Here is a 144,179-nt window from a genome sequence, read left to right as displayed (position 1 = left end):
CTAGCTGGTATCTAAGTTTGATCCATTTCTATCCCACAATGCACCTCATTCAGCAGTCTGCGCTTGCACAATTGTATTTGCGAAAAGGTCTATTATTCACTGACATCATACTGCCACCAGGGGTGTATTTTCGCGCTAGTAACCAATAACCGTTTTGGTCATTGATTAATGAATAGCCAGTTCAACTGTTATTGGTTCAACCGTGAAAACGCACCTTTTCTTAAGGTATGATGAACCAATGGGAACATACAACCATGTCAGCAATGCGCACTGGATCGACCAATAAGCAACCTCTAATGACTGACTGCAGTGACGTTTGTGCAAGTCTACCCAATATAAAATAGCAAATGGCTTATTTTAAAAAGTTGCTGAGCAGAAAATGTATCTGCTATTAAAGTAAAAACCATGGTGGCACCAGTCTAAAACAATATACAAAAGACAACCAGTGTCTGCTGGCAAGACAGTCTCTCACACAGCACAAAGGTCTCACAAACTAGGTCTTGCTTGTGGCCGACTTGATTTCAGAAATGATTGGCAGAGGGGGCCGCAGAACACCCTTTCTGGTGAACATTGGTAGGCTTCATTGTTTACACTGCTAATTAAGAGAGGTAGACAGTGAGTAAAAGCTGTAAATACTTCAATGCACTGTTTAGTAGCTATATGCCATGTCAGAATACATTGATTCAGCAACGGCTATGGCTAGATCATAATTCCTAATTCTTCAATGTTGTAGCTGCAGCCAAAGCCATTCTTGATTTCGCTTGACTAAGCCCCCTTACTTTGAAAAAAAAAAAAAAAAAAAAACCAGGACATTCCAATGTTTTTTTTTAATTTTTAATTGGCCTTAATAATATACATGGGTTGCCTATCAGTTTCATGGCTTTTTTATTTTAATTTAGTTACAAGACCTAAATTTTAGGCAAATTTTTCAATTTTGTGTTTTGTTTTAGGAGATTGTTGTAAAGAAAGTTTCACGTTTCTTTCAACACGACACAAACATTAAAATTGACTTGAAAAGAATTTACCACCAACTTGAAATGCCACATGACAGCACCAGACCATTTTGCGCATACGCCTCAAGCCATGTCCGATTTGGCGGCTACAGCTCGGCAAAGGCTGGATTGCCGAGTCATCATGCATTGAAGTATAGGATGTCCTTAGCAACAACCATAGCCGTAAGTGTAGTCGCCATTTTGGATGCGGCCTCACTTTGATTTTCCCAGAATTTTTTTTTTACATGGGGGGCGGGGGGATAAATAAATTTTAGAGACAATTCATTATAAGGTTTTGAAAAGCAAAAGAGACTTCTATTGGAAATGCTAGTTGATGATTTGTTCCTACCACAAATGAAAGTATATGAGACATTCAGCAGACAAAGATTAAAAGAATCTTCCAAAAATAATGACAGCCATGTTAAAAACAGAACAAATTCAGTCTTGACCAAAACAAAAGCAGCAGTTTGTCAAAACATGATTTGGTTTTGACTGACTTTTTAAACAATCAGTGTTATCCCTTAGAAATGGTCTACTGGCCAGAGGTACCTGTTACAACACCCGGGGAGGACCAGTGAGAATTCTCTCCAGTTGGTCTGGCTGACTAGTTCAGTGTTGAAACAATCATCTTTCTAAAACATGATTTGGTTTTGACTGACTTTGTTAAAACAATCAGTGTTATCCCTTCAGAAATGGTCTACTGGCCAGGTACCAGTTAAAACACCAGAGGACCAGTGAGAATTGTCTCCAATTGGTCTGGCTGACTAGTTCAGAGTTTAAACACACCCCTTATTAACATAAAATATGATGAACTAGTGACAAACCTTACAAACCAATAAAAGGACAAGCTAACTGGTCCTGCTGGCTAGAGTCACTGAAAAAGTTAAGGGCAAACCATAACATTACATTAGGGCTTCAAAAAGTAAACATTATCTCAGTTGATGAAATTCACAAAATAAAAAATTAAACAAGTTTTACAAACATATACAAAGTGGGATTCAACTTTTAGTGTCTTTACAAACAGTACATAGGTGCAGGCCGACATGTGTGGACAATCACGTTTAACGCTACAGCTTTTCTTTTATCTTTTCTCTAAAGAAAATACCTTTCAAAGAATATAACTTCCCGCTAGTGTGTATTACAGGAAAAAAAATCTGCACCATGAAGAAATCATCGTTTCTTCTTTTGTATACCACACACACACAGATCTTGTTATTTGATTGGTGGAACACGTGTCCTTTATGTGTCATCCATTATTTTGTCATGCCTTCAATGCTAAGACGCTCCAAACTTTAATATTGGACAGATACCCATTCAATATGGAAAATTATAGGACACTGTTGATTTTGGGAACAACATTCCCTGCCAGTTTGTCTTAATGAGGCAAGGTAAAGTTACAAAGGAAAAGGTTGGAGTCTTCATGGTGTCTTCAACATTGTTTGGAAGTTTTTAAAAGGAATTTTCAGAATGTGGGGTGGACAAGTTTTCATGTCCATATTTGTTTATCATGACCAAAATACAAATTACAAGGAACTATGTGTGAGATATTAATCAAATATTGAATGCATTTCTTCTTTGCATTGTCACTGGATGTCTGGGTTTCCCATTATATTCGGCTTTGCTTTGTTAACATAAAATAACCCAGAAAATTTCACCGCATGATTAAATTCTGCACGAATGCACTCATGGTTATCCAATATTTGTTTATTACAGGCTTGGAATTACATGCATACAATGGAGGCCATGGTCTCTGTTGCCCCAGGTGTTGGCCTTGGTGCCACTTCAAAAGTTTCCCAGGGTGGCTGCAGTGATTTTTTTTAAATGGCCTTGCCCTTTTTAAGATGAAATTCCAGGCCTGTATTAATACCACAAACAGAATGAACATTAGACCAGCAGCAGACATATTTGTTTAAATTGAAGAGGCTATGTTATTTCAACTTTCCATGAGTTTTTTTTTCGGTCATGCGATTTTCATTTTGGTTGTCTTCAACCAGAGCCCATTTTCATAGAGTTGCATCACTTTTGATTACCAGAATAAGACTACCAGCCAAAACACAATGTCATTATGTGCCATTTGCAACTGGTTTCCTGCGTCTTGTTGCTTAGTTGAAATTTTGTAAGCTTAATGAAATGGGGACCAAGATTTCACCGGTTCAAGAAAACAATCTTTTCAGTTCTCTAAAAAGTTAAACATGTGAAGGTGTTTTGTGAACGAAAATGTACAACAAAAATACACACTGTACAAATACACAGAAATATTAAGGCAACATATGGTAGGTAATAAAGATCAAGGTTGGGCCAGCCTGACAAAGAGTGACCAACAGAGGGCGCTTTATACCTAATGTAGAGAAGCTACCTTTTTGTGGGATTGTGAGGCCGTGTCCAAATGGTGGCTGCGGCAACCTCGTCCCCATGGTTTACTTTATTTTCAACCATGTTTACAATAGTAAACCCATGGGATGGAAACTCCTTACTTGGACCCTGATTGGACAAGGACTTTACAATATTAGAATATGTTCCATATTCATAGGTACAGCCAGCCGCCGGCAACCAACAATGTACAAACAAGCTATTAAATCTGGTACCGTACTACGAGATTATGACGAAGCTGTGAATTTCGAACAGTAGCCAGACTATTTTAATTTGCATACGTATCCAAAAATGTTGGATATGCAAATGATCCAATACCAGGGTGAGAGAGCCGTCAACCCTGTAACCACTCGACACACCCTGGGGACGAGGTTGTGGCTGCGGCTGTTGTTACAGGTATTCCTTAATATTGGTGGCAATATGAAAAAAGGTCTACTACTGCCACAGCCATCGCAGAAGCGTCTTTCTTCGAATATGGCTTTGGAAAAGTGTACAGACTGGGGGGCCATCTTTACATGCAAAAGTGTACAGACTCCGAAAATGAGACTCGTACTCATTTGCCTTGACATTTTATTCTCACAGACGAAAAAAACAACTACGTTTTTGCAATCAACGAAAATTAAAAGAACTCAAAACGAGCCTTGTTTATGATCCTGATTGTTTAAAGCTATCATTACAGCCAACCAAATTGTCTGTTGTCGGTTAGCGGTGACACTATGGAAGCCAATTACAAATTTTTTAATCAAAGCTCGATGCGATTGGTCCATTATATGCCTTGCAACCTGTTGAATATTCAGAAGTGCTTCTTCTTTCAGGGGGGGGGTCCATAGCAGCAGGATTGGGGACATTGGCACAACTCCCGATAATAAAAAAAAAAGAAAAAAAAAGAAGAGATTTTTAACAACCTAGTTATAAAATTTGTCCTCATGCCCAAACTGATTGTCCATCAACAGACTTTTTTAGCAAAGGAAAAAGGTATTTTTGGGGAGAGTAACGTCACATTTTGAATTCCATGGAGCAGAAACGAACCAAACAAGGTTTCATTCATGACATTAGTTTTGGGCTAAACAAATTTGACTTGTAATGTACAGCCATTAGGACCTGTTCCATGCTCACTTTCTGCTAAGTAGCTTTGGGTTGTTTTCTTAAAGATAGCACGAACAGGGAAACATCTTGATCCAATTAAATGGCTCTGCTTACAGAAGGTAAAGAACCAGTGCTTATGGACGCAGGGAATTCCATGCTTACGTCAAGCGTAGTTCACGGGTTAGCAGGGAATTTTGGCTTATGCGCATGCATACTCCATACTACTAGAAATTCTTCACTTAAACAGCTATAGCTTTGAACTTTGTCTCCTTGCAAAGTAAGCGAAAATGATAATTGAATTTGGCGGTAAGCAGAGCTAAAAAATTGGCCTCTGCATGGTAATGATGGTCGCGTTAAGGATATCCGTATAAACTTTGAGCTGTCTTGTTCAGCTGACACCTGGCTGTCCTTTTTTCCATCGACCATGAATTTTAATAGTATTGGATTGTCTTTAACTTTGAGGGGAAAAAAACTACAACATCCTAACTTTTTTTTGCTAGGCATCTCCAAGGTTGGTCCCTGATGACCCCTCTCTCACGATAGCCTGAAAAATATACCAGTTTTCTTGACCTTTCCTATGATAGGCTTAAAAAGGGTCATTGACCTTTATCATGACCTTTCTCATGATAGGGTCGATAGACTGACCTACGACCTTTACCGATTATAAAAACAAACCCCCCTTAAATCAATAGCAGATGTCACAACAACAACAAAAAACTACAAAAGCGCACCCGCTCACTTTTTTGTCAAATACTGCCCTCAACGTCGGCCGTTAAAGGCAGCAGAGATCATGTCACAAGTTTGCAGTAATAAAATCCCTGAGTCACCGTAGACAAGTTGACAAATCCTATGACCTTTTGACTCCCTTCATGGTCCCTCCTTGGGTGGTCCACTACTGCCCCCTTGATGGTTGAACTATCGGGTCTGCTTTTTTTCCTCACCGACATCGAGCTTTTGGCGGTTAAGGCGAGGCAATCATTTACACGAGGGCGCACTGTAAACTCAAGCCGAGGTCCCCACTTGCAAACAATGAGTGTGAGGTCACTGCTGTCATGCTCAGAAAACACGGGCTGATCCACTCCTTGCCTGGGGAGGGGGTTGGGATACTGACAATATAAGGAGGCGGTTTTAGCAGCTGCTGCAAGTCCATTATTGGTTGGCGAGTCATCCCCGCCCCCCTGGGAGGAAGAAGGGTCTCCTACCTCCGTGACGTTGTCACCGCTGGAGTGAGGCCGTCTCGCTCCGATTCATCTAGCGAACCATTGGCCTGTGATCCTGTCATCATGCCCCGACCCTTGGATAGAATCAGGGGACGGATTGACATCATACACCTCACCACCATGAGGGGGAAAGCCCCTCAAATCTTTCGGCTCACTATTTTTTACCCCCTTTTTTGGGGTCTGGTCCTTCCCACAGGGTGCTGTCCATCGCGTCCAACCAATTTTTTTGTATCTTTTTATCTTTTTTTTTTTACACAATCCTGGTACAAAAAATTCCTTGTGGGTCTCTGCAATAGTTTGCATCATTTCCGCAGATCCAAAACACACACCTGTGGAAAAACAACAACGAAAATCAGAAAGGAAAAACTAAGTATCACTCAAAGATCTTTATATTTATAAAACCTATTTATTTATTCTGGTTGTCAAGCCAAGGATTCCCAGTAAAGCAAAACTTAATCACTGTACTAGCCAAGAACCCAAATGGAGAGAAGACAAGGAAGGAAGTTTCACTTTTAAATGTTGAAGAGAAACCCCAGAGAATTATTACAGGGAAAACCCAAACAGTCTTATAGGGGTCGATGATTTCACAAAGAGTTAGGACTAGTCCTAACTTAGGACTAATCCTAGGAGATACTAAAAACTAAAGGGTAGTCCTAAGTTAGGACGAGTAACTCGTCCTAACTCGAGATAAGACTAGTCCTAACTCTTTGTGAAATCCAACCCTAGAAACATAATGCCCCCTTGCAGGATACAAACCAGGTCCTTTGTGCACGTTGGGGGTCTCCCTATTTTGTCAACATCTTTATTCGGGCATGATCACACCATGTGGCTGAAGCCGTGTACGCATTGGACTTTTTCAGGGGTATACTAACCAAAAACATGGGTAACTTGTCCAGTGCAAACAGCTAAGGGAAATTTCACCTACAGTAGCTAACTTATCACAGTCTAATGAGCATCGGGGGTAAACTAACAAAACAAACAGGTAACTTGTCCAGTGCAAACAGCTGAGGGAAATTTCACCTACAGTAGCTAACTAATCACAGTCTAATGAGCATCGGGGGTAAACTAACAAAACAAACGGTAACTTGTCCAGTGCAAACAGCTGAGGGAAATTTCACCTACAGTAGCTAACTTATCACAGTCTAATGAGCATCGGGGGTAAACTAACAAAACAAACAGGTAACTTGTCCAGTGCAAACAGCTGAGGGAAATTTCACCTACAGTAGCTAACTTATCAGAGTCTAATGAGCATCTGGGGTAAACTAACAAAACAAACGGGTAACTTGTCCAGTGCAAACAGCTGAGGGAAATTTCACCTACATTACGTAACTTATCTGAGTCTAATGAGCAACGGGGGTAAACTAACCAAAAACATGGGTAACTTGTCCAGTGCAAACAGCTGAGGGAAATTTCACCTACAGTACTGCACAGGTTAACTAACTTGGATCAATAAAACAAGGAGAGTTACTTACTGAACCGTCTGATGCACTCGCTCCAACTTTATCTCCCCTTGAATTCCAACACACTTCAAAGATTCCCCCTGTCCCTCTATAACTATGTACAAGCGTACCCGTCTGTAAAGACAACAAGAAAGAAAAACGATTAAGTCTCAATGAAACGTTGAGACCACTTTAGGAACTGACTCTGCGGTAGTACAGTTAGTTTACAATCATACAGCATATAAGCTAAAGTAGTAGTCCAAGCCTATTTCTATACCAGCCGCCCGGTAATAGTTAATAAGCAGGACAGTTCTTTTCAGAACTGAGAAGTCTTTCGAACCCACAAACAATCTACTCCGCGTTAGTAGAATAAAGAAAGACAGTTTTCTAAGAACAAACTCTACCTGGCAAGTAGATACACACATGGTGTTACCACAAACCAAATAATATATTAATTTTCAATTCTCAGAATGTTTTCTCCTGATAGAACCAAGCCAATAGGAGACTTCTGACACCACTTGTTGGCAACAGCCTAAGCTTGTATCCCACGGCAGAATTATTACATAAAGCCTGTAAGCACAAAAACCTGCTAAGCACAGAAAAGTATTGCTTAACAGAAACAAATTACCAGCCAAAGTTACATTACGTTCACATTGTTGTGGCCTGAGTCACATTCATTTTTTGCTTAGCAAAGAAATTCGTACAAGGCAGTATTTTCTGCTTAACAGCTTTTATGAAATTGGGACCAGGTGTCTTCGGAGGTACCTGGGGCTTCTTTTCTTGACCCTCCCAGCTGTCTCAACCAGCCAGGTGTACACTTTGGGTCTTAGGCTCCGTGGAGTGAAAAATCTTAAGATGTGATGAAGTAAGGACTATGAGTCAATTTCTCCCTGGCTGCAGATCAATCACCAAGTATTAAAAAAAAAGTCTGACTGAGTCACCAAGTTTCTTCAGATATGACAAAAAAAAGATTGGTGTTCGCTTGATTGATGACGACTAGAGAACACTTGCCGAAAAGTTGAGAAAAACCAGGTCTCCACACAGCCAACACCTCGACCCAAAACATTTCTTACATGGTCAGATGGTGTAATAATAGCAACAGTAATAGTGGCTTCTTATAAAGCGCTCATATATCCGTCACTCACTGACGCTTCAACATTCAGTATTTTTCCTGCCAGATATGTGGTAACAGGTTTGAAGTATAAACCGACTCCTTTCACACAGCACCATATAATGGTTTACAAGGTGCCGTGGCGCAATATGCACCCAATTAAGCCAGGAACATCGGCACATTTTTGCTCTATGAAATTCGGCGCCAGCTAGCTAGTCGTTTCACTAGTCAATCAGCTCTTATCGCTTGTCCAAATTTCATACTAAATAGGGACTGTTTCAAACACTGAACTAGCCAACCAGACCTTAAAACTACAGCTTTATAATATAACTTTGTGCTTAGGTTTGAAAACTTGTTTCTGAGTGTGTTACTTTGCAAGGATCAAAATTTGTGTTTTATTTGGGGGCATTTAATTTATGGTCTCTGCATTTGTCACAGTGAGGTCCCAAATTCTTGGCTCTGCTTACAGTAACTAAAATATCGGTTGCAGAAAAATCCAAACCTAACACGTGCATGTTTCACAAGACAACAAGATATATTTTCTTGAGAGAGTTTGTATTTCATGTTACTATATATTTTTTTGCTTACAAATTCAGTGGCAACCCTGTAAGTGGAGATTGGCGAGTTTGTGCTAAACCTGTAAGCAGAAAATGGTGAGCATGCGCTAACCCTGTAAGCAGAGAATGGTATGTGCTAACCCTGTAAGCAGAGAATGGTGGGTGATAACCCTGTAATAATAATAATAATAATAATAATAATAATAATAATAATAATAATAATAATAATAATAATAATAATAATAATAATAATGCATTTATAATGTGCCATCTATCTAGTGTACAAGACCCTATTCCGAGGCGCAGAACAAAAAAACAATACATACAACAAAAAAGAAATGTAGAACATAATACAAAATTATACAATGAATAATCTACTGTAAGCAGAGAATGGTGAGTATGTGCTAACCCTGTAAGCAGAGAATGATGAGTATGCGCTAACCCTGTAAGCAGAGAATGGCGAGTATGCGCTAACCCTGTAAGCAGAGAATGGTGGGTGATAACCCTGTAAGCAGAGAATGATGAGTATGCGCTAACCCTGTAAGCAGAGAATGGCGAGTATGCGCTAACCCTGTAAGCAGAGATTGGCGGGTGATAACCCTGTAAGCAGAGAATGGTGAGCATGCGCTAACCCTGTAAGCAGAGATTGGCGGGTGATAACCCTGTAAGCAGAGAATGGTGAGTATGCGCTAACCCTATAAGCGGAGATTGGCGGGTGTGCTCCAACCATATAAGCTTAGAATGGTGGGTGATAACCCTGTAAGCAGATAAAAAGTCCTGCCATATAACGCCGATTTTAAAAGAATTACACTGGTTACCAGTAAGCAGTAGGATTAAGTATAAACTTTTGCTTTTCGTGTATAAATCGCTCACCAGTAATGCCCCTGCATATATTGATGATCTTCTCAGCTCATACAATCCTCCTCGAAAACTCCGGTCTATTAATTCTAGCCTCCTTATTGAGCCCATTTCCAAACATTCATGGGGAGACTGATCTTTTTCACATGCTGCCCCTCGTCTATGGAACAAACTGCCTGCACTAGTAAAATCATCCGTTTCTTTGTCCCAATTTAAAAAACAACTGAAAACTCATCTCTTTAAACAGGCATTTGATTCAATGGTTTAATTATTGTTATTTTTGTTACCTTTTAGGATGTTTTTTCTTAAATATTGCATTTGTATTATTGTATTCTATACCACATGTTCTAGACTTCTCTCAACTTAGGTTTACATTTTAATTTGTGTTGCTGTTATTGTATATTAATTAATGCTATTGTTTGTATTTTAGCACCATGAGCACTTCTGTGGATTTGTGCGCTTTATAAGTTTTCGTTATTATTATTATTATTATAATGGTGAGCAATACGAACTAGTTATGCAGTAAGCAGAACCATGATATCTGATGCCTGCTACATACACATGATTATTCTAGAGATTTTTACCTGTGTGGACCAGATGTGAACACATTTATCGAATGAGCCGCTGGCGAGGTACTTGCCATCGGGACTGAACGCTACGCTATAAACAGGCTCTTGGTGTTTGGTGAGGGTGTGTATGCAGATACCTCTATCAACGTCCCACAACCTTACTGTTGAGTCAAACGACGCACTGGAAAACAAGACCACAAGAAAAAACGATTTATATATCTTTAAAAGGAAGGTATACCTTGGTAATCAAAATGACAATAAATACTTTTGGTTAGAGGCCTACAGCAGCTTTCAATTTGAATTTCAGAAGCTTTAAAAGACGAGTCACACTGCAGTGATAACGAAAAGGATTACGATCACGACGCAAAGAGAACGCAATCTATTGGTTGAATTGCTCCATGCAGAATACGCACATGCTGATTCAACCAATAGAACGCGTTCTCTTTGCGTCGTTATCGTTATCGCTGCAGTGTGACTCGGCCTTAAGTATCCCTGCTCAAAACATTGTAAAAAAATGGGTGAAAGTAGGTTTCTTCAGTGACACATGGGTGTAAAGCCAGGTTCACACTTCCTGCGAATGCGAAGCAAATGTTGACGTCACAAATTCCCAACGAATAATTTGCAGCAGTTCACCTCTGCTCAACTCACTTGCGAAGATCGCTGCTTAAGGAGGGTTGTGACGTCAAATTTCCATCGCATCCGCATCCGCAGGAAGTATGAACCGGGCTTAACTGAGAAAAATGAGCAAAGACCATGAACAACTCTTTTCCAAACTGACTCTGGTTTCTGAGCAAACTCATGAGAGAATCCTACCTGGCTAGCATGAGTGGTGTATTTGGGTTATTAGGGCTCCATTTAATGGTGTAGATTTCTTTATTATGAGCCTGCAGATCGTGTACACAACAATCTTGCTTCATTGACCAGATCTGCAATAAAGAACAAAAGAAAAAACCCTGACATTAACTACGTGTAATATTTCTCTGTGTCGTGGCCGAGTGGATAAGAGCACCAAACTCAAGATGCTTCTGTTCAGCAGTGTGTGGGTTCGAACAGGCTGTTACCCGAGCATCCAACACAAGCACTCCAGGCACCATTTAAAACAATTCCATCTAAGACTTTGCAATACCGCCACCAAGTGGCAGAAGTCGACCAGGAACTGAGTCATCACCGGGTCGATTTAAAAATAAACCACAGACAAGAGAGCAAACACGCTTACATGTTCTTGGATACAGTATAATTTCACACACTATTTATAGAATGAGTAATGTGAAGGGAAGAAGAAAATTAATTGCCCAGACTCGACTGAAATCTATATTAAAAAAAAGTAAAGGATTTTTTAAAACGAAGAGGATGTTTTTATACTGCACCACACACCACAGACTTGTATTCCTTTACTCGACCAATTCCCACAGTTACTTTTTATTGTCTGAGCTTTCTTCCCAAAATCTGGGCACAGATTTACATAGAGCTACCTCTGCTTGAAAAAGCAGCTAGGCACGCCAAAGTTATGCTCACCAAAATAAGGTTTCCATTCAAATAACCAGTCGCGTACAGTTGTGGTATCCTGGACATGAGGGGCCGATTTCATGAAACTTCTACGCAACTGCGTAAGTCCACTTGCGCAACGTTAATGGCGTAAGTTGCGCCATAAACTTTGCGCAAGTGGACTTAAGCAGTTGCGTAAAGTTTCGTGAAATCGGCTGCAGGTCTGCTTGGCAGAAAGTTATTAAAGCTAATTTTCGGGACGTTAAACTTGCATCGATGATAAAGAATACAACTTTATATTCTGCTTAAAGCCATTGGACACTTTCGGAACAGAATTTTTTTTCAAAAGTTCACAGATTTACAAATAACTTACAGGGTTTACAGAAGATAATGGTTGAAGGCTTCTCTTGAAATATTGTTCCATGAAATGCTTTACTTTTTGAGAAAACATTAAAACAATATCAATTCTCAATATAGAGAATTACGGATTTATTTTAAACACATGTCATGACACGACGAAACGTGCGGAAAAAAGGGTAGGTTTTCCCGTTATTTTCTCCCGACTCCGATGACCAATTGAGCCTAAATTTTCACAGGTTTGTTATTTTATATATAAGTTGTGATACACGAAGTGTGGGCCTTGGACAACACTGTTTACCGAAAGTGTCCAATGGCTTTAAAGGCAAAGTAAATCTTGGCTTTTGGAACCGTTTAGATTTTATAATTTTATATACAGACATGCAACTTTCTAGTTACAAAAAAAAAGAGGAATGGCTGATCACACTTAATTTTTCTACAGTGTTTTCAGTTTTCTATGGCGCTGTTTTGAAAAGAAAAAGAGGCAATCAGCTGATCAGCTTAAAAGTTGCACGCCTGGATATAACTGTAGATATCTACAATAAAACTAACCTAAGAAAATTTAATTTCAAAAGGTGGTCGCATTTTTATCAGTTTTGATTACCATTAATTTTAAGAGTCATTACCAAATGTATACCTTCCGTTTAAAGACAGTGGACACTATTGGTAATTGTCAAAGACCAGCCTTCTCACTTGGTGTATCTTTTCATATACATAAAATAACAAACCTGTGAAAATTTGAGCTCAATCGGTCGTTGGAGTTGCGAGATAATAATGAAAGAAAAAACACCCTTGTCACACAAAGTTGTGTGCTTTCAGATGCTTGATTACGAGACCTCAAATTCTAAACTTGAGGTCCCGAAATCAAATTCGTGGAAAAATTTCTCGAAAACTATGTCACTTCAGAGGGAGCCGTTTCGCACAATGTTTTATACTATCAACCTCTCCCCATTACTCGCTTCCAAGTGAGGTTTTTTGCTGATAATTATTTGGAGTAATTACCGATATTGTCCACTGCCTTAAAGCGCCTCTATGTAAGGGTTTAGTTGTTGCCTTGAAAATGGCCAAATTCATCAAAGTGTGAGAATAGATTTTGTGATATGGACATATTTTGTAATACACTCCACTTGAACAATCGCTTCTACCAATATAGAATCACACTCGAAATAAATGAAACTTTGAACCAGTAGCGGTTTATTTTTAACGCTTAACCTTTCCAAAAAGGAAGATATCCTAATAAGGCCAAGTTGAAGAGAGTTGAACATGGAACCCTAAAACACGATAAGAGAAAAATGCAAACGTCCTGGGAGGATGTTTCACCCTCTCGTCTTAAAGACCATTATGCGTAATCTTTCATGTAGGAAATCAATTCTGACAGAAGAAAAGAAGGGGGGGGGGGTGAAAGTAGAAAGATTTTGAAGGAGGTGGATATGACCGATCTCCCCCCCCCCCCCCCCCGATAGGAAAAATAGAGAGTGCGATAATAGTGTATCATAGGGTTTTGATACCTTTCGTACATCAAGTTTTTGGCCATGACACTAATCCCTTCTCACTGTGACTGATGATGTATGTGTACATGTATGTAATATAATTTACCTGTAGAAGTTTCAACCTCATTAGTTGTCAAGTTTTTGAGGGGAAATTTTTTTTTTCCGGAGAGTCGCATAAAACCTGTTGTACTTGCTAAAACAACTTTGGTCTCACTGCTACAAAATTCATTTTTGTGAAAGTGTTTTACTTATTTTTCAAAACTACAGCACCTTGACGAGTAATATTTTAAGGGAAGCTTTCTACCATCATTATCTGTAAACAGGGTAAGTTTTAAATGTAAATCTGTGGATGTTTGTGTTTTGTGTCGTACAAAAAGTACCCAGACACTTTTTAAGAGAAAACCATCAAATTTTATTTTCAATGCTATAGTATGCCCTCATAAATGAGGGTCTCCCACATCCTGTATTTGTTTGTAAATCTTTTCTGTTTTATCAAATTTGTTTTCCCTTTTTTGCTATCATTGTTTGTGTCATCTGTTCAGTTTTTAACTGCTAGGGTTTCTCTTTTTTAGCTGGTTTATTCCATAGTGGGGTTTCAATGTATAAGAGGGTTCTCCCAACACCCTGTGCATTTTTTAAAGTGTCTTTTAGTGGTTTATCTAATATTTATTTTTTACTTATTGTCGTCTTCTTATATAATGCTCCTTTGTACCCCACGGTGGTGCAATTTTTGTGTGTTTTATCTATGCAATTCTTATCAATATTGTTATCTTGTAATGCCACAGTTGGTTTTTTAATAAAAAAGAATGAATGGATGAATGAACCACAGCTGGTGGGAGTGTTCTAGGTGTCCCTAATCAACAGAGTGCCTACTGTAAATGAACTGGCGGCTAATTTTGTCAGCCTAATGGACTTTTAAGTCTTCTGATTGGGGTGACATGTATTTTAACAACATGACCTTTGGATGCGAGTGAGTTTCAGGAAGATGTGATTTCGATGGGTTTGACTGTTGGGGGAGGGGGGGGGGGTTTGTCTTCTAGAGTCAGGAATCATTATCTAGTCCATGCGTCCCTGCCTGGTTCCCAGCATGCTTAATGATGGCAGTAGTTCTAAATCCCATTTAAAGAGAAGGTACCAGGTTGTTGTCTCTTTTAACCATAGCATATACCTTGCTTGATACGGGGGAGAGGGTGCCCCCCCCCCCCAATACACAATTAATGTTCCCATACTTTTTAACACACTATTTTCCTCTCGTACAAAAGCATGATTATAATAATAGCAGGGCTGATACTTCACAAAGTCCAAACCATTACAGATAAAAAAAAAAATTAAAAAAAACCCCACTATACTCGATATTAACTTATGATTCACTGATAACTTAAATAATTTGAGATCACCAAATCTTAATCTTCAGTATTTAAATTTTTCACTATGATCTACAGCAAAACAAATTTCAAGAAATGGGAAGGTTCTGAAAGAGTGTTTTTTTCAAGTACAGCCACACCTCCAAACATAGTGCAGAGTACTTCTTGATAATGTTCCAAGATTTGTCAATTCAATCTAAATTCTGCAAATTTCACTCCTAATTAACACACTAGTTCCTCGAAATTGTCATCAACAGGTTGCTGACTGATGTCGATGGATTCTGGTCACGACAATTTGCTTCAGGTGCAATGACATCATGCCAAGTTAGCTCGACAAATCTGTACCAGTCTGCCGGCAAATTATTACGAGCTCATGGGGCGTGTCGACTGATGATATAATCCAGAATATCCGGTCACTTCTTGGCAAATCTTTCCCACAATCTGAAAATCATTTGATGCTCTCAGTCTTAAAGGATTCAGATACATTTTGTTTGACACATTTACAGAAACGTCCACGAATTTACATTAAACTTTAACGGTTTAAAAATACTGATGGTAGAAAGCTTTCTTTAAAACATTATATGCCGAGGTGCCGTAAGTAGGATTTGAAACTTTACATGGTGGAAATACAATATGGAAAGGTTTGCGGTAACACCATGTAATGACTATCTCTAAATGAGTTGGGGTGGTTCTAATAGAACCGTTGGTTTCAACTCCTGAGGTGCTGTAGTTTTTGAGAAATTAGTTAAACGATTTCACAAAACTAATTGTGTCTCAGTGAGAAGAAAACTATTGTAGCAAGTACACTGGATTTACGCGACTCCTGAAAACATTGCTCTGTGATTTTAAAAAATTTTCTCTCAAAAACTTGACGACGAATGAAGCTGAAATCTCTACAGGTAAATTATATTACCTACATCTTTATTCATGGTGAGTAGAAGGGATGCATGTCATGGCCAAAAACCAGATCTATAAAAGGTATCAAAACACCTGTAAGGTACAGCTTCACACCTTTCTGATTAAATCGCAGACAGAGTTGCCATGCATGTGTTTAACTCTCAGATAACGCAATCAACACCTTGGATGTGACAGCAACATGTGTCAAGTGAAGATCCTGTATATATCTTTACTTCTGACCAAACATTATGGTTCTGTGTATTTGACTCAGTCCACATGGATTACTTTTACAGGGTGAGTGTACGACTGCGTGGCGACTGGACATAATCACACAGGGTTCACACCTCCAACGAATCACTTGGGTCAGGGGGGTTTTACAGTTCAACGGCACACATTTCTTTTACAACACTCACTGTAAGAATATGTCTGTTTCGAAAGCATACACTCTACAATCCCAGCCATATCTCGTTAAGCCCTCGCACCATGGCCCCCGTGCCCCCTTTCAGTGTTGACTCTCATTGCTCGGTCTGCGCTGCCATCAACATTGAGGGGGGGGGGGGGGGGAGAGAATGTTTATAGTCATGTTGCGAATGGGTGGCCCAAGCATTTTGGCCGGGATTGTAACTATGACCTCCATTTAATAGGCTCCATTAACCAATTTGAAGCTCCATTTGAGTTAATACTATTTCTGTTTTTACCCTACACCTATGTCATGGTACTTCTTAATTTGTCTCAAATCTGCGGTCAGGTCAAAATATACAGAGAGATCGTAAAACGGATCGGTTTTCGTAGAAGTGTACAGAACAACTGTCAAATTGACGCCATACTCATGGGGAAATAATCCAAAAAAGCCAAGGGTCGCACAGAAACAAAGGCCTTAGGCCACTACGAGGTGTCATCACCTACATGTACAATGGCGTCACAGGTACTCTAGGTGGTCTTAATGCACCAGTCAAAAGGGAATACTGATGCACACCTGCTGGTCAGAACAATCACAGGTTTTATTATTATTATATTTTTTAAAGGGTTTTCATACCTTTTGTTAATCAAATTTTTGACCATGTATCCCTCCCCACTGTGAATGAAGTCAATGTAATTTAATTTACCTGTAGATGTTTCAGCTTTATAAGACATCAAGTTTTTTAGAGAAAAAAAAGGTGAAAATCCCGGAGCAATGTTTTCAGGAAAGTCACACAAATCCGTTATACATGTAATGCTAAAACAATGTTCAACAATTACTTTTTTCAAATTGTTTACTCATTTCTCAAAAACTACAGCATCTCAGCAAGTAATATGTTTTCAGGGAAGCTTTCTACCATCAACATCTTTAAACTGTGAAAGTTTAATCTAAATCTGCGGAAGCTTGTGTTTTGAGTCGTACAAAAACTCTTTAAGATTGTATGCTTTTAGGGTTCTGTGAAAAAAAAAAAAAAATCCCTGAATTACACAAAACCTCGTCCTCTGTTGCCCCTGGTCTTGGCCTCGGTGCACAACTTGTTTCTTCACAAAAAATCCATTTCAAATAAATTTTCACAGCTTTATTTCTATCTTTCACTCTCCACCGATGGTACATTCTCAATAAACACATTGTGCCACTCATCTATAAGAATTGCGTCAGAATTGCAGCTCTACCAACCTGGGTGGAACACTTCCTAGACGAAATTAAACATGTACGTGTAGGCCAAAAAAAAAAGAGCCTAGATCCATTACATACAGCATCCCCTCCACCCACAACAGACGTACACAACAATCAGCCTAACGTCATTACGTATCCTTCCGTACAACATTGTCAAAACTCCCACTACCTGAGTCCACGCCAACTGCAGTGTAAAGATAACGACTATCACCGGCAAAGAGCCAATGTAGGGGCCATCAAGTTATAGCAACAGTAGTTTTTGTGAAAAGGAGGCGGGGGGGGGGTTGTCAGGCGACAGGTGGGAAAGGGGGGCGATAAAATTAAAAAGATATAACCACTTCCTGGCCTTGACCTTAGGGACTCATTTTCAAGGGTTTGCGCACAGTTTGAGTGGACAAGTCTTACCCCCAAGGTGTACTTTAAAGGGAGGTTACACCCAGGCATGGTACTTCACTCTTGAAGGGGCGAAGTAATTTGTCCATACTCAAAGCAACTCTATTGAGGGACATAAGTTTGTCTTGTGGGTTCGAATCCCTGTCATGGCACTTGTATCCTTGAGCAAAACACTTAAGTATAATTGCTTCTCTTTATCCAGGGGTATAAATGGTTACATCTGAGGGTAGAGGTTGATATTGTCTATGAAAAAGCCACTAGCCCCATACAGCAGCTCAGGGCAAGTGGTCTGCCTGGCTATTTCACCTACTACCATGTTAGAAATCCACAGAAAACATAGGATTCAAACTGCCTTTAGCTATCGGGCAATCTCTGTAGTCTAGTTGGTAAGACACTGCTCTAGAATTGCAAAGAGCGTGGGTTCGAATCCCACCCGAGTAATATGCCTGTTATATTTTTTTCACAGGACTCTGAAAAGTACTGAGTATACAGTGCTAATACACATCAGTGTATGGGTAAAAACCAAAATTAATATTCTTTATCCCCGATGCAAATTTAACATCTATTATAAATCCACAGATTGTTTGTACACAGTTTCAGATATAAATATAAGTCTAATAGTCCAAAATAAATGACCAATGTTGAAACTCTGCTGGTGGATGAGTCAATCCAACAAATTAACTGTCCCACAGGAGGGTCACCGAAAAAAAAAGTTATTAAAGGCAAATGCTGTTCGGCTTCTATTTCCATGGGTGTGACCGACCTTGAATGACCAAATGTATGCGTTAATCTGAACCATCAGAATTACAGCCTTAGTATCAAACGCCGTCATCAATCTCTTCCTTACCGGAGGGTTGGGTCAAAATAGCCTCCTCAGCGACATCCCTAGCCTGGTAGTGTTTAGGTAAGGAAGAATCAGCGGAGGTTGGGAGTGGGCGTGAAACTAGGTCACGGTGACGTGACCTACGGGGACTGTAGGATCTCGGACGTTGGCCCCATTGATTGGTAAATATTATCGGGATAAACCAGAGAGGAAATCCATCTGGGGGTTTCCTGTCTATTATTTATGGACCTGAGAGAGAGAGAGAGAGAGAGAGAGAGAGAGAGAGAGAGAGAGAGAGAGAGAGAGAGAGAGAGAGAGAGAGAGAGAGAGAGAGAGAGAGAGAGAGAGACCATCCTCTCTGATGTGATGTGAGAGGGGCAAGATGTCTTGAAGGGGGTAGACATACTAGAGATAGAGGATGTTGTGCTGACGGGGAAGGAGTCAAGACTGTCGGAATCGACTGCTAGACAGCCCCAGGAAAAAGTTTGTTTTTGGGGTATCGATTTCAAATTGGAGCATTCTTTAAAAGTTTTTTGATCTAATCAATTTGGGTTGCTTTCGGTCAAAAGAAAACAAATTGTTTCCAATTATCCAGAGGGGAAGCTTGTTCTATCAAGATTACGTTTTCGTTTGGGGGTAGAGATCTTTAGGCGAGGAACAAGTTTTAATGTCACATCGGTGTTGATTTTACTTGGGGGTAGGGGTAAAAATAATTAATTTTATGCTAAAGGGAAGATTGGGATCCAAGAATAAAGTTTGTTCGAGCATTGGGGTTAAGGGTGCAGTGTGTTATTCTATTTTTCTGGTAATGCACCTACTATAGGGCACCCATAGTGCCTATTAGCGCTATATAAAAAGCCACTAATAGTGGCTTTTTATATAGCGCTAATAGGCACTATGGGTGCCCTATAGTAGGTGCATTACCAAAAAAATAGAATAACAGTACTAATATTAATAGTACTATTAAATGTAGAGGAGCCGAACTACACACAATGTAGGCTTTGATAGGCTTTTTAAAGGTAATTCAATAAAAAAATTACTAAATTTCAGAGGGTGAAAAGAAATACCAGAATACAGGTTAAAGTTTGCAGAATATCACGTCTAAAATACATGTAATGTGGCACCATTACTTTGGTTCCTTGAACACTTGTAACTGCTTGTAACTCAAATCAGATTGATGCTTCTACAGGGATTACTCAAGTGGCTCATCTGGATTTACTTAGCGGATAAGGGTGGTGCTAGACTTTAAACCAGAGAAGAGTTTTCCGATGCTATTAAAGAAAACATGACCGAGCACAAAATGACCGACAAAACAAGCCGGTACTGTATAACGAAGATTAATCAATTAATGGTTGTTTTTTATCGCGGAGCGAAACATTAAAGACACTGGATACTATTGGTAATTGTCAAAGACTTAGTCTTCTCACTTGGTGTATCTCAACATATGCATAAAATAACAAACCTGTGAAAATTTGAGCTCAATTGGTCATCGAAGTTGCAAGATAATAATGAAAGAAAAAACACCCTTGTCACATGAAGTTGTGTGCGTTTAGATGGTTGATTTCGAGACCTCAAGTTCTAAATCTGAGGTCTCAAAATCAAATTCGTGGAAAATTACTTCTTTCTCGAAAAACTATGGCACTTCAGACGGATCCGTTTCTCATAATGTTTTATACCATCAACCTCTCCCCATTACTCGTCACCAAGTAAGGTTTTATGCTTATAATTATTTTGAGTAATTGCCAATAGTGTCCACTGCCTTTAAGGACATCGGCCTGACACAGAGCTTCTAACATTCAATGACTCGCTACGCTGGATAAGGACATGGACCTGGACGTAGGTACAACTACAAAGGAATGCTAAATCATGTTACAGTTATACATAGCATAAAGAGTATTAGTGTTAAGCGTGACTGTATACATTTTGTATACAGGGAGCTTAAGATGGTGGCTGTGGCTGAGAAGCTCTGATAAGGCCCTGGAACGCTTTCTTGGAAAGCGAGCAAGCCTAATAACTTCAATGGAAGTTTTGAAGTATGAGACCTTCTTCCTTTATGTAGCACCGTCTGTAATGGTTTACAAGGTGCTGTGGCGCAATATGCTTCCAATCAAACCACGAACACAGGGGTGAACCCCTTCTCTTTAAGATAAGTGTATTGGGTGTTTTACCTGCGTAATACAACACACAGAACCAAACCTCTCCATTGCTTGCTACCAAGTAAGGTTTTATGCTAATAATTATTTTGAGCAATTACCAATAGTGTCCACTGCCTTTAAGGACACAAGTGTCAAGACTGGGCTGGGACTTGAACCCACACTCCGCTTATAAGAAACACCATAGCTTGAGTACGGTTGGCCACGAAATGCCACATAACAATTATTATGTAAAAGACCAAATTAGATTATCATTCAAATATTCATGTACCAATATAGAAGACTAAGTGTTTGATCCTCCTATAATATGATTATGAATTATGTCGATTCAACACATACAATTAAACCACTAAATCCTGCAGCACTCTTGGAATTAATGTTACTGTATGTTTTCCCGACCAATTTCAACAAAAATTCATCCAATTTGATGTCAGGCTTATTCAATTTTGATCGAAAATGAATGTTGTGTTGGATCAGCATTAGAGAGTCATAATGAGTAATTCAATGTCGGCAGTTTAGCAGTTACTGGTCAAATAAGATCATTACATTCATGAGGTCGAACATCATTTAATTTTGCACGAGCCAACAGCTAGAGGCTGGTCAACCATTCAATCAACCATTCAATCTTGGTGTTGTTAGTAGTTAGTAGAAATTCAACTGAAGAAATGTGAAAATGTACAGTCTTGTGAAGTGAACCTGAATGAAAAGAAAGAAATCATACTTGCCAATGAAAATGGAATTGTATGCAATAGCAGCTAGAAAAGAAAATGAAACTGGCCATGAAAAACCTATCGCTCCTGAGCACAAAAATGTTCATAAAGAGTGGAGCTTCTGGAATTAAATTTCCGTCCCTCAAAAAATCGGCCGGGATTTCCAGCTTGAGCTCTGTCACCAACTTCCTATAATCACGGTGATAACTACCTCTCAATTAGCTCCAAAAAACTACTGCAGCACTGATTGGCTTTAAATGCTTCCTCTATGTAATTACAGGCAGGAAACATCCTCTGGCAACTGGGGGGAGACAGGATGGAGGGCGATGGGGTGGTAGACCCAGGCCTGGGGTCTCCTCTGGCAACTGGGGGGAGACAGGACGGAGGGCGATGGGGGTGGTGGAGCCCAAGTCTAGGGTAAGGCGACTGGGTGGAGGAGGGGGGTGATTCAGTCACTGGGTATGTTCCCAACTCGCTATCACAAATTACTAAAGATTTGTCCAAGACAAAGACGGTTCATCACTCGTCAACCGTAGACAGAAAACTTCTAGATGAATGTACATGTACATATATAATGCATAACTTGGTGGGATTCATTGCTGACAAAAACAAATTTGGAACAAGGATCCAACTTTTTAGAAAGGTACTGTGATCTTCGGCAAATTGGTCGCGACTTATTCATTGATTTTGCCCCTTTGAAGTATAGTGAGATTGAAACAGTAGACTTAACTTTTTGACATGTCTATTCAGCAAATTAAACAAACTTGTTGAAAGTCATGGTGTCTTAACATGGATCAATATTTATAAAGCAAGTTAACCCACGTATTTAATCTAAACTTTCATCTTTAAAGGAAAGGTACACGTTTGGTAATTACTCAAAACAAATCTTAACTTAAAAACTGACTTGGTAACAAGCATTGGAGAGCTGTTGATAGTATAAAACATTATGAGAAACGGCTCCCTCTGAAGTAATATAGATTTTGAAAAAGAGGTAATTTCTCACTAAAATAATAAAAGACTTCTAGCTAGAAGTCTTTTATTCCTATCTGAAAGCACACAAATTCGTCCAACAAGGGTGTTTGTTCTTTCATCATTTTCTCCCAACTCCGATGACCAATTGAGCTCAAATTTTCACAGGTTTGTTATTTTATGCAGATGTTGGGATACACCAAGTGAGAACACTGGGCTTTGACAATTACCACTAGTGTACCTTCCCTTTAAAGGTTAAGTCTGCAAGCTCAAGTTTGTCATCAACGAAATGTTTACATTAGACAGGTGTTCCTTTTAAAGCACAGGGGTGAAGTCCCCAGGAGTTGTCCATAGGTGTCAGGGTGAAAAAAAAACCATGTCAAACACAGGATTAGAAAATTTTAAAATCTGTTTCTTTGTGATTCGTAATAAATACGTGACTTGAAATGCAGGGAGAATAAAAGTAGGACAATGTGCGAAAACCAGATAACCTTATGGGGACTGGAAATAAAACGGTGCAAGATAAACGCCTTGTGGTGGGGAAGTGATTTAAAGTCAAGGATCTCTGGAAACGTCATCGAGGAAAGACAGACTTTGAAAAGGAATGAGGGTAAAAGTTTCACACGCATTCATCCTTGAAGAGGAAAAGGCTGTTTCAATTTTGCGAGGGGCACTTGCTTTAAACAAAATCTTAAAATACAAACAGATAGTTAGTAGAGGGGCATCAATGCCAAGGTTTGGGCAAATGAAGCTGAGAGCAAAAACAGTTACACTGTTGAAGCTTTGACTGCCTAGCAAGACACCAGCAGGGAACCACTTGCCTTGGCGTGAATTACATGTAATAGACCTTTTAGCAAATACCCATTGAATCCAAATTTTCACAGGCTTGTTATTTTATGCATTCTTGGGACACACCAAGAGAGAATACTAGTCTTTGACAATTACCAATATTGTGTTCAGTGTCTTTAATTGAATGTGTTGTGAAATTCAGACTTTATCACCATAAGTTCCAGTTTTTCAGTGGAATTTCATTAAAGTGATGAAAGACACTACACCCAGAGTGTAGCTAACATAAAGACACATTTTCATGTATTCTTTTCTTAGGTAAACCATGGATTACTGCATTGAGTGAGTCACACCGTGTGGGAAGCCATGCTATCCGACTCATATCCTTTTAAGCTATGACTGGAAAACCTTGGTGTGACAGGCATGTAGCATCCACGCAAGGACATTCATGAGCCCCCGGTTGGCGCCCGAGAGGCCAGGGTGGCGTAAGGGTAAGGGGGGCCTAATGAGGCAAGGGTGGGTACCATACCATGGGTACCGTCAGCTTTGAAAAAGGGTATTTCGGGAATGTCAGCATTGAAAAACGGGGGTACTGGGCTAAGGTGCGTACTCATTCCCCCCCTACTCTGGGCACTGACGTCTAGCCATATATAACAAATAGGAGGTACAAGGCTAGGGTGTGTATTAATACTTTTCTGAGCAGTTGCACCTTGGGTAAGGAGTAAGGGGGAATTAAAGAGTCCACGGGTGGGTATTCTTTATGGGCACTTATGTCTCTGCATTGAAAGGGGGTACAAGGCTCGATTGGGTACTCTATAGCCCTTTTCACACTACTCTGTTCCCCGGGGTTTCCCCCAGGGTTGCCCCCAGGGAATACGGCTGACCTGGTGGTCGCATTGTTCATGCTTTTGCAGGGAATAAAATTATGCTTCGACCTTCAAACCACACTATGATAGCTTTAAACCTGGTCTGCCCACGCTGAGGATACCCCAGGGAATAGCCACCCCTGCTCTGGAACAGAGGTAAGCGGTAAAACCCCAGGGTATTCTTGAACTGTGCAACCGGAACTGCGTGGAATAGGGACCTCTGAAAATGCGGAGGGGTAACCACGGGGTAAAAAAAACCCCACTAGGGCCTCCCCAGGGCTGTATTCCAGTGGATAAGAGATACAGTGTGAACAGGGCTTATGCTACTATGGGCACTCACATCTTACATGTCTTACGATAGAATTTATGGAAGTGTCGTGGCCGAACTCTGGTGTTTCTCATCAGCAGAGTGCAGGTTTGAATCCCGAGTCATGACACTTGTGTCCTTAAGCAAGACACTTAACCATTGCTTCGTCCTTCGGATGGGACGTTAAGCCGTTAGTCCCATGTGTTATGTAACGCATGTAAAAGAACCCAGTGCACTTATCGAAAAGAGAAGGGGTTCGCCCTATTGTTCCTGGCCCGATCGGCAGCAAATTGCGCCACAGCACCTTTTAAAACATTACATGGTGCTATCAGAATTAGGTCTCATAATTAAAACGTAGGCCCAAATCTTGCAGGAAATACTGTATGTTACAGCGCCAGGAGCGTCATCGAGTGACGGACATGTGCGCTATTTAAGAAGAAATTAAATAATTTATGTGACTCCCAGAATGACAGACTATGGGCAGCCAATAACCACAAGCCAGATCAGAGGTTGGGTTGGGGGGGGGGGGGGTGTCTACATGTATAGTACAATTAGGTTCATCAAAATGGCTTGGAGTGATGACCTCTTTGGGGTTGGTGTACTTTGGAACGTGCACATGTTAAGGACAAAAAGAAAGTAAAGGGAATTGATGAATGTACATGTAGCCTCCTGAGGATATGGTGCGAGGAAAGAACCAGATCAAGTAACAAGGAAACATCAATCGCTATCTCAACGTGGGAATTAGGCCTTGTTAAATGGCAATCTTGTAAATGCCTCGTACTGCATGTCACCCGATGACAAAGCTGATTAAATGTTAACATACAAGTGTCCGCCAAATTTGGAGGGAAATTACACTTCAGAAATTCCTTAGCGAGTATCAAGCTTGTGGAATTAACTTCCAAGGGATTTTCTAAGCACCACGGGAAACATTCATCCAGACTTGCTTAATGGAGGAAATTTGTAATTGGAAAAAAAACTGGTTTTGTTGATAACCAGTTAATCCGTCATACAAGATGTGGCATTTCAGGGCCGATGAGTTTACATGGTTTAGTGCATCTCATTCAAGTACTGGTGTTACAAGTCACCGGGGGTGGGTTCAAATCCTGGTCATGACACTGCTGTCCACATGGTTCATGAGCAAGACACTTAAAATTCTAATTGCTTCTCTTTACATAGGGGTAACTTGGTACTTGTGAGGACATGGAGAGGGTTCTTGGCAGCCCAGGCTTGTATACTCCCAAAGGGAGCTGAGATGGTTTCAGAAATGAAATAAATAGCCAAGTTATGAGGGGTAATAATGTAAGAGTGCCATGAGCATCACTAAATGCCAATTTTGGGGGTAAAAGAGACGCTACTGTCATCATTATCATTACATTTTGACAGTTCTCTGTCAGCACACTGATAATCAAAATAGGCAAGAAAGCCTCAAAACCTGTAAGCGCACAACCCTGCAAAACTCATTCAATAGCTGCTTCACAGGAACAGGTTACCAGCCAAATGCATACATTGTACCTACTACTGTGACTGGTTCCCAGCTATTTCTAGGTTATGAATTTCTGTCAAAAGCATCTACAATGTATACATGGTATACAGAATTATCAACGTCACCGGTTGACAGCCTTGCTGGGGCAAAGTCCAGACAGAGGAGATCCTGCTGTTCTCAACTGGACCATTCCATTCTACCCCCGGGGACGACTGCGGCTGACGCTAAGTGATCTAATACATGATATCTTCTCATGCTCATGTATACCATATCCTGAGACAGGAAACTATCTTTAAGTTCTGACCGAGTAAAAAAAGCGGGGCTAAGGAAACGACAAATAAATCTTCTCTTATTCCATCCAGGCGTGTCGTGAAGAAGACACAGGAACCGCCCTGGAACAATACACTGAATTGTCTCAAATTCATGGTGTAGGCCCGATACTTCACGGAGGGTAGGCAACTATACGGTGATTGCCTCCATGCCTCCTGCCTTGGTGCCCTTGATATGCTCCAGAAGTAATTTACATTTTCCTCATAGGGTGCCCTTTACAAAGAGAAAATGCATTGGTGCCCTTGCCTTTTCAAAAACAAGCATACAGGCCTGATGGTATGTGACACAAAGGTCTTGCGGGATACCAGTGGAGTCTTATCTCATTGGTAAACATACTTCTGCTTCATTGATTTCTTCGTCATGACAATACATGTATACATTCATAAATACCTAAGACCAGTTTAACCATTCTGATTGGTCGAGAGGGCATCAGTTTCTCTTCATTCCTATTGGTCGAGAGCAACGGCTGGAACACGTCTCGGTAAAATTATCAAGAACCAGGCCTCGGCGGGTTTAAACCACTAGTTGAAAATCTCTTCACCACACATTGATTCCCTTAGTAAAGAAGGGTTACCAGTTTAACTGTCATTGGTTTATATGGAAGATGTCTCCTACAAGGGTACCGTTGAACTGACCAATAAAACCATTTTCAATATTTTAGTATTTGACTAGTTTGCTTCGTTGGATAATGTGATGGACCGTTTAAGTACATGACACATACTGAATGTCCTTCTGTCATCAGGAATATCAGTGAAGTCTGTCAACGGTAACCCATTCATCACACTCTCTGCTTGACTGGTCCCACTTTCGATGAACAATACAATACAAGACATTACAAGCGGCCTTGAGGGGTACCGGGGACTGAAGCTGTCATCGGTAACCATACATCACACCAGTGACATTGATGGGTAACCCCCTATGGAAGTCTCGAACAACCCCAAAAATGGCAAAGTGGGTGAGACTAACTCGAAAGCATGTACAAAGAGGAATCACGGATTGGGGTCGGAAATTGAAGACACAAAACTATGAACTATTCAACCTGATAAGAATCAAGATCTTCATTGAGATGTTACGCAATATGTCAAGAACATTTACTAAGGAGCGTCGCAGAGTTTCCTGCCAGCTGCTCGGCTTATCTACTATCTTAGAAATACGCCCAACGGACAAAAACTACATACAAGAACTGCTTCCCGCCTGCATCGCTAGCTACAGACTGATTGACATAGTTCATAATTTACATGGACCGAGATTGTCTACATGGTAGATTTTTAATTGGAGTTTTCCTCCCTTCCTGAGAAAAAAACCCCACCAAGAATTTCCAGGCATGATGCTTTGTTTTTTGAAAGGGCAAAAGGGTACAAGGTGTATTCTCCTTGGTAAAGGGCTGGATACTTTTAAGATTAAGCTAAAAACCACTTTGTCTAATGTTGCTTATGTGTAATTGGTCTATGTCTTATTTTCCTTGCTGTATGTGGTTCCCCCTCCTGTGCGCCTTGAGCACCTCATTTTGTTGGATTCTGACGCCTTATAAATATTCTTTATTATTTTAATTACTTCTATAAGGGAAAATGTAAATTTCCATTGTACATAAAATTCATCGGAAATCTGTAGAGCTGTCAACATCTTGCCATCAGGGAGATGTTGTCAAACCATCAGGGAGATTTACATTCAACATAATAGGAACAAAGTTTCAATAATCAGGGAGAATTCTAAACTTGTTCGATTGATTATTGAAAGATTGGTTTACTTTCAGGGAACTTTCCGCAGAATCAAGGAAGAGAGTAGTCAGCTCAAACTTTCACTACAGCTCCACAAAAGGATTCACCTGTCATAACATACTTCTTTCTTGTTCATGTTTGCTGAACTCATCTGGGGAGCTTTGGACTACAAAATGTAAAGAATAATGAGTAAATCTCGAGTCGTCTCTCAGGTATTTTAAGTCCCACAATTATCCTTAACTAGACTAAGTTAATAAATTACTTTCCACAAATTCTGATCAGTTGTCAGTAAAAGTCCATTTTGACAGGGGGGTTCTGAGCAGAGCAAAAAAATCACTAAATGAATGCATCCCTTTTCTCCGTAAATCTTTATACAGACAGACGTTTTAATGACCAACAAATTGAATTATGAGAAAGACTTCCTGTTCGTTGACTCGTAGTGATGTTTTAGTCAAAGCCTAGAGCCGATCCCCCATCTCATTCTTTCACAAAGCCGATCCCTGTGTCTGACCCCGCCCCCCCCCACAACTTTCTCTCTCAATCTGACGGGAAATATACCTCTGCTCATTCAAATCTGCCGTATCATGACTGACGTTCGGTAATCTACGCCAAGATCAATCTATAGATCCTGAAGTTTTTATACAAGGGCACCCAGCCTTAATCACGGTAAATCTGAAATTACCGGCAGGGTGGCCTTTCTTTTAAGTGGATTTTTCCACCAGGGTTTTAGCTTGAATCTAGGGCGTCTAAAATTCGCTGTGGTGTAAATTTAGAAATAGGGCCACCCGGTGGCTCACTTGGTTCTTATACAAGCAGCACAACGAGCTTGATCAATAGGGGCTTCACAACATCAGGCCTGATACTTCACAAAGGCAATGATGGCGATTGCCTCCATGCCCCGTGGTCGTTGCCTTGGTGCCCTTGAAATGTTCAAGTTCTAAACTTGAGGTCTCGAAATCAAATTCGTGGAAAATTACTTCTTTCTCCAAAACTATGGCACTTCAGAGGGAGCTGTTTCTCACAATGTTCTATACCACCAACCTCTCCCCATTACTTGTCACCATGTAAGGTTTTATGCTAATAATTATTTTGTCCACTGCCTTTAAAGAGAAGTTACTACGGTTAAGTGCCCTGCTCAAGGACACCAGTGCCGTGACCGGAAATCATCGGATCTTGAGTCCGATGCAGCGGAACCGCTCGGCCACGACACGCCACATGTACATGTTAATGAAAAATAGAGAATGGTATCTGTATTCTAAATTCAAGATAGGATGTCCAAAAGACACTCAGACACACTTCAGCTCTGTCTAACACCATGACACCAGTAAATCATCTTCATTTATTTTATGTTTAAAAAGAGGTTAACATAAGATGCTAAATTTTTCAAATTTGTCTTATCACTGTTTTGGGGTTAAACAGACTATGCGCAAATCCGAAATTTTAGCAGCGGGTACCACATGCCACAACGATTAAATAGCGTTATATTTAGCACTCCTAGGGTTCCCTCCCTTAGGAATTTGACAACCGCGAGACAACTCTTGTCGTCACATCTCACCATGGTTAAGATTTCCTCTCCATGATTCCAGTGACATTTAATCCGGCTTCCACGTTACGCCCTCGTTGTCTTCAGAGAGTCTAAACAAAAACTGACAAGAGCTTCTGGAAACTACAGAAACAGGTGCAGGGGCTTATTCTGAGAGTGCCTTTTTAAGTACTTTTCCTGCTTAGCATGTCTTGTCTTGTCTTGTCTTTACTGCACAAACCAGCGCCACTGGGCTATAGACGTGCAGACCCTCATGCATGCGTCTATAGAGAATCACACTGGGCAGAAACGGGTACTTGCCCAAAGTATTGTCATAACCGCTTCTCTAGATATTTCTGATTAGCAAACATACCTGCTAAGAGCAAATGGCAATAAGCAACAGCCAGTAATAAGCAAACATACTGGCTGTTTTAAAAACCCCAACTTCAGTTTCAGCTATGCCTTTATCTCTGCCGTAGTCTAAACCAGATCCTTACCCAGACCCTAAGCCAGAGCATTAGCCATAGTTTAAGCCAGAGCCTCAGCCCAAGCTGTCGTTCTCAGTACAGTATGTGCCCAGGTTATTTATGTGATGTTGAACAAGTTCACTAAAACCTACCTTTAACGTCATGTCATCTGAACATGATGCTAACATCGTGCCTGTTGGGTCCCATTTGATGGCGTTGACTTCATTCTAAAAACAAAATTAAAGAAAAAAGGGACAGAACACATGAATGAAAAAGTAGTTGATTGCAAACTTTATAATAATAAAATGTAACAAAAACAAGTGTGATCTCTAACAAGTATGACACAATTTAAAGCAAACTATAATTCTAACAGTCTCTAAAACAACTTTTGCAGTTTTCTGGTTTTCTGCTTTCTCATTATTTGAGAAAAAATTTCTTTTGAAGTTCCAGCATTCGCTCATTCACAAAATGATGTTCTAGACGGCAGCCGCCTCTTGAAGCTGTCATAAAATGACACCCATCCGCAAAAGTATGTACTCAATTTGATGGGAATGAGTCACCTTGACCCTCAGAGAATAAGGTCTAGGGGTCAACCCAAGGTCAGAGGTCAATTCAAACAGGTGTTTCTTATCAGCATTGGCCCAGCATGGGTCACGTACCCCAAGTCACTTTCGTTCAAGTCAAAAATGATTTCATAAAGACCAAGTCAAATTTGCGAACCCACATATTACAAGGGATTTAACTCCATTTAAAAGGCTGGTAACATGAAATTTACAAGGTGCTGTGGCGTATTATGCTGCTGATCAAACCAGCAACACCGGGGCAAACCCCCTTCTCTTTTCGATTAAAGCCATTGGACACTTTCGGTACAGAAACAAAAATAAAAGTTCACAGATTTACAAATAACTTACAGGGTTTACAGAAGGAAATGGTGAAAGACTTCTCTTGAAATATTATTCCATGAAATGCTTTACTTTTTGAGAAAACATTAAAACAATAGCAAATTTCGATATCGAGAATTACGGATTTATTTTAAACACATGCCATGACACGGCGAAACGTGCGGAAACAAGGGTGGGTTTTCCCCGTTATTTTCTTCCGACTCCGATGACTGAATTGAGCCTAAATTTTCACAGGTTTGTTATTTTATAAAGAAGTTGTGATACACGAAGTGTGGGCCTTGGACATTACTGTTTACCGAAAGTGTCCAATGGCTTTAAGTGCATTTATCACAACACATCACTGGACCAACGGCGCCCACACCAAAATTGTCACTTTTTAGAAACAGTGATATGGCATTACCCCTCCTACAATCAGTTCATTTCATTCTGAAACCATTTAAGTCCACAAAGTATTGGAATTTTGAAGGCCATGCGTATGGCTGTATTAGTTTAATGCACACTATTGTGGACACTATTGGTAATTACTCAAAATAATTATTAGCATAAAACCTAACTTGGTTATGAGTAATGGGGAGAGGTTGATAGTATAAAACATTGTGAGAAACGGCTCCTTCTGCAGTAAAGTAATTTTCCACGAATTTGGTTTCGAGACCTCAGAATTAGATTTTGAGGTCTCGAAATCAAGCATCTGAAAGCACTTGACTTCGTGTGACAAGGGTGTTTTTTTTTTTATTATTATCTCGCAACTTCAACAACGTTTGAGTTCAAATTTTCACTGGTTTATTATTTTGTGCATATGTTGAGATACACTAAGTGAGAAGACTGGTCTTTGACAACTACCAAATAGTGTCCAGTGTCTTTAACACAACCACAAAGCAGATTGTTGAACTTTATAGAAAATTTGTGCAAGACAAAATAACCCCATCAATTTCAAAAAAAGAGTAAGTTTCATTTGAGGTTTGCATCAATCAAAGCAAAGAAGAGGAAAATTTAAAAATATTATTGATTTATAAACATAACATGTTTGAGTATGTCTAAAAAAACTCCTGCATAATAGGTAGAATTTGGATTTGGATTTTAGACTCTACTAACACTAATCTACAGTAGTGTTCTTTGTTTTACTGTATCTTTCCAATCACATCACAAATGTAACATTGGAATTTACATGGTACTTTGGGAGTTATGACTCAGTTCAGAGTCTAGTCACATACAACTGGGACTTCATTTCACATCAGCCTGTCACCCACTTGAAATCACACAACTATTTTACTAACTAGCGCCCTCTTGTGACCCTTTTTTTTCCACACCATCGGTTGAATTAAAAACTCGGAGGTAATTCATTATAGATGATATTGTTATCAGGAACCACACTACAGGAACCCAAATCTACACCGCCCCCCTTTTTGGCGGGCAATTTGCTATCAGCCCAAAAAATTAACAGGGGCACATGGGTTTGGTTGTTGAAAATTTTAGTCAGCTTTTTTTTTTTGGGGGGGGGGGACATTTGACAGGAAAACTTTGCGGCAGTTGAACGGGCCAACGATTCCGTGTGGAAGTAAAGCTTAATACAAAGTTGTAATTATAGACAAAGCAGCTTTTTTTTAAATGTTGGAACAGAACCAAGAATGATGCCAGCGAAAATCTATCAGTTATTTTAACTTCAATCCATCGTTCCACAGCTGATAGTTATTATTTCCAGATTGAAACTATCAAAGGGTATTTTTTTGAGGCACCTGGGCGGATATCATTAAATTGGGAAGATAATTAAAACATTCAAACAAAAAATTTATCTCAGATGTTTTCTCTTGCGTTTGTGAAAATCCGTGGGTGAGGACAGTTTCCAAAATGTGAGCTTCTAAAAGTTCACCTGTAACAGAAGCCACTGCCTACACCTGACCGTAACAGGCATGTATGCTTTGTTTTAGAAAGGGTCAGGGGCATGGAGGCAATCCCCTTCGTTGCCTTATTGTGAAGAATCAGGCCTGCTTTTAAATGTAACTAATTTTATTATGTAGTTCTGGAATTGAAACCAAGGATGCCTCATAAGCGGCCACTTCGCTCTTGAAGGGGTACAGCAATTTCCCTCTGGTGTGGGCCTGATACTTCAAGGAGGCATCGAAGGCGATTGTCTCCATTCCCCCTGGTCACGACCTTGATGCCCTTGAAATGCTCCAGTAGAAATCTACAACTTCATTAGGTGCCCTTTACCAAGCCAAAAAAAAAATGCCTTGGTGTCCTTGCCCTTTCAAAAACGAAGCATTACAGGCCTGGATTCAGTTGAAAACCTTTTGTTTAAGTGCCAAGAAAAAAAGGCTGGTGGACCAGTGAAACAAGAAGCTGGCTGAAAAAGTTCCAGCCAATCCCTTTGACTGTTGTATCTGTTCAACCAATCAGAGAGTAGTTTACTTACCGTGTGTCCCTGGAATGTTTTGATTGGTTTGTCGTTACCCAGTTTACACACATGGATACACTGGTCTGTTGAACACGAAGCAAAACATACATTAGAACACCAGTCCACGTCCAATGCTGGCGCTATAAAATAAGAACAAAATAATATACACTAATTATTTAAACAGTTTTCTTCCTTTTATGTGTTTTAATTTGACAGAAATTTACTCTAATATTATGACAACTTTTTAAGTTTAAGTAAACCGTTAGCTTCCTGCGTTTCTGACAAGGGCCTTATTTCCGAAAACTGCTTTTAGAACCTCAAAAGTAGCTAAGCATAACAGAATTATGCTACCAGAATAGAGTTACCAGCCAAGACACTGTTTCCATGTGCTACAATGTGACTGGTATCCTGCTCATTTTTGCTGAAAAGAAAATAGTTCAAGACACTGGACACTATTGGTAATTGTCAAAGACTAGCCTTCACAGTTCGTGTATCTCAACATATGCATAAAATAACAAACCTGTGAAAATTTGAGCACAATCGGTCATCGAAGTTGCGAGATAATAATGAAAGGAAAAAACAACCTTATCACACGAAGTTGTGTGCTTTCAGATGCTTGATTTCGAGACCCTCAAATTCTAAATCTGAGGTCTCAAAATCAAATTCGTGGAAAATTACTTCTTTCTCGAAAAATACGCCACTTCAGCGGGGGCCGTTTCTCACAATGTTTTATACTATCAACCTCTCCCCATTACTCGTTACCAAGAAAGGTTTTGTGCTAATAATTATTTTGAGTAATTACCAATAGCGTCCACTGACTTTAAGAAATGACCAGAAGGCATGGAGCAAACGCCTTCTTTGCCTCCGTCAAGTACATATCAGGCCTACAAGGGTTTGCGGTTGAGTGTTATATATTCTGGGCAGTTGGGATTTTAATTGAATGAAAACAAAACTGGATAAGCCGTTGAAGTTCACATCCTAATTGATAGACTTGGATACGAGTCAAAGAAATAACAGACAGAGGGAAAGGGGTTGTATTAACCCAAATATAACATCAATGTCTAGATTCATATCACTTTGGATCTCCAGTATGATTTTGACAGGTGTGGTCAATTATATTACCGGCCAATCACAAACAGGGCCTGTGTTCGGCCTGATAGATTTGGATCTGGGCGATAAGCTCCGGGGGAAGGACGGGGTGGGAAGCGCGTCTGTAACCTTTGCACGCTTCTAGATGTGGAGGTTTAAAGGGGCAGGGTTAGGATTTAAAAAATGCAGCTCTTCAGTCAATCAATCAATCATAAATAATTTATAAAACACCTAAATCAAAGGTTCTCTCAAAGGTGCTGTGGCACAGAAGAAATAAATAAGTCATTGATGGTAGGCCTCCTGAAACAAGTGGGCTTTCAGAAGTGTCTGGAATGTGTTGAAAAAAAAAACTGAATCAAACTGGATTGTTAACCCTACTACTGTCTGATGATTCAAAACCATTCGCTGTGGTTTTGAATCATAAACTATGCCAGTAAGCTATATTGTATCATGTGGTGATTGCATCTGCACAGTGCACAGTATAGTCAAAAACTCCCCTTGCCATGTTCAAAAAAAAACTGTAGTTTAACTGTTTTCTCTTCTACTCAAATAGTTCTATTATCTTAGTGTTTCATTTTCGTGTATAATATATAATAATAATGGCTTCTTATACAGCGCTCAGGTCCGTCATGCAGTGACACTGATGGCGCTCCAACATTATTACCCCTGGTCACTGGGCCTTAAATCATTCCATTAACCATTTCATTTATTGGTACACCGGGTCGGTCCGTGTTCCTTTTCATCAAATTCCTGCAGTGAATGTCATAACCTTGGACTCTTGACTGACATTGATACGCCCAGCTTTGTGAGTTTCCTTTGCAGATTCATCTTCTTCATGCATCATCATCATAGTACGAACCTCACACTTCTGCTTTTAAGGATCTTGATCAAATGTGGCACATTGGGTATTTGTAATCAAAGTCATACCCAATTAAACAGATGTGTTGCTGTCAATGAACTGTACTGTGACAAAGTTTTGTGCATGTCTTTGGGTGAGTGGTCTGGCGCATCAAACTCAATTTCAAGTCCTAATTTTATACGAAGCACAAAAGGTACCTAACACCAGCCAAATTACTGTGTCACTTATACCATCTGTGACTGGTATCCTGCTCATTTGGGCTAAGCAGGAAGTTGTTACGCAGTATTTCCTGCTTAAATGGAATTACGACATTGAACCCTGGTGGCTGGCCAGGTCGTCGGAATGTACATTGTACATTGTAGGTTCAGTGTCCCTGTGGATATTAAACTAAAATTGCTTCCCATCACCCAGGAGTTAATGGCTACCTGTGAGGGTAGAGATTGCCGATGTCAATGGTTTGCACCCATGGTTGTACCCATTTGGCTGGCGATGCTGCATATTCCTAAAGAGTTGAGATGGTTTCTAGAATGCTGAGGGCCCAGTGTAATCAGAGAGTAATAGAGTCCTACTAGGTTACATGAATTCATGGTGAAATTGAGATCTTCGCTTTCTCTCTTCATTTTGAAGGTTTATAAGTAAATGTACTTTGTAATACAATCCTCGTTCAAAGTTCAAAGCCTGATGTTCCAACCTGGATCCCTTCTTTAAAGACCCTGGACACCTTTGGTGATTTGTCAAAGTCTTCTCACTTGGTGTATCTCAACATGCATAAAATACAAACCTGTGAAAACTTGAACTCAACTGGTTATCGAAGTTGCAAGAGTATAATGGAAGAAAAAAACACCCTTGTCGCACAAGTTTTGTGCTTTCAGATGCCTTGAATTCGAGACCTCAGCTGAGGTCTCGTATTCAATTCAAATATTTTAGTGAGAAATTACTTCTTTCTCAAAGGGAGCCGTTTCTCACAATGTGTTATACTATCAACAGCTCTCCATTGCTTGTTACAAAGCAAGTTTTTATGCTAACAATTATTTGGAGTAATTACCAATAGTGTCCAGTGCCTTTAAACTGGGAGGTAAGCCCTCTAGGTTCACATGTCTCCATTACATTGAGCTCACTGTCTGATATTCAGACATCTGTATGATATTCAGACATCTGTATGTCTGGTTGCCACACCCTCATCCACATATTTGCTGAAAGGGGGGGAGGGGCGGTGAATGTCAAAGTCAAAGTCAAAGTCAATGTCTGCACCTGTAAACCACCTGTCTAGAGTCTTGTCTTACAGGCGTGGTACATCTGTATACACCGCACTTGAATGATTAATGTATCCCCCTCTGGTCGTCGTCATCTGATTCCATGTCTACACAGTGAAGTTTATTGTATCAATTCTCCTCTCATAGAGAGGGACCTGACTGTCTTTCCTTCAAGCCTCATTTTGGATGCTATGATCTGATTGGCATCAAAACCAAGGTGTCTGTATTGCGATAGCATTCTTGCACTGACTGCACAGATTGTTCATGCAGGGTTTCAAAATCTAACTCCAATACATTTGACAATGCTAAAAGGAAAACTTAAGATCAAATGACACGTTCAATTGTTAGTCATTAACAAAGTCAAGGGTAAACCCTGTTAGTGTTAAAGGTTGACTATAGAGTTCGTACTTTGAGAAAAATGTGGACCAGTGATAAAGCTGGAGGACCAGTGAAATGAAAAAATCACTGGTTAGTCACTGGACAAAGTCGAGGGCAAACCCTGTGACAAGTTGACTAGTTGGAGAAAGCATGGTATAAGGTCACTTAAATTTAACAATGTAACTTGTTCTCATTGAATTAAAGGCACATTTGGTAATAACTAAAAGTGTGTATTAGCATAAAAACTTACTTGGTAACGAGCCCCTCTGAAGTAACGTAGTTTTTGAGAAAGAGGTAATTTCTCACTAAAATATTTGAATCTGAGAAAGACTTCAGGCCTGAAGCTTTTCTCAGGCATCTGAAAGCACAGAATTTTGTGCAAATAGCATTTTTTTCTTTCATTATCTTCTTGTACTTTTGATTGTGACCAATTGAGCCAAAATGTTAACAGATATGTTATTTTATTTACATGTTGGTATACACCAAGTGAGAATACTGGTCTTTGACAAAGTAAAACAATTAAGCAATTTGACACTGAATGACTCTCACCAGTTCGAATGCACACATCTTGAAGATTGTGAGTACTCATTGTGTTTACAAAACAATTTACAGGTGCCTGTTTACATTGACAAAACTCGACTCCCTTAGCCTGAGGGTAAATGAAGTCAGAGACGTTTGACGTACAATGTAGGATGTATACCTGAACAGCCTCAGCCGGAAGCGTAACAGACCATGATAGACTACGAAAGAACACCCCCGCCCCCCCCCCCCCCAATCAACCCCCTTCAGGCTGAACAGAATCAATCAACGGCGACTCAAGACTTGCCCGGGCACTCTACAAAAGTTCAATCTTAAAATGTCAATGGGCAGACTTGTACACGTAAAGCAGTGTTTATTACTCGCACATTGACGGCTGACATTTAGGAGTTGCCCATGTTTTGTTTTAGCAGAACTATATGAAGACTTAAGGATGATTAAAGGTGACAAAAAGAGGTTTGGTTTGGAGGGAAAGAAAGGGGTTGAGGGGAATGATGCGGCAACTAACTTCTTAACTCCAGACTTCAGAGACATGAGAGCATTACAGGGGTAATCTTTAAGAGATGTCAACATTTGGGTTTGTCCCCATATCACTTGAGAATCACCCCCTTCCCTGTCAAGAAAGTACCGCCAGCTTGACCCCAAAACGGGAATGAGGATTTCTTCTCACTTAATATTAACGAGGGAAGGCACAGGTCATCAACTTCACAGGTTTTGATCAAATACTTTCAGATGTATAGATGTGGATGCAGCCGACCTGTGAGCAATTACAGTTCCCAGACGAGCCAGATCTATCATGTCCGAAACAACATGTTTTGAACAGTTCTGATGGACTGTAGAGCTGAAGCAACCATGCTAGGCAAGAAGCTAGCATACTATGTGTGTCAGAGTAAAACATTTGGGTGTCGGGTTACCAGACTGCTGTCGGATTCTAATGGATTCAGGAAAATTCCACATAGAAATACCTTAAGTTTCTTGATGAACTGCAAATTTGTAACATTATGTGTGAGACACTTATCAAGCTATTTAATCTCATTAACAGGTCGAGTGAGGTTTGGCTACGGCTGTTGCCATTGGCAACAGCACTGAAGAAGTATTTATTTAATTAGAACTGAATTTGGATTCTCAATCATTTCTTTTGACCAACCCACTCCTAAAACATTGACTATTCTGAATAGCCCCTTAATATATTTCAGGCCTGATACTTCAAAAGGCAATGAAAGTGATTGCCTCCATGCCCCCTGGTCATTTGCCTTGGTGCCCTTAAAATACTCCAGTAAAAATTTACAATTTCTTCCTTTACCTAGAAAAAAGGCCTTGGTGCCCTTGCCCTTTCAGAAACGGACCATACAGGCATGATTGTAAACACGTACCTGAATGGAAGGGAAATTGTTGTTTACACTCTCCTGATTGGGCGTCCCAGATGATTGTCGTCTTGTCCACCCCGGCACTGAGTATGTAGTTGCCCTTCTTGTTCCATTTCAGTGCAAAGATGGGGCCTTTGTGTTGGCCTAACGTACTAACTAACCGGCCGTCTGTCGACCATATTCTAGCGTAGCCGTCGTAGGAGCCGGTTGCTAACAGGGTACCGTCACACTGCGGAAACACAACAGAGAATTGATCAATTGAGGGCGCTTTTTGTGACATCAAGGGCAGATTTCGAAAAAAATTGTGGGATTTGGGGTTACTTGACCAACAAGGTACTCAAGACGCTTAGTATACATTTTTATAGCAAGATAGGTTATTAAAGTTATGAATTCTGAGACCAATTATGTAGCACCTTATAAGGGTTTACAAGGTGCTACGGCACTTTCAGCAGCCACAGCCAGGAACTTTACCAAGGCCCCTTCAAGAATGAAGTTCAAGGCCTGTCTTTGCAATACCAGGGATGAGAGCCATTGCTCACAAAAAGGTCTGAAACAACACATGTAGGATACAAATTCTGCTGATGCATGTTGAAACTATGGCTTTTCCACCTGACTGGTAACACCTGGAGTTAAAGATTCCACTGAGCTTCTAGGAAGTGTTCTCAGCACTAGAGAAGTAGATCAAAGAGCAGGGTTTTGTTATATCATGGACAAAGTAACGGCTGATTTTCTTCACCAGGCTGACTTAAAAAGTCTGAATTCAGATAAAAGTCCCGACAAATCTCATCCCTGAATAGCAATAAGACTAAAACACTCACGTTCCAATCTAACGAGGTAACATCTTTGTTGCTAGGAACGTCTTGACCACCTTCTCGAATACAATGTCGTAGTACTAATTGATGAGGGCTACTGTTATTCTCGCTAAGGTTCCATATTCTCGCTGTCGAGTCACCAGAACTGCAAATAACAAATTATAATAAAAATGGCAACTTTAATCATTATCTATAGTCTATATAAGACTTACACATATATCGAATGCGAGAAAACAATTGAAACAAGGTTTTTTTTTCCTATGTAATCAAATGAAAATACCCCAAAATGGCAATTTACATGTACATGTATGATGAATACTATTTTATGTTTTATACAATACAAATAATTTGTTAATATTAAAAAATTTAAACAAAATTAAAACTTAAATGAGATGACTACTTTTTAAAAGCCCATCTGCCAATCACACCTTAATTTAAATTACATTTGATGTAGGTTTAATGATAAAATGAACAGCGGTTGGGTGACATTCTTAATTGGTTACAAGTGACTGGACACAGAGGTCAAGTCTTACTCTCCAAATTTCTTTGTTGATTTATTAAGTTTCATGGTTTAATTTTACTTTCCACACTATATAAACTTTGTGTACAATATCGAGCTCATGTAAAATTTCAAATGGTTGGGACCAGCGTGGTTCTAGAAGAATAAAAAAGCGAGACTTGCAGAGTCCACAGAGATTAAGAAGTTTATCCAAATGTTTCATTTACACACACTTGTAAATGAAATTAAAACGTCTTTCAATTCACGCCAGTTTCAACTTCAAGCAAACAAAGTTCCTTTTTTTCCCCTCAAGAAACAAATTTTCTGGCAGATTGAAAATGCCAGACTTACAGTCTGTAAAGATGTTGTTTAAACCCAAATACTTCCTTCTAACTTGTAACCAAATTAATCTCCGTTTTAACTTTGAGCAGACAAAGTTCCCTTTTTTTCTCAAATTTTCTAAGTTCACAGTGGAGGCTTGTTTCTAAATTCCTATACAAATCGAAAATTAATCCTCCAAATTTGAACTGAAAGTTTCGTTCTTCACGTCTCAACTAAATCTGGAGGATCTTAGGGACACATCCTGTAAAACTATAAAAACATCCGCCCCTGGGGGAGACGGAGGAGGGAAGGGAGGGAATAGGGGGTGCGCCACTCACTCAACTTCGTCAACAAAACACTGTTAAATAATTCTCTATAGATCTTATCAATTTAATTTGACACCCAATGGAGGGTAAGCATGGTAAACTTTGTATGAAGTCTTTGATATCCAAACACGCCAAAATAGCATAATTTTTTTCCATTTGAAGACTTTTGAGGTAGGGTGGTTACAGCCAACAATGAAAGGCATCTGAACTGTGGCCCGCAGTGGGAGACTTTAAAACGCTAGGTGGGAGCAGACTTATGTAGTTTTGACAACGCCCGCATAACCAAAAACAATGGACTATGAGGTAAGTCTGCTGCCACCTGGTGTCCCCAAAAGTCTTTCATTGAAGGGCGAGACGTTACATGGGACACCACTAGGAAGAATTTATTTACATAATCTACGGAGATGAAGTCAATAAGGAATTTACTATCGAGTGTGAAGAGAACTGCCTCCGATGTCTGAAAAATGGCAAGAGGAAACCAGCAAATGTGGGAGTTTGGGCGGCTTTGCACAATGGAGGTTGAACAACAAACAGTAAAATGGATTGGGTTCTGCAGAACGCCATGTGCGGGAGATTGTCTATGAGTGAGATTTATTGGTTTTGGCTCCACTCAACGTTTTTAGAAATGGAGGAAGAGTGCTGGACATATATTGTAGTACAACCCTGTGGCTAATCCAAAAGTCACTGTTAACGTGAGATTTACAAGCCTGGAATTTCATCTTTGAAAGGACAAGGCAATCTTCATTTTGCAAAGGGCACCAAGGTAAAGTCTACAGGACACTTTTGAAGGGGCATGAAAGCAAAGACCAGGGGCACCAGAGGGGTCAGAGGTCATGGCCTCAGTGACCTTCGTGTAATTCCCGGACTTGATTTATTAAACATGGTTTTGTTCATTGTTTCAGAAACATCTAATATGAAGTTGATTCATTAGGGAGGCTTGCTGCACATTTTTGCTTTGTGTGTAATATTGCCCACATTACATCATTAGCGTATAGTATCGTCATGACTGTGTGTTGGCTACAAATTTGTTCATAAGAACATGGAAAACATTGGCACACTTTCAGGGAACTTTCTGCAGAGTCAGGCAGATTTGGCAGCTCACGTGTATGCAATTACGTGTACCTTGTCCTCTCACCAACCTTTTACAGGCATGTGAGTAACTATCCATGAAAAAAGAGGAAAAGAGAAAACTGGACAAGAAAAAAAGAGGAAAAGATACTATTCCGTTACTATTGTACACAGAAAGTGAAGAAAAACGAGGAAAGTCAAAACCAAAAAAAAAGGAAATCAGCTGAAAAGAGGAAGTCTCACATGCCTGCTTTTAATCTGACCAGTAACGTTACTGACCAGAATACCTGCCAGGTTGAATGTTACATAATGGGAGACGTTTGAGATGCTGTCGGTCCTTTTTTGCGGTTCTCAGCGTGCGCACACATGCTCAGTATTGCACGTCAAGAGTCTGAGCAGGCGCACTACTGGCAAGAACTGTGTAAAAGGACCGTCCAAAGATCTCCCATTAATAAAAACTTCTAAAGGTTTTTCAACCCCTTTTCCAGGGATCCCCACATCGATGACAACAATGAAACAACTACCACAGGTGGGTGTTAAACTGAGTTCAAAGAAAAGAAAAGCCATGACACTAATAATAGAAGAACGGCAGGTTTACAAACAATTGAAATAATATAACATACACGTTGTCTGTAAATCTGAGTGACATCAACAGTGTATTGATGACTCAGTGACTCAGTGATTATTTATACCTTTGATGGGTTTTCTTTTTCCCCACAATATGACTGGGGAGGAATGATTCCAAACTTTCAAGGTTGAAATTTCTGTTTGTACTTTTTAAGTACAACTGTTTGAAACCATCTTGCCTAAAGGTACATGTAATTTGATGAGAATCGCTAAAAGGTCGTTGCATGGATTCAATATGCACAGTGAGCACAAGGTTAGTTTTTGATCCAGGGGCATTTGGAGGGGGGCGGGGGGGGGGGGGGGGGTAATTTGACCTCTCACTCACCCTGACGCTAAAAGGTCGTTGCATGGATTCCAGGCACAGATGAAGACTTCTGACTCATGACCCCTGAGAACGGTTGCCTTGGTGGCTGGGATTTCTACACCGCCGTCAATCTCCATCGATTCCATGTGGTTGGCTACAGAAAATATATTAATTCAGGTACATTTTAAAAAGACTGGAATAAACAATGCAGGTCGTTGTGGTTTTAAAACCTAAGTATACCTTTAGTTTTGGAACCATTGGATTGTTTTATTCCTATGTGTACAACAATGTGAAAATTTCATTTCAAAAGGTGATCGCATTTTTGAGATATATAGTCGCAACTCCAGAGCAAATATGTCCCTGCAGGAAGAATAATCACTATAGGAATCCAAATCAGTATTGCCAATTTCGTTCAAGCTGGTCTTTTATACTGAAGTGATTAAGCCTTAAAGGCACTGTACACGTTTGGTAATTGTCAAAGACCAGTGTTCTCACTTGGTGTATCCCATCATAAGCATAAAATAACAAGCCTGTGAAAATTTGGGCTCAATCGGTCATCGAAGTTGCGAGAAAATGACGAAAGAAAAACGCCTTGTTGGACGAATTTGTGTGCTTTCAGATAGGAATAAAAGACTTCTAGCTAGAAGTCTTTTATTATTTTAGTGAGAAATTACCTCTTTCTCAAAAACTACGCTACTTCAGAGGGAGCCGTTTCCCACAATATGTTATACTATCAACAGCTCTCCAAAGTTTTTAAGATCATATTTGTTTTGAGTGATTACCAACAAAGTGTACCTTCCCTTTAAAGGTTTGCACGCTCTAATCACACAGTTTACTTGATAATATGAAAATAAAAGCCACATTCTGCATTTGATTCACCATTAATTTGCTCTAATCAGCAGAATCTTTGCTTCAGGTACAAAGTATGGAAAAGTACATATGTAGCAATACCAGACGATATTTGTGTGACTCAATTCCAGAAGGTTAACTGAAAACACTTGGGGTAAACCACAACTTTTCTTGGTTAAAGGTACATTTTAGTGTTCACAAGACCGAAAGTACTGTGCAAATGCACAGACAAGACACCAAAAAGGTAGAAATTAGCTGATCAGCTGCATGCCTGGATGCAGCGTTCTCCTATAACATTGGTCTGCTGGCCAAATGCTAGCCATAACACCCGAGGACGAGTCAGAATTCTCTTTAAGTGGGGTCCGGCTGGCTCAGAGTCCTAGTCTCAAGCTTGGCCATAATAAGCAGACAATTGTGTTTAGTGTTTAACAATATTATGATGCTAAGCAAATACAAGCAGGAAACCAGTCACAATCAGTGCATGAGACATGGCATTTTGGCCGGTAACCTTTAATTCTGGTAAGCATACTTGTTATGTGCTCAGCTACTATTTGTGCTTTAACACAGCTCCATGAAATTGGGACCTGGATTATTTGCTCCTTAATAAGTTGGGATGGAAACATTTAGACTTCCTGTTTTTTCCAGACATTCGATGCCAAATGCGACATATTATTGCCCAATCATGGCCAATGTTCATTCTACTAATAGCCTGCACACTAATGTGTCACAGGCATATTACGTCCCCCTACATCAATCCCGGTAAATTAACATTCAGGTTGAAAGCAATGATCAAACATGCCTTGAGTAGTTCCCAACAGCCCTCTGACCTTATGATTACCTCAGTGCAAGGACACTTTGATATGTCAAAGAAGATCCGTGTCAATACTTGCTAAAATAGGCTTATAATTTTCTGTTGTCAAACTTCTGTGACTTTCTAGGATGGGAAGGTTACCCTCTATTGTCTAGGCACATATCCACATGTCCAAACGAATCTAACACAATGACAACTACTGTACCATGTCTCCTTTTCGTGTGCGTTAACGAGAACTGTCAGATCTGACATTGACAGAAATTCTGTCGCCTCGCATAAAAAAACCAGACAACCAACGGCTGAATCACTCTACCAGAGAGGAAAGGGGATCCATCCTAATGTCAATAGTTTGACAATCAGGTCAAGGTATGGTACCCTGCATCATCAAAACCCAAGGTACCAAAGACTTTTACATGTCATTACAACATGTGCTGTAATCGGTCTTGTAGGTGGGACAGGGGGGGGGGGGAACCAGTTCTGTTTTGATCTCAATCTTGGTTTAAGATTTAAGTGTCTGTCTTGTTCTTGTGTGGGATATCCAGGTCTTGAAACCAAGGTCTTTAACAAAAAGGAGTCAAGGTGTTTTGGGAGAGCGAAGATGTTTTCACTTTCGAACAAAAACACTGGGGACGTCACAAATAACCCCTACATGTTAGTCCAAACAATGGAACAAACAGAAGACCTTGATTTACCTGGTCAAAAAGAGTGAATGCATACACTGTACATATGTAGAGTACATGTGGGTAGGTATACACATTCAAATCAGGGACCTAAAACAAAAGAAGACAATAGGGTCCACGGTACGGGAAAGGTCCACAGTTGGAAAATGTGTACAAAACCAATGGGAGTTGTGGCAAAAAAGTAGGGTATAAACTAAAGAGGGACAATAGGAGGTCCACGATTGCAGGCGTGTATACACTTGCGTGGGTAGGTGTACACATTTCAAATCATGGACCTACATAATAACAATAGTAGGTCCCTGATTACAGGTGTTTACACACTTATTTGTGTGTAGTTGATGCATTCAACATCATACTGCAGGCTGACCCAGCTACAGATCTATAATGAACCATTCAAAACCACAGTGGATGATACTGAATGGTCAGACAGTACGAGTATTTAACCCTTTAGTCCATGCACCGCCCGAGTTTGCTGAAAACCAATTTCTCAAGATTCTTGCAGTAAATTACTGGAATCGTAGTTCGCATTTTAAAAGATAGCCATGGCTTAATATGTATGTACAATTTTTTTACCCTTTCGGTAATATTTGTATAAAAGTACAAGTTCTCATGGGAACAATAAATGCCTCTCGTTAAACGGCTACGGTAATTTTGATGGCGAATATTTTTGTGCACGGATGAAATGGACACAATAGCTTTTCAAGGTTTTTGTCTGGCTCAATGCTCATACTGATTAAATGCGAAGGCGTCAATTTTCGACAATATCATCATAAATGATGAACAATTTCCTGTTTACTAATGAGCATTTTTTTTCTTTTCGTAAGAGCTAAATTATTTCATCATCATTAGCTTCGACAAGTCAACTGTGAAGGGAGAATTAATAACGATCTATAACAACTAGATATATTAACAAATGCGTAGACCTACTAATGACTATCAAGTTTTCTTTTGATGTTCCTTTTTTTCTACAAACACAAGCTAGCGAGGTTTCCTCGTACCGCATAGAGGCGGCTGGGCGGTACAGTGGCTAAATGGTTAAAAATACAAAGCACAAGCCACAACATCTCTGCACTTGCGACAGTGTTACACATATGTAAGTTGACTCAAAAGTCATTCACTCTGGATCTAGAATTCGCAACAAGACCCACAGGTGTTTGCAGGTACTCGACAGTCGTACTGCGGTGCAAAGACCTCAACCCAGATACCTGAAGCTACGAGTGACAGAGAAACAAGCTAATGAGATAACTTAATTAACAGAGTCACTAGAGGGGAATGTAAGCTGTGTAGAGTGATGTCTACACTTAAGGGGTGTAGGTCTTGAGCTGATGTTATCCAGGGCCACAATTCCAGGGTGGTAGCACCGTTGGCTGCCTACTACCCTCACAAGTAAAGCGTTCTTACAATACAAGGATCTACATGTACAGGCCAAGTGCTCGTCGATCAGGGGAGGGGCGTCAATCAGGGGAGGGACAGGGGGACATTTCCCCCCATCTTGGGGGGGGGGGGGGGTGAGGACACGACACAATGTTCCCCAGTTGTGCATGTACGTGCGTGTCATCTCCATACTTAGTTGTATATACTCTTGTAAATAGGCTACTGTTTAGTTTACTTTACGGTGATGCGCTGTCTCTGTCTGTCATTGCCGTTCTGCGGCCTCTATGGCTAGTTTGAGCGATATTGGTTATGTTTTACCCAGGTAACTCCGCACCCAAGGTCGTTAAGTAACTCTGTTCCATTTGACACCACATTCAACTGAGACGTTTCTGAGATTGTTTTCTTTTTCCACAAACCTTGCATACACACACTGCAAACAATCCACTACACATACCCATCTTTGCATTAATAATGAAAGTCACAGTATTTCCAAAATCAGAAATAGCCCAAGTTCTACTGCTCAAATTTTGAAGGCTTATTGTTCTGTTTCGTTTGCCATTGGGTCTCTAGATGGCCTAAGATTGCACCACAGAGCATCTAGAATGCAAAATTTTCCTGGGCCCTTTGCAGGAACTATGCACTGGGCTTAAGAAGCACCAGACAGATCAAGTTAGTGAACTATTTCCAATGGCATACACATGCACAGAATTTAGTAAACATTGCAACAAATCAAGTCTACACCCAACATTGACACCACCCACATTCATCATATCCTGTCATTTTCTCATAATGGCTGACGGAATACCAGCGTGGGCCGTCTGCGAGGACCTACAAACCAGGCCAGTCAACAAACCAGTCCCAGGGTACTTTTGACCTCTGACCTACAACAGGCCAGATACTTCACGAAGGCAACAAAGGCGATTGTCTCAATGCCCCCTGGTCATTGCCTTGGTGCCCTTGAAGTGCTCCAGTAGAAATTTACAATTAGGAATGTGTCCTTTGACTTACGAGCTGCTGCAGTGAAACCGTCTTCCAAGGAGATTATGCCTTGGTGCCCTTGCCCTATCAAAAGCGAAGCATACACGCCTGCTACGTACCTTGTAATGAGTTGAGAGCTACATCGTCACCATTGGCATTTGCACCGTCCACTTTATTGGTGTTATTTGTGTTGGCGGCCGCCTGCCTCGTCAGTTCACTCTTCCGTGATGAGATGACGTCTGGCATGACAGCGTCTATCAGGGACAGGGAATCGAACCCATTGTCCATCACCGACCCATCCTGAGAAAATTAACACAAGAAAATTATGAAAACTGGTCAAAAGAAGCAGTTTTGTCTCAAGGTACACGGAGTGGCCTTGGTGCAACCTTAAATTCTGAAGTCCTTCGCAATCCTTCTATTGTCTGAATTTAAACTTATATTTTGTTAGCTTATTTATAGTTTAAACTATTGGTATTTACTCAAAACAATTATTAGCATAAAACCTTGCTTGGAAATGAGTAATGGCGAGAGGTTGATAGTATAAAACATTGTGAGAAACGGCTCCCTCTGAAGTAATGTAGTTTTTGAGAAAGAAGAAATTATCCACGAATTTGATTTCGAGACCTCAGATTTAGAATTTAAGGGTCTCGAAATCAAGCATCTGAAAGCACACAACTTCGTGTGACAAGCAATTGGCAATTGCTATCCCAAAACTTTTCTTTTTAATAGACAATGTACGCAGGACCGGGCTAGTGTAATAAAGAGAGAAAAACAAGAATAACCACCTTTAAATGTTTATAGTTGGTAATAATTGCTCCATCCTGCACCGCAAAATATGTGCCCATTGACTACAAACAGTCTGTAGCACACATAGGAGTTAGCAACCCCTACATTGCTGGGCTACACAATGTATACAAGAAGGTAAATCATTCAATGACTCTCTCGTATCCTGCTCATTTTTGCTTAACAGAAAAGCTAATGCTGCTTTAAGCAGCTCTATGTAAGGCCTAATTTCATAGAGATGCTTAAAAGCACTAAAGTTGTAACCACAACAAAAAATTGCTTACCAAAATATGGGTACAAGCCTAACTGCTATGAGACATATAACATTTTTGACTGGTATCCTGCTCATTTTTGCTAAGCAGAAACTTGTTAAGCAATCATTTCTGCTTTTGCAGCTCTATGAAATCAGGCCCAAGTTCTGACAAAAAGTACCCTTAAAAATAACCCACCCTCCAAAAAAAAAAAAAAAAAAAAAAAAAAAGTAGAACGTACTACCGGTATTGCAAACCACAATGTTTTAGCAACATCATTACAAATCGAACTCCAAACTTGTTTCAGACATTTCTTTAAGAAAGTTTCTTGGCAAAGTGCAAGAAGGAGTGACCCCGGAGCTCCGTCCGGATCGCTCCAGATTGGTCCGGTTTACAATGTCCCTGATGCATTGATGAATCATCCCTGGTAATCTGACTCATGGTCACACTGCGGCATGCTACGTATACACTTTGCTTGTACATGCAATAAAGAACATGTTGCGGGTTACCGTGAAGCCACCCCTCCCCCTACCAAATTAAAGTGGTACCTAGCTCAGCTTGAGTCAGTTTCCTCTACCAAATAAAATAGCAAGCCGCTTTCCCTTCTATCCCCACCCCTTAAAGAGGAATATTTTTTAACCCTGAACTAGCCAGCAGGAGTAAGATTTGAAACTTTGCATGGTGGGAAAAACAATCGAGTGAGGTTTGCAAAGACACCATTGAATATAAATCTCTTTTGAGCAGTTGTGGTTCTGAAAAGAACCAGTGTTCCGACAACTCAACCTTATCATCAGTATGCTCTGGGCCCAATTTCATAGAGCTGCTAAGCACAAAAATTTGCTTAGCATGACATTTCTTCCTTGATAAAAATAAGATTACCAACCAAACTTCCACATGATTTCAGGATAAGCAAAAACAACAGCTGAATAAAAACAAGCAATATGCAACAAATGGAAATTTGGTCGGTAATCCTGTTTTTATCAAGGGAGACATTTCATGCTAAGAAAGTTTTTGTGCTTAGCAGCTCTATGAAATTGGGCCCTGATTGTCTTCAGATTGCTAGCCAGACTACTTTGAGAGATTTTTTCATTTTACAAACTGGACAGCAGACCACAATTACGGGAACATCCTGATTGCACAGCTCATAAGTATAATATACACCAATCTGACGAAACAAAATTGGTAGCGCCCTCTATTGAAAATTACCAACTGCGGTGTCTACAGACCTTATTATAGTGCGACCATCTTGATTTTTTCTCATTCAAATCAAAGTAACCAAGCCGAGGCTGGATGGAGAAATAGTCTGGTTCCTTGTTGTACAATGAACACTACCATTCATTACTGCTATTGGATACAGGGAACATGACCAAAATGGTGGAAGCATGACAAAGGTCTAAGGCAAACATAACCAGACAATCAGCCACCTGCATGTATACATGTAGCCTCCCCAGTGTTCTCCCTTAACAGTGGTCCGCTAGCCAAAAACCAGTAAAACCACCCCAGGACCAGTCAGAATTCATTCCGAGTGGTCCGGCTGGCTCGTTCAGTGTTGAAAAGCATCACTATTTCATTTGAAATACTGAAAAAGCTGACAGACAAGCTAAACTGGTCCTGCTGGTTAGTCACTGAAAAGTTCAGGGCAAACCCTGCATCCCGAAGCCCCCTCCCCCCTCATTCTACCTTACCTCATTGATACTGATTTCTGCCTCCACATATTGGAGTCCTTTCTGTATGATTGAGATGAGAGCTGCTGGGGGCACCAACGCCCCGTTGATATTGGACTGACTGATGTGGCTCTCAATGCCAAATGTGAACCCTGAATGTGAAAAACCTGCAGATACAACAAAACAAAAACACACAAAATGTTAATTTTTGTTTTGACCTTACACCGATATGTGTTAGCACCGTCGACTGTAAACTCAGTACTTTCCCCGAGTTCTGTGAAAAAAATCATAGGCATAATTACTCGGGTGGGATTTAAACCCACGACCCTTGCAATTCTAGAGCAGTGTCTTGGCAACTAGACCATCAAGATTGCCCGGTAGCCAGGGGCAGTTCAAAAACTATATTTTAGCAGCGGGTAGGCAACGATTTAACAAAATAATGTCGGCGATGCTGCAATTACTTGATCAATATTGGTTTCACACAAGGCAATTTACAGGCAACCAGCTCCAAATAAACTCAAAATATAAAGAAATCACATTTTATTTCCGTTTAAATTTCTCGGCGATACTCTTTGCATTGACTGCTTTGCAAGATACATCACGATCGTTTGTTCCTTTCCTAAAACATAATTTTAAATCCATTCTATTCATTTTTAAGCATTGTTGTTCGTGAGTTGTTTTGTTCATTTTGTCTAGTCTCCTTTCTCTGGCATGATGTGGCCAAGCAGGTAAGAACACCAAACTCAAGCTCAGGGCCCAATTTCATAGAGCTGCTAAGCACAACAATTTGCTTAGCATGAAACATAGCATAACCAGCCAAATGTCCATGTGATTTACAGGATAAGCAAACAACAGCTGAACACCAGTAATGAGCAATATGCAACAAATGTAAATTTGGTTGGTAAACCTGTTTTTACCAAGGAAGAAATTTCATGCTAAGCAAATTTTTGTTCTTACAATCTTAGCAGCTCTATGAAATTGGGCCCTGGTGTTTGATCATTTAGGTTTGAGTCTCAAGCACAAAGCAATTAGTTTCATCATAAGGTGAGTTGTCAATATTACCGCAGTGATATTTGTATTGTGACGTAACACACTTTGCTCATGGCAATTAAAAGTTAATTCGCAACTAAGATCAATCATGGAGGTAATCTGAGCTCTCTGTTAAATCAACCCTTGGTCTGGGATCTCTCGATGGCCTGGCCCAGGACACTGATTGGCATTAGCTTGGTTGCCCTGGTGATAGCCTCTGTATCCCATTTAGGCAATTTATTAATCAAATAGAAGCACACAAACATTAATCTACATAAACCCCAACAGGAATACATTCTTAGACCAGTATTTTTACACAAAAACAAAACAGAATACAAATTGCCTCAGTACATCCCCAAACATGGTCCTTAAACCTAACTCAACTATCATTTCAAACTCCTGAAAAAGAAAGACGAATGTGGTTTTTAAAACCTTACTCAAAAGTACTTCAAATATTTTAGAATCACTAATTTAAAAAGGTACCTTTCTGGAACATGCATTGATCCAGGGCTACCTGGCTTTTAATTTTCTTTTTACTACTTAATCCATCAGCTTTTGTTGTTCATAATTTATATTTTATGGGATGCTTTTAGTGACTCATTCTTAAACTGCCGTTTAAAACCTTGCACGGTCGTGGCCGTGTGGCCTTTATCGCACGGCCACAACTGCGAAGTGAATGCAAGACCAACAGTCATCCAAACAATCGGAACGTCAGGTTCTTGACAAAGGCTCAATGCCAATCTCTTTGCGTGAGTCAAGAGCCTTGACGTGTGATGTCAGATGTTCAGGCTATGTCTTACGTAGAAAGTAATCTACATAAATGTACAACTGTAAAAAGTGTAGGTGAAGGATTTTTTCCAAGCACAATTCAAGCGCACACTGAATGTGTACATTGTAAGTGCAAGACTGAGGAGTAAATAATGATTTTTGAGTAGCAACTGATATTATTTTGAGCGGCATGTTGCTAAAAAGGAAATCATTCCCTGGATTTGTGTTTTTGCATGGAGATTTCCTAGACCTATGTACAGGTACATAGTGTTGCCTGTTAACTCCTATGGCAGCCTTTACCAGTATATTAGCAACAGTTTTAACGGACATATTACAACAGGCAAGCATCAGTCATGCGTGTTGTGCAATCCATTACCTTAATTGCTAAGTACACACCACGTCTGCACTCTCGCTTGATAATTTTTAATAAAAACTGATGATAAAATAAATAAACTGATAGATGAGAACAGAAACCACGGTTTGTAAATTTCTGGGCACTCCTCAATACCAATCATTGAATGAAGGTTAACTGAAAATTGGAAGAGCACTCCCCATGCCAGCCTACACGTATACAAAGCTACAGTAACATTGTGTTCTTCTGTGTATTTTTGGCCTGTATGAAAGTCCTTCCGTGTTCTTTGTGGGTAGGCCTGGGCGACTATTGAAATTTAAAACTACCCGACTAGTCGCGCTTTGGCAAGCTGACTATTTCAAAACTGCCGCAGGCGCAAGATGGTAAAATTCAAGCTGAATTGTGAAGTGTGCATTGCAATGGAAGATTTTGCAGTACATGTTTAGCAACTCTTTTGATGCAACAACATGTACTGTAACGTAGCAGACAATTACAGTCAGACCTTGACGACTTGCAAAATTCACTAACCGAATAGTCGCGCTTTAATGGGAGACTTTCAGACGGTCCTTTTTCACAGTAGTGCGCTGGCTCAGACCTTCACGCACAGCGCGCATGCTCAGAGCTGCAGCCAGCATCTTAAAAGTCTCCTATTGGTCACAACTTTGCCTCTAGTCGCAACTATTTTTTTCAGTAGTCGTGGCGGCACGGTTATCTAGATACGATAACTCCCCGGTGCCAGCGCTGGTGTAAACTAGTTCACTTCACAATGCAAAAAAAAAAAACTCTGTTGAGTTTGGCTGCGTTTAGCAGAGTTTTTGTTTCACCTGTGCTTCATTTTCAAAAACACACGAAAAAGCAGGGTGCCTGAAATATCCCTGGGTCCAGTTTCATGGCTTTGCTTACCGCAGATTTCTAGGCTTACAGCCCACAGAACTACCCACTAACTAGGGCCTGGTAAGAAGCACAGAACTCTGTGGGAAAAGAACCAACAAACTGGGTTCTGATGGTGGCCGGGTTTTAAGGTAGGGTCATAGATTGGTATTACTTCAAATAATGACCATGAGAAGCAATGCAGCTGTTGATAGTATCAACTATTTTGAGAAAGAATTCCCTTTTGAATTCAAAGTACTATGGTTTAAACAGTTTCTCACCAAAAACATTTGAATCTGAAAAAACAAATTCAGGCATGAATAATTTCTCAGATTTCTGGGGGTTGGTGTCCATTCACGAATGGTAACCCCACTGTTCGCGAATGCTGCAACCAGAGATGTAGATTGGTACCCACGGTTGCCCCGCTAAACATGGATTTTACTTTCTTTTGAAAACAGTTGTCCACTGTTTTGTCAGGAAGTAGACATTGCATTTAGCTGAAACTTTCACCCGTGACTTTTATTGTATCTTTCTTTATAAATTTGTATATATGTAAATCAGGAGTACATTTATGCAAACCAATTGTGGGGGTGTTGTGGCCAAGCGGATAAGAGCACAGAACTCAAGCTCTGGTGTATCTGTTCAGCAGAGAGTGGGATCGAATCCCGGTCGTGACACCTGTGTCCCTGAGCAAGACACTTTACTATCTATAATTGCTTCTCTCCGCCCAGGGGTAAACGGTACTAGTGAGGGAGGGCAGAGATGGTGTGGTCTACATCTTTGGCAGCACAGGCTGTATACTTCAAAGGGAGCTGAGATGGTACGGCCCAGTGATCAGGGTAATAGTGTTGGAAGCGCTTTGAGACATGGTGTATAAAGCGCTATATAAAAACTGAATATTTTATTTTTATTATCTATGACCTAGACCCAGTTAATGACCTGGACCCAGTAACTGGGGCGCTGTACTCCTTTTCTTGAAATTTTGTCATTATTGGTCGTACAACCGTTAATAACAAAATTTCAAGAAAAAAAAAGGGGTACAGCGCCCCAGTTACTGGGTTTATCTATGACCCAATATTTAAGGTAAGGAAAAACTCAGTACCTGACTCCTGTAGATACCTGTACACCAGAAAGTTGACTTCATCACTACTAATGCTCATGGTGGCCAGAGAAACATCAAGCGGTAAAGATCAACTCATCAACATGGGAACCTGTGGAGTGTTAACAAAAGCAAGACAGGTAAGTTAAGGGAAAAAGAACATTACAAATTGACCCCTTGAATGACGCAGATTGCATCTCTCTGCACACCGGCTTCTATCATTTCTGTCATTTTTAGAGTCAATTCTTTTGTGTACATTTTGATTACAAATGGCGGACAGTAACGTTAGCGGACAGGATGGTGTAATTGCACTGCGCTTCGTTAAACAGGACATACATGTATGAGAGAGGTAAACATCGCTAAATAAGCGATCATTCATAAAGTAGGGCCCAATTTCATAGAGCTCAAAAGTAACCAAGCAATTACAGGCCTGTATGCTTCAGTTTTGAAAGGTCAGGGGCACAGAGGCTTTTCCTCCTTGGTAAAGAGCACCCTGTGGGGAAATTGTAAATTTGTACTACAGCATTTCAAGGGCACCAAGACAATGACCAGGGGTTATATGGAGGCAACCGCCTTTGATGCCTCCGTGAAGTACAGGCCTGCAGTTAAAGGATTTGGGTACTTTTTGTAACACAAAACAATATGTCCAAAGATTTGCATCAAACTTACACCGTTTGAAGATAATGATAGTAGAAAGCTTACCGTAAAATATTAGTTGCTGAGGTGCTGTAGTTTTTGAGAAATGAGTAACACAATGTCATGATACGTTTTTAGATCATTTTCGTCTCATGATCACTGAGACGAAAATTATTTTCATGACGTTGTTTTACTCATTTCTCAATAACTACAGTACCTCAGCATATAATGTTTTCAGGGAAGCTTTCTACCATCATTATCTTCATACTGTGTAGGTTTAAGGTAAATCTGTTGACATTGTGTTTCTTGTCCAACAAATAGACCCTTTAAGAACATACAATTATGCGCACCAGAAGGAGGTTCCTATTTATCAGTCAAAATGGTATCCTTCTCGTTTTTCTTATCAGAAAATTGCTAAGCAGTATTTGCTGTTAAAGCAGCTCTTTGAAATTGGGCATTGAGGTTATCTCAGTGTTCTCCTCCCTGCTTTTCATCTCTGTGGACCTGGGTTCAATTCCAAGACTGTAGCCTTGCAATTGGATTGGGTTTTCAGTCCCTACCTGACTGCGTGGGTTTCCCTACTCATGTCTAAAAGATACATTTATCCATTGTTTTTTTTGTTTTTTTTAACAAGTACTTAAGATTATCTTGGTTTTTGTGTTTAACCAAAACAGGTCTATGCCCCTTCCGTATGCATTATGATATACCATACAGTTGAATATCTTGACCACCAAAGTGCCACACCATCGTCAGCTACACCCGTCAGAGATGCTTCTAAAGGCTAAATAGTGTTCTATTACATTCTTTTTCCTAGAGGTCAAAAGCTAAAACATCCCAACTGTTTGTGGCTGTTTGTTTTTATCACAAAGGAAGGTAAGCTGGATAGTGACAGAAAAAGGATGTTTTCAACGCACATAACCACCTTCCATTCTCCAGCAACCAATGATCTGATTCTGATGAATAAAACCGGATGTTAGATCAATTGGGTCGTGTTTGCTTTGACCTCTTAAAACCGAAGATAAACCGGATCGGGTTTAACTCTTTGCTGTCTGAACGCAAGGGGATTTTGTTTTTACGACCACCCCCCGCTGCTCGTAAAAGTTAAACCGTTCGGGTCTAACTTTTGATACTACACTGTCTGAACATACCAAATAACTTGTTGGAGTTATTGAAAATGCAAAAACAAGGTTCTTTCTCAAACCATGGCTTGGGATCAGGCTTAGCTCTGTATAAAAGATGTGTACGGAGTGAAAACACAGCTCGGCCTTTAAACTAACTTGCATTTTTGAAGCAGCGGGTATTACACGTGGACGTGGTGGATCGAACATCAGCAGAGGGAGCCTGGAGCCTTAGTCGGATCATAAGGCAAAGCTGCGGTTTACTCTGAGAAAGGCCCCTGGCCTTGGTTTGCCCAAAATTAACAATGGCAAGTATGCTGGTTTATCATGGACCGCAATTTGAATTATCGTCTTTCTGATTTTGCTGAATTGCCCAAAGGAACTGTGGGATGGAAAAGGAGGCTTACATAGCCCCTTTTTCCATCCCATGATCATGCCATGACCATCCCATCAGCAGGCGTTAATTGCGCGTTAGCCGTTTATAAATCCCGCAAAAAAGACTACTTTACAATTCTTACTAATTTAGTAATATTTAATAATGATATTTCAATAGATCAATATTATCATTCGCAAAAGAACCATTAAATACAGATAGACTTCAACAAACCCGTAATAACGCCAATAACACACATATTATTTGACTTAATCCTTTTCATAAAAGGCCCCCTCTGCATAACCATTGCCTTAAATCGGTCAAAACCATAGAGCAATCAAAAACGGTCGAGTTGACCAAACGTCCCGCCATGAAGGAACAATTTTACAAATTACAGTCAGAAACTAGCTTTTTCAATGAAAATCTTTTGCAAAATTCATGTAAAAACATACCTGCAGGTTTCGTTTAAATAATAACCCAGTGAAACAAGTCGGTGATACACAAGCAAACGTTCTTACCGTGGGTAAATTTGACATTTTCGTCCCAGTTCGGCTGCAATACAATCCACACGGACATGTGAATTCTTACCTTTTTGGGGTTGTACAAAAGCCAGTAATTTGTCTTCTGTCCGAAAGGGTTGAATTATAACTTGGTGAACCGTCCCAGGAAAAACTCAATTCACACAATTTTTATATCAGAAGCATCTTCGAAATACACTCCGTCGATTAACGTGGTATACCGGTGACGCTTTTCCTGTTTTTGAAGAAATTTCAGATGTTTTTTGAGGTGTTCAGACACTAATTTTTCGAAAAGCAGAAACAAGATGGCGCCATGAACAGATCACTACTCATTCTTATGAATCGTCCACGAACTACGTTGTCATTTCAGTTGTTACCCTCTCAGTCATGAAATATCACATGTTTGATGAATATAAAGATATCAGAGATAATAAATGCATAGTTAAATAATCACAAAATTCGTATAAAATATATAAGAATCGTTAAAAAATAGCCGTTCAAATTTACGCGGAGTGATATTCATTGTACATAGCGTATAGGAGATGTCACGTGACACGAAGCTTAACACAATTTGACAAAGAGGGCGCCATGATTGGAATTATTATTTTTAGCTCAAAACTTGCTTGGTTAAAAAAGCCCACAGTTGGAAAAGCCCGCAGCTTTTTCACGCACAGATTGGAAGGGGATTTCTTCAGGTTTCTTGTTTTGACAAGAAAGCGGATTCAAGCAACAACATCCTGAGGAATTTATCACATAGGCATCCCCAGCAAATACGTTTCAAGTCCTGTGTCTTATATACTTTCTTCCCAAGAGGCAAAATGAGAAATTCAGATAAAAATCATATTTTTTTTGCGTATTTCACCTTCTTGAACAAGAGAGTAGGAAAGGAAAGATATCATCAGCTGTTAATTTTGTCCGGGTCCCTGACATCTTCCATTTTAATTATGAGTGGCAGGTTGGACAAATGTTTTAATTAACACTAAAACCGGGTCTCGTGCATAGGCCTACAGTAGCACATTGCCATGGCAGCACGTAATGTAGGTTTAACTTACTAATAGGTAGGCCTACGCTAGACTATAATATGACCATGTAACCCGTGACATCACCATGTTCACCGTCCATCCAAAAGGAACCACAAAGCCTGGTTCTGTAAGCACGATTTGTACTCAGCCCAAAAAGAAAACATCTAATCTGATATTATTTTTTCAATGGAAATTTCACCTCTGATTTTTGTTAATCAACTTTTGATGTAAAAACAGAAAAGAGGCACATTTCAAACTTAGTTCAGCTTTGGTTGTTTTGCTAGAATTTTGAATCTATGGTTCATGTCACTTGGTGCAAACAGGCAACCAGTTCCAAGCAATTTCCAGGAGGAAAATACATTCCACACTGTATATTCATTCACATGAAGGCCTACTTTTGTTGGGATCGTAATAACAATAATTGTTCGAAGAATGACTCCTGTGCTACTAAAGGAGTGTAACATTCACCGCGGTTGGTTGCCTCGAAGTGGCCTGTAAAAGTTGCCTCTTGTGATGTGACAAGTCACTATGATACAAAACTTAGTTTCCTATTGACCAGTGTATCTCACCAGCCAAAAAGATAATTTTGATTTCCGAGGTCACTCTTTCTCTCTCTTTTGGGGGAGCAAAGTTTATGGTCTGTATAGGCTCTCTCTCTTTTTGGGGAGCAAAGTTTATGGTCAGCCTAAACAGACCATAAACCAGGCCTATACAGACCATAAACTTTGCTCCCCCCAAAAGAGAGAGAGTGACCTCGGCATTATAGTACATCTAATCAAGACATCTTCGCAACTTGCAGTGGCCAACAATTGAATCACCCTACATTTGGATTGACGGGGTCATCTTCAAAGGAGTGCATCCAGGTCTGTATGGCTCAAGCCATCCCTCGGGCTTGCCGATTACCCCCACCCTTCCGAGAAAAAAAAATGCCCGTCGAGGGACAGTCAAAAGATGAATTAAAATCCCACAATAAAATTTAGAAGACAAGAAAGGTCAAGCCCAAAGAGGTCGAGGTCTGACCTATAACTATGCGGACATTACGGCCGAAGGAACACTGATTTCGACAGCAGTGAGCATGCATGAAGGACAGGATGATCTCATGGTGATCTATATAGCCTGAAGATCAGATGTCATATTTCGAGGCTCGTGAATTACGCCATTGAGTCCACTTACATAATGACCTTTGATCTTGCATCATTTCACATGGGTTTCATGGTTCTGGAGATTCGCAGTCAAAACTAAACGTTTAAGGCCATGTACATTAGCAGATAAGGACATGGGACCAGTCTAAAAGATTCCCTACTTTTCTCGTAACATTACTGGCCGAGGACACCATGCCACACTATAGACGAAAGTTATTCTCAGTTCAACCATAGAGAAAGGACCACGCCGGTCTTTTCTCTGCTTCAACCAAATCCAATCACCGCGACAGACATTTAACGACTTGTCCACAAGTCTATAGTCTATAATGAGAGCCTGTAATCGCACCCAGAGCAGAGCAGCAGTCTTGCCATTAGATAGTTGCGGGGAGAACCGTTTCGCTATCACCTCAATAGACTGTTTTAACGACTTGTTTACAAGTCTACTACAAGGGACTTCGCGATGGTAAGTGGTGTGCCAGATTGGTTTGAATTAACCAAGTTATAAATTCGTACACAAGGAACGATGAATTGGCCCAACCGAGAATAATGGCTTCGGTGCCTAAAAGTTGGAGCATGAGCCGGAGCCTAATCCATGCCTTGAGAATGGCCAAAGTCTATGCAACATTCTTATCTCTCAGTACACAAACTGGGTGTGACTTGGGTGTGGTCGTGTGGATGACAGTATTCACGGGCGCCTTTGACAAGCTTTCAGCCAAATTTACTGATGCTGTCTCACTTTTTCATCTATCGAGGGGCGACTGTTCATCCACTGGTGTACCAAGGCTTTTCTATTTTGTTCAGTCCCCCCCCCCCCAGTTTTAGGGTGAGGGGGGGGGGGGGGCAAGCTGGCAAAGACATGCCTATTTATTAAGTTCAATTGGTTTGGTTGTTTGTCAATGTTAATAATGTTATTAAAATGTATACACTGGTTTATTGTGCATTGTTTCTCATTGGGGTACGCACCATCTTGGCCCATTTTTATATGAGCTACTTAAAACAAGAATACTGAATTTTACTTACCAGAATAAGGTCACAAACTAAATTCCAAGGTTGCATGTAGAGTTTGCGACTGGTTTCCTGCTAATTTTTGTGGAAACCAGTTTTTTATTATTTAAACTATGGGCTGTAGTTTCGGCATGTTGTTCTTTCGTCCTCTCTCATTTCTTAAATCTTACTATAATAAAATAGAAAATTGGTTGTCCAATAAAACATATTAATTTGTTAAATTGCCTCATCTAGTTTCTCAGAAGAGAAACAGGTTAGCGTCGATTAAGTTTTTGAGTGGGACATGTTTAGCTCACTCTGGTGTATATGACTCATATAGAGCGCCATACAGAATAGCTTATAAAAAAGAAAACAATTGAGATTTAAGCAACGTTTTGAAAATTGGGTAATGAAGTAGATTGCCTGATGTTCTATGAGGAAGATCATTCCACATCCATGATGCTGCGATAGAAAAAGGCACGATCCCCCATAATGTGTTTGGTTCTTTGACTGCAAAAAAAAAAAAAAAAAAAAATGGGAGCAGAAACGCAGATTTCTGACATGTTCTTTGATGGACATAGGTCAGTGAGATATGAAGGGGCTGAGGCAATGATGCAGCGGCACACATTCGTAGGAGGAACTTCCCGTTTCTACGGGCATTTTGGCGGAAGACTACAGCGTCTGCCACATTCCCAGCGTAGGTGTATGCAAAGTCACAGGACATAAGTTCTATTTGTGTGTGCACTCCAAAAGGTTGCTCATAAACCTACCTGGTGGAACCTTGCACTGAAAGACATTTCCACAATCTTTCCTCTTCTTTCAAACTCCTTCCTTGGGTTTTCATAGCTCAAAATAAAGCAATAATTATTCACACGCACTTTCCTAATCAAATAACCCGCCAATTTCCTTACCCTAGCTAGTTACAAACCGTTGCTGGTACACCCCTATGGATGTGTACAATCAAAACACTCAATTACAACATTGCATTACTAGACATAAAATTGTTGTTTGATTCGTGAGTCCCCCATCACGCTTTCGTGTGTGCACATGCCCTTTATGGTAAAATTGTCCCCACGTTTCTGGGCCCAAAGCTGAACGCTTTTAAGCAGAGAATCCTGCTTGACAAATTTATTTGCTTATAAGCAAAATCATTTAGTGGGGCACCAGTCACAACAATGTACAATTAAAGGGATACGTTGCCTTGGATTGGTCGAGAGGGTCCATAAAAAAACTTTTGAAACCGTTTGTTATAGTGCTATTAAAGGCACTGGACACTATTGGTAATTACTCAAAATAATGGTTAGCATAAAAACTTACTTGGTAACGAGTAAAGTTGAGAGCTGTTGATCGTATAAATGAGAAACGGCTGAAGTAATATAATTTTCGAGAAAGATGGAATTTTCCACTAAAATATTTGAATTTGATTTCGAGACCAATACCGTGCTTGCACAACGACTATGAAAAATAGACGAAACTTGTTTTTTGGCAAGAATTGAATAAAGCTCTTCTAAATTTGAGGGCGATTGCCGAATTCTGGGAAACTTAAATTATTATCTATAATATCACCGCCCGTTCCTTGTCATTGTAGGATATCGAGATAATTATGTGACAAGTTCCAGTTCGTGTTCCCCCCCAAAAGGAGTGGAAACTTGATTAATTGAGTCACTTTATACCTTGTGCCCTCCTCTTGTTAATCGTCAGTTATAATAATTATTGTAACAATTATTGCAACCAATTTCTAAAATTCAACAAATCTCTCAAAACTCATTTGTATCAAAATGTATGTTGTAGTAATAGTTCCATTGGTTTTGCTCTTTTCAGCGCTTTGATCTTGATGTAAAGGCGCTTTACAAGTATTTAGTTATAATATTATTTCATAATTATGGTGCATGACTGTTCTATACTCCGACACCCCTAAGTTCCGAAAATGCCTCTTGGTTTACATGCTATGGTATTGGGATTATAGGATTCGGGTTTAATAGGGATAGGTAGGAATTGTTCAACACACATAAAGAATATATGCTGAAACTTAGGTGACGGAACAACCGTTTGATCACATAATATATTAATTTGTTCAACACAATTATTTTACGGAACAAACTTTAGTCATATAAGTCCATGCATAACTGATAGTAGTGATTCCTCGAAAGGTTAACTAAAATGTACAGAATTGGTTTAACTTATAGTCAGAAAGCTCCCCGATTATTCAATTCATACTGGAAAAAATTCTGTGAAAATGTCTCTTATATGAAAGGAAGTCATAATTCGATAACATTGTAATTGGAAACCTTTAAAATATGTACCCAGCGAATTTCGGTTGTACAACAAAAAATCAGTATGTGTTCACATGCTGGAAGTAAGTGCATGGTTTAACGATATTCTCCCGAGCACACAAAACATGAACATTGGATATTATGCAACCATTCTGTCAGAAACCAATCTTGTAAAATTCCTTTAAATAAAAAATAAAAAACAGGTGAGCGTTGACTTCCTCTATTTTTTTTATACACCAGCAAGACTTACCCAAATGGGATTATAAATCAACCTTATATCACGTTGAACCTTGACCCCGTCTATTTTGGGTCCTGGATATTACTCATTGTCCATTTTCCTGAGGTGGGGGTCAAGTCCATCTTTCCCTATTGGTTGTGTGCGATGTTCCTTAAAGCCAGTGGACACTATTGGTAATTACTCAAAATAATTATCAGCAAAAAACTCACTTGGTAATGAGTAATGGGGAGAGGTTGATAGTACAAAACATTGTGAGAAACAGCTCCCTCTGAAGTGACGTGGTTTTCGAGAAAGAAGTAATTTTCCATGATTTTGATTTCGAGACCTCAAGTTTAGAATTTGAGGTCTCGAAATTAAGCATCTGAAAGCACACAACTTGGTGTGACAAGGGTGTTTTTTTTCTTTCATAGTTATCTCGCAACTCCGACGACCAATTGAGCTCAAATTTTCACAGGTTTGTTATTTTATGCGTATGTTGAGATACACTAAGTGAGAAGACTGGTCTTTGACAATTACCAATAATGTCCACTGCCTTTAATGTTACGCGTTGAGACAAGACTATACTCTGAGCAATAAGATGAAGTCAATGATCATTGACGCCAAAATAAAGAAAGGACACATATATAAAATATGTAATGAAGCCACTGGGGGTATCCATTATTTATACTCTCCTAAACCAAACAATACATCGGTGATTGATCTCACTGCCTGAATCACCGAGATTGGTAAACGACCGCCATCTTGCCACTCTGTGAACAGCATACATGAATTAAATCTCTGATTTCTTTTCGTGTCACAAATCCGTATCCACTTTACTGTCACATTACACTCGTCCTCGATTTCTTCGGTCCACATCACTGTTGACTTCACTCACTTGAATATTCTCCAATCAAACAAAATTCTTTGTCAAAAAGCTTTCAAGTGGACCATTGATTTGGTAAGGAATCTATTACTTTATCTACATTTTGTAAAAAGACTCACCCTTGTCCATGTTAATTGCTTTCATGCGCAGTATATAATCTTTATGGAGTACTTCATATTTTGTTTTTCCACGGAGGAAATTAATATTTATTCAAACTTAAAACAACTTCCTCACTTTACAACTTGCTGAAAAGCCATAATAGCAAAACCAAATATAAAGTTGACCGGACACAACACTTCATAAAATACCTTTAAACATTGACCTAATAATTTGATAAGTCCCAATTTTTGTGGAATTTCACAGTAGAACCATTAGCAACAGAGTACCTCGTACAAATGTTATTCTTATGTCATGTTTACTCATGGTGGATAAGTTGGCTAAAGGTTGGAAGGAAGCAACACTGAAATACATACTAAAGCTCCTACGTAACTCCTCCTTGGACGACCTTGTCAAAAGGCTTTTACAATTTCCCAAATTTAGGTTAACCTTAAATGCTTAATCTTCCAAGTTGCGAACCTCCCTTGGTAATTTTAGTTTCTCAGAAGATAATTCCGTCTTCTGAAATGCTCACTTGTTCTTCCCTAAAAGAAGAAGTTTATTTTGTGCAACTTAATTAATTTGTACAATTTCCGGTAGCAGGTTTGCATATTATTTGCATGTATTCGTCATTAGCCCCATCCCTTTGCATATAATTTTGTATACTCACACACGCATACAAAACCAGACAACTTAACTTAACAAATGCATTTATAAAGCGCTTTAACACTGTTTCAAAGCGCTGTACAGTCAAGAGAAACATTAAAATGCAGGATTAAAAAACATGAGCAAAAATAGCAATATTTTTTTTTTTTTTAAATACACAACAATTAAAAAAGTAGCAAAAATTTAGTAAAAACATTGCATTACAAACAAAGCTTTAGCAGTCCTCGTATACCGGGACATAAGACTCAAACCTAAACTCTCAGCAGTGATTTTGCTTAATATCAAAACCATATTTTGCTAAGCATTTTTTTCCCAGGACCAGAACCCAACAATACATTATATATTTAGCTGGTAACCGAAATTCTGCTAAGTCAAACCCGTCTTTGCGTGAGAAACAATAAGTTTAAAAAAACTGATCTTAAAGGCAGTGGACACTATTGGTAATTACTCAAAATAATTATTAGCATAACACCTTTCTTGATTACGAGTAATGGGGAGAGGTTGATAGTATAAAATATTGTGAGAAACAGCTCCCTCTGAAGTGACATAGTTTTCGAGAAAGATTTAAATTTCAACGAATTTGTTTTCGAGCCCTCAAGTTTAGAATTTGAGGTCTCGAAATCAACCATCTAAACGCACACGAACTTCTTGTGACAGGGGTTATTTTTCTTTCATTATTATCTCGCAACTTCGATGACCGATTGAGCTCAAATTTCCACAGGTTTGTTATTTTATGCATATGTTGAGATACACCAACTGTGCAGGCTAGTCTTTGACAATTACCAATAGTGTCCACTGCCTTTAAATGCTAATCAAAGTGTGATGCCACAATACAAATAATTAATACTGACAACCCATTTAAAGATTAATCTTTGATGCTTTGTGGAAATCGAGTCCAGGTTTGAACTGATTTGCTTATTCGTCACTGAAGAGCCACACTGCTGATGTCGATCGTGGATGCATAATCAGATGCCAGAACCCAGACACTACTATTGCACATCCATCCTCCATAGAGGGTGTATAGACACACGTCTTAACTCTAAATCCAACTTTTTTGCCAAGACGAATCTCTCTCCCTCTCTCTCTATCTGTAAGCCAGTGAGGTTTCATAGTTGATGAATCACGATACAAGGAGGCGTGGATATAAATAGATCTGACCTCTCAGCTTGCTGAAGATCCTTCCCGTATACGTGACCTTCATCCTTTTTCCCACTCTCCGAGATACGGTCGAGTTCAGGATAATCTTCTTTGCCCGGCAGTTCCTGGCGGTTCCTGGCGGTTCCAACCGGTTTCAACCGGTTCGTGTGGTGGGCCTGACGGGCAGACGGCCAGCAGGGAGTACTTGATAACGATAAGCTAATTAAGTGTCAAGACAGTGTTGGCGATTTCCTTAATTTCAAAAAGGAGTCAATGATGAAAAAGGATCGAATTGTTCCTGAAGACAATTGATTATTAACGATAGCAACCACCTGCAATGTGTGTCGTTGGTGACTATCTTGAACGCGATATTGCTAAACTTTTGTTTTAAATATTAATTTTTAATTAGGCCTCGGTTTAGCCTGAACATCTAGCGTCATATTACGTCGAGGCCTGTGAAGTACGCCATTGATTTGCGCATTGAGCCAACGTATACATAGACACCTTTGATCTCGCATAATTTCCCCTCCATGGTTCTGATTTCACAAAGAGCTATGGTTAATCATAACTGCAAATAATAATATTAATAATAACTCAGCACTTTTAAAGCGCACTTAATCTGTAAAACATTCAAAGGCGCTGGTCAATCGTAGTTGCTTATAAATGATGTCACCATACAAATCACTATATGGCGATCCTGACAACTCGTCTTATACACCTCTCTTAATGCATGACGTCATAATTCTTACCCAATAAGAGGCTGTGGGCGCACGTTCCCCATCACTTGCAGTGGCTGCGCCCATCGCCTCGTTTTGAGTTAGCTATACGATGAATCTTATTGCTTTGTGAAATCGAGCCATAGGCCCAATTTCATAGAGCTTCAAAGCACACAAAACTGCCTAGCATGACATTTCTTTCTTGACAAAAATAGGAACATCAACCAAATTTCCATTGGTTGCATATTGCTTGTTATTGGTATTCAGTTGTCGTTTGCTTATCCTGAAAAATCATGTGGAAATTTGGTTGGTAATCCTGGTATTTTTTTAGGCAAACATTTCATGCAAGCAAACAGTTGTGCTTTAATATAGCAGCCATGAAATTCAGCCTCATGTGATTCACAGTTAAACCCGACATATACATGATTTGTGTATCATATAAACAAATACCTGTCATAATCCTTGCAGATACGTACAGGGGACCAGGGAACATCTGGCGTCTGTGGCTTGCTGTTCTGGGTTTTAGTTTATAAAGTTAACATATATATAAGAACTGAGAACTTGGCGATGACAGCTTTTCAAAAATTAACCCACAGTTTTTATTTGACTAACTTGGAGTACAGACCAAGATGTATGTTTATACGTCAAGAACCCCCCTCCCAGTACCCACAACCTACTCCCCTGGGTCTTTCCCGGATGTGCCATTTTCCCTCCGACGCTCAGCGATAATTCCTCACTATGTCAACTCTCAAGGGATGCACCGTCCCTCAGTCTCACACGACGGGGATGAAATATTGGACAGCATCCAAAACGTTCTGTACCACTTTCTATTTTTGGAAAGCCTCGAACTCGGCAAAGTTATAACTTCAAAACTAGAATTTTGTTGTCACTAAACAACTCGCACGTTTCGTGTGCCGGTTCTTGACGCTGAGCACCAGTTTGCTCTTAATGAGTAATGCTTACCAAGACAGTGAAGCCACACGTGGCCATTTAACCCCTCTCTTCGTGCACTAAATTGATTCGCTTGATTGATTGATACCTTAAAATAATATTAGGCTCCCCACCAAAGGGCATGATTGTCACAACCAGTGGGCAAGGTTGGTAGCCCCCCCCCCCCCCCCCCCCCCCCTCCGCTCAGAAAATGACCCTTTTGGTAAAAAATGAGATCAAACCAACACAAAAATAAAGGATCCGATTCACAAAAGAGCCCCCTTTCCCAGGCCCCATTTTGAAGGCCCGGTTACCTCACCGAGGCTCGAACCATGCCTTCACGAAGTGTCGTTTGCTATCTGTAATCTGTGGTATCTCGCTCATCTCTGCTAAGCAGGAAATTGTTCAGTTATTTTCTAGCAGCTCTATGAAATTTGGCTATAAAAATTTGGAAATAATATAGCTTTTTGCTGAATGCGTGGTTTCAAGTGCGAGTGGCAACGTGGCTTAGGCTGGGCCCCTGTCTTTATCCGCAAGGATTCACGAGCCTTGAAGAATGACGTCAGACGCTCAGGCTACAACATGGCGCGCCAAGTTGCCTCAGCGGACACAGACCTTCTACCCAAGCACTGCATCTGCTCACGCAACGACTGTTTAGTGCTTTGGGATCGAGGTGATATCGGGCTACTAGGTGCATTTTTAATTCAGGCTTTGACATTCGAGGTCTAAGGGTCAATCGGGGTCACCCACTTCTAACATGACAATAATCACTTCCCCCAAAACTCAAGGATCAACAATAGACAACATAATGTGTTCATATAATGATTTGACGACTTTTGTTTATTTATTTCAGTAGCATACCAGTGGCTAAACATTGTTGACTCAATGTTTTTTTCAAAGATTATTGACGACAAAATGTCTGATTATGAAATACATTTTTTTCTGGAATGCATAAGCTTTTAATATGAAATTTTATACACTGAAATAAAAATTATATAAAATATATCTTTATCAAATGTACAGTTGTATGTTATGTACAAAACAGTAACAGAGCGAATCATGTTCATATAGCACATAATACTGGAAGATAACAGAGAACATGTAACATCCAACGGCACATGTATCACCCATATTATTGCAACAGTAAACTGGAAGATGAAAGTAAAAGAAAACAGGTTTAAGATTTGAGAAAAATACTTCAAACAGATGGCGCCCATCGTAGCAAGAAATCGCTTATTGATTTTCCATTGGTCCGGAAATTTTCGAATTTTGCAAAGAGGCTTTCTTCTAACACTAAATAATTATTGCCACACGGTAAGGTTTTTAGCTCGATTTACTCTAAAAACTAATGGTCTATAAGAACATTTTTTTTTCTTTTATCAAGGGGTCATCAGGACTCTTTGCTAATTTTGGAATAATCCAACACTTTTAGAGTTTTATTTTGCCCCCAACTGATAAATTTATCAGTGAATTGTCACAAAAAGTATATTTAACGTGTTAACGTGGTCTGAGTGGGAAAACATTTAAAAACCAAGATTAAACTTACTATCATTCAACGAAGCCTCAAATATGCAAATTCACCATTGATGGACGCCATTTTGAGAAGAAAAAGAATAAAGAATAGCGGAATATGATGAATAGAAGTAAAGTGAACTGTAAAAAATGGTCCCTTCAGACTAAACTAAAATCTACAAAATACTGTTTATAAAAAGATTTGACACTCAAATAAAAAGAGGATAATTAAATTATTTTGCAGGAGGAATTTTTCATTTTTTCTTGAAAGGACTTCCCTGTTTGTCTGGCGAGTCTACTATAAGAATGTTGGACCCTTTACAACTAACATCCGACCCGGCTTATCGTTTTAGAGCAACCGTCCAACCAGAACATGGGACATCTAAGACAATTCAAGACAACCAACCAATCAGGTATAATACGTATCGTTTGAGTCAGAACTTCAATGACCCTTGACTTCCACCTGATGACGTCACAGACCACGTCATCATCAAAGTGTTGCAAAAGCAGCAATGCCATTTGCTGATACTTGTTTGGAGAAAATGTATACTTATTATAAAACATTATTGACCCTAAAAGTTGCTGCATTTAAATGGTTCAATAAAGTTTTCAAATGGTGTCCGAACACACACACGTCATTACTTCAACCGAATGTATGACGTTCTGTTAAGGCAACCCGGAAGCCATCTTGATTACGACTACAAGAATTTTAAATCTGACCCGGAAAGTTTCTGACAATTTCACAATTAACACAAGTGATTAATATTCTAAACTGGAGATTAATTTTTTGATATGAAATGATTTCACGGCTTGTAATCATGGCGGTGAGTAACTAATTAAAGCACTTAATCACTTGACCGAGCCCGGATAGGGTTAATTGGCTAACACGAGAAGCTCCACACCATTCGGAAAGAATGTAGGATGACTCATGAAGTAGAACTACAACCGAGAACAGGAAAAGGTCGTTAGTATACCCCACAAGGCCGACTTTATAGAGGGCAGGGATTATTTCTAGCCCTCGGTGCGGCCAGGCACAACTTCAAGTGGTATTGAACTCCTTTAAAATAGAAAACCTTAATTTTGTGTAGTAATATAATATACAAATAATCCAGGTCCAAGGATATTAAGTGGAAGTTGTGATCTTGTTTTGTTTATCAGGACGCTGTAAAAAGAGGTTGTTGACTCGCGAGACATGTGGCTTGGACTCGAGTCGTTTTTTTGTTTTACTTGTGACTTGACTTGTAGTTTTCAGCATTGACTTGTGACTTGAGTTTGACTTGTAATTTTTTGTTTGACTTGCAGCCATTTCCTAGCATTACTGAATGGCACACATGATGTGCATTGGTAAACGACTATTACCTATTATATAGCTAGAACTTTGCAACTGTTTACATTTATAATCTGAATCTGCCAACCAATAACCTTCTACCAAACAGCCATATATTTCTACAAGTCAAGACTTAGATTATAGTCTGCACACCCCAACAGAAATGTCACCCGTTTGTGTATGTGCCCCCCATTTTACCAACGCTTTAGACTGGTTCACCACCATGCATTTAAACATATCTTCAAAACCCGAATTTTCTTGAATTTCCTGACAAAAGTCGAAGGAACAACGAACGCTTGACCTTATGTCTTTACCTTTTTAGTGCTGGTGTGTAAGACCCCCCCCCTTTCACTATGTGTCATACAATTGACTTTCTTTACGGGAAATGTCAATTTCTTAAGGGTTTAACCATTTGACTGTTAGAGGAATACCTTGACTTAAAGATAGTATGTATACAGAAGTCATACAAGAACGTTTAACCAGCGATGACATGTCAAGTCTGTTCCGGAAATTGCCACTTAAAACTTTAAACGACAAAATGGGCGACATATCTCAGTACATGTGTCATTGGTAGCTCTTGGGGACAAAAACCATTTTCTGTGGCTTACAGAAGGGAAACAAGTTCACACCATTAGTGGTTATTAAGTGTTAAATTATGTCACTGTACTTTTCTATTTACCAGACTCATGTTGACTGTTAGAAGGCGTCCAAGGCAAAATGATCACTTCACATTTTGCAAATCTCGGCAAATCCTGCCATATTATGATTATTAACAAAGATTTAACTTTTAATTTTCTTAAAAAATGCAAAAATTTGTAAACAGGTTTTACGAGAGCTTGTTTTTGTGACAAACTTGACGTTTCAATCGTTATAATCTGGACGGTCTTCAGGAAGAAGCAGACAGGGTCAGAGTTGTTTGTTGTTAACACAACACGCTATTTCGGAAAAAGGAGCCAACAGAGATGTCTGTAATAGCCAAGCGCATAATTGAATGTGAACATCAATTTGAAATCACACAATCCTCTTAGTCAGATCGTTTCTAGTCTTGAAATGAAACTCTTCGGATAACTGCTAAAGGTATACAGCAACATCTCAGAGACTTAAGAACTGAGAAGTCTCACGGACCCCCGAACATCTGCTCCGCGGTATAGTAGAATAAAGCAAGAAGACAGTTCTCTAAAGAACAACCTCTACCGTACCTGGCAAGTAGATACACACATGGTGTTACCGCAAACCAAATATACATTGATACCTCACCATGCAATGCTTCAAATTCTATGTCAGAGATTGTTTCAGTGAATGCTCAGGGTTCGATTTCACAAAGATAGTCCTAACTTAGGACCCAAAGCGCTAAGATTCATCTCAATAACACCATAGTGATTTGTATTGTGACATCACACTTTGCTAGCATAATAAGATGGATTCCCACACCAATCATAACTCTTTGTGAAATCAGCTAGTCCTAAGTTAGGGCGAGTAGCTCGTCCTAAGTCGAGAATAAGACTCGTCTTAAAAACCCTGGACACTTTTTGCAATTGTCAAAGACCAGTCTTCTTACTTGGAGTATCTCAACATAATGCATAAAATAACAAACCTGTGAAAATTTGAGCTCAATCGGTCGTCGAAGTTGCGAGATAGTAATGAAAGAAAAAAACACCCTTGTCACACGGAGTTGTGTGCTTTCAGATGCTTGATTACGAGACCTCAAATTCTAAATCTGAGGTCTCGAAATCAAATTCGTGGAAAATTACTTCTATCTCGAAAACTACGTCACTTCAGAGGGAGCCGTTTCTCACAATGTTTTATACTATCAACAGCTTCCCATTATACTCGTTACCAAGTAAGGTTTTATGCTAACAATTATTTTGAGTAATTACCGATAGTGTCCACTGCCTTTAACTCTTTGTGAAATCGTCCGCAGGTATAGAGGACATTTTGTAATGTCATCATTTGAAACGATTTTCAAGGGACTAAACATTGTTTAACGATGTGAGTCGACCAGAAACCAATGAGGGAATTAAGTACACTATGATTAATGCGAGGGTCGAGTTAGTCATGTCATCTTAGTTCCTGTGTGACTGTTTGGAATTAAGTGGCCTATGTTCACAGACTCTGATGATGCCGAAAACAGGGATCTTCTCAGCATACTGAAAACTTTGAAGGACTCGATTTCACAGTCTTCTAACTTTTGTTTCGTACATTCACTTATCAAATAATATAAGGACGAATAGTTTCCTGTGATTTCAATTTTGAAATTATTAGAATCATCTTTGTATATTTGGTTCTTTAAAATTATGAGAAGGTGCCTATTTCAAATTGGATCGTTAAAACAAAAATTCACCACAAAAAAGTAGCCCTTTACAATAATGTACACCATTTTATACAGAATACTTAAAAATTTATACAAATAATTGTAGATTTTCCACATAAATCAACTCTCCCCCAAAACCACACACACACAACAACAACAACAATAACAACAACAACAACAAAAACACCAACAACAACAACAAACAAAGCCCACAGCAAACAAACAATGTATAACTGCATACACGATATTCAAAATAAAAGTACACACAAGTTAGAACTGTTGAATATAAAAAGTTTTTTTTTTACCAAATCAATGTGGAAAACAAATTATTGCTTGCAACACATTCTCTTCTCTGTTAGTGTTTGCCTACTTGTCTGGGGTTGGTTTGGGGTGTTTAGTTTGTTCGTTTGCTGTTTCTTCTTGTTTTACGTGGACAAACTACGATATCCCATTATACATTGGTTCATATGTGATTCGCTATACAAACTTAGCACAAGTCCGTAGAGTAGTAAGCAAGTAGCTTAAAGGTTATGTGGTAACATAACTTTAAGCAGGAAACCTGAGTCACAAACTTTATCAAAATATCATGGTATTTTAGCTGGTATCCTGCAAAGCAAAACTGTCGTCGATGCTTAGCAATATTGTGCGTGCTAACCGGCTCTATGGACTTGGCCTCGAGAGAAACCCAATACCTGATTCAACACAATGTATTTAATAGCTATACACTTTTTACAATAGAATCTGCACATCATGAAAGTAAAAAATACCAATTGAAGTGTCGATCATGCCAATGACTCTGTCGAGCAGCACGACGTAGATGATGGGCGAAGGCATCGCAGACTAATGTCGACTTCGGTGGTCGACCCTGAAACATCACAGGGCTGGTTGTACACTCTGTATCCCCATGACGTCGCTGTCTTGTCACGATGTACGAAACTTCGAAATTAATGGTTGGACCGGGCGGGTGGGTGCCGTCAATGGGGCCCGAGGTACGGATGCCATCGTCGGTGAATCACCGGTACGCCCACACGCCGGGAAGGTCTGGGTAGCTGTCAAGTTTATGTTCAGTGTCTCTATATGGTGGATTTCTTCGTCCATGAATGAATAAACAAACACAAAATGTGTGAATAAGGTGTCCATCCACAGTGTCAAAATAACCAGTTTGCTGATTTATATCTCACGTCAAAGGGTTCGTGATGTTTGTTCCATTATGAATCTTCAACACAAGTGTGACATCTTTCTTCCAAGCAAAGCTTCAGAGGCAAGAGAGACCGAATCAAGGCTTGCGTGATGGAGGGTAACTGGTGTGTGGTAACTTTCTTCTGGTCAAAAAAACCAAACAAAAATGTTTTGAAGTCCGGCACTCATCAGCACTCATGCGACAATTGTTCAAAGAAGTTTATTTTTGACTTCGTCTGCGTGTACTGGCAAGATTGTACCGCTCGTCGAGGCTTTGGAAGTGGGGGCTCGATGGGTATACCTTTAGAAATGTCCTCGAAAAGCTTCACTCGGTGCCGAATTTCCGGCGAGCCGGGGCAAGGGCGTGGAGGTTGGTCGTTCACACCATCTAAGGGTTTGTTGATGGGTAGTTTAGTATTATTTTGATCGCTGAACATCACTCCTTCAAAGTACTTGATTTTCGTGGTGAGAGGCATGCTGCTGATATCGGGTTCATCGGTTGTCTTTGCCGGCTTGGCCTCGGCATCAGGGTCTGTTGCGACATGCTCGTCGATGGGCTCGTTTTCAGGTCCACCAAATTGTTGGACTTCGTCTGAGAAACGGACTCGCCGATTGCTGTGCCCGCCTTCTTCGCTGTTGCTTGAGAACCGTCGGCTTGTCCGGCGGTTCCTCTCAAGGAAGGCCGTTGGGTTGAAGGAGTCATCGGTTTCACCTGCTGAAGCGTAACCCTCGGACCCGTCATCCTCCTCGGGAAGTGGGTAGGAGTCTCTGACTGACGCCCGATGCCGCACGCGAACGGGCGAACGCGGATTCTGTACTTCGGCTTTCAGTGCCTCTTCACTGGCGGACTCTTGGTGTTTTTTTTTCGCCGAATTGCCGGCCTGCTTCTTGAGTTTGTCATGCTCGGCGAGCATTTCCGTGAGGGGTTTTAAGATGTTCCCATCTTCATCTATGCATCCACTTCGCCTTGCTTCGATCACCTTATGCACACAGTCCACAAACTTATTTTTCTTCTTGCGTCTAAAGAGAAGATCGAAACGCTTGGCGATAGAGCGCTTAAAAAACGCCATGTTGCTGAAGCGAAATACCCACACACTATGTGGTGATGATGATTTGGCACTAGCTCCCCCTGTCACAGCCCGAGAGTTGACTGAGGTTGGCCAGCCCTGGCTCGGTGGTTTTGATGGGGGATCGAGTAAAGGGGAGCCCGGGTCAGGAGGAAGTTGGCTTCCGCCACCCTGGCTTCAGCTGAGCTGACTGGCGTCTTGACACATTGCCTGGGACGAAGCTTGAGTCATGAAGGCGTATGGTAAAGATTTGTCGACCAATGAATAACTCTTTGTCAGGTCAATACTATGAAGCAGATTAAGCAATAAGTATCTATTTATTCAACTGATTGAATTATTTATATCACTTTAATTCAGAGAGACATAGCTCAGTCTTTTCGGGAAGTTCGAAATAGTGACATAGGCCTACATAAACTTTGGTATAGTACCGCATAATCTTCGCTTTATTAATTAAGTCTGAAAGTTTCATCTGGAGTTTTTGTTAAGTGTAGAGAAGATTTGTTTTTCATTAGTCTCAAATTGAAACGTCCTAAAGACAATTAATGGCCGATGACAGACGATCGTTGACACTCGGGTGAAAACATTCTCAAGAAATCTTTAGCCCTACTTGTAGTTAAAACAAAAGTATGCCATGTTGTTCCCAACGGTGGACTGTAGGCCTATGTTCGTTGTCAAACCATCGAACGTGTTCTATTGGTTTGTTTTGTTTTGGGGCAGGTTTTGTTGTTGTAAGAGAATAACTTATAGTGCAACGTGTGAATGAAATGTAAGGGTATACACACAATTCTACTTTATGCATTTTTGGGTTCTACCTGAAATATTTAACTTTGAGGACATGGAGTTTTCCAACTTCAATGGGTTTTTAGATAAGCCTAGGGCATACACTGTATTATTATTTCTGTATGGCTTTGACTGCTGACATAAGTTGACTCGAGTTCTGCCGAATTAGGGCCCTATCCTTACAGAAAACCGTTGCCAACATAAACATATTGATAGTTTTGTCTATTCACAAGGGTCTTGTTTCGAATGTGCAATTATATTTTCAAAATAGACCAGCTCAATAGCAGTCGTTGGTGCATGCAATGGTTTGTTCCTGGGGCAACCACAATTGCCAAGACATTATTACTGGGCCAAACAATAGTGACGGACGACGCGCGTCCGCTCCAACTCTGCGTGCTACTGTAAAATCTGTATACCGCCCTCTATAGTTCGGTAGTTCACCACGGATTTAGCTGCAAGTAACTTTTACCTCATTTATTTATAATTATAATGAAAATGAATACTTTTGAATTTAATTAAAAATAAAAATATACATTTTTCTCCATTTGAAGTTTTAATAATTATAATAAAATAACAAATTTTTGTCAACAGTATTTTTTATCACATTATTTTAATGTAAATATTTAAATGTTTTACTGTTTAAAATAAACTGCTGATCAAAACCAAGTTGCTTGACAACCAATCCATGAGCTTATTTCTGATCGTGGGGAATTTCGACTGCTAGCACAAAATCACTGATTTGACACCTTTACTCAATTTCGAAGAACTTAACAACTTCTGAGAATGGTAAGTTTGGTTACATGTAGATTTCTGACATTTGTATTACCACGAGCAGTTCGATTATTTAGCAGCAACAAGCAATCCTCGATCGTGACCGTCGTGTCAACTCTCTCAGTTCTCACTCACTGTCACAAGTTATCTGGTTAGGCCTACTATTTAAAAAAAAGTGACAGGTTCTACAATAGAACTTAGAAGCTATATAAATAAGGCTCACGTGGGAGCTTTCTAGAAGTAACAGACAGTGACACTGTCTCTCCTCTTTTTAGGAGACTCAGTCTCATTTAATGCATGTTGGGTTATTGTTTTTTAAGTTGACCACTGTGTGAGTGTGTGACTGACTCCATTTCATTATTTTCAATAAGTTATAACTCTGTCCTTTCTCTATGCTCTGACTGACATGGACAACTTGGTCTTGATGGTGTCTCGAAATTGGTCTGCAAGTGCAACCATATGCAATCGTCGGGAGCATGGAGGGTCACGATTATCGCAACTACATTTATTGGCATTGTCAATGTCATGTTTGCATTGCTCTGCAAAGTGACAGTTGCAAAAATTACTTAAAATAAAATATAAGGTTTTTACTTTTAGGTTTTGTGTTTGTATCATTGAAATTTGTCGCATCATCATGATCATCCATCCATCCCTGACCCCTGTCCATGTCATCTCATGTTTACTGTCTGACCACACAGACTGTCTGCATGACCATTGAATAATTGCTATGTATGTATTCCTTAATTACTAACTAAAGTATTGTGTATATGTTCACAATTTGTGAATTTACAATGTTTGCATCTCAGCTAATTGACTTTCCCCCCCCCCCCTTTTGATATTTTCAGTCGCTGCCAGAGAGGTATGCTTTTATTGCCGAGTGGTACGATCAGAATGCAGCCATTATGCGGTCATACCAACTTCTATATTATGCATCAGATAATACAGTAGAAATGGTAAGACAACGACGTGTTCAAAATCTGTGTCTCCAATCCCAAGGCCTTCGATGCCCTGGTATTGTCCTTACCCTGTCCCTTAGAAATGCCCCACATTGTGGCCTGGTCTCAGATGTAGAAATTCCAACCTTGTTTTACGTACCCTTTGGCAGGTCTTGAAATACCCACTGGACCACTGCCTACCTTATTCCTAGAACTAGAAGGTTCGTTCCGCTATCGTCTCCCTGAACCTCATAGATGATGAATCTCACAACACAATCGTTTCGTTTTCTGATTCCTACCTATCATTTTGACATGATTTTTAAAAATCAAATCTCGCCAAAGTTATAAATTCTTACTGTTGAATTGAGATCCCATCCACACCGTTATACTGTTAGAACAATTATGCACATGCACAGAGCGACGATCCGTTATTTGTGTACGAAACATGCTACGCGTCGGGCAAACTCATAATTCTAGGAGTATGCCTACCTATTGTCCAGCATTTTTAGCTTTGGGCCAGTTGGCCCACAACCAAACAAGTCCTATAGTACAATGTGTCCTATTACAGTTTGATCAGTCCTCATGTAACCCTGTTCCATGGATAGTTTGTCCTTGATAGTTCATAAGGGTTTGAATAGGATTAGACAAAAGCTTAGGCCTCTGTTATCCCTGGTCTAGGCCTTGGTGCCCCATCATAAGTTTCCCATACACGTTTAAGATTGGGAGTGCCCGTTGCAAAATGAAAATAACCTTATCTCAAAGTTGAAATTTTAGTCCCGATTCATATATGTAATTTTTGACTTTCTTTGTGCAGTACGACATCAAAAACAGAAGAATATTCCTGAAGCGTTCCAAAGTTGAGAATCTTCGCTTTGAAGATCTCTTTATTGGAGGAACAATCAACGTTCACTCTAGACAACTGAACCTCGTGGAGTATGCTGATGAGTTTACAAAGAAACAACTCAGCTCAAAGAAGGAAAAGTAAGATATAATTTAGGTTTTAGAGAAGAATATTTGTCCCAATTCTTTCAGTTTTATTAGTTACAAAAATGGGTTGTACTGGACCTCTCCTTAAGATGCCCTGCTGTCAACTCGGGCGTTCAGTCTCACCAAAAAGAAGCTTGAAGATGCTTACAAGCAGGAACCTTTGAACCACTGTGCTGGTTCAATCATCCATTTCTCAAAATTATCCATTTTAACCCTCCTACTGTTTGATCATTTAACATCACCCACTATGGTTCTGAATAATTATTGAGAAATTGCTGTAACGATAATAGGTTGATTGCATTAAACAGGTATCAATATAGATTTGGTTTGTAGTAACACCATGTGTGTATCTACTTGCCAGGTAGAGTTTGTTCATACACACATGGTGTTACCGCAAACCACGTATCATAAACAGTTCACAGATCTGTCCAATGTTATGCCATCATACACAACCTATGCAGTTTCAAATAGTTTCAAATGCTTAGGCAACTCACTGAAAGTTGTTACAAAAAAGTAGGGGGGTCAAAGTGCAACTGTTTCTCTGTGTGATTTGTTGAGATGCACACGTATTTCTTCGGACTATAAACCCTTGCTGTTCACCAATTTCATGTTCTCTTTTGTTTTTCTTAAGGACACTCGCTATGATCAAGCCTGACGCTGTTGCTAAGTTCGGTAAGTATTATTAATAATAATAATAATAATAATAATAATAATAACAAATTCTTATACCTAGCGCACTTCACAATAACCGTCTCAGTAAGTGCCCTGCAGCTGATTTCACGAAAGGCTAGGATTAATCCTAACTCAAGTTAGAACGAGTAACCCGTCCTAACTTACGATTGGTTCAATTCGGCCTATGTATTAGGATCTGCAACTGAACACGTCCCAAGTCCTAAGATTAATCCTAAGTTAGGAAGAGTTTGGTGAAATCGACGGCTGGTCATTGGGCCCATAACAATCCTTTTAATGTTTCTCAGCTCCCTGGGGAGTAAACAACCTATTATTGGGTCCCCGTAGTGCTCCAAAGTATTATTCGGGGTTTCAGCCATCCGCCAAATCAACCTTTGTTTTCGTCCAGTTTTTTAGTTTATTTTTCTTTTCGAACAGTTCTTGTTTTTCTATCCGAACAGTTCATCATTTACACGTGACATTTGTTGTTGATTGATCTCAGGAATTACACTCTTAAAAGACACAAACAATAAACAAATGAAAGTCTGTGCTCTAACTGTGATCCAACAGCAGTTGTTTCAAGTGTTGACGATGTCAACAAATTAAGAACACCCATAAATGTATTGTGAAACGGGCCTCTTTAACCATTGCTGTGTACATTGACCTAAAACAAACCGTACATTCAGTTTCGTAGGGTTTTCAACCAAACTAAGCATTCAATATGAAGTGTTATTTTCTGTATTTGTTCCACCAACCGAAACTCGCATTGTTTGTTACGAAAACAACACCATGTCTAGTCATATTATTGAAATGTGGTAACTGATGTTTTTTACACTGCCGGATGTTATACAAGTTATGTATTGAATTAAATAATTTAAAATGAATTATTGATCAGTTTAATAATGACGATAACATCTTGTCACATTGTAGGTGCCATTATTGACATGATCTACAGAGGTGGGTTTCTCATCGTCAACGCTAAAATGACTAAGTTATCAAGAAAAGACGCTGAGGAATTCTATCAGGAACACGTTCAGAGGCCATTTTTTGAGTGAGTACAAACAGTATGCTTCAAAATTTGCACTAATTATTAATCTGACATTACTTTCATTCTTTTGGTTTACCCTTCATGGACTGGGTGCTTGCCCTGAGTCCTGCAGGAAAATAAATCCACAGGCATAGTACTCGGACGGGATAAGAACCCATGACCCCCCGTGTTGTAACAACTACTAGACTACTGAGCTTGCCTGGTGACCAGAGTTCAGTTTGAATGAATCAGTGCCCAATTTCATGGCTTTGCTTACCAGCGAATTCTGCGCTTAGAGCTAACAAAGTTACCTCCCTCCCCATGCAAACTCATTGCATATATTAGGCCAAGTAAAATAAATAACAGGTTGCCGTCCCCGCTTGCCTCGATTTTTGGCGGCCGCACCAGTTTGTTTTGTTATTTGTTATTAAAAAAAATTATTAAAAAACTGAATTCAATTGACATATTATTGAGAGCTATTTCAAATGTACCCTTCATTTTTATTGAACAACTTCATCATTTAAATGCTATCACAACGCATAATGAGAAACTCATTACTTAGAAACGTTTTGCCCTCCTGTTTGCATGCCACAGTTATTTGCACCAGGACCTGATGCCACACACACATAGAATAACTTTTGAGCAAAAGCAAGAATAACTCTTTGGAAAGAATGTATCAAAATGGACACAGAAACACACACAGAATTTGAGGACATACAGAACATACTCATAAAACCATAAAACCATCTTCAAATACGATATGGCGGCCATTTTAGACATGGTGGCCATCTTGAAAAAAATTACAAAAAATTTGAAAAAAAAGAAGGACCTCCCTCATCAACTTTTTCAAAAGGTCCTGACGAGCAACATGTTATTTATTTCACTTGGCCTTAGTCAAGCCCTGCAGACTTCACTGTCTGGCCCTGACCTGACGGTCACTGGATTGGCTGGAACATCAGCCGTTCCCTGGCCATCATTGGCACATACTCTTTGCCATTTAAACCATGGAGTTTAATAGTAATATGGCTGTTCGGAACAAACTTTGAACTAAAATAACGTTTGGAATACAGCGCTTCTCTGTCACAACTTTCTCGATTGTCTCAAGCGAATAAAATAATATTTCTTGTAACCATAGCAAGATAACTCCATTCAAAGTTAATCTTGATTCATTACAGTTTTGGGGGTGGGAATTCTTCACATGAAATGCACTGAAAACATAGCAGTTATGATCAATAAATAAGTTGTTTAACTTACAGTCAATCCATCGGTGGTTCTTCCCCGCCGAATATCTGGTTCAGATTTCACCCTGCTGTGCTTTGCTTTTGGTTTAATGGCTCATGATTTGAGCTGAACATAGAGTGTCGCCACAATTCTATCTTCGATGTTGCTGGCACATCACAAATGTAAGGTGGAAGAGCAGAGTGGCTGGGCAGTATGACCTTCTTGCTGCTCTTGTTGGATCTATCTGGCCAACACCCCATACGTGGAATGTTATTCTGGCTAACTACTTTGCATAATCACCTTGAATAAATTATATTCTTCACTGAACCAATGTTACATAACCTAAAACATCTATACCCGAAACACATGTTATAAAAGAACAAGGGAATGACTAAACCTCTACACTCCAGTAAGCCCAACCAATGTCAACCTCAAAGGAAGTTTTAAGAATAACCTGAGTGAAACTTAAAAGCACATTACTATACAGAAAAAAATACACAGGAAAATGTCAGCAATTTTGTGGCACTAACAATAACATAGGGCTAGTTAGCTCAGTTGGTAGTCTTGGTTCCAAGACGCTCCAGTTGTGTAGTCATGAAAACCTTAGGGCTATCTAAACCGCTATCACCCCAATAACCACTCACCACTAGAGGGCGCTCTCATTCCCGTAACCGCTATCACACCACCAATCGCTCTCCTGTAAGAGCAGTTCGTGGTGAAAGCGGTTACGGGAATGATAGCGCCCTCTAGTGGCAAGTTGTTCGTGGGGCTGTGAGACAGTTTGGAGAGCGGTGAGGTTTTCGTGACGACCTGGTTTGTGACTACACAACTGGAGCGTCTTGGAACCAAGACTACTCAGTTAGTAGAGCAACTAGTCAGTTTTCTTTTGTTCTACACAAAATTATTTAAAAAAATGTACCCAGTCAGTTCCGTTGTGGTTATAACTTGAGATTTTAACTTTGAACACTTTTGGGACCACACTCGCAGGTGTGATTTTGCGACTATTAAGGGCAGATGTTGGAAGTAGGGCCATAGATTAATTTTTTAGTCAACACAATGAGGATTTACAGGACAAAAGGTCAATAAACATCCAATGAGAGTCACCTGTGAAAGTGTCAGCTGAATCTCATTGTGAAAACATAAAAAAAAACTGGGATTCCATTCGAACCCACTCACTGTTAACGACTCAGCCACCGGAACTTGGGTCTGATGCACCAAACCGCTCGGCCACGACTCACCGCTAATTATTTTCTATTGCAATTTTCTTGCAGTAACCTGGTACGGTTTATGACGAGTGGACCATCTATTGCCATGGAGCTAATGAGTAACAGTGCTGTAACAGAATGGCGTAGACTACTCGGCCCGACCGATAGTAGTATGGCTCGCAGTGAGGCTCCTAATAGTGTCAGGGCAAAGTTTGGCACAGGTCAGTCATGTACCCTGTTTGCAGTACCAATTATTATAACTGATTCACATCGTACCTAAAAGTGGCCAGACTGCTATGTCCCTTTATAACACCCCTTACAAGTATTCTGCCTGTTCATTGGTTTAGAGCGCGTCACATGAAATGTCTTAGTTTTGCTAGACGACGGCCGTGTGATAGTGCGTCGGTTTGCCGTGCGCTAGTCCGAAGACTAGCACACGTCGTGCAGTACCCAGACGTCTGTTGCGTGTACGAGGATAATAAATAAATAGTCTGTAACCGTTTCGGATTGCACGACACTCTACATGCAGCACAGTAAAAGTTTTTGCAATCTGTATTCGCGTCGTCCGTGGATTGTAGCATTCAGGTCTGTAACTTAATAATAATAGTACAGTATTTAGAAATGTTTGGGGTGTTATAAACATATATTGACTGCATTTACTCGTGCCATGGTTAAAACTATGACTCCCGAGGTGATCCCCGGAGCGTTCTATCCCTCGGGAAAATAGAACGCTCCGGGGATCACCTCGGGAGTCATAGTTTTAACCATAGCACTCGAAGCAGTCAATATTTGTATACTAGCCACTGATTGGTTACACAACAGAGGGGACCGAGAAAAACATTTGTCTTCTTTGGCTTTGGATTCGGCTTCAGGCTCTGTTCTCTCGTCTGAAGCCTTGAGCACGTACGCTAAGCACTTGTAATTGTCAATACAACTGCAGGGCCAAGCTAGCCTGAGCCGAATCTGGAGCCAAAGCCGTGGTTTCGAAAAGGGTCAAAGGAGTAGTAGAAAAAAAGTTCTAGATGTCTGGCATTAGTTGAGGTAGTTTTAAAACCTTCCACGTGTCCGGTTTTCCAATCACACTACCGGAAGTATCACAGTACTAGGACAGCATTTATGAAGATTCAAAATGATTTACTGGTGGGGATGATTTCCAGGCATGTTATTCTGCTTGTCCTTTTAGACTTGAGTGCAGTGTTCGATCACATCATTTTACTGCAATGCTACAGTCTAAAATCAAAACCACTGGCAAATCCCTTGAGTGGTTTTCATCTTAAAATAGCCCAGATGTACACACATGCCTCGATAAGTTTTTTTTTGCATGGAGCATTTTCATTGACGATGTTTTAGCAAAAATCGAGAAATGATGTTTTGCGACTAACACCATGATTTGTGGGGGGGGGGGGGGGGCTAATCATCCTTACTCGCAGCTAAGAGCTGAATTGCCCAGGACACGGCTACAATGTGTTCGAGAAGCAGGCATACAAGGGTGCATTTAGCTTCCAGCCACATCAACCCATTATGATCACAGAGGACATTGGTTGTTTTAACTTGGATTTGAGCCAATGGGCTACTTATTTGAAGTGAGAAATGTATTGATGCATGTCGGTTTTTATTGTTTATAGATCAAACACGGAATGCATGCCATGGCTCTGATGCTGTCGCCACCGGTCAGAGAGAGACATCCTTCTTCTTCGCTGCCCCTGGGCGATGGAGAAACACGGCCAAGTTCTCTGAAAGTTCATGCTGTGTGATCAAGCCGAGTGCAGTCCTGGAAGGTAGTGTACTCCTCATCAATGCCTTCATGAAATTCAAAGACTGAAGTGCTGTAACCCTCTCGTTACCAAATTATTTCGACATAAACAACCGCTTCTTAAACCACTCCTCAACATTTCTTGGCTCCCTCAAGAACAAACAACCTCAAACTACATAAATTAGTGCCACCAGGTTAGATCAACATAAACTGTCTCGGCCCTGGCAGGTTCCCATTTATACACCTAGGTTAAGAGAAATAATTTATGATTAACCGACACAAATGTCAAAACCAGGATACAAACCCACACCCTGAAGTATAACACTATCAGAACTGGAGTCCATTAAGCAAGAACATTCGACCAAGTCCTGCAAGACTAAACCTTTCTGAATTATGATTTGGTTTTTTAGGTAATGCTGGCCAGATCATGATGGCCATCAAAGAGGCAGGGTTTGAAGTATCCGCCCTTCAGATGTTCCATCTAGAGAAAGCAAATGCAGAAGAATTCTTTGAAGTCTACAAGGGTGTTGTCGCAGAATTCACGGTACGTACAAATTTCAAATCGTTTTGGAAAGTGTGATTTTGCCTTTTAATAAAAAAATAATAATAATTATAAATTTATACCACGCACCTATCTATCAACAGAGAGAAATTGAATAGTAACAATGACAGAAACTTGACTCTGATTTTAGAAAGAACGTTTGAACAAAAAATTTCTTTGAACTGGACTGGAAGCACTGAATGAATGTAAATGGGAGAGTGTTCCAAACTTGTGGAGAATGACCGGTCTCCCCACAAGCATCTCGATCTGGGCTCAGAGAGCCTGTTATGAGTGTCAGATGAGCAAAGACCAGATCGTCCAAGTATATGTTTTGTAGAAGCTCAGATAGGTAGGTTGGAGCTTGACCGCTAAGTGCTTTGTAGATAATCATTGAGAGTTTGTCTGTAATAGTTCTATAGGTAAGGTTATAGATTGATAGATTCTTGCAGAATGCCATCATTTGTGAACAAATTGCCAAATAAGTTCATATAATTTGTGTTCATCATTTGTAGGAGATGGTGCAAGAGTTATGTTCTGGGCCTTGCTTTGCCTTGGAGATCACTGGCAAAGGTCCGAACACAGCGGATGACTTCCGTGAATTTGTGGGCCCAGCCGACCCTGAGATTGCCCGCACACTCCGCCCCAACACCTTACGCGCCAAGTTTGGACTGAACAAGATCAAGAACGCAATCCACTGCACTGACCTGCCAGAGGATTGTCAGTTAGAGGTGGAATACTTCTTCCGCATCTTGGCCGAGTAGGAATTTGCATCTTCGCGTATTTCGAGGGAAGCAATTTGTGGTCGATCAATGCTGATTCCTGAGCTTGGGTTGCATTTACCGTGTCAAGAAACGCCTTTACATGAGTTAATGAGTTAATGAGGTGTGTATACATGCCACGGCATACAGCCGGGGTTTTGCGATTCACGGTGAACATATCTAATCCTTTCTAAAAAAGAGAACGCAAAATCCCAGTGCAATAATGAGAAGATTTGTTGACTTTTCTTGTTAAGTCGGGGTTTCACAACGATGTGCGCACAAATTATTCAGCCGTTCTAAGAAATTAATCCCAGCCCTTGGCCTGGAAAAGTTTTGAATTGCATGTACACATGTATTTTGGCATAGACAATGGCAAGTTCAGCAGTTAGAAATACTTCCCTCGATAGTTATACCTGTACAAATTTCAACATCATGTATATAGCAACATTAGACATCAGTAACAAATACATTGTACATACCTACTTGCAGGTGACGTGCATTTTGTATTCTCTTGTCACATTAGATGACCAGAACAAAGACTGTCCATACTCTACATGATGGAGAGTTGGTTAGAGCATGCACTCCCCGTTTTCGATGAGAAACCATTTCAAACCATTCAAATGCATGGGTTAGAACTAAATGGACAATATGCATACTCTATGGTATGCATTCAGCACATGATATTATAATGCAGGCTAGCTGGGTTTTTCTGCTTTCAAAACCGCATGGATAATATTGAACGGTCAGACAGTAGGAGGGTTGACTGTGTAGATGCATTCACCACATGATATAATAATGGAGTATATCATGTGGGTACGCATTGTCTTCATAGTTCTGTGCTGACATGTTCAATCTGCACAGTAGAGTGAACATACATCTGGATGGTCTCAAATGGTTGATAAATTAACATTCATAAATACCCCCAGACAGTTGTTCTACTCCGATTGGTGGAGGGCGTGCCACGTGTGGGTGTTTAAACGGTTGATAATGAGCAGTGTTTATAACCGGCTGGCTTGCGCGTGTCATGTGGAACGCAATTCCGTGTACACACAACCCACGCACAATAGACTCTTTACAAAGTTTTTGAAAAAATAACATTTCAAACCTCAAATTTTCACCTGTCAAAGTGTATGTACATTGTAATTGTATTTTTGTAATGTTTGTTTAAGGGCATTTATGAATGGGAATAAAAGAGTAGTGACTCGTTATTAAACGCCCGTTTAAAACCTTGCAGGGTCGTTGCTGGCGCTAAAGGCCCGTGTAAGAGCTCGTCGCCACCCTTTTATTCCCGAAGATATGACAGTGAAAAATGCTACAAAAGGTAGCATGGTTGTGGTGTAGGAAAAGACATCACCCTCAAACTAGACTGTCTTTAATGTAGTTGTTTATTCCAAACAAAATGAACATTTACATTTTTGTTAGACATAAATTTAATAATTGAAAATAATCCTGAGATGCACCTTATATTAATGCTTGTTAATACACAATTAGTCTACAAAAAATATTCTACCACTGTATTAAAGTAAAAAACAAAAACTCAATATTAGATGGCATACAAAAATAAAACTACATGTACTATGTATATTTAAAACACAAACTTGGGGGGGGGGGGCTCTCACTTTTAACTGAAAATTGTCAATGCAATGGAGTTGTATTGGACTTCTTTTAAAGATTGTTTAAATTCATCGCAGTTTCCAGAGTGTGACTTATTAGTGACAAAAACATAATGTTCGGCAAATCAACACCTCGTCCAACCAGCGATGATTTGCTCACAATGTTCTTTTTATACTTAACAAATACTGTTTAAATTAATTGTATATAAAAGTTATTGCAATTTATTGAAGTGTTCACGATTGTTTTCTTCAGAGTTTTATTGAGTTTATAAAGTATTACTTTATAGTCTTTGTGGCTTTCTCATATGTACCCCTGGATCAGCCTAAAAGAAGCTGCATGTCTTTTTGGTTTTCCCTGATCCAAATGTCTGGGCCTAAAACAAATACGAAAGATTCATTGGACTAGGGGCCATGTCACATGAGGCAATTTACAGCCAATGAGAGCGAGGTATGCAAATCTTGGCCTTTACCATCCTGGTAAAAAAAAATTCGCTTCCAGGCAATCTCCCAGAAGAAAAGGCATTCACATTTCAAGGTTCTAAAATTTTGTTGGTTGACCGCAAGACGTTTTTGAAAAAATTACTCATGTGCTACCGAAGTGTTCCTGTAGCATGCGCTGCAGCTGGTTGCCTCAAGGTTGCCTGTAAAAGTTGCCTCGTGTGACAAGGCCTTAACGTTGTCCAAATCAAAATCTCTTATTACAATAATAATATGATAATAATAGTGGTTTCTTTTATAGCGTGCATATCCGTCACTCAGTGACGCTCCTGGCACTGTAACATACAGTATTTCCTACTCTTGAATTATCGGACCTAATCTTTTTTATAGCACCATGCTTTACAAGGTGCTGTGGCGCAATTTGCACCCAATCAGACCCGGAACACCGGGGCAAACCCCTTCACTTCACGATAAGTGCACTGGGTTCTTTTACATGCATTAAACAGAGTGTAGAGTGTCGTGGCCGAGTGGATAAGAGCATCAAGTTCTGATGCTAAATCAACGGAGTGTGGGTTTGAATCCCGGTCTTGACACTTGTGTCCTAGAGCAAGATACTTTACTATAATTGCTTCTCTTCACCCAAGGTTAAAAATAGGTACCTGCGAGGGTTGATATTGTGTATGTAAAAGCTTTCGGAGTGCCACGGCAGCTCGGGCTGTATACTCCCTATAGGGAGCTGAGAAAGATTAAAGGGATGTTATTGGCCCAACGACCAGGGGACTAATGTAAAGCGCATTGATACGGTTTATTGTGAAATGCGCTATATAACAACGCACAGGACGAATGACGAATAGAAAGGACAAAGCTTCATGGTTGAGTGTCTTGCTTAAAGACGCAGTTGTCACGACTCTCGAACCCAGACTCTGCATTGTTCGCTGTTGTTTATACATGCTTTCGAGCTGGATGGATCCTCGTATCTTGCCATAGTAATAACACTTACATAAACGGAGCACCAGTCTACTTGCAACATTGCGCAGCAACATCCTGTAAATTTGACACTTGCATCCTGCTGATAAAGTGACAGTTTTTGTGCCTTTTCTGATCATTTCTCGGTAATTAGATATTTTTACAAAATAAAACACTCTAAAACTTATTGTCTTTGATTCTCATCCCTAAAATATGAGCGAGTAAATTTGTGTGATCCTTTAATTCTCATGTCAATTACTGCCTAACTGGCAAGTTTATATTTGCGGGTTTGTAAGTCAGAAATCAATAAGGAATTCTCTATTAATTTCGATGTTCTATGCTCGTGCATGATATATGGGCACAAACTCAATTTCTCAACGATAGAATGAAAGAAGCGGTGGGTATTTTGTTTAAATAAAAAATATTCAAGATGGGATTCTTCTTTTCCTTCGTGCTCTCATTGCTGAGACTCGCTCTTTGAAAAGATCCCGAGCGTAATCATACAAAAGAAAGTCTTCCGCGTTGACGTCATAGATTCGCTGGATTTGCTCCACTGTCAAATCTTCCTGCTTTATGCTAGCTGCATTCGTATCATTGCGCTGAATAAAATCTTCCATAAACTTCAACTTGAAAGTGTCTTCAAATAACAACTGTGTGTCTACCTGGTTTTCTGTAAGACCGAAGAAAGCAAACCGTCTTAAATTCTCCTTGGCGCTTTCGAGCATTTTTACTTTAGTTTCAGCGTCGGATAATGATGAGTAGCAACCAACTTTAGTGAGGTCAGCAAGCATTCTTGTTTGGCGGTTTGTGGCCAAGTTGAATGGACAAGACAAGAATTCATCGAGTGAGACACCTGCCCAAGATGCATCTTTGTAGCATAGTGGTAACTCCTTTTTCGTAGGGACATGTCCGTCGCACATGTGGAGTGAACTGAACCAGGTGGCCCCCCTCTTGACGTGTTGCCACTCACTAAGGAATCGTGCAAACGGCTCACGCAACATTGTCACATAAAAGTATCTGAAAAATGAAAGATCAATTTAGCTTACAAATGGTAATTTTAGCTTTTAAATTTTAGAAACCCGACCTTGTGATAAGCAAAGTTCTGTTACATGTGCATACAGCCCTCAATCCTCAACAACCCTCAACATCATGAAAAAAATTGTGGAAGATACAGGAGAGTTCACAGCCAGGTTCTAACTTCCTGGCAATGCAAAGTGAATTTCTACGTCCCATGGCTGTTTTTGCAGCGAATGTTTCGCAGGAGTTGAACACAGTTCAACTGTTGCAAATTATTGACGTCAAAATTCATATCTCATTCACATTATTTTTAGGAGGACTGTTGCTACCATATTAATAGACTAGTGGCTTTAAATGTACACAAGTTCTCTGTACACACATGCACTGGCCGTCATTTTATTCTGATTTGACCTTAACGACAACACCCCAGCAAAGAAAGCAATTTTAAACATCCATAAACTGCAGAGGTATGTAGAATCCCCTGGAACCTGGTTGGTCGAGATCTAGAGTCCTGCACGAGGACATCTCTTAGATTAAACAACTGGGTCCACAAGGCAAGGCTGACAGACTCTGGAACCTAGCTACTAACTGTGCACAAAGGAGAATAGCGCGACAGAACCCCACGACAACTGTCCCCCTTTAAGAATGGTTGTGGAGTTTGCCCTGTTTGGAACATGAGAGCTAAAATTACCTTCGTTTCTGTCGTGCATTTTCAAACTTATCCAACATCGACGGAACACAGTTGATCATTTCAGTCCAATCCGCATGTAGACCACACGCCCACCCGACAGAGTGCTCACTGAACAACCATTGTTCTTTCTCACTTCCCAGGCGAGAACAGTTGCAGACCTTTGAGCCACGCTGACACACACAAGGCTTCTCCAACATGAGGTTTGCCTTGAGGTGTCGACCGAAATTGGACCCTCCTGTTTTCTGGATATGCACAAGAACGATGACGTCTTTCCACTGTTTCCCAGCTATGTCAAAGGTAACATTCTTGGAAGAAAATTCTCGTGTTGTGTCGTGTGGTGCCGTTACTACCAGATTCCTTAACGTGCTGCCACAATTATACATGTCCATGTCAAATGAATCGTACAGCAGAGATAAGATTGTCAAGCCAATAATTGTACTAAGTCCAACAATATAATAATTTGCCATAATTGCTATAGCAAACTTGGTTTAGCTTCTCAAGCCAAATCACCAACGACCACTCGGGTTCAAAGAATATTTCTTACACCTTGTCATGTGAAAAAAGGTGCCTTGATGAGTTTGTGGTGCGGGTAATTAATATTGTCCTCAATATGAACTAAAAAGTGCTGAAAGCTTGACTGGGGAGACCTGGAATGCATCCTCAGTGCTGACCATAATTCCTATCCTGTAAATGAAGGAAATGAACCAATTTTTGTTAAGTTGTTTCACTTTCAGTTTTTGGATCAACGAAAAGTCATCCTTACAGAAAATTTTAAAGCTGGGTATAACAAACACGAACAAAGTAAAATTTACTCTGATAAAATAAAAATGTTGGCTATGTTTTTGTTGTTGTGATCATTTTAGGTTTATAACATCTATTCTCAAATAGCCCAATGTAGGCTTATTGAGTTTTTTGGGAAAGTTTTGGTTGTGTAGCAAGGAACACTGAAGTGTATGATGGCAAACAATCGTAAAAATGTTCGCCTATCAACAACGATTTTGAAGAAAAGTATACATGTACATATAGCGCTTAGGAGGCCCAAATGTTAGACCCCTATACTGGGAAGCCTTATAGTTACAAGTACTACTGTACCAGCTACCATACTCCACCACCTGTGTCCCAGACTCTGCCCTAAATTCCATGAAGTCCTTAAATCTGCTGCGTCCAAAAACTAGTAACAATATTTCTATGAACAGTATGAGGTTCTCTCCGCCGTACTATTCCTCCACTCCGCTAAAGTCTCCCTGAACAAATAAAATTTACTAATTTAGCATGTTTTCATGATTTCTCAAAAAGTAAAGCGATTCATGGAATAATATTTCAAGAGAAGTCTTTTACCATTACCTTCTGTAAACCGTGTAAGTTATTTGTAAATCTGTGAACTTTTTTTTTTTTTTGGATAACTTTCCATATGGCGCCACCACTTTTTCACTCATTTTTACAAAAAGGGATATATCAATCAGGTAAATTAGATACTATATTATTTTATTTCGAATGAAAAAGTGGTGGCGCCATACGGAAACTTTTCCTTACAACTTTCCGTATGGCGCCACCACCTTTTTGCTCGCTCATTTTTTACAAAAAGGGATATCTCATTGAGGTAGATTAGATACTATCTATATTATTTCATATCGAACGAAAAAGTGGTGGCGCCATACGGAAACTCTTCCGTCTTGCTCGTGGAAAAGAGGTACTTTGTTTTAACTTACTCATAATTCTGATCCTCTCATCTCAAGAAATCCTTCGCTTGCTTGCCTCTGATCTGTGTTCATGTTGCGTCTGTACACATCATGCACCTGTCGTAGTCGTGCACTTCCGCAGGTTTGGAAACTTCCACTTACAAATTGGGGGTGTTACTTTTAAACCAGGGAAAATGCACTCTGTACACGCAACATTGAGCGTAAAGTTTGAGTATACAAGTCATTTATTACTAAAATGTTACTATGAAGGCTAAAACATTATCTAATTTCATTTTATGATTAATTCATAATGACGAATCATATTCGGAAATGTTTTAAGTTACCCCTTCAATTGTGTAGGCTATTCCAATAACGAGAAAACATTTCACATACCGCCCTCTTTCGCTGGATATTAGTCAGGTTTGAAAGTTCTCTCGGTCGCACCCCCCCCCCCCCCCCCCCCCATATCTTTGCTACAAACAGTAGCGGGTATAACAGTAGTAGGTAATAAAGACAACACCCTCAAACCATCTCAAATTTGACTGTCAGCAATGCAACTGTTTATTAAAAATGAAAATTATCCTGAGATGCAACTCATAATTTCCAATTCTTCCAAAATTTCTTATAAAAAAATAAAGTTTAAAAACAGAAACCTCAATAACTGGCCTATATAAATATAATGTACTGCTAGACACTATAAGGCTTCCCCGTGAGCGGGAGCCAGTTTCTAGAAGTAAGTATAATGATGTTATGTTTTAAACACAAACTGCAGGTCTCTTTAAGTCTCTTTGCACTGTTAATTGTTCATGGAGTTGTATTCAAGCTAGGATTATTCTTTTAATGATTGAAGTTAAATATGTCACTGTCGCCACGATGTGACCTGTTTATTAATAAACAAAGTTCGGCAAACCAATTTTTTTCATATATTGATAATGTTCTGAAGTTTCAGAACCTAACATGTTTTTTCTTCCATTACTTCTTGCAACTTTCGAAGACCAATTGAGTGCATGTTGATACACCAAGTGAAAATACTGGTCCTTGACAATTGCCAAAGGTCACAGGTGTCTACAATGCATAGCCCTGGCAAGGAGGTGACTGTCAATCCTATGCTTTTTTTTTAAGCTAGAGTTTTCATGAGGTGACCCTACATGTACATGTATACTAATCAATATGCACTGTTTATTTTCTTCATTTTTATAAGGTGATGAATTAGTAATTAATCACTCTAGTAAAAATGGATGTACACAGGGGTAAAACACCGATCCAGTAGGCTCCGCCCAGGACGCACATGTGAGCAAGAACACGTGGGGCTCTCCAATGCCTTTCTGCACAATTCTGCCGCGCACGCCAAGATACGCGCACGCATGTCGGACCTTAGTGTCGGACCTACGTTGCATTGTGATTGGTCAAAACACAATGGGGCGGAGCTTAGTGGATCGGTCTATTGTAGATCTACCACAATGGACCAATTCTACAGTTCAGAGCAGGGGAAAACAAGGGCATGTACATGCAGCCCATTCAAATTAAACCCTTTTTTTTTTTTTTGACAAAAGTCCCATTTGAATTATAATACTGAATTTTCTATAATCGATGAACAGTGGCGGCTAATTCCACAGCTTGTGTTGTGAGTAAAATAATGCAAATTTCTACAGAACTGGCAAGTTTCTTGATTGTGGAATTTTATATTATTATGTATACACATGAAATGATCGATTAATTTAAACCGTTTCTACGCTCAATGCATAATATGCGCAAAAAATATCAATATTTCTCACCATATTTGACTGCATGCCCAGTTGTCCAAATCAAGCAGAACCTATTCTTTCTCTCTTTTCTACAGAAAAAATTCAGATGGGTATTTCGCTAAATATAAAAATAATGCATTCTATTAATAATTCAAGATGGGAGTGTTTTTTTCCTTCGTGCTCTCATTGCCGAGACTCTCTCTTTGAAAAGATCCCGAGCGTAATCGTACAAAAGAAAGTCTTCGGCGTTGATGTCATAGATTCCCTGAATTTGCTCCACTGTCAAATTTTCCTTCTTGATCTTAGCCGCGTATGTATCATTCCGCTGATCAAAATCTTTCTTAAACTTCAACTTGAAGGTGTCTTCAAATAACATCTGTGTGTCCAACTGGTTCTCCAAAAGTCCAAAGAACGCAAACCGTCTTAAATTCTCCTTGGCGCTTTCGAGCATTTTTGCTTTAGTTTCAGTGTCGGACAATGACGAGTAGCATCCAACTTTAGTGAGGTCAGCAAGCATTCTCGTCTGGCGGTTTGAGGCCAAGTTGAAGGGGCAAGACAAGAATTCATCAAGCGAGACATTTTCCCACAAGGCACCTTTGTAGCATAGTGGTAACTCCTCTTCCGTAGGGACATGTTCGTCGCACATGTGGAGTGAACTGAACCAGGTGGCCCCCCTCTGGACATGTTGCCACTCACTGAGGAATCGTGCAAATGGCTCGCGCAATACTGTCACATAGAAATACCTGAAAAAGGAAGACTGAGTTAGCTTACAATTGGTAACTTTAGCTTGCTTAAAGACACTGGACACCTTTGGTAATTGTCAAAGACCAGTCTTCTCACTTGTATCTCAACATATGCATAAAATAATTAACAAACCTGTGAAAATTTGAGCTCAATTGGCCGTTGAAGTTGCAAGATAACTATGAAAGAAAAAACACCCTTGTCACACGAAGTTGTGTGGTTTCAGTACTTGATTTCCAGACCTCAAAATCTAATTCTGAGGTCTCGAAATCAAATTAGCGGAAAATTACTTCTTTCTCAAAAACTACATCACTTCGGTGGGTGCCGTTTCTCACAACTTTACTATCAACCTCACCCCATTACTCCTTACCAAGTAAGGTTTTATGCTAATAACTATTTTTAGTAATTATCAATAGTGTCCACTGCCTTTAAGAAACTGACTGAGGTCCCAACTTCATAGACTTGCATTATAAGCAATATGTTGCGATTTCCTGCTTAGCAAAAGTGAGCAGGACACCAGTATGACACTACCTAGTCTCAAATGGTTCGTGTTAAATAATTTTTTTGTCTGAAACCTACTTGTATAGCCCGGTTCATAGCCTCGCTGCGATATTCGCAAGAGAGTTGAGCACAACTCAACTGCTGCGAAATTATTTGTTGCGAATTTGTGGCGTCAACATTCGTATCCCATTTGCATTCGCAGGAAGTATGAACCAGGCTTTACTCAGCAAGCTATAAGCATAATATAGTATCATTGTGTACAATAATGCCTATGTCGGCATCCTGTGTCGGGGCCCAGCTGCAGGGGGTAACCCTATCTCAGGCCCAGAAACACACAAAAGTAGGTGGCAATGGGCCCCTGGATGGTGGCAGTTGGTTTGGGCCGATGGCCCAAATCATTTAAGTGTAGCCCTCTTAGAGTGGCCGTCTATGGGCTTGTGAAGTTATCTCTCATAAATAAAACAATCAGAAATCGTGCCGTCAATGTATAATAAGGTCACTGTAGTCGGATGACAGTCCCCCTTTAAACATGGTACATTTATCATTCGGGGAGAGATTGGAGTCTGCTCTGGGCCCAATTTCATAGCGCTGCTTAACAGTAAGCAAATTTGCGCCCTTACTGTAGCAGAAAAATTGGGTTTCATATTGCGTGTTTACTGTGGATTTGCATTGTGACGTCAATTATTTTCGTGCGGTAAGCACCGGAAGATTAGCATGCCTTTTCGTGTGCCTCGGTTAGCAGCGCTATGAAGTAGAAATTGCAAAGCAAGCACAAACTCGGCCGCTAAGCAGCGCTATGAAATTGGGCTCCATTTGGAACACGAGAGCTTAACTATACCTTCGTCTCTGCCATGTCTGCTGCTTGACATTTTCAAACTTATCCAACATCGACGGAACACAGTTGACCATTTCAGTCCAATCCGCATGGACACCACACGCCCACCCGACAGAGTACTCACTGAACAGCCATTGTTCGTTCTCACTCCCTGGACGAGAACAGTTGCAGGCCTTTATGCCGCGCTGACAAACACAAGGCTTCTCCAACATGAGGTTTGCCTTGAGGTGTCGACCGAAATTGGACCCTCCTGTTTTCTGGATATGCACGAAAACAATGACATCTTTCCACTGTTTCCCGTAGATATCAAAAGTAACATTCTTGGATGTGAATTCTCGTGTGGTGTCGTGTGGTGCCGTTTCCTCCCGTTTACACATATACATCTCCATGTCAAAGGAATCGTACAGCAGAGATAAGATTGTCAAACCAACAATTGTACTAAGTCCAACAAAATAATAATTTGCCATTATGTTTTAGCAGCTTGGTTCACATGGCTTTACAAATCAACCTGAAGGTGAAAAAACTAGTTTTCCGATGACCACTCTGGTTCGATGAATAATGTTCACACCTTGTCATGTGAAAGAAGGTGCCTTAATGAGTTTGAGGTGCGGATAATTAATATTCTCCTCATTTCGGATCAAAAAGTGCCGACACTGACAGCTTCATTGGGAAGCCTTGGAGTGCATCCTCAATGCTGACTATAATTCTGGCAATTCAGAACCTGCAATTGAAAGAAAGAACAATTTTTCGTTTAAAACAAAAGCCTTTGGTTATTCTAAAGGACAAAAATGGATTTTAAAGCTGGGTTGGTGACAACCATGAATGCAACTAAATTTTACTTTCATAAAACAGAAACGTTGGTAAAAATCTGCACAAAACCAATACATTATTAATTAAATATATGTACACATGCACATGTTAGTGGATTGGCCCTATTAGTGTGAACTGCAGATGAGATATCAGCTTATTTTAAAAAGGAATAGCATGTACATTAGTTACACTTTGCAAGCCCCATTCTGGGTCTACATACTGAAATGAAGGCCTAACTTACGTCAAGAGACAAACTATTGTATAAGTCATGTATAATTTATAAATAATATAAGACTCCCCTCCCCCCCCCCACCCTAACCCTAACTACCTCCATGCCCCCACCGACGGCCGGGAGGAGGGTAACGTTACCGCAACTAGGCCTGACTATAGCCCTGGTAGGACGTCAGTCAGTGCCACTGGAGGAGTCCAACCTGGGCTAATGGAACGCCAATGCACAAAACAGCCAGTGCCCAAAATGAATACCGGACACTTCGGCACCTCGCAAAGTCGGCACCTGCAAACTCGGCACCTTGCAAACTCGGCACCTTGCACTATCGGCACCTTGCACTATCGGCACCCACTCAGCACCAAGAATGTCGGCACCATACAAACTCGGCACCGGCCTTTTTTTGACTAACAAACTCGGCACCAAGCGAAAAATTAATATCACCTCGAATAGTCGAGTGGTTACAAATAAAGTAACGTGCGTGTACTTACACAATAAAAAATGGTTTGGTAGTTTTAATAGTAGCTTTGTAAACCATGTTAAATCACTAATTCAATGGGTGATGAAAATTCCGAACTTTCAAGAACATTTGGGCCCCTGGAAGTTAACCGTCCGGCCCTCATGTGCCGTGTTTAGTCAACAAGTACAGTGTCAGTAGGCTGCATGTTGGGAAAGTGCGGTGCCATTTTCTTATGATTTTGACTCTGAACAATTTTAATAAGGGTTTGTTTAGTTAGGTTAATAATTTTCAATGGATTTTTGCCTCTTAACAGAATGTGATTTGCCGAAAGGCACTGGCCGGATAATTTCCCGAAGGCAGAAGGCAGGGATCAGAAACCACTAAACGACCCACTGACGGGACGGTCAGTGTACACGACCACCTACCATGCCTACACACGCAGCTCACATTATCAATATGGATAACTTTCCGTATGGCGCCACCACTTTTTCACTTTCCTTCAGACATTCTTTTGAAAACACTGGCTGTACAAAATCACAAACTTACTCTACGCTTGAGTTGTTCCTTCGATCTTCGGTCGGGGTACTTTTAAAGCTTAGTGGTGTTCGTGTTGGACATGCATGACGTACATGTGGACTGTGTTTTTAATTATTGCACCAACACAAAAAAATGAGGGCGCTATGCTGGTTTAACGGTGGTATTTTGTTTGCAGGTGAAAAATTAACGGTTGTGTTAAATACCGCTCTCGTACGTGTGGACAACTGCTACTTTATGATTGGTCTGTTGCGCGTAAGTTAATAACCAAGCTTTATGATTGGTCTGTTGCGCGTAAGTTAATAACCAAATTAGACCAGGTAAAATTAACGGTTGTGTTAAATACCGCCCTCTTACGTGTGGACAACTGCTGCTTTATGATTGGTCTGTTGTGCGTAAGTTAATAACCAAGCTTTATGATTGGTCTGTTAAGCGTAAGCTTACGCGCAACAGACCAATCATAAAGCAGCAGTTGTTTTCTTAATAACCAAGCTTTACGATTGGTCTGTTAAGCGTAAGCTTACGCGCAAGAGACCAATCATAAAGCTTATAAAGCAGGGGGGGGGGGGGCTAGATTCCTTTTTTCGAAATTTTGAATAGCATCAGTTATTGATATTAATTTAGCATGTTTCCTCATATGTGGGGTACAGTGTATGTGTTTTTGGACCATCTTAAAGTAATTCATCTCAACGCCGAGGGTAAGAACTATCAACAACAAAAACACAAGACATACTTTTTGGCCCTCCTCGTGAACAAGATATGCAAAAGTCTTTAAAAAAAATCAAGGCTTTCTGGTTAACAATCTGACACTGATGATAATGTTTAACTCGTTCAGGTACAGCCAACTATACATGGAACGTCACGGTGCCACTATCAACAGAGTCACTTCATCATTTGGACCATCTCCAACCTTCAAGGTAGAAAAAAGTGCAGAAAGTGCTGCAAGATTTCACTTTGATCAACTACAGGAGAGACGACAATGGCAAGATAGAAGGCCGGTGGCCTTGGCTAAACTCAAACATGTAATGAATGCTATAAAGAGTGACTCTTTGTGAGTTTTACCCTATACTCCACAAGGGAAACTGACTGGGTAAACTGTTTAAATGACTTGGGGTTCGAACAAAGAAATATTTACTGGAATATTTACAAACCAATGACTTCCGGATTAACGCGCCGGCTCTCAACCAACTGAGCTATTTAACCCTATTTTGGCTGTTTCTCTATTTTGTCAATAATATCTTTGTTCGGGGGTTGCTGGTCAGAAGCCATGCAACTATTAACTGCCGTCGTGTAGCAAGGGATCACACCGAAGTTACGATACCTGGGAAGGGTATAATCCGGAGGTCGTTGGTAAACATCTGAAATAAAAAGTTGAATCTCCTTCAAAGATGATCCCCTGGCTGCCGCTTCCCAGGTTGTACGGTGTCTTAATTTGGGTGTGATCCCAATTTCATAGAGCTGCTTTAAGCGCAAAATGTTGCCTAAGCAAAAAAAATCTGTGCTTAGTAAAATCAGATTACCGGCCAAGACTCCACTCAATTGTTATGCTAAGTAAACAGCAGCTAAATACCAGTCACAAGCAATATAATGGCATGAAATTTGGCCAGTAACACGTGTAACCAAGCTGTTTTCGTGCTTAAGCAATTTTTTTGCTTAAGCAGCTCTATCAAATTGGCCCCTGGTGACTGACTTGTTCCAATAAAATTATCTTGTGTTCTTTTTTGTTAAAAGAAAATAAATGAATCCATGCGCGCACACAGGATCATATATTACTATGTTACAAAACAACTGCAAACTTTATTTTGAATTCTTATCTCTAAATATAAGAGCGACCGCCTTTTAAAAAGGATCACTATAATTCAGCCATCAGAGCAGGCCTATCATAAATAGGCCTGTATAGAGATAGGTTAGTAGAGCAAGTAAATGGGGCCTAGGCCTACTTCAAAAGATTTTCGGGGTCAACATTTTTTTAAAGAGGCACAACAGTCATGCAGCCCAGTTTAGACTTTGTGTATAAGTCTATTGTATTGTATTGTATCTGACATTAAAATTTATCTTATTTTATGAATATAGCCCAAGACAACTCACATTATATGAGCTATTTTTTGCTCATGACTTGGTGATGCAAGTCATACTTACACTAAAAAATGTACAAGTATGACTTTACCTTATGAAAGTCAGGCCTGTGCTAAACGTTGCACTTTTGCCGTGTCAAACTCAAATAATTCGAAAATTATGAATTAAATTTGACAAAAGAGCGGCGTTTAGCACAAACTTTTTATTGTAACTCAAAATTGTGAACTAGCACAGATTATATAATACTTGACTTATGCTAATTCAGAGATATACGACGGTATCTCACGAGTCATGACCTGTCCTGTACATAGTAAGTCAAAATTATGTAAATTAAATTATAAAGTCATTGTAAATTTCTGTTATTTCTCTCTCAATGTCCATTCAAAGCTGTCATACAGAAAACAAATTAATGTTTATCTACTGTAGGTGGAGGTCTGACGTTATAATTGAACAAAAAGTTTGATTCAGCATCATTCACAAGGATGGTTGAGGAACTTATCCAGCCAAAAGAAAAATCCTCATTATTTGTCTAAAAGTAAAAGAAAATAACATGTATTGTTTATTGTGTGTTTTTTTTTGGGAGATTAATTTAAAACAATTCTGTCTACTATTTAGATGTGGATTGATTATGAGAGGCAAACGGATTGTTGGTAATGTACCCAAAATACTAAAAATTAAGTTTTAAATAGACTGATATAAATGGATAAACATTAAAAACTAATAAAGTGAAGAAAAAAAAAATTATTTAGCGTACAATTGAACACAAATTGCAGAATACATCAGGCACCAGACTGATTACAAAATCACCTGAAAATTTATATTTCATTACCTTCTGAAAAAGTGCAACATTTACAAATACATTCTTAATTCTTTAAGTGAGCAAAGTCATCAAGGGTGATAACACAAAGCAATCAAGGGTGATTATACATTTAAAGTAAATCTCAGACAGGCACCCTGTATACCTTATTATAAATTACAGGCCCGAGTCATTTTTACACAACGGGCCCGACTATTTTTGTTTATCAAAGTTTATACAAATCATATTTTGCTGTATTAACATAAAACGTTAAGTTTAAAAGTACTTTTGATAAACAGCACATTAAAAAATGGCTTTCTTGATTATTTGTCTCATACAAAATAGCCAGCATAAAATTCCTGTGACGACAGTAGGTACATCTTAAATCATTTAAAGGCTTTTGAAAAGGAAGTTGAGAAATGTGCTTTGTTAATAGCCAACTTTAGTCCTCTATCATGGTGCAGCCATCTTGAATTTTTCCCACAACATGATGAAGATCTATTCAAGGTTCATCCCTAGAACAAAATAGTCCTTTTTTGTGATTAAAGCTTATACAAACCAAATTTGGCTGTATTAACATAAACAACATTTAGTTTAAAAAGTACTTAAAAAGATAAAAAAAATCATTTTCACTGGTTCCTCTTCTTTTATCACTGGTCCCCATTTTCAGATTTCCTTTCCGTATTACAGGGGACTTATAATTTAATATGGTAGTTATTCTCTCTTTAAATACAACAACTTTGATGTTCCGTTAAAATTGTAATTATGCTTTAGCTCAGTACTGACTACATCAAAATCTTACATGAAATAAGGGCATAGGATTCCACAGAGAGTTTAGGTAGTTGTGGTTAAAATTACAATCAAATCGTAAAATCAAAAAAAAAACCACTGATATGAAACGATCTTAATCTTCAATAAGTTGTGGACATTTAAGGCAGTGGACACTATTGGTAATTACTCGAAATAGTTATTAGCATAAAACCTTTCTTGGTGACAAGTAATGGGGAGAGGTTGGTGGTATAAAACATTGTGAGAAACAGCTCCCTCTGAAGTGCCATAGTTTTGGAGAAAGAAGTAATTTTCCACGAATTTGATTCGAGAAATCATCCATCTAAACGCACACAACTTCGTGTGACAAGGGTGTTTTCTTCTTTCATTATTATTAAACCATAATTATAACAATCGAAACTCAAAATGCAAAATCTGATAAATTCTGTGTAATTAGTTGCATAATTCTCTCATTTAAAAATGGCAAATCTTTTATCAAAAATATAGCTGTTGAATAGTACAATGCTAATTATGCTATACATGTACTTTGAAGTTACAGTATTAAAAAATGCAAACATTGTTTATGACCTCGAGTCTCTCCCAAAGTACTTTGAAATGTAACATACCCGAGTATACATGAGCATTTAAAAAAATAGATTACGAAGAAATTACTTTATAAAAAAATAACTTTTCAGGAATTACATTAATTCTCCTCCCCACCAGATCAGGGCAAAATTTCATGGCTCTGCTTACCGCCGAATTCTGCGCTTACAATCGCGATTACCCGCTTACGTGCAAGCGCTGAATTTCTGCGCTAGCCTTGTAAGCCTAGAAACGTGAAGTACGCACGCGCAGAAGCCAAAATTCGCCGCTAACTCGTGAAATACGCTTGCCGTAAGCACAGAATTCCCTGCTTCCGTAAGCGTCGATTCTGTGCTTATGGTAAGCAGAGCCATGAAATTGGGCCCAGCTGGGAACTATGTTTTTCAAATTCTGTAAGATACTTTTCCCAATGATATCTAATAATTGGGAAGGCATTAGTATATATCACTGATATTATTTTAAACTTGACATAATCACAGATTTTAAACTTGAGCTAACTTGTGTGTTAAACTTGAGCCAACATTAAGCTAGCTTATCTAGGAAAACGATTTTTGAAACTTAACATGTGGGCTACATAAACCATGTTTAAAAACAACAAAACATATTTAAAAAAACTGTAAATTGCACTGAATCAAATACTGTCTAAAGTTGACAAAGTCTTTGAGTAAACAGTATAAGTTTCAATGTTTTTGTCAGGGATTTTATAAGAACTCACATTTGGAGAATTAGAACTTTCAAGCAAGGCAAACACCCCCCCCCCTCTCAAATCTGTTCATCAGATCATGAAAGTTTGGTTCTGCAGAACCAGAGAGATCGAGTTTGAAGCTCTGCAGAGAAGTCTACTACTATTACAAACAATTCTTTATGTTAATCCATCATAAATGCAACCAGTGAACCCATTGAATACAAATTTGTGCATATTTTATGCATTATGCTCACCACCACCCTACTATAGACCCCCTTAAACGCAACATCACAAGAACCAAACAGTGAGAGTGAGGATGGGGGGGGGGGGGAGGGGTAGGAGTGGGGCTAGACTTGCACTCAGCATGGTGCTCATCTCGCTGCAAAATAGTCTTCATTGGCGATGCTAGTTTTTGTGTTCGTCTCGTTAGGGTCCAATATCGACTGGCTTAAACCAGGGACTTCGTTTACAGCTACGGCTAGATCAGTGCGTCTGCCAGTGTTGTAGTTCAGGCAGACGCCAGTGATCTAGCCGTAGCTCTAGCCGAAGTCACCGCTTCGGACACGGCCTTAGAATCTGGATCCAAATCTTTATCAACATGTTTGTTTGATACAGATATCTTTTCTCCAGTAATTCGCATTGTGGTAATTTGAGTTTTGATATCAGCGACTATGGTAGCAAAATGGACACCAATCAAGACTAAAGCTGCAAGTTGGTCTGCACTCTTTATGTTGTAGTGGACTACCCTTTACTTTCTTGTGTGGTAGTCTGGATACCAGCCTGCTCATGAGCGCTATAACATGCATGGTGAGCGCAGGCAATATACATGTATATGGGAACAAACACACCAAAACACATCACATGCCCTGCAGAAATTGAATAGGGTGCTAATCAACTTTTCTTTTTAACATGACCAGTCATACATGTATAGAGAATTAAACACACACTGTTTAGATGCGTTCAGCCACATGATATCATATAGCAGGCTGCCATAATGCCTTCACCCTCATTCAGTCATTTGAAGGATATTGATTTGTCAGTAAAAATGAAGAGTTAGTGGGTGACTTTCTACTATACTAACACCAACAAAAAGTGCAACCGTGAAAGAAAGGAGACATCAACTTCTACATAGGGGTAAAAGAAACTTGGGAAAGAGGAGAGGTTGGTAGTTCTGGCCACAATATCATAAAGCCTGTTAAGCACAAAATCTTGATAAGCAGAGACAAATCTTGCTTAGCTGGGTTTCCAGCTGATATGTAATACAGTTAAAACATTGTTGCCACTTGTTTACAACTCATATTTTTGCCTAGCAAAGAAATCTTCTTAGCAGTATTTTCTGCTTAAAGGCAGTGGACATTATTGGTACTTGCTCAAAATAATTATTATCATAAAACCTTTCTTGATTACGAGAAATGGGGAGAGGTTGATAGTAAAAAACATTGTGAGAAACAGCGCCCTCTGAAGTGACGTAGTTTTTGAGAAAGAAGTTATTTTCCACGAATTTGATTTCGAGACCTCAGATTTAGAATGTGAGGTCTCAAAATCAACCATCTGAAAGGGAGTTATTTCTTTCATTACTATCTCGCAACTTCGATGACCGATTGAGCTCAAATTTTCATAGGTTTGTTATTTTATGCATATGTTGAGATACACCAAGTGTGAAGACTAGTCTTTGACAATTACCAATAGTGTCCACTGTCTTTAACAGCTCTATGAAATTGGGGCCCTGAACAGTAGGTTAAGTCACATACCAGATGCTAAGTTCAAACATGTTTGATCAAATGGTCAGAAAATAAGTCAACATAACAATGAATGTATTTTATGGGTTTTTTTCCCTTTCCCTTTTTCCCATGTTGGCTGGGATTTGATTAAAAACAGTTGTTTGATTATTTCCTTTATACAAGAAGTAATGAAACAAAGTAACAGGTGTCCGAAAATTTTAACATTTCCCTACTAATTGTTGTTTTCTGTGCTGGGGTCTGGGTCGGTATAATTACGGACACACACTACTAGTAAATGTATTTTAGTCTTACAAACAAATCACTTGTTCTATTAAAAATACGTATAAATATTTTCCGCATCACCAAAGGAAAGTAAAGTTGTATTAAACTACAATGAGGAAACATGCAATTTCAACAAACACCGGTTGAACACAGGTGTGGCGCAGCATCGATAACATAGTATATTTTGAATGAATAAGTTTGACTAACTATTGCTTAGCCTATGGTGGTAACAAGTGGAAAAGTCACAGGACTAATTAACAATTTCCAATCAGGGTAAGTGACTTCATAAAGCCTGTAAGCACAAAAACTAGCTGAGCATGAAATTTCTTCCTTAATAAAAACAGGATTACCAACCAACAAAGTTCCACATGATTGTCAGGAAAAGCAATTAACAGCTGAATGCCAGGAACAAGCAATATGCAACAAAGTAATATTTGATTGGCAATCTTGTTTTTATCAAGAAAGAAATTTCATGCTAAGCAAATTTTTTGTACTTACAGGCTTTATGAAATTGGGCCCAGGTAGCTTGTCATTTCACTAGTCCGTCAGGTTTATCACCAGTCCATTTTTCACTCTGTACATAGGGATGCTTTCCAACACTAAACTAGCCTGCCGCAGAATTTTGACTGGTCTTTGGGTTTTTTAACTGGTTTTTGGCAAGCGGACCACTGTTAAGTGTGAACGCTGCCAACACATCTGTAACCCATGCAATACACTATCATCCAGTATGGATCTTTCTGCTAACAAAAACATTGATTCAGACTTACATGCGGCAGTGCAGTGTATCTCAAAGCTTATAAGCACCAAATTTTGCTAAGCGTATAAACAACCTGCTCAGCAGAAATAGGTTACCAACCAAATTGCCATTTAGTTCATCTTGTTGCCCCGGTAATTAATTAAGTTATTTGTGGGCGAATTTTCTGCTTAACAGCTTTATGAAATTTGGCCCTCGTGGTTCGAGACATTTTACTATTGATGTTATCGATGCTGTTCCTTATTGATATTAATAAGACTACATACTCAGCCTAGGATTTGGTAAATTGAAGCTAATCACTTGGGATCATTCTGTATGGATGGAAAAGAGAAACTAATTAAGTATAAAGAATAAAAACAAACAAGAACCTTGCCCAGACAGGTTGTAAATCGTTAAAGACACTGGACACTCATTGGTAATTGTCAAAGACCAGTCTTCTCTTTTGGTGTATCTCAACATATGCATAAAATAACAAACCTGTGAAAATTTGAGCTCAACTGGTCGTTGAAGTTGCGAGATAACTATGGAAAAAGGAACACCCTTGTCACATGAAGTTGTGTGTTTTCATGCTTGATTTCGAGACCTCAAAAAGCTAATTCCGAGGTCTCAAAATCAAACTCAAGGAAACTTACTTCTTTCTCGAAAGACTACGTCACTTCAGAGGGAGCCGTTTCGCACAATGTTTTACACTATCAACCTCTCCCATTTACTCATCACCAAGTAAGGTTTTATGCTAATAATTATTTTGAGTAATTACCAATAGTGTCAAGTGCCTTTAATACATGTAATACAGAGGAATGTCTAACAGGGTAAACTTACCTTCACAATCCCTGAATGAGATTGGATTTGGTCTGAAATTTAATTTAAAAATTGGCCGTCATGTTCACCAAACTCTTCCTTATTTAGGATCAATCTTAGAACTTAGGATGAGTTAAGTTCCATATCTAGCCGTCGATATCACCAAACTCTTCCTAACTTAGGATTAATCTTGGGACTAAGGACGGGGTCAGTTCCATTTACAAATACATAGGACGCATGAACCCATCCTAAGTTAGGGCGAGTTACTCGTCCTAACTCGAGATAGGATTAATCCTACCGTTTCGTGAAATCGGCTGCAGAGATGTTAGGGCGCATTGAACCCATCCTAAGTTAGGACGAGTTACTCGTCCGCACTCGAGATATGATTAGTCCTAGCGTTTCGTGAAATCGGCTGCTGGCACCTTAAGGAAAAGGACTCTTTAAACCACTGTCCTTTTTATCAGAACTACAGTCTACTCACAGTGTTACCGCAAACCAAAAGTCATAAACACAAACCTTAGAGTAGGAAATTTACTGGTGGGCAGTAAGAAGTTTGAAATCGTCTCCAAACAGAAAAAGAAACATTCTTACCAGTGGGGGAGTTTTGGGACGCTAGGTGGCAGACGACTGACCAGGTAAATCCATTGTTTTTGGTTATGTGTGCTTTCTTAGAACTATGTTAACAATGGAAAAATACCCGGTAAGTCTGCTGCCACCCAGCGTTCCAAAGTATTCCATTACAAGCTTGTCGAGGGTATGCGTTCAAACCCATTTTGGGGGGTAATGTTTACTTGGAATGGTATAAAAAAAAGGGTATTATCCAACTAAGTTAAACAAAATTAATTTCAAAAATAAAATCTTGATGAAATATTCATGTTCAGGTTGAAGATCTATATACAGATTATACTTCTTGGCCATGTTGTTATTTTAAACTCGACCTGACAGCTGCGACTGGTCTTAATTGTGGACTTTGCGGTTTATGTGCTGGGACGGGTCTCTTTGTATTTGGCAACTTGAAGTACGTATGTCTGACTTCAAACTCATTTTCATCATACGGTACCTCATTAAATGACGGCTCGTGCAAGGGGACTGTGTCACAAACCAGGTTGACATATGAATGTTCAAATTTTAAAGCGGAGGTTTCATCTGTGGGACTTGTGGTGCGGGCCGAGGGGGCGGGCGGAGACCCACCTGATTTTTCTTCTTCGTAGACACAGGAATAAATATCGTCGTCTTCGATGACTACTGGTGGCGGGGAATCTAAAACAGAAATAAAATGGCGACGTTAAAATAGCCCAGCCTCGGAAATACAAACTTCTTCATTTCAAAACTAAAATTGAGAAAAAGATGCAAATGTTCACAAGTTGATCATGAATCAAACAGCGTTTGCATATGCTGTGTCATCAGCCATGAGAACACTCAAACAATTGTCAAACAATTGTCATTTACTATTTACATTAAGTCTTTGATGTTACTTTTTTCAATTGGGGAATCTTGTGGTTGGTTCTGGGACTTTATATTTTTTTTAAAAAGCCTGTTGTTGTTGCAAGATGTCTCAATTAGGGAATACATCATGAAACTTCATCAAAACCACGATTTTGCCGATTATTCGGTTAACAAAAATTCAAGACGATATGGTAATCGTTTAAGAAATGGTATCGCGATTTTCGATTATATCACCCAAGCTTAACACCAAGTGAGAAGACTGGGCCCAATTTCATAGAGCTGCTTAAGCAACAAAATTTGCTTAAGCAGAAACATCCTTGCTAAGTAAAATCAGAGTACTGGCCAAGACTCGACTCAATTGTTATGCTAAGTAAACAACAGCTAAATACCAGTCACAAGCAATATATACGACATGACATTTGGCCAGTAACATGTGTAAAATAAGCAAGCTATTTTCGTGCTTAAGCAAATTTTTTGCTTAAGCAGCTCTATGAAATTGGCCCCTGGTCTTTGACAATTACCAATAGTGTCTAGTGTCTTTTGTTATTCAAGTATTTTTGAAAGCACGCTTACTTTTAGGACTTTTTGGAGGTGGGTCTTTCACCGCTTTCTGGAATGGCTTAGGGAAGACAGCCGGCTTGCGAAGTTTAGTTTGGGGTGTTGGGCTGACAGCCACTGATTGACGTTGATGTTCTTTAAATTCGTCGTTATCCACATTGCCGTAGAGCTGGTCGAAGTCCTCCTGGCCGTCATCGGGGACGAAGTAGACGGGGTCGCTTTGCGGTTCATTTTGCTCCACTTGGATTCTGGGAGGGCATTGGGCTGCATTGGCTGAACTGTTGAAACTAGGGTTTAATCAGAAAAACAATTTGGTGGAAAAAGTGGTTAAAATACTAGTCTTCACAGCCAAAGATCAAAGTAATGAGTTACTGCTACTACTACTGCTGCTGCTGCTGCTGCTGCTGCTGCTGCTGCTGCTGCTGCTGCTGCTGCTGCTGCTGCTGCTGCTGCTGCTGCTGCTGCTGCTGCTGCTGCTGCTGCTGCTGCTGCTGCTGCTGCTGCTGCTGCTGCTGCTGCTGCTGCTGCTGCTGCTGCTGCTGCTGCTGCTGCTGCTGCTGCTGCTGCTGCTGCTGCTGCTGCTGCTGCTGCTACTGCTACTGCTACTGCTACTGCTACTGCTACTGCTACTGCTACTGCTACTGCTACTGCTACTGCTACTGCTACTACTACTACTACTGCTGCTGCTGCTACTACTACTACTACTACTACTACTACTACTAATAATAATAATAATAATAGTGGCCTCTTATAGAGCGCTCAGGTCCGTCAAGCACGACGCTAATGGTGCTTTACAAGCAAAATTCATACAAGAGTACAATGTAACTAAACATTGCACATATATATTTTGACTAACTTAGGTAGAGATGCAGGGTCTAAGCTTGGGCGATATCGATTTATTTTATTCACGATATATCGCCGACAATATATCGCGATATTCGATATAATCGCGATTAATGAAATTTGACATCATCAGTCTTCAAACTCCAAGTGAAAGTTGTAGAAGAGACAGTCATAGCTTAAGAGAGGTGTTCTAATGACCTATTCTTCTGCTTTTACTCCAAACCTATGGGGTGCAAGATGTCTCAGCTAGCAAATACATCGCGATATTTAATCGATATTGCGATAAATTGCGATTATCACGATTATTGCGATATATCGCGATATATCGATATTTCGATTAAAACCAAATCCATCCGATATCGAAATCGTTTCCAAATTAATATTGCGATATTCGATAATATCGTGATATCGCCCAAGCTTAGCAGGGTCATCAGTTCAATGAAACGGAATTACCAAGTGAACAAATGAGTTTTGAGTAGTTGCTTGAAAGAACTAGCAGATGAGGCTTGGCAAAGAAGAAGAGGAACATTGTTCAAGAGAGATGGGACTGTGTGGGTAAAGCTGTAGTCACCCCAAGAGTGCCCCGATCGGGAAACCTGAAGAAGCAAAGAATGTGATGACCGAAGTCTGCGATATGATTGATATGCCTGGATAGAGTTCTGCAAGTAGATTGGTGAGGAGCCATAGACTGTGTGGTAGACCAGCAACAGAAGTTGTGATTCGTTTTCAAAAGGGTACCAGTGAATGAAGAATGAAGAACCGGTGTTATGTGACAGGTGTTAGTACAGTAACTGGTACTGATGACGCATTGGTTGACTGATGTGTCAATGGTATTCCTAAATAAGGATAATTCTTCCTGGGTGGACATTCTCACGCCGGGGTTTTGGCGATATCCCAATGTGGCCACCGGGCCTGGAATTTCATTCTTGAACATGTTGAAAGGGCAAGGCCATTTTCATTTTGCAAAGGGCTCTCTATTGGAGAATCTTAAAGTCAATGGGAAAATTTTCAAGGGCACCAAGGCCTAGACCAGGGGGAAAACTTTCTCAGGTTAATTTAATTGTATACAAATACATTTTCAATTCAAAAACCCTTTGTCATGCTGCCTCCATCTTGGTCACGTTCCTTGTATCGAATAACAATAATGAATGCTAATAATCATTATATAGAAGAGTTTGCGGTGACACCATGTAACAACAATCTCTAAATGAGTTGGGGTGGTTCTGAAAAGAACCGTTGGATTTTTCAGAAGCCACTGAAAGTTTTTCAGAACCACCCCAACCCATTTAGAGATTGTTATTACATGGTGTTACCGCAAACTCTTCTATATCTTATTTCCACCATGTAAAGTTTCAAATCCTACTCGATAATCATTATGCAATTAGAAACCAGACTATTTTGTCCTTCCAGCCTCGGAATGGTTACTCACCTCGGTGGCATAACAGGGGTCTCTGTATCTGACACAACTTCAAAATATTCTGATTTGCTGGCCCCTGGGGATGAAAGACATGGGGAGAGATTTGGAACGACGTACATATCATCCTCTTCATCCTCTTCAATTTGTTGAACCTCTACCTCATCTAATAACAAAACAATAACAATAACAATAACAATAACAATAACAATAACAATGGCAATAACAATGGCAATGGCAATGGCAATGGCAATGGCATTTTGTGTCATAATTTCCACATAAAACCAAGAGTTATGAAAGTAAAAGCTTGACAAGTTTTGAGATGTGCCCCCTTTCGTCATATCAAAAGTTGATAAGAATTAGACAGTGCAATCTCCATAAAATATAAGAGTTTATGATTTCTCTCATTAGGCTGTGTACAAATTGTGCCTGCAGGAAGTCCAGGCTCTGTGGCTCTTTTGTAAACACGTGATGTCACAGGTCACATCGTCTATAAATTAACCCCTTGCACGCACGTCACACGCGGCAACTGTGCCACTCTCACCATTTTGGTGGTCAATAGGTTTACGTTTAAACCCTGCGTCGCCTAAAATGCGCACTTCACTGAATAACGCACAGAGTGACATTGCCCACCAGAATGGCGCATCCAAGATTATTCAATGATGATGCAGGTGAATTGGATCAATATACATGATCCTAAGAGTAGGAAATCATGGGGCGATACTGTAGGTCATTTTCGCATGCTGGACCCACATTCTGGAATGACTTACCATTTTCATAATTCGTAATATTTCTAGTATTAAAACTTTCAAGATTAGTTTGAAAACTAGCTTGTTTAATATGGCCGATCTGAAATTTGTGTTTGTCTGATTTTCCTTGACTGTGTGAGGATTCCCTTTCTTGTGACTTGAGCACCTTAATTTGGTGGATTTCGTCGCTTTACAAATTCTCTACATGTATATTATTATTATTATAATAAACAAATTTGTTTCTGTAATGTTCCTCTAACTAATGGTGGCATCCATTCGGTAATTTCTCATTAACAATCAATCACATAAAAGAAGTGGATCGTACTATTTCTTGGTGGGAGTTTCGGCGCTTCATTTCCAGAGATTTTCCTTTTAAGCATTTCCTCATCAGGCGTCATATATTCGTTTTCATCTTCCAAGTCACTTTCATCGCTCTCAGATGCACGGTTAAAAACTGAAATAAAGAGAAGGAAAAAAACAAAAACATTATTTTGGTTTGACCCTCGCACTGATGATGCTCTGGGAAGTCCCTCAGGAAGACATATCCACAGGCTGCTCGGGTAGGATTTGAACCCAGGACCCTAGCATTCTAGTGTAGATGTCTTAACCACTAGACCACTGCAGGCTGGCTGTGGCATAGTATGTTTAAAACAATGGTGGATGATATTGCATGGTCAGACAGTAGGAGGGTTGACTGTGTACTGTGTAGATGCATTCACAACTTGATATCATATTGCAGGCTGGCATATCATTTAACACTACATTGGATGATATTAAATGGTCAGACAGTAGGAGGGTTGACTGCGTGAGTTGTAGATGCATTCACAACTTGATATCATATTGCAGGCTGGCATATCATTTAACACTACATTGGATGATGGTCAGACAGTAGGAGGGTTGACTGTGTACGTTGTAGATGCATTCACAACTTGCTATCATATTGCAGGCTGGCATGTCCTTCAACACTACTGTCACAGCTTACCCCGCAAGGCACCCATGACCGAAAGACAATCTAGGCAAACTCAAATAATTATAGACAAGTGACACAAGAGTTACATATTTACAATAAATAATTACAAGTTTAATATATACACTTCTCTCCAACCTTCACTAAGTTCGGTCTATCTCACAAATCGATATTAAATGAAATCCAAATCAATGAATGATTTAAATACTTTGGTCACCTCTTCCAAAAGGCCCTCTCAAATTCAGAAAGGTTTTAAATAAAACAGACTGTGTCCAATTTCTGCCGACACAAACCTTAGTCAAATTAAAGGAAACTATTTGACTGGATAAATTAATCCCAGTTTAACAGTCACCTTGATTATGGCACCTTTTCTAATAAATATACACAAACTATGCCCTCGATCAAAATTTAGAGGCACATGTACTTAATATTTACAATCACAGAAATCCCAAAAACCAACAGCTCTAGAGTGTTCACTGCTCTAAGCCTGGTTAACGGTTTTGTTACACACAAAGGAAAAGCAAAATTCAGCTATGAACTTGGGGCAGATTTTACTCCCAAAAATTATTTACAAATATCAACTCCCTTCAAAATAGCGACAGTAACACTGGCGTCAAATACACACCTTTTAGATAGGTTATTGATCACACTCAATCAATCAAAGTCAACGATAATAAGTAATAGCAGTTACGTCTTTTGGACTATTCTCTCCGCATTAATATCTTTCACATTAGCGGTAAACAGTTATATAATAATAAGTAAAGAAACGTTCCCACCGGATTATAGGCGACTGGCGTCCACTTTCCACTCCCACAAAGATTAAAAGCTAGACAATCCCAGCTTCCACACAGTAAACACAAATCAGTCACAAAGTTCATAAAGTTCTCACAAAGTTGTTGCGCCCTCTATTGTTCACGTAGCAACTACGACTCGGGACGTCTTACATCGGCCGACACTCAGTCTGGCGGTTCTTCTGGCGGTTCCAAATTACTCACACCCAGGGGTGAAAACCATCTATTTGTTAGAAAAAGTAAACCAAAATCTTCTAATAAATTTGTCCAACAAATGAATAATAAACTGCTCGAAGTTTTCCATAAATCTTCCATAAACTTTCTTACACAAAAATTGATGAACATTTCCAAGTTCCAAAACAATAGAGAATTAAATGAACACGCCTTTTGAATAAATGTAATAAGCATTGAAAATGGCCCCAGAATTGCATTTTCCAAACCACATCAACTTAAAACTAAACTTCTTCTTGGAACAAAAATAGCATCATGCACTTGATTTTAGTAAAGTTTGAAATGCAGTAAACATGCAATAAAAAATAAGAAATTAACTTACGGTTTCCATAATAGTATAGCTCTTGAAGTCCAGCTCTCAGCATTGCTGTCCCACCTCAACCAATTTGCCTCAAGATTAACAGCAGCCTGAAAATCTGCTCTGAATTTAGCAATTTATGGCGCACAATCACAAAGATTTGCTGAGACCAACACCCAGTGCAATTTTCTGTCACTGCATCAAGGATCCTCTCTCTATCTAAGACGCTGCTAGAATGACCACCCTCTACCAAACACACAGCTAGCATACACTCACTCTCCCTGACCGCACCCATGGACTCAACATACCCCAAAATTTCACCCATTCAAAATTCATACTTGAACGGAACATAATGCCCTAAGGAATTTCTGGGGGGGTGCTTATCACTGCAGACCCAAATAAGGCAAAGCATTTAAACATAACAAAGACACAGAATAACCACCTACTGGCCCTGCCTACTGATGAATTATTCATGAGGTCAGCAAACTATTACTAAGCTCACAGCTACTGAGGAGGGAAATAATATATACACATGTCTCCATGAGGTTAAATTCTGACAACTACAGTGGATGATATTGAATGGTCAGACAGTAGGAGGGTTGACTGTGTACTGTGTAGATGCATTCACAACTTGATATCATATTGCAGGCTGGCATATCATTCAACACTACATTGGATGATATTAAATGGTCAAACAGTAGGAGGGTTGACTGTGTAACTGTGTGTTGATGCATTCAGCACATGGTATCATACTGCTAGCTGACATAGAGAGATATCATTCAAAACACACTGGATGATATTGAAAGGTCAGCCAGTAGGAGGGTTGACAATGTACCGTTGAAATGCAATCATAACTTGATATCATACACCAGTCTGGCATGTGATTCAATTCCACATTGGATGATATTGAATGGTCAGACAGTAGGAGGGTTCACTGTGTACTGTGTAAATGCAATCACCACATAGTATCAAACTGCAGGCTGGCATAGCTTATCTATCATTCAATACCACAGCAGAATATATTAAATGCTCAGACAGTGGGAGGGTTGACTCAGGAAAAACTACATAAAGACAAAGTATGACATTACCTGGAACCCCACCCTTCGGCTGCTTATTTTTACCCTGTTGTGTGAAAACAGGTTCCAATGGTAGCCTGCAGTTTTGGGGCGAGTTATTAAAGGTCTGCGGGGGTGGCAAAGACTTGAACTTCTGTGCTGGCAGGTTTCGTTCTAACGCTGGATCTCTTGGAGGGAGCTGAAGATGCAACTTTCTGAAAACGTCCTCAACTTTACTGCTATTTTCTGTAAAAGAAAGTAATCCAAAATATAAATTTTAAGCAATTATAGTAAAGCATCTTGCTTAAAGATGCTATGTCAGATTTTTGGCCGATTTGACCCAAAAATTTTGATTTAAAATTCAATAGGTATTTTGAAGGGGGTCGAGAAAGTTACAAGCTTTCATTTGAGCCATTGCTCAAAAAGTCTGCCAATTATTAGTAGCAGTGAAAACAATATATCACGTGACCAATTCTTATGTGTTTTATAAGAAACATTTTTAATTTTTGTCATGGTTCCAGACCATTAAAAGTAAAAGTTAAATTTTGTTTTGTTAGAGCAGGTGATACTCTTTGAAATACCATTCACTCACAAAAAATATATTTTTTAATGTTTGGGGCAAAAAATCTGACAAAGCATCTTTAAGGACACAAGTGTCATGAAAAGGATTTGAATCGACACCCGATGACTTAACCACCAGAACTCAAGTTCAGTGCTGTTAACCACTCGTTGTGCGTTTGTTCTCTCCTGAGTCATGAAGGGTCTTTCTTCGGACCCTCTGGTTTCCTTTTTCAGAAAATCATCACACATCTCTGGCTGTGCTCTGTGGTCATTTATAGGTTGATGTATCTTTACATGCCTGTCACTCGGATGGACATGGTAGGGCATTGCTGCAGGCACACTGAGCTGCCTGCAAGCCGTCTGGTGCTGTGGGAATCGACTTAAGCCCGGTTCATACTTCCTGCGAATGCGATGCAAATTTGACGTGAATATGACGTCACAACTCTCCTTTCGCAGCGATAGTCGCAAGTGAGTTGAGCAGAGTTGAACTGCTCCGAATTATTCAGTGCAAATTTGTGACGTCAACATTACGGGCAAGTATGAACCGGGCTTTATGGGGCGAAGCTAAGGGGAAGACTGAGATTGAGCCATGTCGGGGTCCCGAGGAGAGTTGCTGGGGCGGAGACCACAACAGAGTTGGCTGCCTGCAAGCTGTCTGGTGCTAGCTGTGGGAACTGACTCATGGGGCAAAGCTGAAGGGAAAACAGTGGTTGAGCTATGTCAGAGTCCTGAGGAGAGATGCTGGAAAGAGACCACAACAGAGTTGGCTGCCTGCATAGAGGACAGGGAAGACAGGCACCCTGAGCTGCCTGCAAGCCGTCTGGTGCTAGCTGTGGGAACTGACTCATGGGGCAAAGCTGAGGGGAAGACAGTGGTTGAGCTATGTCCGAGTACTGAGGAGAGATGCTGGAAAGAGACCACAACAGAGTTGGCTGCCTGCATAAAGGACAGGGAAGACAGGCACCCTGAGCTGCCTGCAAGCCGTCTGGTGCTAGCTGTGGGAACTGACTCATGGGGCAAAGCTGAGGGAAAGACAGTGGTTGAGCTATGTCCGAGTACTGAGGAGAGATGCTGGAAAGAGACCACAACAGAGTTGGCTGCCTGCATAAAGGACAGGGAAGACAGGCACCCTGAGCTGCCTGCAAGCTGTCTGGTGCTAGCTGTGGGAACTGACTCATGGGGCAAAGCTGAGGGGAAGACAGTGGTTGAGCTATGTCCGAGTACTGAGGAGAGATGCTGGAAAGAGACCACAACAGAGTTGGCTGCCTGCATAAAGGACAGGGAAGACAGGCACCCTGAGCTGCCTGCAAGCCGTCTGGTGCTAGCTGTGGGAACCGACTTATAGGGTGAGGCTGAGGGGAAGACAGAAGTTGAGCTATGTCCGAGTACTGAGGAGAGATGCTGGAAAGAGACCACAACAGAGTTGGCTGCCTGCATAAAGGACAGGGAAGACAGGCACCCTGAGCTGCCTGCAAGCCGTCTGGTGCTAGCTGTGGGAACCGACTTATAGGGTGAAGCTGAGGGGAAGACAGTGGTTGAGCTATGTCCAAGTACTGAGGAGAGATGCTGGAAAGAGACCACAACAGAGTTGGCTGCCTGCATAAAGGACAGGAAGGGTTACAGGCGCCGGGAGAGATCTCGCTTGCGGGCGACTCTACCACGTTGTAACTGCATCCTTCACAATTCCATTTCTCAGCAATGAGTGAAGAATGACTAGCCTACACAAATTATCATTACTATTACTTTTTTTCTGTATCTTGCGTACTGGTTTCTATACCTGATACAGAACTAGGTGTCATTGCTGGTCCACTCGGCATCGACTCGACTGCTTCTAGTTTCACCTTACACAAGGCGGTGCTTTTCTCAAGGAAACCCATCAGAGATTGACAGTGTTTTGTCATCGACTCCTTCAACAGCACAGCCTAAACACACAGAAAAGAAATTTAAAGGTATTATACAGGACTGGGAGAGCCGAGAAAAATAGTCGCAGACACTGTTCATGTTTTGTGTGATCAACCAGGCCTGGAATTTTATCTTTGAAAGGGCAAGGCCATTTTCATTTTGCAAAGCCCACTTCCATTGGAAAATCTTAAAGTCTATGCGAAACCTTTGAAGGGGCACCAAGTCAAAGACCAGCCGTAGATTTCACCAAACTATTTCTAACTTAGGATTAATCTTAGGACTTAAGCAAGTTAAGTTCCGTATCCAAAGACGTAGGACGTATTGAACCCATCCGAAGTAAGAACAGGTTACTCGTCCTAACTCGAGACAGGATCAATCCTAGCGTTTCGTGAAATCGGCTGCAGGGCAAGGAAGGCCATGGTCTCCTTGAAATCCCAGACCTGAACAATCACATACAATATGTACATGAAACAACAAACAGTGAACATTTGGGCCTATGCTGCTGCGTGAGTCAGGAGAATAGTGAAAAACCAAGCACAATTTTCACATTGTAAAACACATTGTCCTTATTTTTGAAAGTAACAACCAACATTTTTTTTTTAGGCTTCAGATATAGTTTTCCCGAATATGACTTCATTTCAGAGGAAAATATTTCACAATGGTTCTCTACATGTAGTATGGTGTAAGCTTGGGCGATATCACGATATTATCGAATATCGCGGTATTAATTTGGACACGATCTCGATATCAGATGGATTTGGTTTTAATCGAAATATCGATATATCGATTAAATATCGCGATGTATTTGCTAGCTGAGACGTCTTGCACCCCATAGGTTTGGAGTAAAACCAGAAGAATAGGTTATTAGAACACCTCTCTTAAGCTATGACTGTCTCTTCTACAACTTTCACTTGGAGTTTTAAGACTGATGATGTCAAATTTCATTAATCGCGATTATATCGAATATCGCGATATATTGTCGGCGATATATCGTAAATAAAATAAATCGATATCGCCCAAGCTTAGTATGCAGAGATGCCAACATTGAATTGTAAAAAAGAGTAGCATCTCCCAAAAGTTAAAGGCTAGCGCAGCTTGGGCTCCCTAAACCGATCTTTCTATTACTCTCTACAATGCTAATTAGCTCATTTTCAGGCATTGTTGTGAAATAACAATTACCTCTGTATACACTAACAGAACAGCTACAAATCTTTATAATGGCCAGTGAAAAAAAAAAAAAAAAAAAAAAAAAAAAATCCCTCATCTTCTGACTTTGTTTCAAAAATAAATGTAACATAACAAAGGGTAGCCTTACTTAAATGTTTTTGTTTTAATGATCAGAAATGCAACAACAAACTATTGGTAGAGAGAAGAAAAAAAAAAGGAAAAAAAAGAAAAAAAAAAAAAACGTGTCCGGATTTTGGGCAAAAAATACGTGTCCGTATTTTGGGCATTGTCTGGACATCGGCGCTACAATTACTAGTAAGAAAACATGGAAACTGTCTAGCTTAGATCTCACAGGCCACTCAGTTGAAGGTATTTTTGTTCAGAAGGTCTCCTTTTTTGTCGCCATTATTTCATACTTTTTGTGCCAAGCTTCGCTAATTTATTCCTCCATGGATGAAGTACATGTACAGACAGCGTGGGCACAATAATAATGGATACGTGAGGAATGAGGTTACTGTGACACGTTAGCTCACACACAACCTCATTCCCCACGCACGTGTGCACTATTCCCCAATCATGAAATAGAGATCAATGGGTACGAACTTGCAGCAATGCACTAGCGTAAAAATACTCATCCGGCCAGCCAGCGGGGGATCAGAGGGCACGCAACGACCATGTTCGAGTGAATTCGCCGCTATTATTCAACACTGCTTTCTAAAATTAAAAGTGTTTTTTCTTTTCTGTTACAATTACTTGGATATTTTTCTTAATTTTTATTTCCACTTAATAGTTGATTCGTTGTTTGCATGTATTGTACGATTTAATAAAATTATATTGGGCGGCTTGTTTAGCGTGTTTTATTGAGTATTATCGTAGCGTCGTAGTCACGGCTCGAAATCGTATTTGCTACGCCCAAATCGTGTATGTTGGTATCTCTGAGTATGGTGAAGAGCCTTGTTCAAGGGCACAAGTGTCATGACATGGATTCGCAACCACACTCCACTCAGCTGACAACACAAAAGCTTGGGTCCGGTAAACTAGACACCAGTTGCGTTCGGCAACACCACACCACAAACCTAACTGGACAGGGCAATATTCTTACCTTAAAGACTTCAAATTCTGAAAGACATTTCTTCAGTACTTCGGCCATTTCTCCATCTTTTGCTTGTGCCTTGAGAATAAAATAAACAACATTCAATTTGTTACTTAACATAGTTCCTTCTGGCTGATATCCTTGCACGAAACTAACATTTGAGATTTAAAGGCAGTGGACATTATTGGTAACTACTCAAAATCATTGTTAGCATAAAACCTTACTTGGTAACCGTACTGGGGAGAGGTTGATAGTAAAAAACATTGTGAGAAACAGCTCTCTCTGAAGTAACAAAGTTTGTGAGAAATAAGTATTTTTCCACGAATTTGATTTCAAGACCTCAGAATTAGATTTGGAGGTCTCAAAATCAAGCATCTGAAAGCACAAAACTTTGTGTGACAAGGGTGTTTTTTTCTTTCATTATTATCTTGCAACTTCGATGACCAGTTGAGCTCAAATTTTCACAGGTTTGTTATTTTATGCACATGTCGAGGTACACCAAGTGAGAAGACTGGTCTTTGACAATTACCAATAGTGTCCAGTGCCTTTAAGGCTATGCATGGTGTAAAACATACTAAGTGCGTAAAGTTTGCGATGACCCATGTAAAAATCTCTCTTTTTGTGAGTAGTGGTGGCTCTGAGAAACGCCGGTTTGTCTTGCTTGACGTTTCGGTCAGTGCGCTCTGATCGTCTTCATTCTCCCGAAGACTGTCGGAGCACACTGACCGAAACGAAGAGCGGGAACAAACCGGCTTTTCCCAGAGCCACCACCATTGACAACAGAGATTTTTACATGGTGTTACCACAAACCTTAGGCTGTGTCCGGAACTGCGACTTCGGCTACAGCTACGGCTAGATCAGTGCAACTGTCATTGTTGAAGAACAGGCAGAAGTGCAAGATCTAGCCGTAGCTGTAGCCAAACTCGCCTTTTCGAACACGGCCATACTTGCTTAGTAACCTAAACAATCCATTTTCCATTGGGATATCTTCTTCTTACCAAATACAGCTCCGACTCCAAGTTCACAATTTTTGATTTTTCTGTTTTCTTGGCCTTCTTGGCACTCTCCACCTGCAAAAAGGAAACATGAAAACATGTTGCAAATAAATATAATTGGAGACTTAAAGAGATAGTATAATGTACACATAATGACTCTGAAAACTAATGGCAATAAAGTCTTACTTGCTCAGAAGTATTGTCGTCGACTTCACCAAACTCTTCCTAACTTAGGATTAATCTCAGGACATAAAACGAGTTAAGTTTCGTATCCAAAGACGGTTGGACGCATTGAACCCATCCAAAGTTAGGATGAGTTACTCGTCTTAAAGGAACACGTTGCCTTGGATCAGTCGAGTTGGTCTTTGAAAAGCGTTCGTAACCGTTTGTTATAAATGTGAATATGGGTAGAATGATGATGTAAAAATAGAATACAATGATCCACAAAAACATGCCTCGAAAATGCGTGGTTTTCCTTTTACCTCGTCAACTAACAAAGTCGGCCATTGACTCCCATAAATGGCCGACTGTGTTAGTTCGCAGAGTAAAAGGAAAACCACGCAATTTCCAGGCATGTTTGTGTGGATCATTGTATTCTACTTTTAAAACATCTTTCTACCCATATGCATTTTATAACAAACGGTTACAAACACTTTTTATAGACCAACTCATCCGATCCAAGGCAACATGTTCCTTTAACTCGAGACATGGTTAGTCTTAGCGTTTCTTAAAATCGGCTGCAGCAGCTATGGATAGTATAATACAGTTTGAGAAACTTTGCGCTACGATATGCTATAAAGAACTGCAGTTATGGAAAAAATATCACTTTTTAGATTCTCGCGAAAGCTTGTGCCCTCTCAAGGTCAACTTACACTGTCTATAAAACACTTTTAAAAAGACTATGTCACGCAGGGCAACTTTTTCAGGCAACTTGAAGGCAACCAATCGTACTGTTGCACAAGGAACACTTCGGCAGCATTGACTAAGAGTCAATAGACTAAGAGCCAATCTTTTAAAAGCTGTAACTCGGCATCCCCAAGAAAGTAATGAAAGAAACTGAAATGTAAATAGATTTTTTTTCTTTCTTGGAGATTGCCTGGAACTGGTTGCCTGTAAATTGCCCGGTTTGACATGACCTTAATACTGATTGCCCAGATAAATAACACTGTATTACATGTAACAACCAACCTTGTTCCGGCAGGCGACCACCTTGCTTGCAGATTTCTCTTTTTCTCTCTGGACTTCTGTGACTTTCTTTCCTTCTGCTGTGATGTCCTTGAACGTCTTTCTGTATCTGGAACACTAAACCATGAAAAGAAAACAAATTCAAATGAGCTTGTATTATGTCAACGAGAAGTAAACTCTTTAAAAGTGTACCTGAAAATAATATTCATCTATTCACAGCCTTGATAAAAAATTGCGTTAATTATACAATTTTTTTTTTGTAGTTGAGCTTCACCATAAATGTCAAGGTATAATTATGTTTTTCCATTGTCGTTAACACACAGATTGGTGGACCACGTGTCAAGACCCTCTAGGATGCTCCAAATTTTAATATAGGATTCCTATATGGGTAATTGTAGGGTGTCAGCTTAATAGAGTACTTTGGACATTAAACAGCATCCTTTCCAAAATAATAATTCCCCACCCATCTGTCCAAACGAGGTTGCTCCATTGATATTTAATTTAGGATTCCTATATATGGATAATGGGAGACTTTCCAAGGCTAGGTGGCAGCCTGATTACCGGGTAAATTTCCATTGTTTACGTAGTTCTGAACATGCACATAATTCTGAGAACAATGGATTACCCGGTAAGTCTGCTGCCACCTATGGTCCAAGAAAGTCTCCCACTATTGAGCGCTCAAAAGGATGCTTCACAGTGTTGTTTCTAAAATAATCAATCCCCACCTGTCTGCCCTAGCGCGGGAAGGTCGTGTCATGTGAGTAAAAGGTTAGTGTCTACAAGAGTTGTCCACAGCGTTTAAAGGCACTGGACATTTGATAATTACTCAAAATTATACATGTAGTAACTTTACACTTCAGTGACTTTAAATACTTTGGTGTAGTAGAATGTGCTTCCGTTACCGACCCTATTAATATTTTATAAACTAAAAGTATTTCAGCCAAAAAGTAGAGGCCATTTTGAAGGCAGTCATTAGTAAAACAAATTGTGACAATTGCTTGATGCAACTTATTTTAAAAACTGTTAAAGGGTGGCTGCAGTGTTTTTTTAAATAATTTATACGATTAAACATGACTTTTTAAACCTGAAATATTTTTTTATATTTTTTATTAAATGCGCAAATATTTTAAAAACGGTTTTCAAGTGATTAGGGGAACCCACCCCACCCCTAAAAGGGAGCCTTCATGTGACGTCATGTCGGGCCCCCTGGCTGTGTGCATATAGAGATGTGTGCACTGTGTGGCCTGGTACCTAGGCGCGTGTAGTTAGGGACCACACTCTATTCAAACATATCGTCGGCAAAATTGCCGACGATATGTTGGAATTCCCGACGTGACGTCGATGGTAGGGGGGCAGTAACAATCCACAAAAGGGGGGGGGGCATGACTTATTCGCTAATTACGCAAGTGAGATATGTCGGGGAAAAAACAAAACACATTTTATTGATGTTCAATACATATATCAGAAATAAATGACAGCAAAATTAACTGTTTAATTTTAATTCACTGCAGCATCCCTTTAATGATATCTATGATTTAAATAGAGTTTAATGAGTCAAAACGTACTCCCGTTCCCATGGAATTGCCCTGTATACATTTCAACCCCAGAAGTCTCAAACATTTAAAGACAAACTTCCTTGTACCCAAGTTTTTTAGTCTGTGAGTCATGCATTTATATGTAAATTTAATTGTCCTTTTATTGATGTCAACTTTCTTGTGGCATGATGTTTATTTACTTTAATGCAGTGTGTTTCCTGGTTTATCTGCAGTACAATACTATAGCAACCAGATATGTGTTGGGAAAAGGAAATGTGGCTACACTATAGTCTATTATGACAACGCCCGATGGGTTTCTTTTGTCAGAGAGAACAGTTAGGTTAGTCGTTTCGGATTCTGAACATGGACACCTATTGAAGAAAGACCACCGAAAAAATGCAAGTCATATCCAAGCCGGATTAGGTTTCTCACCAAGCACAAGGAAGCTGATCGAGTCTAATACGCTGTCACCATCTTGGTCATGTTTCATTGCGCAAACATGGCACTAATTACATGGCACCAGACTATTATTTAGTCCAGCCTCAGTTTGGTTACAATGAGTTGGAATGGAGTACAAAATCAAGATGGCCACACCGTGACAAAGGTCTGTACGTACGAATTGCAGAAAACAAAACACGAACAAAAACCATACCAACCCAAAGCAATTTTGTCAAAAACACCAAGTTGAAAACGCTCCAAGGACCTTGTTTCAATTCAGCGTGCTTTTGCCGAACTTCTAAAATGTTGGTCCAAAATGCAAGTAGTGCAGTCAGGAAATTGGGGAAATCCAGGAATCGGCAAAGAGGAAATTTAGTGTTTTTTTAAGCAAACTTCTAACAAAATCAGTACCAAGATATAATGCACTACATGTAAAGTACTTTTAAAATAAATAAAAAATGATGTACATGTAAAGTGTTTGTTTTTATCTTTCAGTGTAATTGAACCCACACAGGCACAGGCTAAAAAGCCACTTCAGATAATGGCTACTGTACAACGATAAAGAAGATTTCATGGTAAATTCTGATTGAAGGAGGACATTGAGGAGGGGCAAACGTATTGGGGGCAATTTCACCAAGCTGCTTCTTGCACCAAAAAGTAGAGCTATGTACAATTTAAGCATGCTGACCAGGGGCCAATTTCATAGAGCTGCTTAAGCAAAAAATTTACTTAACCACGAAAATAGCTCGCTTATTTTACACATGTTACTGGCCAAAATGTCATGCCATATACATTGCTTATGACTAGTATTTAGCTGTTGTTTACTTAGCATTACAATTGAGTGGAGTCTTGGCCGGTAATCTGATTTTACTAAGCAATGAATGTTTTGCCTTAAAAGATAAATTTTGTGCTTTTAAAAGCAGCTCTATGAAATTGGGCCCAGAATTAGGTAACCATCCAGACTACCATTTGACATGAATTTGTGAAGAACCTACAATATCTCTACTCCTATGCAGCACCACAAACATAACTGGCAAACGTACCTACAAATTATACAATGTAATTGATCACAAAGAAAGATGTAAGTCACACACATCATTCTAGATTAAGATTCCAAGAAGCTAGGAAGTAGGACCCTTGACAAAATTTTCTTTGAAAAGGCATGCAATGTGCCCTCTTGTCTATGGTCGTTACAGCTTCCTACATATTTCCTCATGTGTGATAAGAATTTAAAGGACAATTTTGTCTTTCGAGGACTGTCAATATACAGTTGTTTCACGCTTTGAATGCGATGGGGTCTATGGCGTTTCCTCTGCCCATTCATGCAAGAGAAGTTGGGGACCCACCTCTGGCCAGGAATATTGGTCTTGGAGAGGGCAAAGCCATTTTTCAATTGGTACCTTTTAAAAATAAGCCGTTTTCACACTGTATCCCCGAGGAATACAGCCCCTGGGAGGCTCAGGGACTTGTTTTATCCCACGGCTACCCTGGCGCACTTCCACACAGTGTCCCTACTCCAATTCCACGGAGTTACACTTTTCAAGAATACCCCAGGTTTTTACTGCTTACCCCTACTCCGGAGCAGGGGCAGCTATTCCACGGAATTTACCCATTCGCCGGGGCAGACCGGGGTACAGCGAATCAAGTGAGAAACAGCCGACCGCTATTCCCCGTGGATAACCCCAGCATGCCCGGGGAAAAGCATAGTGTGAAAGGGGCTATAGAAAATATTACAGTATGGGAAAATTATGAGGGGCACCGAGGCCACGACCAGGGCAATGACAGCTTGGGCTCTGTCCTCCAAAGACGCTTATTCCTGCACCCTGTTACCTTACGTGACTGCTTCGCTCATTTTTTGGCACATATCACCACCTTGCTGAGAAGATTTGCCAAAATGTTCACTTTGTATCATTTAGCTTTTTTCCCGAACCTCTACATGGGTCATTAAAGCCATCGGACACGTTCGGTAAACAGTATTGTCCAAAGGCCCACACTTCGTGTATCACAACTTATATATAAAATAACAAACCTGTGAAAATTTAGGCTCAATCGGTCATCGGAGTCAGGAGAAAATAATGGCAAAACCCGCCCTTGTTTCCGCACTTTTCGCCGTGTCATGACATGTGTTTAAAATAAATCAGTAATTCTCGATATATCGAGAATTGATAATCGTTTTAATGTATCTCAAAAAGTAAAGCATTTCATGGAACAATATTTCAAGAGAAGTCTTTCACCGTTACCTTCTGTAAACCCTTTAAAGTAGGCCTACTTGTAAATCTGTGAACTTTTTTTTTGCTGTTCCGAAAGTGTATAACGGCTTTAAGAACATTTGAGAGTTCGCAGAGAATTGAAACCTAATCACCGTTACCGTTTCATATTTCTGGTAATGAAACCAAAGATGTCTCATTTCAAAATTGAAGTGAACTTTATCAGCTGTATTTCGCAAGCCTGAGGGAATCTGTAAAAAAAAAGTGCTAGCGCTGTGAACCAGGGGTTGATCAAGCGAGGCCATCCATGTGTAGGCAAAGTACACTGCAAGTGGTGGTGGACATGCGCCTCTGGCCTCATTTCGGGTAAGGCATATGATGTCATGCATTAATTTTAATTTATTTTTATGTCCTAACTTAGCACTTGTCCCAGGACTCTTTAGGGGTAATTTAAAACTTAAGGCTAGTCCTAAGTTAGGTCGAGGGAAACCTGCCTAACTCGAGCCAAGACTAGTCTTAACTCTTTGTGAAACAATATACCCCAGAAACACCAGGAAGATTTTTGGTTTACAAATTGCCACAATGTAAAAAAATATTTCTGGTAATGACAATGACAATGTATACAAAAATAATGTCTTGTTTTTCTCCTTATTGTTAATTTCTATTTGATGTTTGCTTTTGATGTTTGTATTTTTATGTGCAATCAGTTTTTTTAACTGCGATACATTTTTTAATTGAATTGAAATAAAAAATAAGAATACAATAAATATTTTGGTCTCGTACCTCTTCCATATATTCTTGTAAGAGTTGAGTAAATCCGGCATCCAAGTCGGACCACGCTGAGAACACATCTGGGAATGCATAGTTGGGCTCACTGTAAGACCATTTGAGTAGGTCCAAGCTCACTGGAAGTAAACAAGAGAAGACAATTAACAACTTTACTCAAACTTAAAGCCATTGGACCCTTTCGGTAAACAGTATTGTCCAGGGCCCACACTTCGTGTATCACAACTTCTATATCAAATAACAAACATGTGACAATTTAGGCTCAATCGATCATCGGAGTCGGGAGAAAATAAAGGGAAACCCACCCTTGTATCCGCGCGTTTCGCCGTGTCATGACATGTGTTTAAAATAAATCCGTAATTCTCGCTAATGAGAATTTATATTGTTTTACTGTTTTCTCGTAGTAAAGCATTTCATGGAATAATATTTCAAGAGAAGTCTTTCACCACTACCTTCTGTAAACCCTGTAAGTTCTTTGTAAATCTGTGAACTTTTTTTTTTTTTCTGTACCGAAAGGGTCCAATGGCTTTAAAGACCTGTACACGTTTGGTAAATGTCAAAGACCAGTCTTCTCACTTGATGTATCCCTTCATAAGCATAAAATAACAAACCTGTGAAAATTTGAGCTCAACTGGTCAGCGAACTTGCGAGAAAATGATGAGAAAAAAAACACCCTTGTTGGACGGATATGTGTGTTTCAGATAGGAATGAAAGACTTCTAGCTAGAAGTCTATTATTATTTTAGTGAGAAAACACCTCTTTCTCAAAAACTACGTCCCTTCAGAGGGAGTCGTTTCCCACAATGTTCGTTTCCCACAATGTTTTACAATATCAACAGCTCTCCAATGCTCATTACCAAGTCAGTTTTTAAGTAAACATTTTTGAGTAATTACCAAATGTGTACCTTCCCTTTAACGGTCTTATGATCATAATTTAAAAACGGAAACAGCTAAATGTTTTTTTCGCATAATGGAATGGGTTAAATTCAATTCACAAATACCCTAGTCCTATTGGCTGAAAGGTGGCTACTTGACCACTTAAAGGCACTGGACACTGTTAATTACTGAAAAAAAAACTGTTTGCATAAAAGCTTACTTATGTAGGCCAGTAATGAGCAATGGAGATCTGTTGATAGTATAGAACATTGTGAGAAACAGCTCCCTCTAAAGTAACGTCATATTTTACAAAGAAGTAATTTCAAAGTAAAATTTTTGAATTGATTTCGAGACCTTACGAGGGAGGTTTCAAAATCAAGCCTCTGAAAGCACACAACTTTTTGCAACAAGGGGGCGATTTATTCCATTATTCTCTCGCAACTTTGACGACCAACTGAGTTCAAATTTTCACAGTTTTGTTATTTTATGCATGTTGAGATACACCAAATGAGGAGACTTGTCTTTAAAGGCACTGAACACGTTTGGTAATAGTCAAGGACCATTATTCTCACTTTCCATGCATAAAATAACAAGCCTGTGAAAATTTGGACTCAATTGGTTATTGAATTTGCAAGAAAATTATGAAAGAAAAAAACACCCTTGTTGTACAAAACAGTGTGCTTTCAGATAGGAATAAAAGGCTTCTGGCCAGAAGTCTGTTAATGCTTTAGTGAGAAATTACCCCTTCTCAAAAACTACAATACTTCAGAGGGAGTCGTTTAAATGTGTTTAAATACTATCAACAGCTCTCCGTTGCTCGTTACAAAGCAAGGTTTAATGCTTATATATATATTTTGAGTCATTACCAAACGTGTACAGTGCCTTCAACAATTACCAAAGGCGTCCAGTGGCTTTAAAATTAACTCCATGAAATTGGACCCAGAACAAAGGTACTACTGGGACACAGTATTTTTTCAAATATATATTAAAGGAACACGTTGCCTTGGATTGGACGAGTTGGTCTACAAAAAGCGTTTGAAACCATTTGTTATAAAATGCATATGGTTAGAAAGATGTTTCAAAAGTAGAATATAATGATCCACACAAGTATCACTCAAAATTGCACGGTTTTCCTTTTACATCACCAACTAAACACGGTCGGCCATTTATGGGAGTCAAATAATTTGACTCCCATAAATGGTCGGCCGTGTTAGTTGACGAGGTAAAAAGAAAACCGTGCAATTTTGAGGCATATTTGTGTAGATCATTGTATTCTACTTTCACAACATCTTTCTACCCATATGCATTTTATAACAAACGGTTACAGACCCCTTTTCAAAGACCAACTCGACCGATCCAAGGCAACGTGTTCCTTTAAGGGAAAGCCATGGAACAGTCCCTCAGCAGGCTTTCCCCCCAAAGGAGAAAAAACATCATTGTCTCTGCATGTAAATAAAGTTTCAACGCACATTGTATTTCAAGCAACCCCAAAACCCTTTTCATTTTCTGTCCTTCATTATTGTCTACCAAGGAACTCTTCAGTCACCTGTTATGTAACTGATCACACATCCAGAACCACAAGAAGAAAACATTAAGAAAACAATAAAATCCAGGTTTCTTCAAAAGCTATCACTTCATGGTTAAAGGGTGTATGTACTTTTTGTAGACAAAAAACACAATGTCCATAGATTTACACTAAACTTTACACAGTTTGTAAATAATGATAGTAGAAAGCTTCCCTGAAAATATTACTTGCTGAGGTGCTGTAGTTTTTGGGAAATGAGTAAAACAATGTCATGAAAATAATTTTCGTCTCATGAGACAAAAATTATTTTAAGCATTTACAAACGTATTTTCATGACATTGTTTTACTCATTTCTAAAAAACTACAGCACCTCAGTAAGTAATATTTGAAGGGAAGCTTTCCACTATCATTATCTTTAAACTCTGTAAGTTTAATGTAAATCTATGGACATTTTGAAAAAGTACCCAAATCCTTTAAAATGTGCACTTTTTGTTTCATCTCATTCGTCCAGTCTGCATCCAAACTGGCAGCCACAGCTATGGTTACAAATTTTTGGCAAGGGTGTTTTTAAAGACATCTTTGTCTTCAATGCAAGATGGAAATCTAGCCAAGCAGTTCATAACATCACAACATTGCAAACTGTAGCAAACACATGTAGTGTCCTGAGTATGTTTAAATTGTGGTTGGGTGAGACATAATTCAAAATTCATTTTGCAATAACAACAGTTGAAGAAATGTATTATTTTTAAAGGGGAAAAACTTCTCATGTGTCTCTTTCAGTCTGTAGTACATGTGTCTAATGTTGTTAAGTTCTTATCCTCGAGTGTTATGTCCATTGTTATCGGTCAGCCTTGTTTTGACGGCTGACCTCGGTGGCTGATAGGGAGGTGGCAACAATTTCCTTTTTAAAACAAAGTTTCATACTGGAAGCTGTAGGAAAAGCCTTAATAAATTGACAACTCTGCTCTGGGAGTCGAACATTGATCAAGAATAACTAAATATTAATTTGGTTCCTTTCTTTACACCTTTTGTACTGTATCAGTTCTTTCACGAGTTTCTGTGAAAAAATCACTACGGCATAATACATGATTGGGATATATTGAAACCCACGATGCTTGCAGTTCAAGAGCAGTGCCATTAAAGGAACACGTTGCCTTAGATTGGACGAATTGGTCTATAAAAATCCGTTTTTTTTTATAAAATGCATTGGTTGGAAAGATGTTTTAAGAGTAGAATACAATGATCACAAATTTGCCTCGAAACTGCGTGGTTTTCCTTTTACTGTGCGAACTAACACGGTCGGCCATTTATGGGAGTAAAAAATCTGACTCCCATAAACGGCCGACCTTGTTAGTCGACGAGGTAAAGGAACACCGTGCAATTTCGAGGCATATTTGTGTGGATCATTGTATATGCTACTTTTACAACATCTTTCTACCCATATGCATTTTATTACAAACACTTTCCAAAGACCAACTTGACCGATCCAAGGCAACGTGTTCCTTTAAAAGCTAGACCACCGAGATTGCCTGGTATACAGATACAGGCAGCTCGAATCCTATATCAGGGGGTACCATCATTCCAGGCAAATACTTTCAAAATTCAGGCGAGTTCTTTGCAAACCTTCTCCGTTTTGCTCGGACACAATTTCCTTTGGCACCGGACACACATACTTGCCAAACACTCTTTCGCAAGACACCGGCGGCACAATAGACCTTTATCGCGGTGTGGCCATCTTGATTTTACTCCATTCCAACTCATTGTAACCAAACTGAGGCTGGAATAATAGTCTGGTGCCATGTTTGCACAAGGAATGTTAGCGTTCATTACTGTTATGGAAACAGGGAACATGACCAAGATGGTGACAGCGTGATAAGGTCCATAATCCAGGTCGCAAGTATCCATGCAGCTCCAGTCAATGTTAATTTTGTCCCGAACCTTAAAATTACCTTGTTAAAACAAACAAAAAAACCCCAGATCACGACCTGACACAGGAACAATAATCCAGAGGTCGCAGACGCAGGTTAAAATCAGATAATTTTCTGCACGTCCCCACCAATTTATCCGCCCTTAATTAACTCAAAAACCTGAAACCCCCTGATCTTACCATCATTTAAACTGGATATAAGTTTTCCATTGATCAATTCTTGCACGGTTTTCTGGTCAATGACAACCGTAGCAAGATCGCTTCTTCTCAGCATGTTCTTTGCGACCCATTTCATTCCATCCATCTTCATCATCTTGACAGATACGATTCGTGCCCAAGTCTTGAAAGTCAACTGTACGCAATTTGGTTTGGCCTAAAATAATTCTCAATCAAAACGTTTCAAGTTTAAACCTTTTCCATAAACACCCAAACATTGACTTAATTTACAACGATATGTCATCACAAGACATCAGTCATAAAGTCTTAAATTTTTAAAGTTACACAATCAATTTGTTTGATCAAAAAACAAATCTGGTTGTTAATCACACTTCACAGAATACAGCAGCTTCTTCCTGGTTTGTTGCGCACGACTTGGATGTTTTGAAACAACAGCTTTCAATTAAAGTTTCCGGCTTTTCTAAACATTTATCATCGAAGAATACAAAATAGTTGTGTCCATTTTCCCCGGACTTTAGCCAAAAAGGCACGGCCCAAAAGGCAGTGGATGGTTCAGCACAGTTCTGCACCCCTGCAATGCAACCGTCTACCGACCAGTCATACACCCCCTCCTCACACCATGCAGGACTCAGTCGGTCTCAGTCGTCATATTGCTCCATGCTGATCCTTTATCGTTGCCGTTGTTTGTTGATGCAGCGTTTTGTGCATGCAGTAGCGTCAAGTCCAGTGACAAAGTTGACTGACTCACGTATCACTCTTTCAAACTTCCTTTTTCTTTTCCCCGATGGACACAAAGTTGGGGTTCATCAACACTTTATCTGATGTCTATTTGAGATTGCATAAAAGTATGGACGCGATCATCTTCTCCACTAGATGTACATCAGTTTACGTCGTCCAAGGATCAGAGAGAGAAGGCGGAAGTAAATAAAAAATTTATGTGGTCTGTACGATCTTTGGTGTTAATGCATAACTGACTCGACCGGCGGTGGCCCGGCCGATCACACGTACTTTTTTCGGCACCTTTAAGCTCTCTGTGAACTCGGCACCACAAACTCGCCACATTATGCACTCATCCAAAGTCAGTCCCACATAATATTTACGTGTGAGGGGGTAGTAACAACAACACAGCGTGGCACAGCTCTGGCGTGTGACGACCAGTTAAAAAAGCAGAAACAATCAAGTAGGATGCGATCAACAAGTACTTACCTTTTGACATAATGGGCGCGGGCCTAAGCGATTTTTTAGTAAAAAGAGATCATGAATAATATTCGTTCCTAACAAAATGTTGAGTTGAATATCCTTCACTGTGATTTAAATTATCCCCATAACATGTGCAGAGTGTATGATGGAGGTGGTGATCCCAGCTACTCTGCAAGGGTCGATCGTGAGGCCCACTGAAGTTCAAAATGTTGGTGTTTTCATTTTTTCTTTTAGTGACAAATAATTTATTGGTGTCAACACAAAGTTGACTTGATTCAGATGCAACGAAGTAATAGTTATCCCTAATCGTGATCGTTACGTTGTTCTCTATGGTTGTTCATTATGCACGACAAGTTCGACCCCTATTTTTCTTTAAGTACCAAGATAATCACATAAGTGTTAAATTCTACAAAATGTATTTCAAAAAAAAATCTGGAATCAGGCCGGGACGGAGACAGTTCTGTAAACTAATTTGTGATCACCATGCACGCCCAGTAAACTTTAAAGGCAGTGGACACTATTGGTAATTGTCAAAGACCAGTTTTCTCTCTTCTCTCTTGGTGTATCTCAACGTATGCATAAAATAACAAACCTGTGAAAGTTTGAGCTCAATCGGTCAACGAAGTTGCGAGATAAAGAAAAAAAAACACCCTTGTCACACGAAGTTAATTGTGTGCGTTCTGATGGTTGATTTCGAGACCTCAAGTTCTACATCCGAGGTCTCGAAATCAAATTCGTGGAGAATTACTGCTTTCTCGAAAGCTATGGCACTTCAGAGGGAGCTGTTTCTCAAAATGTTTTATACCATCAACCTCTCTCCCCCAATTACTCGTCACCAAGAAAGGGTTTATGCTAATAATTATTTTGATTAATTAGCAATAGTGTTCACTGCCTTTAAATGATCTCAATGAGTCCATGCGTATATAAGAACACATAAGAGCGTCGTGTGCCCGGCAAAAAGGCGTAAGGCCTTACGCCCTTTTGCCGGGAAAACAAAGTAGTTTGTCCCAGTAACAAAATGACGTAAGCAACATCATGGCTCCTGACTTTATAAAATTATCATTTTTTGTTAGTTTTTTTGCTAGAATTGCCCTGAAGACATGTTTCCCCATTCCCCATGCAGAATTTAACCTTTCTAGAATGACTTTTGCATAGCAACATGTTTACCAAACTTTCCCACTCATAATTCTTGAAACACAAATTTTAACATAAATTGCTTACGTCCTTTTGCCGGGAACTTGCCCTGACGTCCTTTTGTCAGGCACACGACGAGGGGCAGGTTTTTGAGGTTACTGATTCAAACAATCTTAAACTTCAGTTCATCTTAGTGGGTTATACCAGCTTCAAGTTCGTTTATGATACACACATTGTTAATTCACTATTTGGTAAACAATTGTATCATTACCTCATCACGGAGGAGCTTTCAACTCCAGAACAGACTTTTCTTATTGATTCAAACAATCTTAAATCTAGCTCAACTTATGGAGTATTCCAGCTTCAGTTTCTTTTACAACATTCAAAACTTCAATTCTTTTACCAATAACTTTCCGTATGGCGCCACTGCTTGTTCACCTTTTTTTTTTTTTTACAAAAAGGGATATCTCATTGAGGTAAATTAGATACTATATTATTTCATATCGAATGAAAAAGTGGTGGCGCCATACGGAAACTTTTCCCAAGCATTCGGAATAAATTAATTACCAAAAACTCTTGGTTAGAGATACGAATATCCACGGTCCGTTCTCTAAAAAAAAATTCTCTCTCAGTTTTGGCAACCATGGCGAAAATAACTTCGATACTTTAGTTCTGCAAATATTTGGTGAACACACAATAATAACGATTGTTGGTACAAACACTTCAATGCAATGACCATAGATAATACCAAGTAAAATAGTTTGAATGATACAGAGCACAATAAAATAATTCAAGTAGATACTCACGGGTTGTGTTACTGGCGAGATACTCAGACGTACCGAGTGTTGTGGTTTTCCCCAAAACGGGAAAAAGAGTTCTTCCGACACTGAATTTGTCGGTTTGAAACGATTTTTGGTTGTGGCTGTCTCCACAAAATAAATCGGAAACTAAACCTGCTGTTTCAGGCCTTCGGAAAGTTGACACCGATCTTCACTCTCACACAAATACACCCAGACTTAAACCCACGTCTTCCTCTGTCGAGAGGTTCTTGAGATCTGCCATATATTTCTTCTCGCACTCACATCCTTACAAACCACATTCCAAACAACATTCCACAACAAAATACAAAAGGTATGGACAAAGTAACCGATTTTAAACGAAGTAAATAGTAAACAAAAACACAAAGCAACCGCAACTAAATCACCTTGTATAGCATGACTCGATTACAGAAACTTGCGGGAATTTTCTGTGCTCTAACTGGTTAAAAACTTTTTGGGCGAGACCACACGAACGCAAAGGTAGGTTTTTACACTATGCCGAGATGGGTCACACACGCAAAGCAAAACAATACCCAAAATACCAGTGTTACAGTGGTGCAACCTACAGGACATTTTAAAAGGCTAGCGTTTCATAAAATATTTGTTCACCCATTTTTAGAATTAGGAATTTGTATTTTCCATTCAATTTTTTGCTTACGTTAGGGAGGAACTTGAACGTGAACGTCAGAAAAATGTGTTGTTAAAATCTAAACGTGAAGTTACCATTTTTCCGGCGTCAGGAACGACGTACGTTCAGACGTCATACGTGAGCATGCAATAAGCCCAAAGTGGTGACGTCACCTAGAAACAACATCATTTTTGACGTTCACGTTCACGTGTTTGCTCGCGTTAACGTGCAGGTAAACCTTACTATTTTGAACAGTGTATGTTTTTGTTTGGACTTATTTGTTTTGTCAACTGAATGCTTTTGGGGAAAAATGATGACAGCAAGCCAGTTGGCAAAAAAGCAACCTTTGAGGAGGGTCATTCTGGAATTTAGCAAACAGCTGATCTGCCAAAAATTTATAAGACAAAATGACAGGTGGAGATTCAAACCACAGTTAAAGGCAATGGACACTATTGGTAATTACTCAAGATATTTATTAGCATAAGACCTTTCTTGGTAGCGAGTAATGGGGAGAAGTTGATAGTATAAAACATTGTGAGAAACGGCTCCCTCTGAAGTACAGGTAATAGAGTTTTCGAGAAAGAAGTAATTTTCCACGAATTTGTTTTCGATACCTCAGATTAAGAATTTGAGGTCTCGAAATCAAGCATTTATGAAAGAACACAACTACATGTACGTAGGACAAGGGTGCTTTTACTATCATTATTATCTCGCAACTTCGACGACCGATTGAGCTCAAATTTTCACAGGTTTGGTATTTTATTCAATATATATATTGAGATGCACCAACTGTGAAGACTAGTCTTTGACAATTAGCAATAGTGTCCAGTGTCTTTAACAGTATCCTCGCAAAAACAAGAGGCCCCCTGTTATGGATCTTGGAACTGTATACAAGAGGATTTACACCAAGTTGGGACTTATAGCTTAAAACAGCGTGATAGGCCCTACCCTGGTGAATAGAAGAATAGTAGGAACCAACGGAAACCATGGAGAGCGTATCCGCCGGGTTTGCGTGTTTGTGTTTTGAACCTCTGTTTGAAATTAAAGACGCCTCGCCCTGAAGTTAGCGGAGATAATTTCGTTTTTGAAAAGTTAGAGTGTGGTTAGATGACTTTGGTATAGGCTATGGAGGATTGAAGTTTTGTTTGTATGTACAACTCCCCAAAAGGATGTGTTTGCAAAGTGGAAGTGTCGTGGCCGAGCAGTTAAGTGCACCGAATTCAAAGTGCTCTGAACAGCAGATTGTGGGTTCGAATCCCCAGCCGTGACACGTGTGTCCTTAAGCAAGACACTCAACCATTGCTTCGTCCTTCGGATGGGACGTAAGCCGTTGGTTCCATGTGTTGTGTAACGCATGTAAAAGAAGCCAGTGCACTTATCGAAAAGAGAAGGGGTTCGCCCCGGTGTTCCTGGCTGTGGCTGCTGTATGCACCTTCTGAACCTTTATAAGGTGCTAACTAATTGGGTCTCAAAATTCATCACTTCAATAACCCATCTTTCTGAAAGTTTGTATAACTCAGCACCGCATGTTTGGTAGATACGTGCGCTATTAAGACTTCGATACTATCAGTGGTGGCATCATCATCATCATGATCACTTTTCGCCTGTGTTAATCCAGTGTACGTAAGATAGCCCGCTTCACGTATTAATGCCATGGATTTTCTTTCTGCTTTTTCAGTTCTGGTCCATGTTGTTCATGCCATGTGATTTCATCCCTCCACCTTCTTCTTTGTCTATCCTTTTTTCCTTTTCCCTGTTCTTGGTTGCCTTTGGGGTGTGGGAAAGGAATTGAGGGTAGTCGACTAGGCCTATTCGGTTTTATTTTGAAAATGAACATCAATTTTTGCAAAAGATAGATATACCCACCTTTAAGCATAACTGGGAGCAGGAAGACAGAAAGTTCACTGTGCTTTTTAGTTGGCACGAACCCGGATCTCAAGGGGTTAAGAAAACGGCCCCATGCGTGACAAGCAGTAAGTGGTATCTAAAACTGCTATTTATAAATATAAGGGTTTTTTGTGGGAAAAGAAACTTTTACTGTGAAAAAAAAAAAAAATTTGCTCATGTGTTTGCACTACTAAAAAACAGTCTTGAAAGTGTATATAAAGAGGCTCAGGGGGCTCGCCCAGGCACTGTTTTGACCGTGAGCTGTCGCGTTTGAAAACAGTTTTCAAGTCATTGTCGTGAGAGAGATTCCCCTGATTTCGTCGGTTGTTCGATCATCTTCTGCCATGGCTCTACGCATACTTGCAGTCTTGGCGGTACTGACACTGGTGTTGACCAGCTGGGTGAGTTTTTATTTATTTATTTTTTTAGAATTCTTTTAGACCCAATGATTACGAAGCCCAACTTGAGCATTCTGACTCGAAAGATTGGCAGTTGCGACCGTAAAAAGATAGAAATTTGCGGCCAAGAACTATGATTATAAGTGGTGCGCATGAATTTTGGCCTATGAACTTTAAAGGCAGTGGACACTATTGGTAATTACTCAAAATAATTATTAGCACAAAACCTTTCATAGTGACGAGTAATGGGGAGAGGTTGATGGTATAACACATTGTGAGAAACGGCTTCCTCTGAAGCGCCATAGTTTTCGAGAAAGAAGTAATTTTCCACGAATTTGATTTCGAGACCTCAGATTTAGAACTTGAGGTCTCGAAATCTACCATCTAAACGCACACAACTTCGTGTGACAAGGGCATTTTTTTCTTTCATTATTATCTCGCAACTTCGATGACCGATTGAGCTCAAATTTTCACAGGTTAGTTATTTTATGCATATGTTGAGATACACCAACTGTGATGAAGGCTAGTCTTTGACAATTGCCAATAGTGTCCACTGCCTTTAAGCATAGAGTAAGGATAAGTTTATGTACGGCTGGCGGTATTCATCTTTGTGTTGAATGAAACTGCAAAAAAAGGCCAGATCTATGTTGCTTTTGTTGAAGTGAATACAAACCATCCTTGTGCTGTATACGTTTTCAAAACGACGCACCTCTACATAATTTAGGCCTATTCACCGGTTCGTTAAATCGTGGTACCTCTTCTTCAATTCTGCAGGCACACTGTATGGTGTCTCTGTACCAGAAGGCTGCAAGCAAACACAATTTTTGCTCCTGAAAAAAATGTGTGCCATTACTGTAACATTTTTGCTGCTATAGAATCACCACAAAGACATGTTTTCCAGTTGTTATTTCCCGTTTATAAATACCTCAGACAGTTTCGCTATTCCTATTGGTGGAGAGCGCGTCACGTGGGGGTGTACAAACTTTTGATAATGACCAGTGTTTATAACCAGCTGGCTTCCGCGTAATCTAAGCGCGCGCGCGTACACACAACCTACGCACATCGAACAGATTATTCACAAAGTTTTTGAAAACAATATTTCAAACCTCGATCTTTCAATAACAATATACCGATTGCGCTCCGTGCGTCGCGTGACCTATAGTGATTGGACATAGAGTTATGTTTATATTTAACAACTTAGTTCATTCTGTGGAGCAAATCTATCTCGACATCGAGGGATTGCTTATATATAACTCTATGGTATTGGATGTAAACAAACATGGCGTACTGCATACAAACGTGGGTTATAAAGACATGATTACTGTTGCAATTTGTGACTCAAAAAGGGACTGAATTCTCGAAATCATTGAAGAATATTCCGGAGTTTGTAACATGAGACCTTACGTTTGAGCACGGAAAGTGTGGTTTAACATTGCCCTCATTGTAACAATTTTCACCCTAAAAATATTTTATTAGAAGGGGTAGCTGTCAGCTATGAGTCGGACAACTTCGCGATCTCCCTTATCACAGCCCAACTTCACGCCGTGCACAACGCAAAATCCACGGCGCGTGAGCTGGCTCAAACCTCAGTAATTTACGTAGTCTAACCATACTCTCCAAAGAAACCTCTTTCACAGTAGAATACTGGGAACATCAAACTTAATGTGATTTAAATCAATGCCACAATATTCAGCTTTATAAAAAAGGGCTCCGTTTTTAGTTAAAAGTTTTATTTATTGAAAATACAGCCAATTATGGTCCATCGGTTCGAGTCTTCCCATGTCTTTACTGTGTAGCTGTGTTTTTCTATACCCACTATAGGTCACGTGATCACATGTAAACATTGGTAGCGCGATCGGTCTATTGTTAAAGTGCCTATAATGGGAGACTTTGGAACGCTAGGTGGCAGCAGACTCACCAGGTAAAAATGTTATTGTTTACGTAGTTCTGAGCATGCGCAGATTATCGAGAACAATGGATTTTACCTGCTAAGTCTGCTGCCACCAAGCGTCCCAAAAGTCTATAAAAACGCGTTTGTTATGAAATTATTGGAATGACGTTTGATTAAATACAATCATGTATGATGATCCACACAAAGTTCCACTGACAGTGCATGTTTTCCATTTCGTGAACTCACGGCCAGCCATTTTGTTGAACCAAATTGAAGACTAATTTACGAAAGGGGGGACAGTGTTACACAAAGTAAAAGGAGAAATCACACTATTTTAAGGTGGCATTGAGTAAATAATTGCTTTTCAACCACCATTTATATTCCATATCAAACGCTTTTATAACCCAAACTCATCCGCATCCAGGGAACGTCGCAAACGCGGAAAACCGATTAAATTTTCGCGCCCATTTTGTTTGACATACCCCCTGTGCATATCGTTTGCCTTCTCTGGTACTGGTGATAAACCGTGACGTCATTCCTAGAGGAATTTTTTTCCGCACCTAGAGGATGGGAATGACTTCATAATGGGAGACTTTTGAACGCTAGGTGGCAGCAGACTTACCTTGTCTGCAACCTAGCGTTCGAGAGTCATGCCATGCTCCCGCTAGCAAACACAGACCAGAACTTATGCAGTTTTATGCTTTACAAAAAACACCTTTTTGTGTTTACTACTGAAACATTGTACACAGTGTGTTTAATAACAAAAACATGCTACAACTACGCATGACGTGAAATGCTACGTTTCCAAAGCAATGTTAAAATCATATTACTTTGTCACAGGTTGGCACGGCAGAGGCGCAGCGCAAGCCACCAAAAACCATGTCCCAAAAAATCGCCGAAAAGGCGAAGGAGTACGCAGATGCAGGCAGGACTGATTGGACATATGCAGCTTATAACTGGTATACTGGGAGCGACGCGTACAAATGCAACATATTTGTGGCAGATGTGGTTAAGGCAGTCGGGGGAACAGTCCCGCATAGGTAAGACATGGACCACTCAGCCCAAGCCCCCCCCCCCCCAAAGATAAAAAAAAAAGAAAATATAGGAAAAAGCCGAACTAATTTTTTTTTCAGTCAATCTTACTTTCAATCCCCATGATTGCTGGCCAGTGTTGCTTAGCATAATACATTTTGTTATAGGTATGTGTAGTATTTTGTTCAAGACTTCCCAGAGTCCGTATATGGCTACGGCTATCAGAACGGCTAAAGAACGCCCTATTTTTAAAAACATGATGGTTCAGTGATTTAGCCGTAGCTGTAGCCGTGGCTCCCTTGAGACTTTTAGTCACTGTAGATGGCAGCAGACTTACCAGGTAAATCCATTCTTCTTGGAAATGTGTGGCAAATACCAATTCCGCAGGCGCTAACTGTTGAATGAGGTGCATGCTGGTCTAGTTAGGGTGCGTTCGATTAGCTTCCCAGGGTCGACCCCGGTGTGTGGCGTTTTTTTTTTTCAAGGACGAACGTGAGCAAATAATTACCCACGTTCGTCCTGGAAAAAAAAAACCCGCCACACACCGGGGTCGACCCAGGGAAGCTTAACGAACGAACCCTGTGTGGCAAATACCAAGTCCGCAAGCGCTAACTGTTGAATGAGGTGCATGCTGGTCTAGTTAGTAATCAAACTAGACCATCATGCACCTCATTCAACGCCACAACGCACATACCGAGTATTTGCGATAAGGTCTAAGGAAGTTTACCTGGGAAAGTCTGCTGCCACCCAGCGTCCAATAGTCCAACTACCAGGCCGACTCATTCATAGAGACGGGGTGCGTTTTGGCGGTCGTAACCAATAACTGTTTCGGTCAGTGGCCAGTGCTTAACCAATGGGCAACTCAACCGAAACAGTTATTGGTTTACGACCGCCAAAACGCACTCCAGGTATTTGCTTTTCAGAGCCAGTGATTTCATTGGATCCATTGATGCCATGGATGAACATGCAGTGGCGTTTCTTCCGGGGCGGTGAGTCGGTGCGCGCGCTGTCGGTGAATTGGCCGCGGTGTGTGTGAAAAGGAAACGAGAAACGTCTTGCACCAAGACTAGATTCGACTGTGTGTGAAATGAATGTAGGTAAAAGGAGAAGTTGGACGAGAATTGACCTAAGCTAGAGGCTGGCCACTCTTTGGCGCTTTTTTATTCACGAGCCTCGAAGTGTGACGTCAGAAGGCTAACTCATTCATTGATTCCAACTTCTTATATATTCAGATGGTGGGGTATGTCGGGCCCTATCGGTGCAGGGGAGTGGGGCAACCCAAACTCCACTTTATTGACAGAAGCGCCGTGCTGGTCGTATAGATCGTCTCCGAGTGAAGGTTACGTCATCGGAGATGGAAGACACGTGGGAATTGTTACCGGGTCGAGAGAAACAACCAGTGCCATGAAGACCGAACTTGTGTCCAACGACTGGGGTTTTCGCTCTTTTGGATCTGGAAGCCGTTCTTCTATGAAAGCATACTGGAAATACATTTGTTAAAAGTATCAGACTTACAGCGCCTTTTGCGGGGGTCTAATAGTCACTTTTACCACCCGATGCTATTTGCGATCAAAAAGTATAAAACAAAAAAAATAAATAAATCGTAATTTACATGTGTGTCGTAGAAACATCGAAGCTAAAAGTGGGCTTGGTTTGTTGCATAATGTCATTATAATTTACATTATACTAGTTTGGAAGTAGAATTTTTTAATACGTTACCAATACTAAAATAATTATTTAGTTTCCTTTAAAGTCACCTGGAAGTGGTATTTTTTTTAAATAAAGCTTTTGTCACTAATATATGTGTTTTGATGAGTGGAATGTGAAAAAACAGTTAGCTAAGGTTTTGAAAAATGAGTTCTTATGTTATTTACAAATTTAAGAGTAGACCCCGACCCGAGAGGGCGCTGTTCGTGACGTCAATCGAGGCAGACTTAGCCTGTAATGCGTAGAGTAAACATTTTTTTCCGGCAATGCCGACCAGGTGTATTGCTGTTGAATGCAGAAAAACACTTTTTGAAATGTACCAACTCATGACATTAATCATTCTTTGTGACATTGGTTTTACCTGCTAGATATAGAAATGTAAAGTTCACACGCTCTTTGCACACTTTACATTAGTTTGGACAGTCGACGTAAGTATTGGTCCAAGACGTTACTATCTCAAACTCGTAACGCAACGCGATAACCCGACAGAGGGCTTGAATCTTGATGTTTATGTTAATATGTTTAGAATGCCAGTTGTTATAATTATTGTAGCGATTATTGCTTTTTGTTGAAGATTTTTAAGACAATAAATGTGTATGCTGCTTTTGCAAGGTTGCTGATAAACAGTTTGTTGTTTTCACTTTTGTGCGAGATAGTATAGCCCAAGCAAATGTTCGCCATTTTTATATGTTTGTCATTTTGGACATGGCGTATTTAAAGGCAGTGGACACTATTGGTAATTACTCAAATTAATTATTAGCCTAAAACCTTACTTGGTAACGAGTAATGGGGAGAGGTTGATAGTATAAAACATTGTGCGAAACGGCTCCCTCTGAAGTAATGTAGCTTTCGAGAAGTAATTTTCCACGAATTTGATTTCGAGACCTCAGATTTAGAATTTGAGGTCTCGAATACAAGCATATGAAAGCACACAACTTCGTGTGACAAGGGTGTTTTTTCTTTCATAATTATCTCGCAACTTTGACGACCGATTGAGCTCAAATTTTCACAGGTTTGTTATGTAATGCATGTGTTGAGATACACCAAGTGAGAAGACTGGTCTTTGACAATCACCAATAGTGTCCAGTGCCTTTAAATAAAATGCCACACATAAAAGTCAAAATCAGGCAAAATATGAAAAATGTATGAAGACCTTTAAACTCAATAAAATTAGCATGCACCCAAGCAGTATCCCCGATTATGCTGCTTGGCCAAAATACAGCCGCGATCTTGAAAAATAACGGGAGGTTAACAGTCCTGCACTTTTAAAATGTCCCTTTTAACTTTATAAAGACAACCGTAAACCGAAATGAAGATAATATTGCGAAATGACCACCTTTTTACTATCATGCCCACCATCTTGAATAAGAGAGACCTAAACTGACACTAAAGCCATTTTCACACGACATTTAGCACGGGTCCCTTGCTTAGTTTTAGCATGGTTGCGAAATTGCACCTCGTGTGCAAGGCAGCAATCATACTGTCTGTAAAGGAAAGACAATTTTTCACTTGGGACCTTGATCAGTCCAAACGTGTGTTGTCTTTTCATAACGTGAAATTTCCAATAATATTGTACAATTTTTAGTTTTTCACAACCATGCTTAAACTAAGCAAGGGACCCCTGCTTAATTGATGTCGTGTGAGTTAGTCCCTTTTCGAAACCACGTTTATAGTCTTGGACTCCAGCTTGGGATCCGTCCTTCTGATTGAAGCCCCTTATTTGAAGCGCACGTCTTGAAGGCAGAGGACACTATTGGTAATTACTCAAAATAATTATTGGAATAAAACCTTACTTGGTGACGAGTAATGGGGAGAGGTTGATGGTATAAAACATTGTGAGAAATGGCTCCCTCTGAAGTGCCATAGTTTTAGAGAAATTTTCCATGAATTTGATTTCGAGACCTAAGATTTAAAACTTGACAGGTTTGTTATTTTATGCATATGTTGAGAATGAGATACACCAACTGTGAAGGCTAGTCTTTGACAATTACCAATAGTGTCCACTGCCTTTAAAGTAACTTGGCCCAATTTCACAGAGCTGTACAAGAGATGTTAAATTTGCATCGGGGATAAAGAATATTAGTTATGTTTTTTACCCATACACCGATGTGTGTTAGCACTGTACACTCGGTACTTTCCCGAGTCCGTTCCGTGATATTTTTTTTTCTGTGATATTTTTTCCCAGGACTCAGGAAAGTACTGAGTATAAGTTCTAACACACATCGGTGTATGGGTAAAAAACAAAATTAATATTTATAGAATATTATATTTGATGCGATGCGGGTATCCGTTTTTATCGGAGTATAATATCCAGATATCCATAGAGCTGCTGAAGCACAACATTTAGCTTAAGCAAAAAAAATCCTTGCTTAGTAAAATCAGATAACCGACCAAGACTCCACTCAATTGTTATGCTATTGTAAACAACAGCTAAATACCCAGTCACAAGCAATGTATTTGGCATGCAATTGTTGCCAGTAACATGTGAAAAATAAGCGAGCTATTCTCGTGCTTAAGCAATTTTTTTGTTTAAGCAGCTCTATGAAATTAGGCCCTGGTCGGAGCCTATGACCTTACTATAATATCATAATAGGTTGGCCCCTTTGTGCTGAGTTTCATGCTTTTATAAGAAAGCATGAGGTTTCCACGATGCTAGTCTGGACCACATGGTGTGAAAGGAGCACTTGATGTCGTACATTTGTGCTCGATTACTGCCACTTTTCGTTTTTGACCAAATTTAGATTGTGATTGAAAAAAAACAAAAAAAACGATTATTTCAATTATTTCCAAACTATAGCTCCTTTTAAAACCGCGGTCTTGGCTCATGCTTCACAGGCTCCGTCGGTAATTTTTAAAAAAAATGCGCCCTTTCAGGTAAGGAGCTTCAAAAAAGGCAGACGGGGCTGAAGAGCCAACGCTTAAAGGCACATGAATCATACCTCATGCTGATGGAAGACTCATGACCCAGACTTTCACCAATCATATCGTTTCGATGGTATACATATAATTTACAACATAATAAGACAAGTCTAATGCGTGTGTACTTGAACTTTTTGGACACGTCAA

At 39.8% G+C, this 144,179-nt stretch overlaps 6 protein-coding genes across 11 annotated transcripts; 2 read left to right on the top strand and 4 right to left on the bottom strand.

The window, feature by feature from the left end:
• Window positions 1–3,849: 3,849 nt before the first annotated feature.
• Window positions 3,850–57,236, bottom strand: LOC117298957 (F-box-like/WD repeat-containing protein TBL1XR1). Of its 2 annotated transcripts, none has more exons than XM_033782345.1 (13): window positions 56,916–57,236; window positions 54,204–54,312; window positions 50,104–50,249; window positions 47,504–47,684; window positions 42,714–42,846; window positions 39,554–39,692; window positions 38,742–38,964; window positions 33,271–33,392; window positions 30,111–30,185; window positions 11,016–11,128; window positions 10,218–10,383; window positions 7,141–7,242; window positions 3,850–5,997 (listed from the first exon to the last, which is right to left on the bottom strand). In XM_033782345.1, exons 2-13 carry the CDS (start codon window positions 54,259–54,261, stop codon window positions 5,971–5,973), a joined length of 1,485 nt encoding a protein of 494 aa, XP_033638236.1. In that variant the 5' UTR covers window positions 54,262–54,312; window positions 56,916–57,236; the 3' UTR covers window positions 3,850–5,970. The 2 variants fall into 2 exon arrangements, with proteins under 2 accessions (XP_033638236.1, XP_033638237.1); XM_033782346.1 differs by lacking the exon at window positions 56,916–57,236 and adding an exon at window positions 56,846–56,914.
• Window positions 57,237–75,779: 18,543 nt separating this feature from the next.
• Window positions 75,780–86,065, top strand: LOC117298643 (nucleoside diphosphate kinase 7-like). The gene is made up of 9 exons (XM_033781961.1): window positions 75,780–75,873; window positions 76,704–76,811; window positions 77,608–77,774; window positions 78,412–78,452; window positions 79,380–79,500; window positions 81,969–82,123; window positions 83,528–83,680; window positions 84,066–84,199; window positions 84,709–86,065. The coding sequence occupies exons 1-9, from the start codon at window positions 75,871–75,873 to the stop codon at window positions 84,955–84,957; spliced, it is 1,131 nt and encodes a 376-aa protein (XP_033637852.1). The 5' UTR covers window positions 75,780–75,870; the 3' UTR covers window positions 84,958–86,065.
• Window positions 86,066–87,760: 1,695 nt separating this feature from the next.
• On the bottom strand, window positions 87,761–91,467 carry LOC117298232 (heparan-sulfate 6-O-sulfotransferase 1-A-like). Its single transcript, XM_033781365.1, has 3 exons — window positions 91,389–91,467; window positions 89,680–90,363; window positions 87,761–88,988 (listed from the first exon to the last, which is right to left on the bottom strand). The coding sequence occupies exons 2-3, from the start codon at window positions 90,144–90,146 to the stop codon at window positions 88,397–88,399; spliced, it is 1,059 nt and encodes a 352-aa protein (XP_033637256.1). The 5' UTR covers window positions 90,147–90,363; window positions 91,389–91,467; the 3' UTR covers window positions 87,761–88,396.
• A 1,272-nt stretch (window positions 91,468–92,739) lies between these two features.
• On the bottom strand, window positions 92,740–97,359 carry LOC117298994 (heparan-sulfate 6-O-sulfotransferase 1-A-like). Of its 3 annotated transcripts, none has more exons than XM_033782395.1 (3): window positions 97,223–97,359; window positions 95,184–95,901; window positions 92,740–93,846 (listed from the first exon to the last, which is right to left on the bottom strand). In XM_033782395.1, exons 2-3 carry the CDS (start codon window positions 95,645–95,647, stop codon window positions 93,255–93,257), a joined length of 1,056 nt encoding a protein of 351 aa, XP_033638286.1. In that variant the 5' UTR covers window positions 95,648–95,901; window positions 97,223–97,359; the 3' UTR covers window positions 92,740–93,254. The 3 variants fall into 3 exon arrangements, with proteins under 3 accessions (XP_033638286.1, XP_033638287.1, XP_033638288.1); XM_033782396.1 differs by lacking the exon at window positions 97,223–97,359 and adding an exon at window positions 97,102–97,216; XM_033782397.1 differs by lacking the exon at window positions 97,223–97,359 and adding an exon at window positions 96,333–96,417.
• A 7,250-nt stretch (window positions 97,360–104,609) lies between these two features.
• On the bottom strand, window positions 104,610–131,368 carry LOC117298999. 3 transcript variants are annotated; one of them, XM_033782404.1, is made up of 12 exons: window positions 130,422–131,368; window positions 125,912–126,033; window positions 120,952–121,065; window positions 119,767–119,838; window positions 118,778–118,846; window positions 116,384–116,528; window positions 114,079–114,291; window positions 111,029–111,157; window positions 109,970–110,120; window positions 107,713–107,984; window positions 106,885–106,953; window positions 104,610–105,206 (listed from the first exon to the last, which is right to left on the bottom strand). In XM_033782404.1, exons 1-12 carry the CDS (start codon window positions 130,552–130,554, stop codon window positions 105,202–105,204), a joined length of 1,494 nt encoding a protein of 497 aa, XP_033638295.1. In that variant the 5' UTR covers window positions 130,555–131,368; the 3' UTR covers window positions 104,610–105,201. The 3 variants fall into 3 exon arrangements, with proteins under 3 accessions (XP_033638295.1, XP_033638293.1, XP_033638294.1); XM_033782402.1 differs by lacking the exon at window positions 104,610–105,206 and having other exon boundaries at window positions 105,817–106,953; XM_033782403.1 differs by lacking the exon at window positions 104,610–105,206 and having other exon boundaries at window positions 105,817–106,953; window positions 107,713–107,975.
• A 4,912-nt stretch (window positions 131,369–136,280) lies between these two features.
• On the top strand, window positions 136,281–141,204 carry LOC117298998. The gene is made up of 3 exons (XM_033782401.1): window positions 136,281–136,486; window positions 139,215–139,414; window positions 140,639–141,204. The coding sequence occupies exons 1-3, from the start codon at window positions 136,430–136,432 to the stop codon at window positions 140,904–140,906; spliced, it is 525 nt and encodes a 174-aa protein (XP_033638292.1). The 5' UTR covers window positions 136,281–136,429; the 3' UTR covers window positions 140,907–141,204.
• The last annotated feature ends 2,975 nt before the right edge of the window (window positions 141,205–144,179 follow it).

Source organism: Asterias rubens, chromosome 13 (assembly GCF_902459465.1).
Source record: "Asterias rubens chromosome 13, eAstRub1.3, whole genome shotgun sequence".
Classification (NCBI taxonomy): domain Eukaryota; kingdom Metazoa; phylum Echinodermata; class Asteroidea; order Forcipulatida; family Asteriidae; genus Asterias; species Asterias rubens.
Note: the sequence above shows the minus strand (reverse complement) of the source record. Positions and strands in the feature narration are given on the sequence as shown.

Coding starts and splice junctions, on each gene's coding strand:
- LOC117298994 (XM_033782395.1), bottom strand. CDS start 95,647: ATGGCAAATTATTATTTTGTTGGACTTAGTACAATTGTTGGTTTGACA. Junction 93,847..95,183: donor CAGACATGGCAGAGACGAAG/GTATAGTTAAGC, acceptor TTCCTTTTTCAG/GTATTTCTATGTGACAGTAT.
- LOC117298643 (XM_033781961.1), top strand. Junction 77,775..78,411: donor CTCAGCTCAAAGAAGGAAAA/GTAAGATATAAT, acceptor GTTTTTCTTAAG/GACACTCGCTATGATCAAGC. Junction 83,681..84,065: donor GCCGAGTGCAGTCCTGGAAG/GTAGTGTACTCC, acceptor TTGGTTTTTTAG/GTAATGCTGGCCAGATCATG.
- LOC117298998 (XM_033782401.1), top strand. CDS start 136,430: ATGGCTCTACGCATACTTGCAGTCTTGGCGGTACTGACACTGGTGTTG. Junction 136,487..139,214: donor CACTGGTGTTGACCAGCTGG/GTGAGTTTTTAT, acceptor ACTTTGTCACAG/GTTGGCACGGCAGAGGCGCA. Junction 139,415..140,638: donor GGGGGAACAGTCCCGCATAG/GTAAGACATGGA, acceptor TTATATATTCAG/ATGGTGGGGTATGTCGGGCC.
- LOC117298999 (XM_033782402.1), bottom strand. CDS start 130,554: ATGATGAAGATGGATGGAATGAAATGGGTCGCAAAGAACATGCTGAGA. Junction 119,839..120,951: donor TGGTCGCCTGCCGGAACAAG/GTTGGTTGTTAC, acceptor TCCTTTTTGCAG/GTGGAGAGTGCCAAGAAGGC. Junction 110,121..111,028: donor GAAACTCCCACCAAGAAATA/GTACGATCCACT, acceptor TTTTGTTATTAG/ATGAGGTAGAGGTTCAACAA.
- LOC117298957 (XM_033782345.1), bottom strand. CDS start 54,261: ATGAGCATTAGTAGTGATGAAGTCAACTTTCTGGTGTACAGGTATCTA. Junction 10,384..11,015: donor ACACCACTCATGCTAGCCAG/GTAGGATTCTCT, acceptor CTTGTTTTCCAG/TGCGTCGTTTGACTCAACAG. Junction 7,243..10,217: donor TTCACATCTGGTCCACACAG/GTAAAAATCTCT, acceptor TTGTCTTTACAG/ACGGGTACGCTTGTACATAG.
- LOC117298232 (XM_033781365.1), bottom strand. CDS start 90,146: ATGGCAAATTATTATATTGTTGGACTTAGTACAATTATTGGCTTGACA. Junction 88,989..89,679: donor AATGCACGACAGAAACGAAG/GTAATTTTAGCT, acceptor TTCATTTTTCAG/ATACTTTTATGTGACAATGT.